Here is a 144,179-nt window from a genome sequence, read left to right as displayed (position 1 = left end):
AGTGCTTGGGCCGTAAACTCCCTAAAACAAGGCATAAATTCAATTCTAAGGTGTTAGAAAGCCATCCAACACCACCAAAAGCCTTGGAATAAATCAAGGGACCAACCAAAAATAGTTTAAGGGACTTAAACACTTCATTTGTGGGTTTTTCTAAGAGTTTACGGCCAAGGCTTGTTCTTGGGCCGTAAACTCCAAAATTTTTGGTGTTAGAATGCAAACTAAACACCCCTAAAGCCTTTAGATGAATTTTAGAAGCCCTTCTATGCAAGTTTTAGACCTTGAAACACTTTATATCACTCTATATAAGAGTTTACGGCCATGAGGAGGGTCTCATGGGCCGTAAACTCCATAGCAACCCTCAAATGTCCCATAAAACTCATGATAGGTCTTGGAATAATCCTTTTAATCACATGTGATTTGTTTTAACAACATTTAACATCATTTTCATAAGGATTAAGGAGTTTACGGCCAGGAGCCTATGCTAGGCCGTAAACTCCCATAAATTAATCATTTTGGTGATTTTAATCCATTCCAATCATTTAGAACAAAACCTAGAAACATTTCCCATGTCCATGTAAGCCATTTAAGCCATTTAAACACCCAAAACCACACCCACATGAGTTTACGGCCGTAAACTCATGTATGTGTGTGTTTTGTGGTTGTAAACTCATTTAAATGTTTACTTATGGAGAGTAAACTCAAGTCCCAAGTCCCTAATGTCTTTACACGTCCTTAAACGCCACCTGGGTCACTCCAATCGCTCATTCTAAGGTGTTTAACCTCATTGGAGTGTAATGTTCCATATGATTAGTGAATGTATCCCTAATTGTATATATATGGACATTATTTCATTTTACATAGGGTCATCGCAAGTAATCAAACCCCGAACCAACGTCTAGCATTCAAAACCGACACGTTTCCGAGTCCGGTGAGTTCATACCCCTACCTTTTCACTGTTTTTCACTGTTTTCAGGGGGGGAACACAAGCAAAGTACAAGGGTTTTCTTGTACTCAAAACTTATTTTCGTGTGTGTGTGTGTTTCATATTCTATATGCTTTTAATACTGATATACAAAATTGATAACCAGTAGAACATACAGACCACTTAAACATTTAATTGTGAAATGGATTTTATAAACGGTTATGTTTTATATATTTCACAAATGTTTTCTACATTTTATCAGTTAAAAGCATGACAATATAACACATGAATAATATAATTTGTACACTGTTATGTCTTCGGCAACACTCCACACACATACACGAGTGGAAGACTATCATATTATTACTAGTAAATTTGTTAATCCTGTATAATTGGAGACACGTCCTTGGAGAACACTCCACCGAGGTACGCGAGTGGAGGACTACACCCATAACCAGAATCTCTGGTATTTAGAGAGCGTGACTTGAGTGTATAGATCTATACGGGGCTGACTACCCCACACCCGGCTGCTAGCTACAGCCGAACCGAAATGGTTCAAGGGTGACGAAAGTCATAAGTATGTGGACGACTTATTGCCACATGTGGACTACTTATTGCCACAGGTTTTTAGTCTATTGTATGGTTATGGAACTCGCAATTAGGATAACAGAGATTTACTTATAGTAATAATGAATCACTCTATACATCTTTTACATCTTTCACATCTTTCACAACACTGTAGCTAACATTCAGGAAAGTACGAGACTTTCCTGGGGAAAAACATGGAAACAAAACACAGTTACATCTTTTACATCTTTACATCGTTTACATTTGAAACCAAAATGCAGGAAAGCATGGGGCTTTTCTGGGTAACACTTAACTAACTAGAAAGAGTAACAAAATGGATAACATTACATTTTTTTACAATTTGTAAATACACAATAAGGAAAGTATGGGACTTTCCTGGTAACACATGATAAACAAACAGAACAGTTTAATCAGTCAGACAACTAACTATACATTTTCACATGAATAAACGTGTTTTCAGTGTACAACTTACCATACCTTTCATTTGTGAATCAATAACTAACTATTAAGAAAATATGGGATTTTCTTGGTGCATATAACATTTCAGAAACAGAAAGGAAGCTCGAATCATATTCACAAATAAAAACCGCTTATGAACTCATCAGCTTTATGCTGATTTTCAAACCGCTTGTGTTCTCAGGTCAGCGTTAGAACAGGTATCTGAAGATTTCTTTTGATCAGAAGACGGAGTACATGAAGACCCGTTTCATTTTGTCAATATATACTATGTATCACAACTGTACAAACTTTATTTTTGAAACAACTGTAAAACTTTATTATGTAATGTAATGGTTGTTTTACTTTACTTACTATGTGCATTGGATTTGATACTCAACGTGGAGTCAACCCCGGAAATGTTTCCGCCTTCGGTTTTCGGGGTGTGACAGATTGGTATCGGAGCCCTTGTTTATAGTGAATGAAGTATACCAAACCTTACATGGTATAAAACTATAAACACTTAAGGGCCTAAGTGCTCTGAATTAAAAGTATCTTCAAACTACAAGTATTTTCAAAAAGTATACAAGTATACCGAATCGTCGCTATCCGTAACTACAAGTAGAACAGAACATAAGTAATTGGGTGTTGTGTACTATGGTTAAACCTGAGCAGTTATGTAGTCGTGTCTAGGGTCAATATAGCCTGGCCAACTATATTCATTCGAGACACGGCCAACATGTGCTTGGGAGTGACTGTAATATGCAGCATGCCTAAAACTTACCCAATATCCTAAACAACAAATCGTCGCTGCAGCAAACCATGAAATACTATGGGAGTATTTCTTGAGCCGTTCCTTTGTAGAAATTCTTGTATACGCGTTAATCCTTGATTATTACTCTAGCGATAAAATGTTCTATATAGATAACCCCTTTCTACTTATTCGCTTAGTATGATGCTATAATTGCCTTGATGAGATATCTCCTGTCCCATATCTCTTGCTTCAATTCAGAGGACTTATGATCCTCTCTTTCCTGATCTTTTAGATCAAGATGCCTCCAAGAAAAAGACCCAGCTCAAAGAACAACGATAATCCCTCTTCGCCGCCACCCCCTCCCCAGTTTGACCTAGCATCACTCCAGACGATGATGACAGCTGCAATGGTAGCAGCTATGTCGCAAATGAACTCTAATGGTTCAGGAGGTGGTTCTCAATCTCAAAACCCTGAAGGTAGTCAGGGGCACCAAAGAGGAAATTCTTATAATGATTTCATGAACGCGAAACCAACATCCTTTAATGGCACTGGAGGTGTCATTTCCTTATCCCGATGGTTCGAGAAAATCGAGTCCATCTTCGAAATCTGTGCTTGTGCAGAGTCTGATAAAGTTAAATTTGCGGCTTGTACCTTCGAGGATAAAGCCTTGACTTGGTGGAATGGCCGAGTCAAATCTCTGACCTTACCTGTAGCCAATGCCATGGGCTGGGAGGCCATGAAAGAACTTCTCATTGCTGAGTACTGCCCCCGTGGTGAAATGCAAAAATTAGAGCACGAGCTTTGGAACTTGAAGATGAAAGGTTCTGACATTGCTGCGTATATTTCCCGATTTGATGATCTCGCACTTCTCTGCCCAGGATTAGTCACTCCTGAAAACAAAAAGATCGAAAGGTTCATTTGGGGATTATCTCAACCGACAAAGAGTCATGTTTTGGCTGCTCGTCCGAATACTTATGATAGTGCCAAGACTTTAGCTCAAATTCTGATTGATCACAGCGACGACGTTAAGGAAATCACTACCACTTCTGAGCCAACTCAAAGGAGTGGTGAAAAGAGGAAATTCTGGAAAAAGAAGAAGGGTCAATCTTCTCAAGGATCTTCCAAGAAACAACAAACGGTAGCAGTCCATGCTGCTACTGTTACTCCTGTTACTGCAGTTTCTGTCATGGGATCCACAGCCTCAACTCCTACCAGTAAATATGTTGGTAACCTCCCTTTGTGTGACAAGTGTAAATACCATCATCATCCTGGTCCCTGCCGAGAATTGTCTTGCACCAACTGTGGTAAGAAAGGGCACACAGTTCGATTCTGCAGAACTCCTACCCAATCAGCCAACCAATCATCGAGAGCAGGTGTTAGTCAAGCCTGCTACAACTGTGGAGAAGTTGGACACTTCAAAAGGAACTGTCCCAAGAAGTCAACTGCTGATAACACTAGAAGGATTCTAGCCATGGGACGAGAGGAAGCGGTTGCTGATCCCACTGTTGTTTCGGGTACGTTCCTTCTCGACAACTCATATGCTAGTATTCTTTTCGATTCGGGTGCTGAAAGGAGTTTTGTTAGTCATGCATTCAAACATAATCTAAAACCAAATCCTCAACCATTAACTGAAACGTTTACCGTCGAGATGGCTAACGGTGAGAAAGAACGCGCTAACGATATATTCATAGGTTGTACGCTTACCTTAAACGATCACTCATTTCCTATAGATCTCATGCCCGTTTCCGTTAAGAGCTTTGATGTTATCATTGGCATGGATTGGTTGAGTCCCAATCATGCTGACATTCTTTGTTACGAAAAAGCTATTCGTCTCAATTTTCTTTCGGATCAAATCCTGGTAATCTATGGCGATAAACCCAGTTCCAATCTTCATATCATTTCTTGCATCAAAGCTCGAAAGCTCCTTCGAAAGGAATGCGTTGCATTCTTAGCTCATATAATCAACAAGAATCAAGAAGTTAAAAACCTCGCGAGCATCCCCGAGGTCTGCAATTTTCCTGATGTGTTCCCCGAAGAGCTTCTAGGAATTCCTCCCGAACGTCAGGTCGAGTTCCGCATTGACCTAATTCCTGGAGCTACTCCCGTAGCAAAATCTCCGTATCGCTTAGCTCCGGCAGAAATGCAGGAGTTATCCAGCCAACTCAATGAGTTGCTCAGTAAAGGATTCATTAGACCGAGTTCCTCACCCTGGGGAGCTCCGGTTCTGTTTGTCAAGAAGAAAGATGGATCCTTTCGGATGTGTATCGATTATCGTGAACTGAACAAGTTGACTGTTAAGAACCGATATCCTCTTCCACGTATAGATGACCTCTTCGATCAACTTCAGGGAGCCAGCTACTTTTCTAAGATAGACCTTCGGTCAGGGTACCATCAATTACGAGTCCAGGAAAATGATGTTTCCAAGACAGCTTTTAGGACTCGGTATGGACACTACAAGTTCGTAGTGATGCCCTTCGGTCTAACCAATGCACCGGCTGTGTTCATGGACCTTATGAACCGGGTGTGCCGTCCCTTCTTAGACAAATTCGTCATAGTGTTCATTGACGACATCCTCGTTTACTCCCGAAGCGAAGAAGACCACAAACAACACTTGAGGCTAGTGTTGGAGACCCTTAGATCCGAAAAACTATACGCGAAATTTTCCAAATGTGAATTCTGGATACGAAAGGTAACTTTCCTCGGTCACGTGGTAAGCGGGGAGGGTATTCATGTAGATCCTTCCAAAATTAAAGCAATAGAGAATTGGTCGGCACCGAATACACCCACAGAAATTCGTCAATTCTTGGGTCTCGCCGGCTACTATCGACGATTCATTCAAAACTTTTCCAAAATCGCCAAACCTTTAACCACTCTAACACAGAAAGGTGTACCCTTTTGTTGGAGTGATAAACAAGAAACTGCATTCCAAACGTTGAAGAAAGCCTTATGTAGCGCGCCTGTTCTGTCTCTGCCCGAAGGGACAGAGGATTTCGTCGTCTACTGCGATGCGTCTAATCAAGGTTTAGGCTGTGTGCTTATGCAAAGAGGAAAGGTGATTGCTTACGCCTCAAGGCAGTTGAAAGCACACGAGGTCAACTATACTACACACGACTTGGAACTAGGAGCTGTAGTCTTTGCATTAAAGATTTGGAGACATTATCTCTACGGAACCAAGTGCACAATCTTCACTGATCACAAGAGCCTACAACACATCTTTAATCAAAAAGACTTAAACATGAGGCAACGGCGATGGGTAGAATTACTCAGTGATTATGAGTGTGAAATCCGTTACCATCCCGGCAAGGCCAACGTGGTAGCAGATGCCCTTAGCCGAAAGGATAGTGCAGGCCACAAAGTGAAGAACCAGACGATGACCATCCATTCCAACCTACCCGTGCAAATCCGAGAAGCTCAGTTAGAAGCCCTGAAACCTGAGAACATGACAAATGAAGCTTTGAGAGGGATGGACAAGAAACTTGAGATCAGAGGTGACGGAGTTCACTGTTTCATGAATCGAATCTGGATTCCCAGATCCGGAGGATTCAGAGAAATAGTCATGGAAGAAGCGCACAAAACTAAATACTCTGTTCACCCAGGTTCTGACAAGATGTACTTGGATCTCAAGAAACAATATTGGTGGCCAAACATGAAAGCTGAGATAGCTACATTCGTGGGCAAGTGCTTGACTTGCGCCAAAGTCAAAGTCGAACATCAGAAACCTTCAGGTCTGCTTCAACAACCCGAGATCCCCGAGTGGAAATGGGAGATGATTACCATGGACTTCATCACCAAACTACCCAGGTGTTCTAGTGGATACGATACCATTTGGGTAATTGTCGATCGTTTGACAAAATCCGCTCACTTCATTCCAATTAAAGAATCATACAAGATGGAAAGACTTGCGCGAATCTACATCCAGGAGGTAGTACGTCTACACGGTGTACCTGTATCCATTATCTCTGATCGAGATAGCAGGTTTACCTCCAGATTCTGGCAATCCCTTCAGAAAGCCCTTGGAACCAAACTAGATATGAGCACGGCATATCATCCTCAGACCGATGGACAGAGTGAAAGAACAATCCAAACCCTGGAAGACATGCTTAGGGCATGTGTCATTGACTTTGGAAAACCGTGGGATACACATCTATCATTGATCGAATTCTCGTACAACAACAGTTACCACACCAGCATTAGGGCTGCTCCATTCGAAGCCCTATACGGTCGTAAGTGCAGATCCCCTCTGTGCTGGGCCGAGGTGGGGGATACACAGTTAGCCAGGAATCGAGTTCCCGACAGTGCTCTCACTGGTCCTGAAATAATCCGCGAAACCACCGAAAAGATCATTCAAATCCGTAACCAACTGAAAGCCTCACGTGATCGTCAAAAGAGTTACGCCGATAATCGTCGGAAACCCCTTGAATTCCAGGTTGGAGACCGTGTTCTGTTAAAAGTCTCGCCCTGGAAAGGCACTGTACGTTTTGGTAAGCGTGGGAAACTTAATCCAAGGTACATTGGACCCTTTGAGATCCTCTCCAGGATCGGTCCAGTTGCCTATAAACTTCATTTACCTCACGAACTCAGTAACATTCATCCTGTCTTCCATGTTTCAAATCTCAAAAAGTGCCTATCCGATGAAACCTTAACAATTCCCTTAGACGAGATCGAGATCAATGAAAACCTTAACTTTGTGGAGGAGCCGATCGAAATCATGGATCGAGAAGTCAAACGTACAAAACAGAGTCGCATCCCATTGGTGAAGGTTCGCTGGAATGCCAAGCGAGGACCGGAGTTCACTTGGGAGCGAGAAGACTCGATTAAACAAAAATATCCACAACTCTTTTCTAATCCATGATTTGTATCTTGTCTTATGTTTTAAACTTTGAATTTCGGGACGAAATTCCCTCTAACGGGGGGATAATGTAACAACCCGAAACTTCCGTATAAATTATTGTAACTCTTTTGTAGTCCAACTCGCGAAACCAATAGTCGTTCCAAATTCGATTTACAATCTTCCGTATAATTAAGTCATTTATTAGTACACATTTAAAATGACTTAATGGGTGTCTTAATACATTTAGAAATCATTTTAACACCCAACTTTAGTGATCGGAATATTTCTAGAAATTACCATATCGGGTTACGGTAACTCAATCGGGTATGACCAAAAACCTCATTTAACGTCGGTATCCGGTAGAATTCTATCATGTCCAATTCCCGAACATTATATAAACATGTTTAAGACTCCATTTGAATCCTTTGGCCAAATTCTCACTAAACTCTTACAACCTCTCTCCTCCAAGCTAGAATTAAGGTCCAAATCTCAAGTTTAAGGCTTCAAATCTTTAAGGTAACCTCTCTAGCATGTTATTCAACATCTTTAGCCTCCAAATTGATGAATTAATTGAGTTTTGGGACCAAGAACATGAGTTTACGGCCAAGGAGCAAGCTTGGGCCGTAAACTCCATTATATGGGGTTTTAAGCTCTTAAACTCCTTCCAAAACTCAATTGGACTTTAGATATGGCTAAGGGACTTTAAGATATGGACTCTAAACAATTAAAACTTAAACTTTGTGGAGTTTGAAGGAGTTTACGGCCAAGGAGCATTCTTGGGCCGTAAACTCATTAAACTAGGGTTTTCATGCCCTTAAACCCTTCCAAAGCACTTCTATGGCTTAGATATGAATTATAGGACCTTGGATTTAGCATTTGGACACTTGAAACATAACTTTTGAGGGACTTATGTGAGTTTACGGCCAAGGGGAGTGCTTGGGCCGTAAACTCCCTAAAACAAGGCATAAATTCAATTCTAAGGTGTTAGAAAGCCATCCAACACCACCAAAAGCCTTGGAATAAATCAAGAGACCAACCAAAAATAGTTTAAGGGACTTAAACACTTCATTTGTGGGTTTTTCTAAGAGTTTACGGCCAAGGCTTGTTCTTGGGCCGTAAACTCCAAAATTTTTGGTGTTAGAATGCAAACTAAACACCCCTAAAGCCTTTAGATGAATTTTAGAAGCCCTTCTATGCAAGTTTTAGACCTTGAAACACTTTATATCACTCTATATAAGAGTTTACGGCCATGAGGAGGGTCTCATGGGCCGTAAACTCCATAGCAACCCTCAAATGTCCCATAAAACTCATGATAGGTCTTGGAATAATCCTTTTAATCACATGTGATTTGTTTTAACAACATTTAACATCATTTTCATAAGGATTAAGGAGTTTACGGCCAGGAGCCTATGCTAGGCCGTAAACTCCCATAAATTAATCATTTTGGTGATTTTAATCCATTCCAAGCATTTAGAACAAAACCTAGAAACATTTCCCATGTCCATGTAAGCCATTTAAGCCATTTAAACACCCAAAACCACACCCACATGAGTTTACGGCCGTAAACTCATGTATGTGTGTGTTTTGTGGTTGTAAACTCATTTAAATGTTTACTTATGGAGAGTAAACTCAAGTCCCAAGTCCCTAATGTCTTTACACGTCCTTAAACGCCACCCGGGTCACTCCAATCGCTCATTCTAAGGTGTTTAACCTCATTGGAGTGTAATGTTCCATATGATTAGTGAATGTATCCCTAATTGTATATATATGGACATTATTTCATTTTACATAGGGTCATCGCAAGTAATCAAACCCCGAACCAACGTCTAGCATTCAAAACCGACACGTTTCCGAGTCCGGTGAGTTCATACCCCTACCTTTTCACTGTTTTTCACTGTTTTCAGGGGGGGAACACAAGCAAAGTACAAGGGTTTTCTTGTACTCAAAACTTATTTTCGTGTGTGTGTGTTTCATATTCTATATGCTTTTAATACTGATATACAAAATTGATAACCAGTAGAACATACAGACCACTTAAACATTTAATTGTGAAATGGATTTTATAAACGGTTATGTTTTATATATTTCACAAATGTTTTCTACATTTTATCAGTTAAAAGCATGACAATATAACACATGAATAATATAATTTGTACACTGTTATGTCTTCGGTAACACTCCACACACATACACGAGTGGAAGACTATCATATTATTACTAGTAAATTTGTTAATCCTATATAATTGGAGACACGTCCTTGGAGAACACTCCACCGAGGTACGCGAGTGGAGGACTACACCCATAACCAGAATCTCTGGTATTTAGAGAGTGTGACTTGAGTGTATAGATCTATACAGGGTTGACTACCCCACACCCGGCTGCTAGCTACAGCCGAACCGAAATGGTTCAAGGGTGACGAAAGTCATAAGTATGTGGACGACTTATTGCCACATGTGGACTACTTATTGCCACAGGTTTTTAGTCTATTGTATGGTTATGGAACTCGCAATTAGGATAACAGAGATTTACTTATAGTAATAATGAATCACTCTATACATCTTTTACATCTTTCACATCTTTCACAACACTGTAGCTAACATTCAGGAAAGTACGGGACTTTCCTGGGGAAAAACATGGAAACAAAACACAGTTACATCTTTTACATCTTTACATCGTTTACATTTGAAACCAAAATGCAGGAAAGCATGGGGCTTTTCTGGGTAACACTTACCTAACTAGAAAGAGTAACAAACTGGATAACATTACATTTTTTTACAATTTGTAAATACACAATAAGGAATGTATGGGACTTTCCTGGTAACACATGATAAACAAACAGAACAGTTTAATCAATCAGACAACTAACTATACATTTTCACATGAATAAACGTGTTTTCAGTGTACAACTTACCATACCTTTCATTTGTGAATCAATAACTAACTATTAAGAAAATATGGGATTTTCTTGGTGCATATAACATTTCAGAAACAGAAAGGAAGCTCGAATCATATTCACAAATAAAAACCGCTTATGAACTCACCAGCTTTATGCTGATTTTCAAACCGCTTGTGTTCTCAGGTCAGCGTTAGAACAGGTATCTGAAGATTTCTTTTGATCAGAAGACGGAGTACATGAAGACCCGTTTCATTTTGTCAATATATACTATGTATCACAACTGTACAAACTTTATTTTTGAAACAACTGTAAAACTTTATTATGTAATGTAATGGTTGTTTTACTTTACTTACTATGTGCATTGGATTTGATACTCAACGTGGAGTCAACCCCGGAAATGTTTCCGCCTTCGGTTTTCGGGGTGTGACAGATTGGTATCGGAGCCCTTGTTTATAGTGAATGAAGTATACCAAACCTTACATGGTATAAAACTATAAACACTTAAGGGCCTAAGTGCTCTGAATTAAAAGTATCTTCAAACTACAAGTATTTTCAAAAAGTATACAAGTATACCGAATCGTCGCTATCCGTAACTACAAGTAGAACAGAACATAAGTAATTGGGTGTTGTGTACTATGGTTAAACCTGAGCAGTTATGTAGTCGTGTCTAGGGTCAATATAGCCTGGCCAACTATATTTATTCGAGACACGGCCAACATGTGCTTGGGAGTGACTGTAATATGCAGCATGCCTAAAACTTACCCAATATCCCAAACAACAAATCGTCGCTGCAGCAAACCATGAAATACTATGGGAGTATTTCTTGAGCCGTTCCTTTGTAGAAATTCTTGTATACGCGTTAATCCTTGATTATTACTCTAGCGATAAAATGTTCTATATAGATAACCCCTTTCTGCTTATTCGCTTAGTATGATGCTATAATTGCCTTGATGAGATATCTCCTGTCCCATATCTCTTGCTTCAATTCAGAGGACTTATGATCCTCTCTTTCCTGATCTTTTAGATCAAGATGCCTCCAAGAAAAAGACCCAGCTCAAAGAACAACGATAGTCCCTCTTCGCCGCCACCCCCTCCCCAGTTTGACCTGGCATCACTCCAGACGATGATGACAGCTGCAATGGTAGCAGCTATGTCGCAAATGAACTCTAATGGTTCAGGAGGTGGTTCTCAATCTCAAAACCGTGAAGGTAGTCAGGGGCACCAAAGAGGAAATTCTTATAAGGATTTCATGAACGCGAAACCAACATCCTTTAATGGCACTGGAGGTGTCATTTCCTTATCCCGATGGTTCGAGAAAATCGAGTCCATCTTCGAAATCTGTGCTTGTGCAGAGTCTGATAAAGTTAAATTTGCGGCTTGTACCTTCGAGGATAAAGCCTTGACTTGGTGGAATGGCCGAGTCAAATCTCTGACCTTACCTGTAGCCAATGCCATGGGCTGGGAGGCCATGAAAGAACTTCTCATTGCTGAGTACTGCCCCCGTGGTGAAATGCAAAAATTAGAGCACGAGCTTTGGAACTTGAAGATGAAAGGTTCTGACATTGCTGCGTATATTTCCCGATTTGATGATCTCGCACTTCTCTGCCCAGGATTAGTCACTCCTGAAAACAAAAAGATCGAAAGGTTCATTTGGGGATTATCTCAACCGACAAAGAGTCATGTTTTGGCTGCTCGTCCGAATACTTATGATAGTGCCAAGACTTTAGCTCAAATTCTGATTGATCACAGCGACGACGTTAAGGAAATCACTACCACTTCTGAGCCAACTCAAAGGAGTGGTGAAAAGAGGAAATTCTGGAAAAAGAAGAAGGGTCAATCTTCTCAAGGATCTTCCAAGAAACAACAAACGGTAGCAGTCCATGCTGCTACTGTTACTCCTATTACTGCAGTTTCTGTCATGGGATCCACAGCCTCAACTCCTACCAGTAAATATGCTGGTAACCTCCCTCTGTGTGACAAGTGTAAATACCATCATCATCCTGGTCCCTGCCGAGAATTATCTTGCACCAACTGTGGTAAGAAAGGGCACACAGTTCGATTCTGCAGAACTCCTACCCAATCAGCCAACCAATCATCGGGAGCAGGTGTTAGTCAAGCCTGCTACAACTGTGGAGAAGTTGGAAACTTCAAAAGGAACTGTCCCAAGAAGTCAACTGCTGATAACACTAGAAGGATTCTAGCCATGGGACGAGAGGAAGCGGTTGCTGATCCCACTGTTGTTTCGGGTACGTTCCTTCTCGACAACTCATATGCTAGTATTCTTTTCGATTCGGGTGCTGAAAGGAGTTTTGTTAGTCATGCATTCAAACATAATCTAAAACCAAATCCTCAACCATTAACTGAAACGTTTACCGTCGAGATGGCTAACGGTGAGAAAGAACGCACTAACGATATATTCATAGGTTGTACGCTTACCTTAAACGATCACTCATTTCCTATAGATCTCATGCCCGTTTCCATTAAGAGCTTTGATGTTATCATTGGCATGGATTGGTTGAGTCCCAATCATGCTGACATTCTTTGTTACGAAAAAGCTATCTGTCTCAATTTTCTTTCGGATCAAATCCTGGTAATCTATGGCGATAAACCCAGTTCCAATCTTCATATCATTTCTTGCATCAAAGCTCGAAAGCTCCTTCGAAAGGAATGCGTTGCATTCTTAGCTCATATAATCAACAAGAATCAAGAAGTTAAAAACCTCGCGAGCATCCCCGAGGTCTGCAATTTTCCTGATGTGTTCCCCGAAGAGCTTCCAGGAATTCCTCCCGAACGTCAGGTCGAGTTCTGCATTGACCTAATTCCTGGAGCTACTCCCGTAGCAAAATCTCCGTATCGCTTAGCTCCGGCAGAAATGCAGGAGTTATCCAGCCAACTCAATGAGTTGCTCAGTAAAGGATTCATTAGACCGAGTTCCTCACCCTGGGGAGCTCCGGTTCTGTTTGTCAAGAAGAAAGATGGATCCTTTCGGATGTGTATCGATTATCGTGAACTGAACAAGTTGACTGTTAAGAACCGATATCCTCTTCCACGTATAGATGACCTCTTCGATCAACTTCAGGGAGCCAGCTACTTTTCTAAGATAGACCTTCGGTCAGGGTACCATCAATTACGAGTCCAGGAAAATGATGTTTCCAAGACAGCTTTTAGGACTCGGTATGGACACTACAAGTTCGTAGTGATGCCCTTCGGTCTAACCAATGCACCGGCTGTGTTCATGGACCTTATGAACCGGGTGTGCCGTCCCTTCTTAGACAAATTCGTCATAGTGTTCATTGACGACATCCTCGTTTACTCCCGAAGCGAAGAAGACCACAAACAACACTTGAGGCTAGTGTTGGAGACCCTTAGATCCGAAAAACTATACGCGAAATTTTCCAAATGTGAATTCTGGATACGAAAGGTAACTTTCCTCGGTCACGTGGTAAGCGGGGAGGGTATTCATGTAGATCCTTCCAAAATTAAAGCAATAGAGAATTGGTCGGCACCGAATACACCCACAGAAATTCGTCAATTCTTGGGTCTCGCCGGCTACTATCGACGATTCATTCAAAACTTTTCCAAAATCGCCAAACCTTTAACCACTCTAACACAGAAAGGTGTACCCTTTTGTTGGAGTGATAAACAAGAAACTGCATTCCAAACGTTGAAGAAAGCCTTATGTAGCGCGCCTGTTCTGTCTCTGCCCGAAGGGACAGAGGATTTCGTCGTCTACTGCGATGCGTCTAATCAAGGTTTAGGCTGTGTGCTTATGCAAAGAGGAAAGGTGATTGCTTACGCCTCAAGGCAGTTGAAAGCACACGAGGTCAACTATACTACACACGACTTGGAACTAGGAGCTGTAGTCTTTGCATTAAAGATTTGGAGACATTATCTCTACGGAACCAAGTGCACAATCTTCACTGATCACAAGAGCCTACAACACATCTTTAATCAAAAAGACTTAAACATGAGGCAACGGCGATGGGTAGAATTACTCAGTGATTATGAGTGTGAAATCCGTTACCATCCCGGCAAGGCCAACGTGGTAGCAGATGCCCTTAGCCGAAAGGATAGTGCAGGCCACAAAGTGAAGAACCAGACGATGACCATCCATTCCAACCTACCCGTGCAAATCCGAGAAGCTCAGTTAGAAGCCCTGAAACCTGAGAACATGACAAATGAAGCTTTGAGAGGGATGGACAAGAAACTTGAGATCAGAGGTGACGGAGTTCACTGTTTCATGAATCGAATCTGGATTCCCAGATCCGGAGGATTCAGAGAAATAGTCATGGAAGAAGCGCACAAAACTAAATACTCTGTTCACCCAGGTTCTGACAAGATGTACTTGGATCTCAAGAAACAATATTGGTGGCCAAACATGAAAGCTGAGATAGCTACATTCGTGGGCAAGTGCTTGACTTGCGCCAAAGTCAAAGTCGAACATCAGAAACCTTCAGGTCTGCTTCAACAACCCGAGATCCCCGAGTGGAAATGGGAGATGATTACCATGGACTTCATCACCAAACTACCCAGGTGTTCTAGTGGATACGATACCATTTGGGTAATTGTCGATCGTTTGACAAAATCCGCTCACTTCATTCCAATTAAAGAATCATACAAGATGGAAAGACTTGCGCGAATCTACATCCAGGAGGTAGTACGTCTACACGGTGTACCTGTATCCATTATCTCTGATCGAGATAGCAGGTTTACCTCCAGATTCTGGCAATCCCTTCAGAAAGCCCTTGGAACCAAACTAGATATGAGCACGGCATATCATCCTCAGACCGATGGACAGAGTGAAAGAACAATCCAAACCCTGGAAGACATGCTTAGGGCATGTGTCATTGACTTTGGAAAACCGTGGGATACACATCTATCATTGATCGAATTCTCGTACAACAACAGTTACCACACCAGCATTAGGGCTGCTCCATTCGAAGCCCTATACGGTCGTAAGTGCAGATCCCCTCTGTGCTGGGCCGAGGTGGGGGATACACAGTTAGCCAGGAATCGAGTTCCCGACAGTGCTCTCACTGGTCCTGAAATAATCCGCGAAACCACCGAAAAGATCATTCAAATCCGTAACCAACTGAAAGCCTCACGTGATCGTCAAAAGAGTTACGCCGATAATCGTCGGAAACCCCTTGAATTCCAGGTTGGAGACCGTGTTCTGTTAAAAGTCTCGCCCTGGAAAGGCACTGTACGTTTTGGTAAGCGTGGGAAACTTAATCCAAGGTACATTGGACCCTTTGAGATCCTCTCCAGGATCGGTCCAGTTGCCTATAAACTTCATTTACCTCACGAACTCAGTAACATTCATCCTGTCTTCCATGTTTCAAATCTCAAAAAGTGCCTATCCGATGAAACCTTAACAATTCCCTTAGACGAGATCGAGATCAATGAAAACCTTAACTTTGTGGAGGAGCCGATCGAAATCATGGATCGAGAAGTCAAACGTACAAAACAGAGTCGCATCCCATTGGTGAAGGTTCGCTGGAATGCCAAGCGAGGACCGGAGTTCACTTGGGAGCGAGAAGACTCGATTAAACAAAAATATCCACAACTCTTTTCTAATCCATGATTTGTATCTTGTCTTATGTTTTAAACTTTGAATTTCGGGACAAAATTCCCTCTAACGGGGGGATAATGTAACAACCCGAAACTTCCGTATAAATTATTGTAACTCTTTTGTAGTCCAACTCGCGAAACCAATAGTCGTTCCAAATTCGATTTACAATCTTCCGTATAATTAAGTCATTTATTAGTACACATTTAAAATGACTTAATGGGTGTCTTAATACATTTAGAAATCATTTTAACACCCAACTTTAGTGATCGGAATATTTCTAGAAATTACCATATCGGGTTACGGTAACTCAATCGGGTATGACCAAAAACCTCATTTAACGTCGGTATCGGGTAGAATTCTATCATGTCCAATTCCCGAACATTATATAAACATGTTTAAGACTCCATTTGAATCCTTTGGCCAAATTCTCACTAAACTCTTACAACCTCTCTCCTCCAAGCTAGAATTAAGGTCCAAATCTCAAGTTTAAGGCTTCAAATCTTTAAGGTAACCTCTCTAGCATGTTATTCAACATCTTTAGCCTCCAAATTGATGAATTAATTGAGTTTTGGGACCAAGAACATGAGTTTACGGCCAAGGAGCAAGCTTGGGCCGTAAACTCCATTATATGGGGTTTTAAGCTCTTAAACTCCTTCCAAAACTCAATTGGACTTTAGATATGGCTAAGGGACTTTAAGATATGGACTCTAAACAATTAAAACTTAAACTTTGTGGAGTTTGAAGGAGTTTACGGCCAAGGAGCATTCTTGGGCCGTAAACTCATTAAACTAGGGTTTTCATGCCCTTAAACCCTTCCAAAGCACTTCTATGGCTTAGATATGAATTATAGGACCTTGGATTTAGCATTTGGACACTTGAAACATAACTTTTGAGGGACTTATGTGAGTTTACGGCCAAGGGGAGTGCTTGGGCCGTAAACTCCCTAAAACAAGGCATAAATTCAATTCTAAGGTGTTAGAAAGCCATCCAACACCACCAAAAGCCTTGGAATAAATCAAGGGACCAACCAAAAATAGTTTAAGGGACTTAAACACTTCATTTGTGGGTTTTTCTAAGAGTTTACGGCCAAGGCTTGTTCTTGGGCCGTAAACTCCAAAATTTTTGGTGTTAGAATGCAAACTAAACACCCCTAAAGCCTTTAGATGAATTTTAGAAGCCCTTCTATGCAAGTTTTAGACCTTGAAACACTTTATATCACTCTATATAAGAGTTTACGGCCATGAGGAGGGTCTCATGGGCCGTAAACTCCATAGCAACCCTCAAATGTCCCATAAAACTCATGATAGGTCTTGGAATAATCCTTTTAATCACATGTGATTTGTTTTAACAACATTTAACATCATTTTCATAAGGATTAAGGAGTTTACGGCCAGGAGCCTATGCTAGGCCGTAAACTCCCATAAATTAATCATTTTGGTGATTTTAATCCATTCCAAGCATTTAGAACAAAACCTAGAAACATTTCCCATGTCCATGTAAGCCATTTAAGCCATTTAAACACCCAAAACCACACCCACATGAGTTTACGGCCGTAAACTCATGTATGTGTGTGTTTTGTGGTTGTAAACTCATTTAAATGTTTACTTATGGAGAGTAAACTCAAGTCCCAAGTCCCTAATGTCTTTACACGTCCTTAAACGCCACCCGGGTCACTCCAATCGCTCATTCTAAGGTGTTTAACCTCATTGGAGTGTAATGTTCCATATGATTAGTGAATGTATCCCTAATTGTATATATATGGACATTATTTCATTTTACATAGGGTCATCGCAAGTAATCAAACCCCGAACCAACGTCTAGCATTCAAAACCGACACGTTTCCGAGTCCGGTGAGTTCATACCCCTACCTTTTCACTGTTTTTCACTGTTTTCAGGGGGGAACACAAGCAAAGTACAAGGGTTTTCTTGTACTCAAAACTTATTTTCGTGTGTGTGTGTGTTTCATATTCTATATGCTTTTAATACTGATATACAAAATTGATAACCAATAGAACATACAGACCACTTAAACATTTAATTGTGAAATGGATTTTATAAACGGTTATGTTTTATATATTTCACAAATGTTTTCTACATTTTATCAGTTAAAAGCATGACAATATAACACATGAATAATATAATTTGTACACTGTTATGTCTTCGGTAACACTCCACACACATACACGAGTGGAAGACTATCATATTATTACTAGTAAATTTGTTAATCCTGTATAATCGGAGACACGTCCTTGGAGAACACTCCACCGAGGTACGCGAGTGGAGGACTACACCCATAACCAGAATCTCTGGTATTTAGAGAGCGTGACTTGAGTGTATAGATCTATACGGGGCTGACTACCCCACACCCGGCTGCTAGCTACAGCTGAACCGAAATGGTTCAAGGGTGACGAAAGTCATAAGTATGTGGACGACTTATTGCCACATGTGGACTACTTATTGCCACAGGTTTTTAGTCTATTGTATGGTTATGGAACTCACAATTAGGATAACAGAGATTTAATTATAGTAATAATGAATCACTCTATACATCTTTTACATCTTTCACATCTTTCACAACACTGTAGCTAACATTCAGGAAAGTACAGGACTTTCCTGGGGAAAAACATGGAAACAAAACACAGTTACATCTTTTACATCTTTACATCGTTTACATTTGAAACCAAAATGCAGGAAAGCATGGGGCTTTTCTGGGTAACACTTACCTAACTAGAAAGAGTAACAAACTGGATAACATTACATTTTTTTACAATTTGTAAATACACAATAAGGAAAGTATGGGACTTTCCTGGTAACACATGATAAACAAACAGAACAGTTTAATCAGTCAGACAACTAACTATACATTTTCACATGAATAAACGTGTTTTCAGTGTACAACTTACCATACCTTTCATTTGTGAATCAATAACTAACTATTAAGAAAATATGGGATTTTCTTGGTGCATATAACATTTCAGAAACAGAAAGGAAGCTCGAATCATATTCACAAATAAAAACCGCTTATGAACTCACCAGCTTTATGCTGATTTTCAAACCGCTTGTGTTCTCAGGTCAGCGTTAGAACAGGTATCTGAAGATTTCTTTTGATCAGAAGACGGAGTACATGAAGACCCGTTTCATTTTGTCAATATATACTATGTATCACAACTGTACAAACTTTATTTTTGAAACAACTGTAAAACTTTATTATGTAATGTAATGGTTGTTTTACTTTACTTACTATGTGCATTGGATTTGATACTCAACGTGGAGTCAACCCCGGAAATGTTTCCGCCTTCGGTTTTCGGGGTGTGACAGATTGGTATCGGAGCCCTTGTTTATAGTGAATGAAGTATACCAAACCTTACATGGTATAAAACTATAAACACTTAAGGGCCTAAGTGCTCTGAATTAAAAGTATCTTCAAACTACAAGTATTTTCAAAAAGTATACAAGTATACCGAATCGTCGCTATCCGTAACTACAAGTAGAACAGAACATAAGTAATTGGGTGTTGTGTACTATGGTTAAACCTGAGCAGTTATGTAGTCGTGTCTAGGGTCAATATAGCCTGGCCAACTATATTCATTCGAGACACGGCCAACATGTGCTTGGGAGTGACTGTAATATGCAGCATGCCTAAAACTTACCCAATATCCCAAACAACAAATCGTCGCTGCAGCAAACCATGAAATACTATGGGAGTATTTCTTGAGCCGTTCCTTTGTAGAAATTCTTGTATACGCGTTAATCCTTGATTATTACTCTAGCGATAAAATGTTCTATATAGATAACCCCTTTCTGCTTATTCGCTTAGTATGATGCTATAATTGCCTTGATGAGATATCTCCTGTCCCATATCTCTTGCTTCAATTCAGAGGACTTATGATCCTCTCTTTCCTGATCTTTTAGATCAAGATGCCTCCAAGAAAAAGACCCAGCTCAAAGAACAACGATAGTCCCTCTTCGCCGCCACCCCCTCCCCAGTTTGACCTGGCATCACTCCAGACGATGATGACAGCTGCAATGGTAGAAGCTATGTCGCAAATGAACTCTAATGGTTCAGGAGGTGGTTCTCAATCTCAAAACCCTGAAGGTAGTCAGGGGCACCAAAGAGGAAATTCTTATAATGATTTCATGAACGCGAAACCAACATCCTTTAATGGCACTGGAGGTGTCATTTCCTTATCCCGATGGTTCGAGAAAATCGAGTCCATCTTCGAAATCTGTGCTTGTGCAGAGTCTGATAAAGTTAAATTTGCGGCTTGTACCTTCGAGGATAAAGCCTTGACTTGGTGGAATGGCCGAGTCAAATCTCTGACCTTACCTGTAGCCAATGCCATGGGCTGGGAGGCCATGAAAGAACTTCTCATTGCTGAGTACTGCCCCCGTGGTGAAATGCAAAAATTAGAGCATGAGCTTTGGAACTTGAAGATGAAAGGTTCTGACATTGCTGCGTATATTTCCCGATTTGATGATCTCGCACTTCTCTGCCCAGGATTAGTCACTCCTGAAAACAAAAAGATCGAAAGGTTCATTTGGGGATTATCTCAACCGACAAAGAGTCATGTTTTGGGTGCTCGTCCGAATACTTATGATAGTGCCAAGACTTTAGCTCAAATTCTGATTGATCACAGCGACGACGTTAAGGAAATCACTACCACTTCTGAGCCAACTCAAAGGAGTGGTGAAAAGAGGAAATTCTGGAAAAAGAAGAAGGGTCAATCTTCTCAAGGATCTTCCAAGAAACAACAAACGGTAGCAGTCCATGCTGCTACTGTTACTCCTGTTACTGCAGTTTCTGTCATGGGATCCACAGCCTAAACTCCTACCAGTAAATATGCTGGTAACCTCCCTCTGTGTGACAAGTGTAAATACCATCATCATCCTGGTCCCTGCCGAGAATTATCTTGCACCAACTGTGGTAAGAAAGGGCACACAGTTCGATTCTGCAGAACTCCTACCCAATCAGCCAACCAATCATCGGGAGCAGGTGTTAGTCAAGCCTGCTACAACTGTGGAGAAGTTGGACACTTCAAAAGGAACTGTCCCAAGAAGTCAACTGCTGATAACACTAGAAGGATTCTAGCCATGGGACGAGAGGAAGCGGTTGCTGATCCCACTGTTGTTTCGGGTACGTTCCTTCTCGACAACTCATATGCTAGTATTCTTTTCGATTCGGGTGCTGAAAGGAGTTTTGTTAGTCATGCATTCAAACATAATCTAAAACCAAATCCTCAACCATTAACTGAAACGTTTACCGTCGAGATGGCTAACGGTGAGAAAGAACGCGCTAACGATATATTCATAGGTTGTACGCTTACCTTAAACGATCACTCATTTCCTATAGATCGCATGCCCGTTTCCATTAAGAGCTTTGATGTTATCATTGGCATGGATTGGTTGAGTCCCAATCATGCTGACATTCTTTGTTACGAAAAAGCTATCTGTCTCAATTTTCTTTCGGATCAAATCCTGGTAATCTATGGCGATAAACCCAGTTCCAATCTTCATATCATTTCTTGCATCAAAGCTCGAAAGCTCCTTCGAAAGGAATGCGTTGCATTCTTAGCTCATATAATCAACAAGAATCAAGAAGTTAAAAACCTCGCGAGCATCCCCGAGGTCTGCAATTTTCCTGATGTGTTCCCCGAAGAGCTTCCAGGAATTCCTCCCGAACGTCAGGTCGAGTTCCGCATTGACCTAATTCCTGGAGCTACTCCCGTAGCAAAATCTCCGTATCGCTTAGCTCCGGCAGAAATGCAGGAGTTATCCAGCCAACTCAATGAGTTGCTCAGTAAAGGATTCATTAGACCGAGTTCCTCACCCTGGGGAGCTCCGGTTCTGTTTGTCAAGAAGAAAGATGGATCCTTTCGGATGTGTATCGATTATCGTGAACTGAACAAGTTGACTGTTAAGAACAAAACTATGTATTAAACAATGTAAACCTTTTTCACATATGTATTCAATGTCTGGTTGTGTTTACTATGCTCGCTGTTATTCATTGGTTGTGATGTTATGCATGACGTCACCTCCGCCCCAGAACGTTTCCACCATCGGTTTCGGGGTGTGACAGATTGGTATCAGAGCCCTTGTTTATAGCGAACTAAGTATACCGAACCTTACATGGTATACAACTATAAATATTAAGGGGCCTAAGTGCTGTAAACTAAAAAGTATACTTTTGAAAATACAAGTATTTTTATAAAAGTATATAAGTATACCCGAGTATCAGAATCTGTGTCGTGAGTAGAACAAAACAAAAGTATTTGGATGTTGGACACTGCGGTTAAACCTGGGCAGTCATGTAATCATGTCTAGGGTCAATATAGTCTGATCAACGATATTCATTCGAGACATGACCAACATGTGCTTGGGAGTAACAATGGCTTTGCAACAAGCCTAAAACTTACTTAGATACCAGAAGAGTTCTAGAACCGAACATAAGGATTAAAATACTGTACGAGAATTTTAGGGTGCTATAACGATCGAACCGGAGTGTTACCCAGGAGAATCAATCATGTAACTATAATACATTAGAAGTGTTATAGATTCGATGCCTATTAACTATCCCTTTACCCTCGTCTCGCGTAGATAGAATGGTTGGATTCCATCTTCCTGGCGACCCGTACTTTCCTAACCAAGGAGAGGATGGATGGATCGAACCAGAGCCAGAAGGAAACCATGAAATCCCTTTTGATGATGGCATTGCCGAACCATTTCCTGAAGAGACTGAATCGGAACCAGAAGTCGAGAACTTACCCCCAGTGGCCCCAATACCAAATCCCAACCCTCAGCTTGTACTCGAAGGCCCAACGCCCATGTGGGTGGGAAGCCTGGATAGGTGGAGTCACGAACAAGGCCAACCCCGCCCGTATAATGGGGATCACCACTTCTAGAATGTGGACGGAGGAGGCTCCGCAGATAGAGCCCTTCCGATCATAGTCCGCCGAGTGTCCCGCAATGTCAAAATGAACGTGTCGGCCATTCAACGAACTGTGGAACTCGAGGCAGACTCGGATGTCAACACAAACCGTATTCGCAGTCTCGAGGTTGCTTATGGGAGGATTTTGAGAGACAACGAAGCCCATCAGCGAGAACTAGCTGCAACTCGAGCTGAAGTTGTGGAGCTCCGAGCACGCCAATCAGTATACGAGAGTCGCTTGCTTGAAATGGAACGCCAGTTGACTAACCTAAGGTTCCGCCCGAGAAGTGCCCGTCGCCAGTAGGAAATATTCTACTTGTCTTTCCTTTTGGTCTAAAGAATAGCTTCCCTATTTATGTTCCAAGTAGCTCCTTTCTCTGTAGACATTCTTGCCTTGCATGTACCGATTTGCTAGTTCTTTATGTTGTCAAATTGTTCCTCTGTTGGTATGTGGTAGACCTACCCCTAGGTCAAATTCTTCAAACAATGTGTAATCTTGATATCGATAATGGTGGCAACTATCATATTTCAGTTAAAGATTTTCATTGTCAAAAGTGTACCTTAGATTGATACCAAACTTATAATCCACATATCACATATCCTGTAGCTATAAAAGCTACACACATATTGCATAAGCCATGCATACATGAAACCTGTGAGAATGCCATGGGCTACCCCACATAGTCTTCACCTAGGACTGTCATGGGCTCCCCCACATAGCCTTACATCCAATGTCATGGACTACCCCACATGGTCTTCACCTAGGACTGCCATGGGCTACTCCACATGGTCTTACATCCAATGCCACGGGCTTCCCCCGGGGTCTTCATACAAAACATGCAATCACATAACAAAACACAGAATGTCTAACACATATATCATAATCACATAATGGGCCAGCCTTGGTGCCTTAGACCCATAGGTATGGTGAGAAGACTCACTTGTGACAAATGTTGAACTGACACTTTACGACCAAATATACCCCACGAGCTGCTCCACTCAACTGCCTAAAAGTATCATACAATATCCAGTCATTTCCCCAAAGTCAATCCTGGTCAACTACAGCCAAGATCAAGTCAACAGTCCATGTTGACCCTAACTCACTGAGTACAACTAGTGACTCGCCGAGTTTCCCGAGATAACGTCTACTCGCTGAGTCATCGAGGTGACTCGTCAAGTTCATACAGTCTTGATTGATAATCTAAGGTCACTCGCCGAGTTTCCTTGCTTGCCACTTGACACGTCTACGAACATCCAATAGTTGGGGGAATCTTACACGACTCGCCGAGTTGTTCCTTCAACTCGTCGAGTTCTAGGTAATCTTCATCTGGCTCGCCGAGTTGTTCATCCAACTCGTCGAGTTTATGGAAATATTCATCGGGCTCGCCAAGTTGTTCATCCAAATCATCGAGTTCATGCATGCCTTCATATGACTCGCCGAGTCACCCCCTGCGACTCGCCGAGTCCTTACAGATCTCAGATGTGACAACCCGAAACTCTGTCCGTTTCTGTCACGCGACTTCCGTTAATAAAGTTACGAATTCATTAATTTTTCCGTCAAAAATTTTGGTTTAATAAAATAATCTAGTTATATTTAATTAAACTATTAACGAGTCGAAACCAAAAATCGCGTGGAAACCCGAATATCTCGAGAAAACTACATTTCCGGTCTAAAATGGGATTACGACCGTAAACTAGTTTACGACCGTAAACCTGTTTACGGTCAGTAGAAAGTGGACCCCTCACCTCACCCCAATAAATACGATGCCTCCACCTTCATTAGAACATTTCTAGCCAAAAACTCTCTCTCTCTCTAGACCTCGACCGTAAACACTCAAAACACCTTCAAACTTCGGAGAGCATCGAGAAAACCACGTTTGGAGTCTTTTGGAATGTCTGGAAACACTCATCGCATCGAAATCAACATCCAAACACCATTCTCCGAGTTTACGGGCCAACCTTCGAAGACCATAAACTCTGTTCTTGAGTTTACGGCCGTAAACTCGGCAAACTGCAGAAACCGTAAACTCGTGTTCTAAGGCCTTAAACTCACCTTCAGAATCCGTAAATTCGTGTTTTAAGGTTGTTAACTCATTCCTTTGATTCAAGCAAGTCTCGGTAACATTCCTCAACCAAATTCAAGTGTTTACGACACTTTATTTATCGAAATCGTTAATTTAGATACATATACGTATTTATTTGATAATAGGATTTCGTTAAGTGTCACGCGCAACAACTCGAGAATCTTCATTTCAGTCAACAACTCCACGCAACAACTATGAGTTCATACCCCTACGTTTTTTCGACTTATTTTTATGTTTTAAGGGGGGGGGGGGAATACAAGCAAAAGTATAAGGAAACTTGTGCTCAAAATATATTACTTCGTGAAAGAAAACGCTGACATATGAAGCTCGGTCAATTACTTCATAAAAGAAACACTAACTCCAAAGCTCTCTCAAAATAAAAGTATGGGGAAATACTACTAGAGTACTCCCGTACGCTCCCGTAACCGACACACAAAATTGTCAAAAAGACTTCGTACATGATAGTACTTATGGCACATTATAGTACTCTGGTATGCGAAAGACTCGTACCCGAGAACATAATAGTACCCTGGTACAAGCCGCACCCAAGACACAGATCTTTGAAAAATACTTCGTATATAAAATGTACTTCTGTACACAGGACGTACTCCACCAATCATCAATCTCACCCCACACGTACTCTTAATAAGAGACTACCCAAATTCCAATCTTAATTGAACTAAACATCCCATTTAACTCTTAACCCATCACTAGGCAAACCTACAATGTTTATAATCAATTTTTGATACTATCTCCGTTTAGGAAACGCTAACTAGTGTATACTTAACACAAAGTTTGAAGTAATAATATCATATATATATATATATATATATATATATATATATATATATATATATATATATATATATATATATATATATATACATACATCTTAACACATATTGAACCATATCTGATTCGTACGGTGTATATCATCAAATATATCTAACACGTATTTCGGACAATAACAAATACTTCACATACATATGTATATTTCATACTTTAATCAATTCTCGTATTAAAATCATGTTCCTAAAAGGTACTATACACATGATACCTTATTGAATGAACACACAGTTCTAAAATACATAATCCGTACTCCCGGATCTTAAATTTTCCTCATTACCTAATCCATATTCCTGGATCTAAAACTAACCTCTTGATCTGATCCATACCCTTGGATCTAAAACTAACCTCCTGCTCTGATCCATACTCTCGGATCTAAAACAAGTTTATCTCTTTATCCTTTTATCTCATGGTCTAACCCACCTTTTATCACCTACCAACAACCTCATCTACTCATGTTCTACCCAACATATTTTTAGATACAAAATACATATATAGTTTAACTCATTAAAACTTATATAATTCATCCATTCCACAATCATCTCAAATAAACAACAATATATTATACACATAGCACGTATTTCATAGTAAATACTTAATATTTATGTGTTAGAAGAAAGTGACTACACACTCACATGATCAGAAGATGATCGGGCAGCACTACGGCTTGCAATGGTAGTATTCTTCGGTGAAACCAGGATCACTTCACACACCGGGTTTCTCGCGAGCAGAGCTTCGGCTCGGAAAGTCTTTTTCTTCTCGGGATCTTAGGACTTCGGGACTTGCTTCGGGACTCGGGATGATATCGGGGCTTCAGGGGGTTAAAATTGCACGTAAAACAATGTAATTATGGGCGAGAGAAAAGAGATTTGGCAACCACAAACGGCTGCCCCTTCAAATCTATTTATAGTGCTGTTTTCTCATTTTCCACGTCGTGGACACTTCTCCCACGTCGTGGGCTTGAACGTCATTGCATGCGTCATCGTCCACTTGATCTGTCAGGCTCCAGAAGGCGTTAGAAGCCCTGCCACGTCGTGGCCACTTTTGCCACGTCGTGGTCTCTGATAGTTTTGGGGTTTCGCGCCCCGAACTTCAAAAATTCATAACTTTCGCATACGAACTCCGTTTTCGACGTTCTTTATATCAACGCGTAGGTAAAAACAAGATCTACAACTTTCATTTAGACTTTGTAGGATAATTTTTACTTTATTTTTAATATACTAATAATATATTATTTTTAGTAGGCCGGGACACGAAAACTCCATTCGAAATTCATAACTCCTTCATCTGAACTCTGTTTTCGTCTGTCTTTTTGTCGTTGGACTACTATTGATGAGATCTTAAATTCTCATTTAGAAAGTTTTGTCTAAATATTACTCGACCTCAATCTCGAGTTTCGGGCTGCATATTGCTAATGCTGAAACTTCGAAAAATCATAACTTCCTCATACGAAGTCAGATTTAGACGTTCTTTTTATGAACGCTCTCGGTTTAACGTATTCTACGACTTTCATTTAGATTGCTAAGGCCAAATATCGATCTAACGTAAATTCACTATTTACGTCGCGCTGTGTCGTGCCGGTTCTGTCGTGAAACTTCGACAGGTCATAACTTCTTCGTTATAACTCGGATTTCGGCGTTTTTTATATGAACGGAAACCTTGTGACATATACTAAAACTTAGTTAAGATTAATCCTTCTAAATAATATTCCATAAAAAATTCATTTTTGATGCTTATCATCTCTAATTGACTAGCCCTGATCTACTGGCGTTACATTTTCACATATGTATTCAATGTCTGGTTGTGTTTACTATGCTTGTTGTTATTCATTGGTTGTGATGCTATGCATGACGTCACCTCCGCCCCGGAACATTTCCGCCATCGGTTTCGGGGTGTGACATCAGGCCATACAGACTCTTTTGAGCCATGCAATGCTTCCAAATTACAGATCTAAGCTTCTAATGCATGCTTTCCACATAAAGTTACAAACTTTACGTGCATGCAAGGCTTTAAGGCCCTAAAATAGCAAATCTAAGCTTGGAATGGAGTCATACACTTGAGGGGAGGCACATGCTAGGCTCAACTGATAACTTTATGCATCTAAAGTCCAAAAGGAGTCCAGATCTAAAGTTACAACTTCAGATCTTGGCTTAAACACAAAAGCCCTTTCTTAGAATCCAAGCATAATAGGTTTTTGGGTGGAGATGAGCCAAGGAATAGCTTAATACCTTCAGGGAGTGCTCCACAGAAGTAGATCTTGAATCCCCACGAGTCCTTTGCTTCCTCTAGCTTGTTTCCTCAAGTGTTTCCTTCACCAAATCCCTCATTCAAGCTTAAAATCACCAAGAAACACACCCACACTCGAATAAGGGTCTTTGGGAGGTAAAGAGCTGAAAAGGGGAGGCTAGGGGAGGCTAATGATCCTTTAAATAGGGTGTAAGGCCCCAAAATCTAGGGTTTCATCTGCCAGCATCTACTCGTCGAGTCCCATTTTGGACTCGGCGAGTAGGCCATTAACTTCGCGAACAAAGCCGCTACTACTCGAAGAGTAGGGAGGCCAACTGTGACAACCTGAAATTTCCATTCAGTCAAACCCTAAAAGTCAACCACTTTGTATCATCAGTTAATGTCATCATTTCTTATTTTTAAGAAATTTAAAGTTCGTTTGATTATTTTAATATTATTTTTAAACGAACGGGTGAAAGAAAGTGCCGTCTCGGGTTTCGAATTTTAAAAACCGCAAACACCTCGTGTCTTAGAAGTTCGCGACCAAACATTTATGTTTGGGTCGAAAAATCATCCAAAAACGTAAACTCATGCCTTAAGCATGAGTTTACTCCCCAAAAACTAGTCATTTGTGTTTACTCCCCATTTTCTAAAAGAGTAAACTCCAAAAGAGTAAACTCCAAACTCTCTCAAGTATCATCCTAGTTTTTGTTCTAGATCTTCAAACTAGTAAGTGTTCTAACCATTTCAAGTTGGTTTAATACTTAATCTAGTGTTTGTACATCCTTTAATCCATTCATTTATGTGTTTTGACTAGTTTTTCCAAAACACCAAGAACACCAAGAACATACACTAGTGTTCTTGGACTTAAAGTTCATTTCAAGCTTCCACAATGTAAGTACTTATATCCTAGAGTCATTTAAAGCTAGCTATACATGTTTATACCAAGGAAAAGTCCCAAGAACACCAGAACAAGGTGTTCACGGTTTTGGGAGGCTCCCAAAACCGTAAACACCAAATATAGTGCCTTAGGGTGCTTTAGGGTGTCTAGATGCTTCACAATGCCTTAGGGACTTGTCTAGATCCATCCTTGATGAGTGTATCACACAAAAAGCACCAAAATCATATATTTTTATGTTTTTACGGTTTGGGGATCTCCCAAAACCGTAAACACCTCAAATGATGTGTAAAAGTCCCATAAATGTCCCATGGTTGTTCCTTATGCCTAGAATCTAACCTAGACTAGTGCCATGTTTGAGCTAAGGACTTGAAAACCGCCAAATACCAAACTTAGGAGTTTAAGTGTAACACCGAAAATTTTCAACATAATTTTTCATTTTCAAGATCACATAATGTATCATATCACAAATCAAAATCCATAATCAATTCTGTTTTCAAAAACAAATCCCAAGATCTCTGATATAAAAATCTCCATCAGTGTGTGTGTACGTGTCAAGCCGTCTCCTTCCCACGGTCCTCACTGGTACCTGAGACATCAAACATAACAACTGTAAGCATAAATTCTTAGTGAGTTCCCCAAAATACCACATACTACAAATACGCCACTCGAGGCTAACCCGACCCTCTGGTCAAGATGTCTCAGCAGGACCTTCCAGTCCCGCAGCTCGTCGGACCCTATGGTCCAGTCATAGCTCATTGGGCCCTCTGGCCCGATCTGAATCGTTGGACCCTCCGGTCCGGTCTATATAGTCATACCGCATACAATAACACATAGCATACAATCTCATAAATAGCACATAGTCTCATACATAACACATAAGACCCTCTGGTCAACTCATAATACCACTCAAGGTAACGTATAGTGAGAAGACTCACCTCGCGTGTCTCGGTAACTCGTAAAGCTCTCAACCACTAGTGCTCGATCTCCCGAGCTATCGTCCTCCTACAACACAGGTGTATCTTTAGTTAATACTACTTGACTCTGACTGACTAATACCACTAAGTCAAACCAGTCAACACTGGTCAACGGTCAACCCGACTCGCCAAGTCCCTACAGGAACCCGATTCCCTCTGAATCTCTTCCAACTCACCGAGTCACTCACCCGACTCGGTTACACAGTCCCTGGTCCGAAGTCTCTGAACAACCCGCACCAACTCGCCGAGTCTGGGATTGGACTCAGCGAGTGCACTCCATGCACAACCTCAAACGACCTTCTAAGGTCAGATCCACTCTAGTAACTCATAGATCCAGTCCCCTTAAGCTTATTAACCACGTAAAGTCCGAGTCTTGGTGCTCAATAAGCATCATATAGCTCATTAATGGAGGTTTAGCCTCAAATACATAGATCCCAATCTAAAACCTCCATGGATGCACATAAAGCTTGGGCAAGGAGGTGCTCTGGACCTCTATGGGTCTAGATTCAGAGCCATAACTCGCCAAGGGACCATAATGATGCTAGATCTAGCCATAAATGGGTTCAAAAACCCTAAATCTATATGAACATCACAATAACAAAGAAGGATTCGAATGGTACCTCAGATGTGATGTCCTGGACCTTAGCTCTTCAAGAATCCACCCCTCTCTTGCTTCCTCTTGGCTAGATCTTCTCTTCCCTTGCTACACAATAACTCCAAGAGTCAACAATGGCTTTTTCCCTCACTTGAATCACTCAATTGTTCTAGGGTTCACTCTGGGGACTAATGAGCGCAAAAGACGGCCATAAGGCCCTTTAAATAGGCCGCAACCCGAGAAATTAGGGTTTCATTAAACGCCGCAGACTCGCCGAGTCCACTAAGGCGACTCGCCGAGTCCGAGCATCAATCCGGATGAGAACCCGCGTCTTAACTCGGCGAGTCTACGCACCAACTCGCCGAGTCCCAGCTCAAAACTCAAAATAAAAAATTAATTAATATACCTGAAATCCCGGATGTTACAATTCTCCCCTACTAGAATCTGACTTCGCCCTCGAAGTCTCATTCCTGAAATAACTCTGGATGCTGCTCCCGCATCTCCCGCTCCGGTTCCCAGGTCAACTTGGATCCCTTCCGATGCTGCCACTGAACCCGTACCAGAGGCACTTCCTTGTTCCTCAGAACCTTGATCTTTCGATCCACAATCGCAACTGGTCTCTCTACGTAGTTCAGGATCGCATCCACCTGAATATCCTCCAACGGCACCACTGCCGACTCGTCGGAAATACATTTCCTCAACTGCGAGACATGAAAGGTATCATGGATCTGCCCCAACTCAGCAGGTAGGTCCAACCGGTAGGCTACCCTGCCTACTCTAGCAATTACCCTGAAGGGTCCAATGTACCGGGGTCCCAACCTGCCCCTCTTCCTGAATCATATCACTCCTTTCCAAGGAGAGACCTTCAGGAGCACAAGATCACCGACCTGAAACTCGAGCTCGGACAGACGCCTGTCCGCATAACTCTTCTGGCGACTCTGCGCGGTCAAAAACCTCTGTCTGACCTGCTGAATCTGCTCGGTCGTCTGGAGTACAATCTCCGTGCTACCCATCACCCGCTGCCCCACCTCTCCCCAGCAGATGGGGGTGCGACACCTCCGCCCATACAACAGCTCAAAGGGTGGCATACCAATGCTCGAATGATGGCTGTTGTTGTACGAAAACTCTGCTAAAGGTAGGTAGGTGTCCCAGCTCCCTCCAAAATCCAGAACACATGCTCGGAGCATATCCTCAAGCGTTTGAATCGTTCACTCGCTCTGTCCGTCCGTCTGCGGGTGGTATGCGGTACTGAAATGCAATCTCGTACCCAACTCCTCATGAAACTTCTTCCAAAACCTGGAAGTAAAACACACATCCCGGTCTGAGACAATCGACATCGGAACTCCATGTCGCGATACCACCTCTCTCACATATAATTCTGCCAATTTCTCCGCAGAAGAACTCTCGCTGATGGCTAGAAAATGAGCGCTCTTCGTCAATCTATCCACGATCACCCAAATCGCATCAACTCCTCTTGCAGTCCTTGGCAGTTTGGTGATAAAATCCATGGTAATCTGTTCCCACTTCCACTCGGGAATCCCTAATGGTTGCAGCTTACCATGCGGACTGATGTGCACAAAAGTACCCACTAATTTTAATATTTATAACCTAACAAACTTAGACTATCTATGCACTTATAGGCAGTGTACCTAGTCAGATTACAGTATAGCTTAGGTAAGTCGGGTGTCGATCACAGGGAACGGTGGATTAATTTAATATATTTGATTATAGGTTATAGGTTACACGAAAATAATAAATAAAATGGTTTAATAAATCTCAAACTAGCAAATAACAACTCTCGATAAACTAACAGGAAAGCACATCTCTTCAGGTACTTTGGTTTAGATAAATTACACTTTAAAAACATAGACAATTGCATACACAAATTCATTTATTCAATGTTCACCGATTCCTAAAATGATTAGATTCGCGTTCACTATAACTAATCCTTTAGCAAACAAGTCAATTCAAACAGTGATCAGTTGATTAAACTAACATGCTTCCTAGTGTTCAGTTCGTATCAAGCAAGACTTGTAAATATAGTTAATCAATGTAGACATTTAATCAACCTCTTGTTGATGGTCATCAAACAAGGCTCACACATTAACTTACCTATTCTCAAGTTAATCCTAGTTTCACATTCGTTATTTCTAGTCTTATAATCTCGATGGTCATCAAAAATCATAAGAGACAAGCAAATCAAGCAGATGTTCAAGCAACTCAATTCACTTAACAATTAACAGAAAATAATCATCATTAACACATGAGGATCTTTAAACAAGCTTGGCAAGATAAATTAAACACAAATAAACTATTTAATATAGCAATTGGTCTAATATCAAAGCATTATTCAATCATAAACACAAAGTAAAAGGTTTTTACACCTAAATCAGAAACTAAATACAGAAAAGTACCACCATGGAATGCTAAACATGGTCACGTCAGCAATCCATATGATAACCGACATGTATCCGCTCTCCAATCCTTCCGATCTCCGCTCCCGTTAGCTTAACGGCCTTCCGGCCGCCTTCTAGACCCTCAAAACGGCTTAACAGAAGTTAATTGTCGACTAAATTAGGTTAGAATTCGAATCCCCCTTCCTGGTTAGCTAAAAATCGACATTTATAATCTTTGTGGCCGACCTAAGTACGCTGGGCGTACTTAGGATTACGCAGCGCGTACTCAAGATAATCACGCGATCAAGTCTATCCGGTGCAAAGGTGTACGCGGGGCGTACTCGCTACCTCAGCATTCTTTTCTTTCTTTTAGCTTCTAAGCCCGGCTTCCGCTTCAGTCTTTTCTTTTGTGCTTTATCGACAACAAATAGCTGCAAAACATAATTCAAAGTATTATGAGTACTTTTTAGTTCTAAAATAGAATAAATAAGGCCAAAATATTAAGATAAAGTGTATAAAAATATATATAAAAATACACATATCAAAATACCCCACACTTAGCCCTTGCTTGCCCCCAAGCAAATTTGCTTTTATTTTACCAATATCGCACTAAACAATCCATTTAAAACTTAGTCATTATGCCAAGACCTCAACGCGTACATTTGTGTCTAATATTTTCCTAAAGTACCCCCCCCCCCCCCCCCATATTTTAAATACTCACAATCTTCATAAAAACTCGCCCACTTTTTCCGAACAATGCTCATTTTATGCAACCCTCCGAATCCATCCGCAGAAAACCTCCTAACCTCAAGGTATTTTTAGTTGAGCAACCTAAGCATACATAATCTAGAATTACAACTTTTTGATACCATTATGGAGCTCTTTGAATTCTTCATTTCTTTGGCATTTTGATCTTTGATTTCTTTGAATTCAACACCTTATTTGATTTGATTTCTGGTATCTTCAACTTTTTGGATTTCTTCAGAATTTTGATCTTTTGATCTTCACTTTATTTGCTCCAAAATTCTTCAAATTTTTTTCATAATTCTCTCTCTTTTTTTTTCACATGTACCTCACTTTTTTTTTCACTCAAAACGTACATGCTTAAGCAGAGGCGCTCAACCTCAACCTTTATTGGTTAATGATAATAATTTTCCTGGATACATTTCAGGTTTAGGCTGCTAAACATATTGCATCCCTCAAACCAAGCGGGGTTGTGTTTTTGTTCCATGATTTCACTAAAATAAGGGAGGCCACAAATGCACTATAACGTGTATTGGCTCAACTAAACATTTGAGTTCTCATCGGATCATTTCATACAATATTAGCAAAATTCAAATTATAACTAGATTTTTCTAAATTAAACTATTATTTCAAGTTTTTTTTCAAATTTTTAAATTTTCTAAAATCTAGCAATTTCATTTTTCTCTTAATTTTAATTTACTTTTACCGATCCCCTACCCCACACTTATTTCATACAATGCCCTCATTGTATGCTAAAACAAATTAAGAACATAAAAAGGAGAAAAAGGAACAGACTCCCCTGGGTAGTTGTGGTGAGATCGAATGGGGCTGCTACAAGTTGCTCTGAATATCACCGAAAGACTGAAAACTGGAACTGCTGCCTCTAAATTTGCCGAAAAATAAAATCAAGCCCGCCATCTTCGAAAATGTGGTGCAAAATATTGCAAATAAATGCAAAGCATAGTAACCATGACGTGGGAAAGTGTCGACCACGTCATCTCGTCGAGAATGACATCCTCTACTCGCGATGAAAAATCCCCCACAACATAGGAAAGTGTCAACCATGTCATGGCAGCCGGGACGATACTTCTTCCTCGCGTCGAAATAAAACTCTAAAGTATGGGAATTACTCATCCATATCATAAGAGTCAAAACATCGTAACAATGCCAATCTTCAAAACGATCGCTCACGAAATAAATATGCACCCCACACTTATGACAAATCGTGGGTCTCGACTATAATCTTCAACTCTCATACCGCTCTCTCTAGCAACAGTCGGACCTAGCTGCTGAACTTACTGCCAGCTTCCTAAGGGCGAAAATTCTGCAGAAATCTAAACAACCAAAGATCATCAACATGGAAAACAAACTAAATCAAACTAAATCAAAGTTTAATTACATACCAAATACTAAAAACTAAACTAAACTAAAAATAACACAAAACAAACAAAAAAAAAAAAAAGGATCACTCGTCATCTCCATCATCATGTGGCTGTGTCCCAGAAGTACCGGCCCCATCAAATCGTGACTGGAATGGTGGTGGAAAGGGAACCGAATACTGAAACCCCTGGTGGGCAAAGAATGCGTTCAACGCATTCCCATACCACTGCTGTTGCATGTCCACATGTGCAACATACTCGCTAAGGTTCTGGACCCTCATGTCAAGACGGTCAATACCCTGAGCCAGGTAGCGCATATCAATCTCCCGCTCAGGTCCCTGCTGCGCTCCCCGAGGAGCAGGTCGACGCCGCTGGACCCGTCTCGGCTGTGGCTCGGCAACACCCTCCTCATCTGCCACATCATCTGCTCGAACCCTCAAAACACCATCACCACCCCGCTCTAATACGCGCATCGACTCCAATAGCTGAAGACTCATCGGCCTCATGTCGTGAAACACCATCGATCTCGTGATCTCACGTGTCATCAACTGGTATGATCGAGCTAACCGTGTGATAAAATGCCCTCCGCATATCGGGCTATCTCCCCGAAGTCCCCTGGCCCTCCGTCCCAAGTATGCAGCTAAAGCAACTGGAAGGTTCAGGTGCCTCCCTGGAGTAACTAGTGCCCATAGGAAATATAGGTCCGTCGAAGGCACTCTCTCACTATTCTTGTGATGCGTGAGAGACATAGAAATCAACCGGTGCAACATTCGGTATGTAGTGGACCGAATCATCCCCCCTCGAGCGGTACATGGTGTATAAACTCCTCCCGTAATCTCGGCCCAAAATGTGTTCTCATTATAGTCCTCCGGCCGGTCCATGAGACAATCAGCAAGGAATGCCGGGAAGTGAACACTCCTCGTCTCATCGACTGTGTAAATACCCACCCGAGTCGCAAGCTCTATCACGCTGCATTCCCGGCTCACTCCTCCCAGTCTGAAAGCAAAGGCAGTCCTGTCATCGAGTGGCTTCCTAGGATCATAGGAAACTGTAGCATAGAACTCCAGCAAAAACTCCCGATATACAGGCTCCTGGATCCTGAACAAACGCGCCCATCCCTGACACACAAACAATTCCACACCACTCGCGTCCGAGTGTGTGTATTGCAAAAATTCTTGGATCATTGCAGCAAGTCCAGTCCTGGTAGCCAACTCCCAGTCAAATGAGGGTGCAATATCAATCTCCTTTGTGAGAAGCAAGCTCAAGTTGGTGACATAACGCGCCCGGGTAGCATCGTTCAGCGTTTGCGGAAATTGTAAAAAGCGATGATCGGTCACATCCTCGGGAGGGTTGGTTCTTTGTGCCCTTCGAGCCATAATCTGCACATATTAACACAAAAACACAAAACCAACAAAATATGGCAGCATTAATAAATTTTTAAACCAACAAAATTGAAGCTGGGTAGGGACATTACGCTGGGCGTACATCCAGCGTACGCTGGGCGTACGTCCAGATGTACAAATCTGTGTTGGTTCCAGTAGTTCGTTTGCTTATGCTAAAATCATAACCCAACTGTAAGCAATACACTCAGCAGGGCAAACACATGGCAAATCTAAATTTTTCGCTTGCGTGGTCCAAAGGCATAACAAAAACGGAACTACCCAAATAATAAACCACTCTCCTGTTCGTTCCTTATCCATTCAAGATTAGCAAACAATTAACAAGGAAACTTCATAGGGGCAGTTAATCGGATTTTTTAGGACATACGCTTGGCGTACGTCCCCAAGCTTCAATCGATGGGTGTGGGACGGGATTAAGATGAAATTAGGTCCAAGGGTTTAGTGTATTAACCGAAATCGGTCCATTCAAGCCCTAATCAACACATACATTTGCGAAATCGGTCTTAAATCAAGAACACTATGAACCCTAGAATTCGAACAAAAACTAAATGCAGCTTATTTCATCAAATTAAACATAAATCTAAGCCATTGAGTATCCGAAATACTTACTTGTGTGTTGGATTTAACAAGAAACTAAAAATAATCGAGGATCTTGGAGAAAGTTGCCGTTCACAGCGTATGCGAGAAAGGAATTGGGTTGGAAAATAACAGGGAAGTCAAAGGGTCAAAAGATATACCTGGTCGTCGCCTTACGCGGGGCGTAACCCCATCCCCCTGAAATGTTCATTCGCGATTCGGGGCTCATTACGCAAGGCGTAAAATAACTTACGCGGGGCGTAATGTTTAAATGAAAATTTCTTTCTTTCTTTTAATTGAATTTCCTTCTCTTTTAATTATTTAATTAAGGGACTTAAAACTTATTTATTTATTCCTTTTTAATTTCTTTAGCTAATGATGACTTCACGATGAGTGATAAAAAAATAAAAAAAAATATATGAGACGTCATAACCACTTATCTTTGTCGAGATCAAACGACAACGGTTGATCAAAAACCTTTGCATGCAAGAATTGGTTTGCGAAAACACCCACTTTCGGGACCCGTTAGAATATTTCCTTTGTTTTCCTTGCACCTTTAACTAGAAGCAGAACAAGAAGTGACCTAACTAGTCAAGAACAGCAAGAGCTCGGTCTTCCACTTAACCACCACAACACGCCTTGCTATACTACGCCTCATGGATTGAGTTGGACAAATCAACAAAATAGTAGGCTAAGCAGGTCAAGAATTCCCTAGTCGCTTTCATTCCTGAAACCCATGCAAAAAGTAAAGTCAAGCAATGTGTACAATCCCAAATTCCTGCAAAATAAAAACAAGAACCTTCCCGACAAGTGAAATGATATCATTGAAAATCAAACTAAAAATAAAAACTAAAAATAAAAACTAACTAAAAACAAATAACGAATAATCAAATAAAATAAATTAATGACAAGCCGTTCCCCGGCAACGGCGCCAAAAACTTGATGTGCACAAAAGTACCCACTAATTTTAATATTTATAACCTAACAAACTTAGACTATCTATGCACTTATAGGCAGTGTACCTAGTCGGATTACAGTATAGCTTAGGTAAGTCGGGTGTCGATCACAGGGAACGGTGGATTAATTTAATATATTTGATTATAGGTTACAGGTTACACGAAAATAATAAATAAAATGGTTTAATAAATCTCAAACTAGCAAATAACAACTCTCGATAAACTAACAGGAAATCACATCTCTTCAGGTACTTTGGTTTAGATAAATTACACTTTAAAAACATAGACAATTGCATACACAAATTCATTTATTCAATGTTCACCGATTCCTAAAATGATTAGATTCGCGTTCACTATAACTAATCCTTTAGCAAACAAGTCAATTCAAACAGTGATCAGTTGATTAAACTAACATGCTTCCTAGTGTTCAGTTCGTATCAAGCAAGACTTGTAAATATAGTTAATCAATGTAGACATTTAATCAACCTCTTGTTGATGGTCATCAAACAAGGCTCACACATTAACTTACCTATTCTCAAGTTAATCCTAGTTTCACATTCGTTATTTCTAGTCTTATAATCTCGATGGTCATCAAAAATCATAAGAGACAAGAAAATCAAGGAGATGTTCAAGCAACTCAATTCACTTAACAATTAACAGAAAATAATCATCATTAACACATGAGGATCTTTAAACAAGCTTGGCAAGATAAATTAAACACAAATAAACTATTTAATATAGCAATTGGTCTAATATCAAAGCATTATTCAATCATAAACACAAAGTAAAAGGTTTTTACACCTAAATCAGAAACTAAATACAGAAAAGTACCACCATGGAATGCTAAACATGGTCACGTCAGCAATCCATATGATAACCGACATGTATCCGCTCTCCAATCCTTCCGATCTCCGCTCCCGTTAGCTTAACGGCCTTCCGGCCGCCTTCTAGACCCTCAAAACGGCTTAACAGAAGTTAATTGTCGACTAAATTAGGTTAGAAGTCGAATCCCCCTTCCTGGTTAGCTAAAAATCGACATTTATAATCTTTGTGGCCGACCTAAGTACGTTGGGCGTACTTAGGATTACGCAGCGCGTACTCAAGATAATCACGCGATCAAGTCTATCCGGTGCAAAGGTGTACGCGGGGCGTAACCTTAAGGTACGCGGGGCGTACTCGCTACCTCAGCATTCTTTTCTTTCTTTTAGCTTCTAAGCCCGGCTTCCGCTTCAGTCTTTTCTTTTGTGCTTTATCGACAACAAATAGCTGCAAAACATAATTCAAAGTATTATGAGTACTTTTTAGTTCTAAAATAGAATAAATAAGGCCAAAATATTAAGATAAAGTGTATAAAAATATATATAAAAATACACATATCAAAATACCCCACACTTAGCCCTTGCTTGCCCCCAAGCAAATTTGCTTTTATTTTACCAATATCGCACTAAACAATCCATTTAAAACTCAGCCATTATGCCAAGACCTCAACGCGTACATTTGTGTCTAATATTTTCCTAAAGTACCCCCCCATATTTTAAATACTCACAATCTTCATAAACACTCGCCCACTTTTTCCGAACAATGCTCATTTTATGCAACCCTCCGAATCCATCCGCAGAAAACCTCCTAACCTCAAGGTATTTTTAGTTACTTTTAATTACTTTTAGCTTCTAAGTCTGGTTTCCGCTTCTGTCTTTTCTTTTGTGCTTTATCGACAACAAATAGCTGCAAAACATAATTCAAAGTATTATGAGTACTTTTTAGTTCTAAAATAGAATAAATAAGGCCAAAATATTAAGATAAAGTGTATAAAAATATATATATATAAATACACATATCACGGACGCTAGTGCTCGGCCTTAACTTGGCGACAAGTTAGGCACCTCTCGACGAACCAAGCAATATCCCTCTTCATACAGGGCCACCAATACTCCTTCTTTAGGTCCAAATACATCTTGGTAGCCCTAGGATGGATCGAGAACTTCGATCGATGTGCCTCCTCCATCAAAATGGTACGCGTCCCGCCCACAAACAGTACCCAAATCCGACCCTGAAACGTCATAAGTCCCCGACCATCGGTAACGAATTCCGATACCTGACTAACCACCCGCTCCCTTTTCTGCTTTTCTGATCTCGTAGCCTCAGCCTGAGCCCCTCGGATGGTGTCCAAAATCGGAGTCGTCACCGTCAACCTCAAACAGATGTCTCGCAATGGGGCACTCTCTGCCCTACGACTCAGGGCATCGGCTACCACATTAGCCTTGCCCCGGTGGTACAGGATCTCGCAATCATAATCTTTTACCACATCCAACCATCTCCTCTGCCGTATATTCAGATTGGGCTGATCCATCAGGTACTTCAAACTCTTGTGGTCCGTGTATATCGTACACCGAACCCCATACAGATAGTGACGCCAGATCTTGAGGGCGAACACCACAGCCCCCAACTCCAGATCGTGGGTGGGATATCTCGTCTCATGAGGCTTTACCTGCCTCAATGCATATGTGATCACATGCCCTCTCTGCATCAACACCGCTCCCAACCCCGATATCGATGCATCACAGTACACCACAAAATCCTCCATCCCTTCCGGCAATGCAAGCACGGGAGCTTCGCACAATCTCTGGCGAAGAGTCTCAAATGAGGTCTGTTGCTCCGTACCCCATGAGAAAGTAACACCCTTCCGGGTTAACTTGGTAAGTGGCACATCAATTTTGGAGAAGTCCCTGATAAATCTCCGATAGTAGCCTGCCAGCCCCAAGAAACTCTGGATCTCTGCAGGTGACCTCGGCACTTCCCAACTCATCACGACCTCGATCTTGGCCGAGTCAACCAATATTTTATTCTGGTTAACGAGATGCCCTAAGAACTGGACCTCCCGTAACCAAAAATCGCACTTGGAGAATTTAGCGAATAGCCTCTCCGACCTCAGAACCCCGAGGAGCTCCCTCAAATGCTCCTCATGCTACTCTCTGGTCCTCGAATACACCAGGATATCATCAATGAATACAATGACTGAACGATCCAACATCGGCCTACACACCCTGTTCATGAGATCCATGAATGCCGTTGGTGCATTAGTGAGCCCGAATGGCATCACCACGAACTCGTAATACCCGTAACGAGTCCTAAACTCCGTCTTCGGGATATCCTCAACCCGAACTCTCATCTGGTGATATCCCGATCTCAAGTCAATCTTGGAGAACCAAGACGCCCCCCGCAACTGATCGAATAGATCATCGATCCTCGGCAACGGATAATGGTTCTTGACCGTCAATTTGTTCAACTGCCGGTAATCAATGCACATCCGGTGTGAACCATCCTTTTTCTTGACAAAAAGGATCGGCGCTCCCCAGGGAGAGCCACTGGGACGGATGAACCCTTTCCCCAACAGCTCTTGCAGCTGTGAGGATAACTCCTGCATCTCTGGCGGTGCCAGCTGATATGGCGCCTTAGCGATAGGCGTAGCCCCGAGAATCAAATCGATACGAAACTCCACTTGCCTCTCGGGAGGTACGCCCGGCAACTCCTCGGGGAACACGTCCCGGAACTCACGCACTGTTGGCACATCATCCACTGAACTTGGGCTCCCAACGGCATCTCGTACATCCGTCACATAGGCCACGAATCCCTTGCAGCCCTGCTGCAAACTCCGCCTCGCTCTGGCAGCCGAACAGAATACCGAACCACCACGAGTCCCCTCGCCATAAACTGTCAGCACTCCCCCACTAGGATCTCGGATCGTCACCAACTGACGATCGCAATCTATGATAGCCCCAAAACAGCTCAACCAATCCATGCCTACTATGACACATACATCCCCCATAGCAATCGGAATCAAATCAATCGGGAACTCCACCCTGAAGATCTCCAGCATGCATCCACGTATCACCTCGGTAGCACATACCTCACGCTCATCTGCTATGGAAACTCGCAGAGGTCGACTCAACGCCTCTCTCGGAATACTAATGCGCCGACTAAAAGCTAAAGATATGAAAGACCGACTCGCACCCGAGTCGAATAAAACCAATGCAGGTACAGAACTCACAAGAAAAGTACCTACGCACAACATATAGCAATTACAATAGCATAAAATCAACATAAAATAGATAAAGATTACATACCCGCCACAATGTCAGGTGCTGCGCGGACCTCCTCCGCAGTCAGCTAGAAGGCTCTCCCCCTAGCCTTCGGTGCTTCGGCCTTCACTGGCCAGGTCTCGGTAGCTCGAACCACAGGTGCAGATCCCTGCGCTGATCTCTGAAGCTGGGGGCACTCGGCCTTCCGATGGCCGGTCTGGTTGCAATGGAAGCAAACCGAGAACCCCTTCAGACAGTCCCTCGCAAAATGTCCTTCCTTCCCGCATTTGTAGCATACCCCAGTCTTGCACGACCCGTCATGGCTCTTGCCGGACTTCCCACAAGTGCGGCCCCTCGAACTGCCTGTCCTCGAATCAGCGGGCTTTGCCCGCTTGGCGGCCGGCTGCAACTGTGCCGGTCGCTGATCACCCTTCTGCAACTCAGTCTCCTCCCTCGCCTGTGTCTTAAGCTCGATCTCCCTCTTCCTGGCATTTGTCTGGAGCTCGAAAAATGTCTGATAAGTCGAGTTCGCCACGAACTCACGGATGTCCCTCCTCAAGATGCTCAGATAACGGCTCATGCGAGCCTGCTCAGTGGACACCAACTCCGGGCAAAACAGCGCCCGCTCATGAAACATCCTCGTAATCACTGTCACCGACTCGGTCCCCTGCTTGAGGGTCAGAAACTCCTGAGCTAAACGTTACCTCTCCACCTAGGGAACATACTCGTCACGAAACATCACAGTAAACCTCTCCCAGGTCACTGCAGTCAGCTCAGCTGTAGAATAGCTCACGGTAACAAATTTCCACCAGTCCTTCGCCCCCAAGCGAAGCTGGTTGAGTGCGAATCGCACCCTCAAGTGCTCCGGACATGAGCACGTATAGAAACATCCCTCTATGTCTGAGATCCACCTCATAGCGGCGATCGGATCCTGTGTACCATCGAACTCCGGTGGTTTCGTGTTGCTGAACTCTCGGTACAGCAACGAATCACCACCCTGGGGTCTCGCAGCTGCAACAGCTGCGGTGGCTGCAGCAACAGCAGCATCAGTCAAAGCAGCGTAATGCTCGTCAAATGTCTCGATCAGTGTGGTCTTAATAGACCCAAACATCTCCGGAATCTCGGCTCTGATGGCAGCGGCCACCTCCTCATGGATGATCCGACGGATCTCCTCATCGCTCACCCCACTGCTCTCAGGGTTATGGCGTGTCCCAACCATGATCAACCTCTGAAATACAACATAAGAAATATCAGGAATACTCTCGAGCATACTCACACTCGATAACTCAAACATCCTCTCTCCTGATACTCCTAAGGATTCTTACTTGGACTGCGCACCAATCCGGTGTCTTCGATAGTACGGGCCCAATACTATCGTCCACACCGAATCGATATACAACCCAAGTCCTCCGCCTAGGATCCCAAATCGTAAACACTCTACTCCCGCTATGCACTGGCTACTCTCAATAGCCCTCCCCTGAGCTCCTCACTGCTACCTACTCACTCTCTCAAAGTGTCTCCTAGCAGCAGCGATCTCCTAAGCTAAGGTATCACAAATCAGGCCCACTCTAGTCCTAATAGGAACACCTAGCCTCTCTAACATGTACCACATAATATCTCATAACTCATGACATATAATGTAAAGGTATTTTGGGGATTCATCGTTCGGGCGCTGGCTGACCGTACACACCTTCCACTCTGCTCGTTTCCAAAAACCTCTTTTTCTTTTTAGAAAATTTTAGTTTTATTTGAAAATTCCTCAAATCCTCGGTTTGAGTTCAAATACGCCCGAAGGTGCATCCGAATCCCTCAAACCAAGGCTCTGATACCAACTTGTAACACCGAAAATTTTCAAAATAATTTTTCATTTTCAAGATCACATAATGTATCATATCACAAATCAAAATCCATAATCAATTCTGTTTTCAAAAACAAATCTCAAGATCTCTGATATAAAAATCTCCATCAGTGTGTGTGTACGTGTCAAGCCGTCGCCTTCCCACGGTCCTCGTTGGTACCTGAGACATCAAACATAACAACTGTAAGCATAAATGCTTAGTGAGTTCCCCAAAATACCACATACTACAAATACGCCACTCGAGGCTAACCCGACCCTCTGGTCAAGATGTCTCAGCAGGACCTTCCAGTCCTGCAGCTCGTTGGATCCTCTGGTCCAGTCATAGCTCATTGGGCCCTCTGGCCCGATCTGAATCGTTGGACCCTCCGGTCCGGTCTATATAGTCATACCGCATATAATAACACATAGCATACAATCTCATAAATAGCACATAGTCTCATACATAACACATAAGACCCTCTGGTCAACTCATAATACCACTCAAGGTAACGTATAGTGAGAAGACTCACCTCGCGTGTCTCGGTAACTCGTAAAGCTCTCAACCACTAGTGCTCGATCTCCCGAGCTATCGTCCTCCTACAACACAGGTGTATCTTTACTTAATACTACTTGACTCTGACTGACTAATACCACTAAGTCAAACCAGTCAACGGTCAATGGTCAACGGTCAACCCGACTCGCCGAGTCTGGCGTGGACTCGCCGAGTCCCTACAGGAACCCGATTCCCTCTGAATCTCTTCCAACTCACCGAGTCACTCACCCGACTCGGTTACACAGTCCCTGGTCCGAAGTCTCTGAACAACCCGCACCAACTCGCCGAGTCTGGGATTGGACTCGGCGAGTGCACTCCATGCACAACCTCAAACGACCTTCTAAGGTCAGATCCACTCTAGTAACTCATAGATCCAGTCCCCTTAAGCTTATTAACCACGTAAAGTCCGAGTCTTTGTGCTCAATAAGCATCATATAGCTCATTAATGGAGGTTTAGCCTCAAATACATAGATCCCAATCTAAAACCTCCATGGATGCACATAAAGCTTGGGCAAGGAGGTGCTCTGGACCTCTATGGGTCTAGATTCAGAGCCATAACTCGCCAAGGGACCATAATGATGCTAGATCTAGCCATAATGGGTTCAAAAACCCTAAATCTATATGAACATCACAATAACAAAGAAGGATTCGAATGGTACCTCAGATGTGATGTCCTGGACCTTAGCTCTTCAAGAATCCACCCCTCTCTTGCTTCCTCTTGGCTAGATCTTCTCTTCCCTTGCTACACAATAACTCCAAGAGTCAACAATGGCTTTTTCCCTCACTTGAATCACTCAATTGTTCTAGGGTTCACTCTGGGGACTAATGAGCGCAAAAGACGGCCATAAGGCCCTTTAAATAGGCCGCAACCCGAGAAATTAGGGTTTCATTAAACGCCGCAGACTCACCGAGTCCACTAAGGCGACTCGCCGAGTCCGAGCATCAATCCGGATGAGAACCCGCGTCTTAACTCGGCGAGTCTACGCACCAACTCGCCGAGTCCCAGCTCAAAACTCAAAATAAAAAAATTAATTAATATACCTGAAATCCCGGATGTTACATTAAGGTAGTAAACTCATGAGTTTAAGGTAGTAAACTCATGAGTTTAAGGTAGTAAACTCATGGAGAAATGGTCCTTAGATCGTAAACTCCATTTAGGAGTGTTTTGATGCCACACAACACTTCCTAAAGCTAAATCATGAAGTAGGAATGCTTGGAATAGCTTAGTAGTCTTCAAAACTACAAATGGTCATAAAGTGTAGAGTTTATGACCATAAACCCTTGAGTTTACTGTTGTAAACTCCTTGGGTAATGGTCATGAAAACCGTAAACTCCAAGGGAGTTTATCCTTGAACCCCAAACACACTAGCCTTTCCCTACAACACTTAGATGCAACCCTTGAGACTTATAACACTTATACAAAGTGTTTGTCATGCCTTAGAGTGTCTTGAATTTGTTGATTAGTTGTTTAAAGACTAATTGTTTATATACATATATCCTTATATGTTATTAGGATCTTTGTGCGTGTCTAAGTCTTCACTTGACACCAAGCACTTATCCGACACTTCCTTCCGATCCACTTGCTACAGGTGAGTTCATACCCCTTAATCAATGTTTTAACTGTTTTTAAATGTTTTATGGGGGGATACAAGTAGAATTGTGCTAATTATTATATCAATCACATATGATTAATAAGCAACATTCAAATTATTGGCTACTCATTAGTCGTTTTACCAAATAGTTTCCTTCAAATGTTTTTCATAAACACTTTATGTGTTTAAAACTCCTTATTACACTGTACATTTTACTCTGTATGTTACATTTCAAACTTATTTACAATTGTGTTTCAAACAAATGTTTCTTTATACCAAACTGTTTTACCAAACCCATGCCTTCAAACCGTTTTATAGATTGACATCAAGTCGATCTTTTCTTAGATAATAATTATGTTCAAAGGTTTTAAAAAACTTATTTTATGCTTTTATATTATCAATTGCATGCCTATATATGTATAAATATATAAGAAATGTTTAAAAGACTTAGGAAGGCTATCCACCCTATTTCCTTTTCGCGCTTGAGATGTGGTCTGGTGGGACATCGGGTATCCGTCCGAAGGTTGTTTAAATATTAATTATATATCATATGTACATATATAGTCATAAAGGTCCTTCCAGTTCATCCAATGCCCTTGGGTAGCAAGGGTATACATCCATGTCCATACGTACCAGTTAGATTACTAGTAAGCTACCATATGGGTAGTTTAGGAAGATACTAGAACTATTACTAGAACGCGATATCATACAATGAGTCAGATCATTCATGAGTTAATACTTGTTAGATAGAGAGAACATACATTACAGCTAGAACATTACAGTACATTACTATTCTTGCTAGATAGAGAGAACATACATTACAGCTAGAACATTACAGTACATTATTATTCATGCTAGATAGAGAGAGAACACACATTACAGCTAGCACACGTAGAACATTTCAGTACATTACATATACATGAATACGTTGACATAATTGTGATCCACTGTATCGGAGCATGCCTTCAATGTCATGGCCCGAGTTGTAGCCAGAGTCTCTTGGAGGGAGAGCGTGAGTTTGCGTATAGATCTATACTGGATTGACTATCTTACACCTTGCTGCTAGCTATAGCCGGACCTGCAGGTCTGCGGGTGCCAAACGTCATACCTTTTTACGACCTACATTTGTCGTTGTTGCCCAGTCGATAGTATGGTACAATTAATCACATGATGCCTTAATATAAATCCGGTTTAAGGTAGTTAGTACAACAGTAGTTCCTATAGCACTACACTACAGTACTACGTTAATTTTCCCTTTACATATATTTAGTGATCTTTTCACTTAAACATTAAATGTAAAAACTATATTTTGTTAATGATAGTTACACTTGGGAAAATTACACACTTTTACAAGAAACGAACATTCTGAGCAGTTAGGTCTTGGTAGAAGGTTACATTCAGAGCAGTTAGGTCTTGGTAGAAGGCTACATTCAGAGCAGTTAGGTCTTGGTAGAAGACACCCTTATATAATAGTAGGAATCATAGGGATTTCTAGGGGTTTTCAAACATTTACAGTTGTTTTACAAAACATTTTTATACTTACAGTTCATATACATTTTCAATACTTACAATTCGTATACGTACAAATACTTACATACAAATTAAGACACTAAAATACTTATGATCTCACCAGATTTAAAGCTGATACTCGCTTTCAAAATTACTTGTATCCTCAGGTCATCAATAGGCAGGTACCGATGCAAGGTTAGAGAAGATGGAGCTCGTTCAAGACTCATCTTTCATTTTGATTATACTTTAGTGTCTATCATAATTTGTCAAAACAATTGTATTAAAATTATATTATTAATGCAATGGATGATGTTGTTGCTTGTTTACTACTTTTCATTGTTGTGATACTGTACATGACGTCCTCCGCCCCAGAACGTTTCCGCCGTTCTTGGTTTTGGGGTGTGACACCAACTTGCCGAGTAGGTTCTTAAAAATCCAAACCAAAATATCATTATTAATACATGAGGATCAGGGTGTTACATTTTGAAGAAAAAGGACTAAAAGGGTCAAAAGATGGAACTTTGGAAGATGACGACTTAAAAGAATAAAAAACCCATGAAATCAACTGAAATCACGACGTGAACTACATGTTCACGACGTGACATGAGAATTCTGGAAGATAAGTATGCACGATGTAATAATCCTTGTCTGATAAGTATTTCTCTTAATTTACGACGTGAATGAATTCTTCACGACGTGAAGTGTAAATTTTGAGAAACTATATATACTCTTGCTTATTACGACTTGAGGGACTTTTGGCTGATTGAAGAAGTTACTGGTGATGATTTTCAGAAGAGGGGAAGGTCTGGAATAGGATTTCAACACCAAAGGAGAAGAGAAGCTCATAATTTGACTTTAGATTTGGTACTTTTCAACATGCTTATGAATATGATTTGTGTTAACTTGTTTGCTAGGATGTCCAACTAAATCTAACTACTTCTGTTAGCTAGATGAAGTTGGAACTCATGGATTTAATATTTTAGATTTGATGTAATTGTTGGTTATGACTTGTGTTCATTGATTTTACCTAGCATGTTTGATTTAGTATTTGAGTGCTTTGATTTCTTATTCTGTGCTGTTGATGATTATTAATCTGCATGAATTAGAATAAATGGTAATTTAGTGAACATTAAATTATTAGAGCTAGGATCACCAGTCTTAGTTAAGTAGTTAAGTATTGAATTAGGTTGTGCTAGAGAACTCATATTATGACCGTAATTGTGTTTTGTTAATCAATCTTACATAGCTCCAATTCATAACATAATTGATTCTGTGTTAACTTAAGTGTGAACATATTTTGATTTACTTTGATTAACTTCTGTGTTAATTTAGTAGTAGATAGATTAATTAGTCAAAACCGTTCCCTGTGATCGACACCCGACTTACCCGACTATTCTATAATTTGACTAGGTACACTGCCTAGGTGTAATTTAGTTAGTTAAGTTAGTTAGGTTATAAATATAAAATTAGGTGTAGCTATTTGCACACATCAAGTTTTTGACGCCGTTGCCGGGGAACGGTTTATTTGATCATTGATTTATTTACTTTATATTAATCGATCATTTTTGTGAGGTAAACCCTCCAAAAAGTTACTTTTTCAGATTAATTTTTTTGTTTCAGTACCCACCTCACGACTTGAGTGCAATAGTTTTTAGTTTTTTTTTTATTTATTTTCTCAATTTTTCTGTTTCAGTTCAGTTTTACGGTTTTTTTTGTTTATTTTTCAGAAGTTCATGACCAGAGGCTCTAACACACCTTTGGTGCCACCACTTGAAGATCCAGAGTCAGCCCTTCACAAGAAGACGGATAAGAACACGGGAGTGAGCGAAACACCAAAAAAGTCATCTTTCCAAGACCTCAAACCAGTCTTTGGAAGGAAGTCGGGAAAGAAAGTAGGAGAGTCGAGTACATCATCAAAGGACAAAACCAAGATAAAAAGCTTTGAGCAAGATCCAAACCCAAAGGATACCGAATACGAATCCGAGGCCTAGTTTGGAAAAAGCTTTCACCGACCTTCCATCGGAAATCTCACTTGCACCTACGATCTTCACTACTACCCATCGTCTTCGACCGTTGCACCCTTCACCAAAGAGCCACCTTTACAGCCAACCAACATCGTGAAACACCACCTCCTTCTTCACCGAACTTTCACCTATTGAACACCCATTGCCGAATACAAACCGACGACAACCACCGAACCGATCAATATATTACTTGCCCTCCAGTCGAACCCTTACCAGCCGTATTGATTGAAGAATCGAACCAAGAAAAGAAGAAGGAGAAGAAAAAGAGGTGTGTTCTAGCCTTTGATTCTTTGGCCGCGCAAATGAAAATGAAACACAAGTAGGGCACACGAATTATTTCGAATTATTTTATTGTGAGCTAAACAATTCAACTGGGTTAACTAATTTGATTTGGGCTTTGATATAATTGTTATCTACTTTACTATAATCCACACTTGATTAATATATTAAATGGTTTAATAATTGTTTATACGTGACAACCCTATTGTTTATAAATGATTTAATTATAGTAATTTAAACTGGAATAATTTATCTATGTAGGTACGAAAGAAAACAATATTAGGAGATTTCACATAATAATTATGTGAGAATGTTAATTCTAGATAATCATAGAAATGTTTTGATAAGGCATGTAACTAAACTTAATGTCTTTTTATTACATGAGCACTATATGAATGTGTTTTTTTAATTGAATTCATAAATGGTATTAGTTAATCCCTGATAATAAATTAAATCGAATTTATAAATTATATAAATAAATGGTGTAATTAACATTATGTATCTCTAATCCAATTTTATTATTATAAAAAAGTTATATAGTTTGTGATTATGTTATTATATATACAGTCTTACACATATTTTAACATTTAATCTAATTATAAAATAAAAACCAAAACAATAAATGACAGGAAATAGGAAATTATTATGCCTCGCACCTATGCACTTAGCTATAAACAATTCGACGAAAAGAATTACCTGACACAAAACAATCCACCAAAAACCTGAAACAAACTATCTAACATGAAAAGGAAACTAATCGCCGTATGAAAACTACCTGCCGAAAGGAACTATCTTGCGCCGCCGCATCGCGCGGGTACGCTACTAGTATATATATATATATATATATATATATATATATATATATATATATATATATATATATATATATATATATATATATGGCTAGGTTAATTTGTTTGTTATATTTATTGTGTGCTAGAATGCATCAATAGGAATTTAGAAAAATTAAATAATTATTTAATTAAATAAAGATAAATATTAAATGATTTCTATAATTGTATGTATATTAAATGATATCCATAATCATAATTCTCTTTTTATGGAAACTAATTAAATTCGTCGTTAATGTCAGCAATAACATTCTTTCAGAATGAATTTGCATATAGGTTTTTATGTATGGGTTCGTTTTTTGTTTCACTGCGTTTTGCGGTGTTATTGAACCGCTATTTTGAAATAGCGTTTACAAATAGCGGTGACGCTATTAGCGGCGCTATTGATTGCTATTTACCGCGAAACTCATCAGCGCTATAGCGACGTTACACCCGCTTTTACAATTTCGTACATATTGGGCTACTTTGACAAAGAAAAAAACGATTGTATGTTATTTCAATATTAAATCTTTATTTTTTTAACTAGTCCACTACACTTTTTGTCTTAATAAGTCCAAATAATAAATATAATTAATTACAAACTACAAATCAACAAATAACAATTTCCCTTTCTCGTCTGTTTCAATACTTCGAAACCACGAACGACTTGATCTGTATTGACATTTTGACACTTTTTAGTTTCCATATAACTATATTAGAATATTATATATAGATTATGTTATGTTTTTATATGATTTTTTATGATATTAATTCCATATAGTATTAATAATATAATATATAAATTTTGTATAAATATATATAGCATAAATTATACATAATATTAAAAAACCGCTATTCCACCGTGATAACCGCGATTTCAAATAGCGGCATGTGATCGCTATTGAAATTTGGACCGCGATAACTACTTAGCTTAAAATACAATAAAGTTGCATAGAATATGAAGAACAAGAGTGTATTCTACTAGAATACACTCTCATTCTGCTAGAATACCCTCTCATTTTTCTAGATACGAATTAATTCTGAAAGAATATTATTGTTGACATTAATGACGGATTTAATTAGTTTCCATAAAAAAGAATTATAAGTATGGACATCATTTAATATACATATATTTTTTATTAAATTCTTATTGGTGCATTCTAGTATACAATAGATGTGAGGAACATTTGAATATATATATATATATATATATATATATATATATATATATATATATATATATATATATATATATATATATATATATATATATATATATATATATGTTTTGGTTGTCTATTTATTTTTGGGAAAAGTGTAAAATATAACTCAAGAGACATAACCCTAGCAACAAAGTAGACCGAGAACCAGATGCACCGCAACCCAAGTGCCCCTCGGCTAACAACATCTACAAGGAGGGCTGGACATGCTTTCAAGACAACATATTATATTAATTGTTATCATTAACTTGCATGTGATGTTTTGTTTGACATGATTTAATTTATTTATGAAACGATTTTAATAGAAAAATTAAGTTTTAGATGTAAAACAGTTTATTCAAAGTTTTTTTAAAAAAAAATAATTTATCTATGAAACTAAGTATAAACTTCCATATGCAATGGAAATAAACACCTTAAGTCTTCCAAGTGGGCTGTAAACCAACTCAACCACAGTTCAGTTTTGCATCTTCATCCATTGACATTCAAGCCTCAAGGAGAAATTCTTCATTAGCTTACTTATTTATTTAAAAAAAATATACACTGCACTAAACTAGCTAGAGCTTTGAACTAAAGCCTTCAAACAGAAATATGACGAAATCCACTAAAGGTTTATCCAAGAATAGCATAGCACCACTATAACAGATTCTCTTTCTGACATGGCATATATATTAATATATCGATCATCTAGATGCTGCATCATGATGAATGAATTCTGGATTTTTAATAAAGTCAGGAATGAAAAATCAGAAATGGAGGTGCATGATGAATGCTATAGTTGTTTCTCTTCATTTTATATAAAAAATGAAATAAGTAGATGAATAAAAAAAACATAAATGAAAAATATCATTTTCTTTTTATTACTCGTTTTATGCAATTTCAACGAATGACTAACATTTGTAGTTGCATTTAATAAATTCGTACCTACTACCTCTGAAAAGCGTAGTATAAATGGCGTGAAAGAAACCCTAATTAAGTTCATTTCATCTTCAAGTTAGGATCAGGAACAGGAGACGAACTGAATCGAAGGCCAGGGATTAAGCTTCAAAAATTAAGGTAATAATTTCATCTCTCTCGAATTAATTTATGATTCAATTTCTCTTGGATGTGTTGGAGCACGTTGGGTTGTTTGGATAATAATTTTAAGAATTATATATAGGTGGCCTAGAAATTAAGCCACCAATTAACTCCATTGAAATCATAAATCTACTCAAGAAGTTGATATATTATATTAGAAAATCTCAAAATTGGTGAATAATTCTTCAAATTTGGAAGTAATTTTTATGTCTGGAACTAACGGCTAGTTTTAGTGAGTTACTAGGGCAAAAAAGCGTATTTTTCTTCTTCTTCTCCATCTTATTCGTCTTCCAGTTGGATCGAGAATAGGTGTTAATATATATATATATATATATATATATATATATATATATATATATATATATATATATATATATAAACCTTGATCTATTTCTTGTAGTAGCTAGTATAATTTAATTTTCAATTAATGTGTTAAATCTTTTTGGCAATTAATTAAGGCTTACTTGAAGGTATATGTTGTATGTATGAAGTATTGTTCCATTCCACCTATTCTTTCAAGTTTCAAGTAGGTGTTGATAAACCCAGTGAACCCATCAGATCCTCTGTCAGTTGAGAAATATGAAATTGGGGATCAATGGTGTTAGTGGCAACTCTAATTTATGTTATTCTACTTTTTCCTCCAAATCTTTCTTAATTTCCTGCAACAAATCATCCATAGCAATCTCCTCTTTCAAGAGATCCCATTGTCGCTATTGTGGACCACCCAAAACGGAGCACCCGATCAACACTTGAGTCACATCTCGATAAAGCATATTGAAATTGATTTGATGTCATTTTCTTTTTTTTTTTGGAAAAAAAAAATAAAACAAAAAATACAGATAAAATGAAATACAAAATGTAGAAAGAGGTACCGGACAAAATGAAAAGTTGAGACAAAAACACTAATATGAAAGCTGAGAATCACAGGCATGCTTTTAATTAATATTGGATAAAGAAAGTATATTGTTATTATATAGCATCTTTAGCCCAACACTAAACACAAAACCATTTTTACACTAAATCCTACTCTAAAGTGCTCCAATCAACACTAAATGCAGATTTGGTGAATAATATAACATCAAATATAATGTTATACTACTCATTAACGCTATATTTAGTGTTAAATTTTCGGTAATACGTATTAGTCCATGAATTTTGAACATATACATTTTTAGTTCATCTCTTATATACTTATAGTTTTATATTTAATAATGTTACCTATGTTATTATATTTAATAATTTAAAATGCAATACAAGATTTATATAAAACACATAATTAATATATATTACAATCCTAACAGTGCAAAAAAAAACACACATGACATATATATTACAATCCTAATGGCGTTATAAAAAAAAACATTAAAATCTTAAAAATTTAATCAACCACATAACTATTACAATGGTAGTAACCTAATAATCCGGTAAATCATATCTGGATCCTCCAAATCCATTAAAATATGCTCGGGAGTTTGCTGATCTTGGTTATAGATTTTTAATAATATAATTTAGGCAAAATTTAACGATTGGTCATTGTGGTTTCCAAAAGGTATCACTTTCAGAGTAACTACCAACAACACAACACCAGTGGTCCTTGTAGTTTCAAAACATTGCATGGTTAGTCCCTTAGTCGTCAAATCTGACTTGTAACTTGTTATTATTATTATTTTTTTTTTCTAAAATGACAAATTTCCCCTAAGATGAAATCGGAAAAATACAATATATTACAAGGACAATTTTCTATCTTAATTTTATTTTTATTTTCTTTGTAACATGCTTATATTCTAATTATCAGATATATTATTACATACAACAAAATCAATTCATTCTTCCAAGTACTAGCCCTAAATCCACAAATCAGTATTTCATTGTCGTTTTCATTATGTGAATCATCGTTACTCTTTTATTCCTAAAGTCATCATTATCCCCAAAATCTATTGGTTGAATGAATCATCCATGTAGGGTTTGACCAAACCCATGTCAAAATCTTTTCCGACAGCTAATATTAGAGCTTTATTTAATGGTTTACAAAACCTAGTTTCAAATTGCAACCCATATAGATAGAATGAACAAAATCAACAAAACCAAAACTATGAGTGCAACCGACTTATCATACCAAGCAGATTAATAATTTGGGGGAGTGGATATGGTTTTGATTTTATTTGGAGGATGTATACATATGATCCTTACAGAAACAATAAGACAAAAAAAGTAAATAGATAATTTCATATATATTTAACCTTTATTTTTAACAGAGTTAGCTAAAAGGACTAACCATAACCATGCTTGTTTTAAAAACCACAAGAGGACCACCGGTCTAACGCTTTCTAAAGAGATATTGAAAGTGCCACTTTTCGGAAACCACATGACCATTTGTGAAAATTTGTCTATAATTTATGTAGTTATATTAATAAAAAGTTACGGATCATGTTTGTAAAAACTTAATAAATACAAAGGGTAGTGTTTTTAAAATTTAAAAACTAAATATACCTATAATATTCATTTTTAGTGATAATTATAATGTAATGAATTGGAGATGTTTATTGTTAACATTATGTTTTACATTATAATTATAGGTTTTGGTTTAATAGACAATGTTGTTTTGTTGTAAAATAAATTACAAGTTAGGTCCATATGTTGGGAATTTTATTAGGTTTGGTTCAAGTTTGTTGCAAATTATGCATGTGATTTATTTTGTTTTTGGTTTTGATCTCTAACTATATAAATGATTATTTTGTCATTAGTTGATAATCTTTTATATCTTTTATCTTTTGTTACAAACCCACCCTTCCCTTTTCTCCCCGAAACATCACTTCCAACAGGCATATATATACGTACCCAAGGATACTCATACTATGATAAACTTAAATAGTATTAAATCAACATGATGGCGAAGGAAAACATTGGTGGAGTGGACTGTAGTTTTATTTTTTAGCCATAAACGTACACATGTACGGAAAATATAGCATTGAGCATTCGCATCGGTTGTTGAAGAGAGAAGAAATAGAATATGATAATCAGACTTGTTCTTCCTCCTAGACCATCATCATCATCATCAATTCTAGGTTTAGTCGCCGGAAATCGCTCCTTTTTACGTCTCAGGCCAAACCTAAACCTCCCACTCCCATGGGAACAAGGTCAGTTTCTCACTTCGCTTCCAGTTGCTAACTCTTAGAAATAGTAACTTCTACTTTGATCGTATCATCTTCGTCTATCCAGTTGTCAAACTCGAATCCATAATCACCTTGGTACTTCGGATTGGGGCTTTTTGGTTGTGACTTGTGGTTAATTTTTGTTGTTTAGGTACCGTAGATCCAAGAACCCAGATCCTCCACTTGCTCAAAATTAGCTTCATATGTAATGTTGTTGATTTACAGGCAAATCGAAGAGGCATTTGAATTTACGATCCATGTCTGGATCAGGGAGCTCTTGGTCTCCATCGCCTGTATTGTCAGAGAAACTGCAGGTGGATCAAGTATTAGATAATAAGGTTTTATCTGGCAAAGAGGATGAACATGGAGGTGTTATCGTGGAAATGTCTACAGACCCCATCGATCCACTTGTGTTTACTTCTTTGCTTAAAGCTTCAATGCTGCATTGGAAACAACAGGTCATTTTTCCTTCTTTCTTTCCCTATGAGCTTTGTTTTTTGCAGTTAGTTAACACAAATATGTGTTATGTGTAGGGTAAAAGGGGTATTTGGATCAAATTACCAATCGGGCTTGTAAATCTCATTGAACCTGTGGTTAAAGTGAGTTTTTCTTTACATTCATATGTCATTACAACCTTCTTAGACGCTTTCTTTTTATAAATCTACTCCTTCAATCCTTTTTAAACAATACTTATCCAGACAACACTTATGTATAAACTGCTGTATACATAAAGTTTGGTTCTTTTCTATACCGAATGAAAACGAGACTAAATGACTATTTTACCCTTAACACAAATTTCACAAAATATTCAACATGTTGCAGGAAGGGTTTTATTATCATCATGCTGAACCAAAACACTTGATGCTTGTGCATTGGATTCCTGAAACAACAAATACATTGCCAGCTAATGCAAGTCATAGAGTGGGCATTGGAGCTTTTGTTATGAATCAAAATGGACAGGTATATATATATATATATATATATATATATATATATATATATATATATATATATATATATATATATATATATATATTACTCTTAGGAAATTAAGCATTCTAGTATTAGTACTAAATTGCTTCTGTATAGTTTTGAACATGATTACAAGTGCATTTTATGAAGATTTTTGGGGTTTTAGGTTTTGGTGGTGAAAGAAAAGAGTGGAAAATTCAGAGGAAGCGGCATATGGAAGTTTCCTACTGGAGTCGTTGATGAGGTAAATAAGTTAAAATGGTTTTTCGAAAAATATTCAATATTTTGATTTTTGAAAGAAAAAATAAAATACAAAATATGAAAGGACAGGGTGAAGATATTTGTGATGCTGCGGTTAGAGAGGTTAAAGAAGAGACTGGAGTAAGTTGAAATTGTTTAACATCTTTTTTTTATTCTTTCCCTTTAAATAAGAAAAGAAACTTCCATTTTGGGGATTTCTTTTGAACTGAGTCGATGTTTCTTATTCTTATTCTTCAGATTGACACCAAATTCCTGGAAGTATTGGCATTCAGGTAACAAATATGGAATTTGATAAATACATTTTTCCTGGTTGTATACAAAATAAATTTTTTAAAAATGTTTATTCATGAACCGAGTGGATGTTTCTTATTCTTCTATTTTTAGTAAATCACAAATCTCTTAAAAAACAATTCATGATTTTTTTTGATACTTCAATTTAATTTTCTAAAAATGTAACGACTTATTCCATTCCTTTGTCATATCAAAAAAACAATCTTGAATCATGATTGATGGTTTTATGGTGGTTTTGATTTTGCAGACAAAGCCATAAATCATTCTTTGACAAATCGGATTTATTCTTCATGTGTATGTTGCAACCTTTGTCCTTCAACATCCAGATACAAGAATCAGAAATCGAATCAGCCCAGGTTAGCTTCCTTAAAATTTTTCCATTATCATCAAATTTGGTGTTATATTTAAACAATGAGTTTCACTTTTTGTTTTATTCTTGAAACATTAAATAGACAATTTTTTTTTTTTTATGAGTAGTGGATGGGTTTTGAGGAATATGCAGATCAAGATTTTGTGCAGAAGCATGATCTTCTAAAGTATATGGTGAACATATGCATAGCAAAGAGAGATGGAAAGTATAATGGCTTTTCTCATGTGTCTACAGTTACAAGTTTCTCTAAAAAACAAAGCAACCTTTACTTCAACACCAAGGATTTCAACTCTTCTTAACATTTAATTATTTTTCTATGTATTTGACACATTAACTCAGCTGATATCGCCTTATGCTGATATCGTATATATGAAGCTTGTAATTGTATTGGGACTAATGAATTCATACAAACTTCAATGTAACATATTTTTGAAGATATATAATTTTAAGAATGTGTTTCCCATGGACATATTAGTGTCTCCAACCCAACACAAACTTCCATTTTTTTTACACAAAATTCGTTGGCGTAGAGGAATAATATAACATCAAATTTGGTGTTGTAACATTTCTTTACATCAAAATGGTGTCGAAGTTTAATATGTTACTTTTAGTATTTCAAGTTTCATGTATACTAATTTCTAGTATATTAGATATAATTAGGTATAAGGTTTATGCCACAAAAGCCATTATGTATAAAACCATGTTATGTTTTAACCTTAACTTTTGTTTTTGTTCCTCATATGCTATTATATTTTGGAAAACGTTTTATTTTTGGGCGTTTGGTTGGCTAGTCACCAACAGGTTATGGAGACGTGTTGGTTTTGTGGTGACCGGCTAAGCACACAAAAATAGAAAGTTTTTCAAAATATAATGGCATATAAGAAACAAAACAAAAGTTGGGTTTAAAATAGAACATTGTTGTTTACATATTGACTCTTGTGGCATAAACCCCTGGGTATATTATAAATGTAAGAATTTTTAATCATAATATATATATATATATATATATATATATATATATATATATATATATATATATATATATATATATATATATATATATATATATATATATTAAAATGATCAAATGAGAACACCTAAAAGATTGAGAACGCGAGAATAGTTTTGGATCAATCAATATATAAGAACATATTAGTAATTGTATATTTTAATTAAATTAAAATAAAACCAATCAAATTTCCTTATATTTAGGACCAGTTACCAAAAAAGAAGGAAATATTTGATTTATTATTTTTCTTATTAATGAAATATAAAAAACATTTTTATCAAAAAAAATTAAAACTAAAAAATTTAATTTTTTTTTCTTAAAAAATAATTGTTTTCTTCTATTTCACGTTTTTTTTTTCAAAAAAATTAATAGAAATCCAACCCCTAATCAATACATTTGTCTTCATAAAAGATTTTTTTTTTTCAAAAAAACTAATACTACTACAATCACAAATGAATACATATCAATTTACAAGTAATCTTATTCCTTTCTTTTAATCAACCGAAAATAAAAGAGGTGTAAAAATTATCATTTCTTCATAAAAGAATACATTTAATCATAAATAAATACACTTATTCACAAATGATTACAGTGCTATTTACAAATGAATACCCTAGTATTCACAAATGAATAAAATAATACCTCTAATCATAAATAAATACACTCATTCATAAATGATTACAGTGCTATTTATAAATGAATACATTGTTATTAAACAAATGAATACCTTGCTATTCACAAATGAATACATCTCTCACGCATTTCATCAAACAACTTTTGTGCACAACCTTTTACCTTGAATCTGATTACAACTTTGTGTGGATCCTTTTCAGTCTGCCTAAAGCTGCTCCTCACTCGTCTTGCAACACTTAGAGCTCTTGTAACACCTCTTCCTCCAGATGCCTGGAAGCTCGAAGCAATTTCCATCAGCTCCATAAATCGTGCAGTTGCACCTTTATTGTCACCACTAATCAATGAATTTGTAAGGCTCATAGATGTTCCATCAGTAGCAAACCAATTAAAATCGTGAAGATTCAACACTTTAACAGATCTCAATACTTTAACAGATGAACTCTATTGTTGTTGAAATCATGAAGATCCAAAGAGGGAAGCAACCGTGTAAATGACCATGTTTAGACTGAGGAGGAGGCTTGATGGTGGTTGTGCGATGGTCGGCGTTGGAGGATGGCAGAAGACGATGAACATAAACAGTGGTGAAGAAAGTGTGGGTGTGCGGCCAATTTTTTCAAAATAATTAGATTAGGGTTTTCTAGTTAAGTAGAGAGAGAGAGAGAGAGAGAGAGAGAGAGAGAGAGAAATTATAGGAATTCCTATTTTATTAAATTATATGGATTTCCTGTTGTACCCTTCTTGCCATTTCAAAGTTACATATTTAGCACATCAGTTTTATAAATATTCATAAATGGTCCAGTAAATAATAGTCAGATCTAATTATTTACAAGGATGCGATCTGTTCTCGCGTTCTCATTTGATCCTACTTTTATATATATATATATATATATATATATATATATATATATATATATATATATATATATATATATATATATATATATATATATATATATATGAAACATTAATCAGTCATAAACATTCATAAACATAAAAGTTAATTTTTTTTTTGAATATAGTTTTTTATTATTTAAAAAATGTTGTTTTAATAATATAACAAGTAATTTGAATTAATAGTACACAAATAATTTTTTTTTATAATTTAGTAATGATAAATTTTATAAAGTTTTTACAAAAAAGATGTAAATAAATATATAAAAAGCTAATAAGCATAAGAATATTTTTGACAATCTATAATATAAAAGCTAAAAAAGAATATTATATATATCACAAAAATGGTTTATGGTTAGGAGTGAAATAGTATTGACACCAAGGTTGTAGAACTCACTACTCGGTACTTGCTCGGCCGACTGCCGAGTAGCGAATACTTGAGAATATTCGGATTCAGTACTTCATGTAGAAATATATTTAGAAAAATTATATATGTCAAAATCAGAAGTTAAATGTAACATCCCAAAAATACCGGTAAAAAAAATCATTTTTAATTTAGGTCAAAACATAAAAACATCATTACAAAACATTCATAATAATCATTCATGTCTGAAAACCGGTAATGTCATAGTAATAATTCAGAGTACATCCTAGAGATCCATAGTGCGGAAAACAAGAGTGTGTGTGATATGTCGCTACCGCGCCGGCTCCTTTCCCTTAGCTGAAGAGGTACCTGAAATCAAACTGAAAACTGTAAGCACGAAGCTTAGTGAGCTCCCCCATAATACCTCATACCACACAAGCATACAACATACAACATGGAGCTAGGAGTTACGGGCCTCGCCTACACTCACGAAGATACGGGCCTTGCCCACACTCCGCTAGCCGGAAGATACGGGCCTCGCCCACACTCTACTATCTGGGAGATACGGGCCTAGCCCACACCCCACTCTCGGAGAGATACGGGCCTTGCACACACTCAACCACGAACCCATAATATACAAGTATCACACAGAAAACAAGTATAGACAACTCTATCATACTGGCACATATCATAATCAGCTCAACCAAGAGATACGGGCTCGGCCCACACTCTAATACTAACGTTTCGTCTATACGGGCCGGCCTTGGTGCCTTAGACCCGTTCCTACTGGAAGGAAACTCACCTCGAGATAGTTGCTGGCCTGTGTGGGAATTGACTGTCTACTACTGCTACTGGTGCTCCGGAAATCCTCCGGCTATAATTCCCACAAAACACTCAATCAAACACCGCTAACTGACCCTTGGGTAAAATGACCATTTTACCCTTGATCAAGTCAAAAGTCAAAGCCAGAGTCAACTTTCAGTTGACCTGACTCGTCGAGTTGGCTCTCCAACTCGCCGAGTCCCTATCTAATCGATTGTCCTACAACCGGCTCTACTCGTCGAGTTCTCCTTCTAAACTGATGTCCAAGTCCTTCATCCTACTCGCCGAGTTGTATGAACAACTCGCCGAGTTCATCTTCATCTGATGAACACTTTATGATGTGACTCGCCGAGTTGTATGAACAACTCGCCGAGTTTGTTCTTGATCTAAGAAGATTACCTTGAACTCGCCGAGTTAGGGCATTAACTCGCTGAGTTCCTTCATGGGTGAGTTCAGCTTCCAACTCACCGAGTCCACCCAGGACTCACTACTCTACTCGACACAACGAAAAGGGGACAAACTCGGAGACTCGCGGCTCGCCAAGTCTGCTTCATGCAAAAGCCATATACGCGATTTTGCTTGAATCCAGTCCATGCCATTCATAGATCTGGGCTCCTAGGGCTTGGTTTACACGTAAAGTTTCCAATTTTACGTGTAGATCATGACCAATGAAGGTTTTAAGGCTCAAAGTGCACCAAAAGGGGTAGATCTAGGACTTGTGTGCAACATGACTCCATAAAGACAGTAGATCCAAGCTCCAAGGACGGAATAGTGCCTAGATCTAAAGGCTAACAACTTAATACGACCCACAATGCACAAACAAGCTTGGGAAATGGCTCAAGAAGGACCTTCATGAAGCTATTAGGGACTACAAGTTCAAAAACAGAGGGGAAATGAGCTATACCTCAGGGAAAACGTTGGGATGACACAGAGATGCTTGGCCTCCTACTCCTCTTCTTGATCTTCTCTTCTTGCTCCTCAACAACTTCAAAAACACACCCAAATACTTCAATCTCTCAAGGAAAAAGGGCAAGGACGATGTTGGGGGCTTTGAGGGTGAATGGGGGCGAGTTTGGGGCGGAATGAGGGATTAAATAGGGTGCAAACCCCTGAAACTTAGGGTTTCATCAAACAGCGGTGACTCGCCGAGTCCAGGATACGGACTCGCCGAGTCGCCAACTTAAAACGTGTCCCGGGTCCCGTCCCTACTTGGCGAGTCAGACCTACAACTCGCGAGTCTAAGGCTAAAATGAAAATACTCAAATGAAATTTACGTACCTGGAATCAGGTGCTACAAATCTCCCCCACTCATTTTAGACTTCGTCCCCGAAGTCTACTGCTCGATCCTGAAACAGCTCGGGGTAATGCTCCATCATTTCTTCCACTGGCTCCCAAGTCCATTCCGAACCCTTGCGGTGTTGCCATTGCACTTTCACTAGCTCCACCCTCTTGTTCCTTAGATCCTTCGACTTCCGATCGAGAATCGCGACTGGGCGCTCAATGTAATTCAGGCTGTCATCAACCTGAATATCCTCTAATGGCACCACCGCCGAATCATCCACGAGACACTTCCATAGCTGGGAGACATGGAAGGTGTTGTGGATCTGGCTGAGCTCGACTGGCAGATCCAGCCGATATGCCACCTTGCCCACCCGAGCTACAACCCTGAACGGTCCGATGAATCTCGGGCCCAACTTGCCCCGCTTCCTGAATCGAATGACGCCTTTCCAAGGCGACACCTTCAGGAGGACCATATCCCCAACCTGGAACTCCAAATCGGATCGACGCTTGTCGGCGTAACTTTTCTGCCGACTCTGTGCAGTCCGAAGCCTGCTCCTAACCTGCTGGATCCTCTCGGTCGTCTTGAGCACCACCGCGGTGCTCCCCATGACCCTCTGGCCAACCTCACCCCAGCATATCAGGGTCCTGCACCTCCGACCGTACAACAACTCGAATGGCGGACGGTCAATACTCGCGTGGTAGCTGTTGTTGTACGAGAACTCAGCCAAGGGAAGATAAGTATCCCAGCTACCACCGAAGTCTAGCACACATGCCTGCAACATATCCTCCAGCGTTTGGATGGTCCGCTCACTCTGACCATCTGTCTGCGGGTGAAAGGCGGTGCTAAAATGCAAACGAGTGCCCAACTCGTCATGAAACTTCTTCCAAAACCTAGAAGTGAACCGCACATCTCGATCTGATATCACTGACACTGGTACCCCGTGCCGCGATACTATCTCCCTGATGTAGATATCGGCCAACCTTTCGGCCGAGATGCTCTCCTGGATCGAAATAAAGTGGGCGCTCTTGGTCAATCGATCCACGATGACCCAAATCGAATCCATTCCACGCGCAGTCCTGGGAAGCTTCGTGATAAAATCCATCGTGATATCTTCCCATTTCCATAGCGGAATATCCAACGGCTGCATCTTGCCATGCGGTCTCTGATGTTCGACCTTGACCTTCCTGCAGGTCAAGCACCGCTCGACGTACCACGCCACATCCCGCTTCATGCAGGGCCACCAATAGTCTAGGCGAAGATCCCGATACATCTTTGTCGCCCTTGGATGAATAGAGAATCGGGATTTGTGTGCCTCCTCCATCAAGATCTGGCGCGCGCCTCCATGATACGGCACCCACACCCTACGGTGTAGTGTCAATAACCTCCGGCTATCATAATCGAAAGAGGTGACTTGACCCACTATTCGCTCACTCTTCCGATGCTCCTCCTTCATAGCCTCCTGTTGAGCCTCCCGAATCTGCTCCAACAGGGGAGTCACCACAGTCATCCTCATGCAAATATCCATGATCAGCGCCGCCTTGCGGCTAAGCGCATCGGCCACCACATTGGCCTTTCCTGGGTGGTAAAGGATCTCACAATCATAATCCTTCACCACTTCCAGCCACCGACGCTGCCTCATGTTCAGATTCGGTTGATCCATGAGGTACCTCAAGCTCTTGTGGTCCGTGTAAATGGTACACCGAACCCCGTAGAGGTAATGTCGCCAAATCTTGAGAGCGAAAACCACCGCCCCCAACTCCAAATCATGCGTCGGGTAGTTCGCCTCGTGAGGCTTCAGCTGCCTCAAGGCATAAGCAATGACATGCCCCCTCTGCATCAATACTGCACCTAGGATTGAGATCGACGCATCACAGTATACCACAAAATCCTCCATGCCCTCGGGCAGGGCTAAGATTGGCGCCTCGCACAATCTCTGCCTCAGAGTTTCGAACGTTGCCTGTTGCTCAGGCCCCCACCGAAAGACCACGACTTTCCTAGTCAACCATGTCAGGGGTACGACTATCTTGGAGAAATCCCGAATGAATCTCCGATAGTATCCTGCCAATCCTAGGAAACTCCGAATCTCGGATGGAGACTTCGGAACCTCCCACCTCATCACGGCCTTCACCTTGGCCGGGTCTACTGAAATCCCATCCTGGTTGACGAGATGCCCAAGGAACTGCACCTCGCGCAACGAAAACTCACATTTAGAGAACTTGGCGTACAAGCTCTCCCTCCTCAGGGTCTCCAAAACCTCCATCAGATGCTCCTCGTGCTCCTCCTGTGTCTTGGAATAAACCAAGATGTCATCAATGAAAACTATCACAGACCGATCCAGCATCGGCCTGCACACGCGGTTCATGAGGTCCATGAACGCGGCAGGAGCATTGGTGAGCCCAAACGGCATCACCACAAACTCATAATGGCCATAACGCGTCCGAAACGCGGTCTTCTGTATATCCTCCTCCCTAACCCTCATCTGGTGATAGCCCAAATGCAAATCGATCTTGGAGAACCAAGATGTTCCCTGCAACTGATCAAAGAGGTCATCAATCCTCGGGAGTGGGTAACGGTTCTTCACCGTTACCTTATTCAGCTCCCGGTAATCTATGAACATCTGGTGCGACCCATCCTTTTTCTTCACAAACAGGATCGGGGCTCCCCAGGGTGAACTGCTCAGACGAATAAATCCCTTGTCTAGCAACTCCTGCAGCTGTGTAGACAACTCCTGCATCTCGGGAGGAGCCAATCGATAGGGTGCCTTGGCTATCGGAGCCGCGCCAGGAAATAAATCGATCCTGAACTCTACCTGACGCTCCGGAGGTATTCCGGGAAGTTCCTCCGGAAACACATCAGCGTAGTCTCGCACCACTGGAACCTCGCTCACCATCGCCTTACCCGCCTCCCGTGTATCCATCACGTACGCGACATACCCTGCGCATCCCTGCTGAAGGTAGCATCTAGCCCTCACTGCTGAACATATTGTAGGTCCACAATGTGGCCTCTCGCCATGAATCACTGACTCTCCCCCACCTGGGGTCCTGACTCACACTAGCTGTTGTGTGCAATCTATCACCGCCCCATTAGGGCTCAACCAATCCATACCTATAATCACCTTGTTCCCACGCAACGGAATGGGAACCAAATCTACCAAGTAGCGCTCCTCAAACAAACGCAATACACAATCCTGAAATACCATCGATGCTCGCACCGATCGATCATCAGCAATCTCTACCTCTAAAGGGCAATCTAATATGCTCGAAGACTCAGAAAACTTCTTGCTAAGCGCAAGGGAAACAAATGATCGGGAGGCACCCGAGTCGAACAACACCTGAACTGGGATGTCGTTCACATGGAACGATCCTAATGCATACATATACACACAGAGCACATATCAATATCATAACATCATAAAATAAAGTAGTGGGAAAGAATCATACTCGTCACCACGTCGGGTGCGGCGCGTGCCTCCTCGGTAGTCAGCTGAAATGCCCGGCTCCTCACCACCGGAGCCTCTGCCTTGCCTTGCTGGCCATCAGTGATCCGCAAGGTCGCTGGAGCTGGCGCCTTCACTGGCGCAGATGCTGTCAAATGGGGGCAATTGGCCTTCTTGTAGCCCCTCTGGTTGTAGTGAAAACACAACAACTCCGATGTTTGAATAGCCGAAACAGGAGTAGTACAATCCCTGCTAAAGTGCCCTGCCTTGCCGCACTTGTAGCAGCCTGCTGATCCCATCCTACATGCTCCCTCATGTGTCCTGCCGCATTTCTCGCAGCGGCCCGGTCCCCCTTGGCCTTTCGGCCTCCCATCTGATCCCCTGGGCTTCTTCCCCGAATCCCCAACCGCTTGCCCCGCCTCTGCTTTCCGTTTCCGAATGTGCTCTAAATCGATCTCCCTTTCCCTCGCCCTAGCAATCATGGACTCCAGGGTAGGGCAAGCTGAAAAGCTAACATGCTCCCGGATGTCAGCCTGTAGCATGTCATGATAACGGGTCCTCTTCATATCCTCGTCACCCGCATACTGGGGAACCAACAAAGCCCTCTCCCGGAACTTGGCGGTGATCTCCGCCATAGTCTCCGTCGTCTGCCTCATATCCAAGAACTCCCTAGCCAGCTGCTGGAGCTCGACAGCTGGCGCGAACTCCGCCCTAAACCTGGTCGCAAAGTCCGACCAAGTCATAGCCTCGACAGCCGAGGCTCCCAATGAGTCCCCCACGGACTCCCACCAATCCCTAGCTAGCTCGATCTCGTAAACACCCCGCTGCGAACCTCACCTTCGACCCCTCAGGGCAGAAGCTAATCATTTGTGCAGACTCAATGTCGGCAAGCCATCGTCTGGCAGCTATGGGGTGTTTCGCCCCGTGAAAATCTGGCGCACCACTGCCCCTGAAGTCCTTGAAGGACAGTGTGAAAGATCCCGACTGGCCAGATGCCATGTTGCTCCTGAATGCCCGAAAGCGATCTTCCATCAGCTCGATTATCCCTTCCTTAATCGCCCCGAAGATAATGAGGGTGGACTCAAAGATACCCCTGGTGATCTCTGACGCGATGAACTCGCGTAGCCCCTCATCTACTGGCTCAGAACCTGATCCCGAACCTGAACCGCCGTCTATCGGCCTCGATCGTACTACCACCATTCTGCAGTACATAAATAACAATCATTAGTGATACTAATACTTGTTGAGGGGTCGCATCTACTACAAGTTCACTGGTCTTATCTTGACCTTCCTTGTTTCGGGTACGGATCCTCTGCTTTCAGTAGTACGGGCCCATACTACCTTCCACATTTATCCGTACCTTCTCCAAGGACTGCCTCGACTCCACCAGATCCCTTTCACTACCACTGATCACTTCTATACTCATCCTAGGCTTGCCCTAGGGAAATCTCTGACTCTACCCTACCCAGCCCTCAGCTGTTGAAGGCCTCCTTATAATGCCAATTAGCCATTACCTGAATACCATCACATGTGATGAGGCTCAAATAATCCTTCGAGTAACAGACTCGTCCCTACAACCGTTAGACTCAAACGAGAGCTGCGCAATAGGGTCAAATCCCGCACTCTAAGATTATTCAACCCTGATCTCATGTGACGTGACGTATTCACCTAATGGCTAACTCCCATCACTCAGAGTCCCACAAAGCACAAAGCAAGCAACATTCGAACTAAGGGAACAATCCCAAACCACTCTGCTTCTATAGAGAGAACTGAACTAGCATATAATGCTAAACTCATTCTATCAGGCATAACCCCTAACAGGCTATCCTACTGCTATCTACTCAAATCTAGCATGCAATTTTCATACACTGAAGCACATAAACCAGGCACATAAGGCATCACTCCTAGATCCTTAGTCCTATTCTAGCATGCTGTTCTACTGAAACTGATAAGCACAACATAACTTGTATCGGTACTTTAGGGAATACTTACTTGAGCTCGGCCAGTTGCGCACATCACACACTTCGTTCCTTCTTAAGGTACTTTACTTATCCTTTTAGAAAACATTTTCCTTTTTCAAAATCTTTTGACCCCTCGATTTGAGTTCAAACACCCCCGAAGGTGTATCCGAATCCCTCAAACCAAGGCTCTGATACCAACTTGTAACACCCCAAAAATACCGGTAAAAAAATCATTTTTAATTTAGGTCAAAACATGAAAACATCATTACAAACCATTCATAATAATAATTCATGTCTGAAAACCGGTAATGTCATAGTAATAATTCAGAGTACATCCCAGAGATCCATAGTGCGGAAAACAAGAGTGTGTGTGATATGTCGCTACCGCGCCGGCTCCTTTCCCTTAGCTGAAGAGGTACCTGAAATCAAACTGAAAACTGTAAGCACGAAGCTTAGTGAGCTCCCCCATAATACCTCATACCACACAAGCATACAACATACAACATGGAGCTAGGAGTTATGGGCCTCGCCCACACTCATGAAGATACGGGCCTTGCCCACACTCCGCTAGGCGGAAGATACGGGCCTCGCCCACACTCTACTATCTGGGAGATACGGGCCTAGCCCACACCCCACTCTCGGAGAGATACGGGCCTTGCCCACACTCAACCACGAACCCATAATATACAAGTATCACACAGACAACAAGTATAGACAACTCTATCATACTGGCACATATCATAATCAGCTCAACCAAGAGCTACGGGCTCGACCCACACTCTAATACTAACGTTTCGTCTATACGGGCCGGCCTTGGTACCTTAGACCCGTTCCTATTGGAAGGAAACTCACCTCGAGATAATTGCTGGCCTGTGTGGGAATTGACTGTCTACTGCTGCTACTGGTGCTCCAGAAATCCTCCGGCTATAATTCCCACAAAACACTCACTCAAGCACCGCTAACTGACCCTTGGGTAAAATGACCATTTTACCCTTGATCAAGTCAAAAGTCAAAGCCAGAGTCAACTTTCTGTTGACCCGACTCGCCGAGTTGGCTCTCCAACTCGCCGAGTCCCTATCTAATCGATTGTCCTGCAACCCGTCTCTACTCGTCGAGTTGGGCATTGACTCGACGAGTTCTCCTTCTAAACTGATGTCCAAGTCCTTCATCCTACTCGCCGAGTTGTATGAACAACTCGCCGAGTTCATCTTCATCCGATGAACACTTTATGCTGTGACTCACCGAGTTGTATGAACAACTCGCCGAGTCTGTTCTTGATCTAAGAAGATTACCTTGAACTCGCCAAGTCAGGGCATTGACTCACCGAGTTCCTTCATGGGTGAGTTCAGCTTCCAACTCACTGAGTCCACCCAGGACTCACTACTCTACTCGACACAACGAAAAGGGGACAAACCCGGAGACTCGCGACTCGACTCGCCGAGTCAGATGAGCGACTCGCCGAGTCTGCTTCATGCAAAAGCCATATACGCGATTTTGCTTGAATCCAGTCCATGTCATTCATAGATCTGGGCTCCTAGGGCCTGGTTTACACGTAAAGTTTCCAACTTTACGTGTAGATCATGACCAATGAAGGTTTTAAGGCTCAAAGTGCACCAAAAGGGGTAGATCTAGGACTTGTGTGCAACATGACTCCATAAAGACAGTAGATCCAAGCTCCAAGGATGGAATAGTGCCTAGATCTAAAGGCTAACAACTTAATACGACCCACAATGCACAAACAAGCTTGGGAAATGGCTCAAGAAGGACCTTCATGAAGCTATTAGGGACTACAAGTTCAAAAACAGAGGGGAAATGAGCTATACCTCAGGGAAAACGTTGGGATGACACAGAGATGCTTGGCCTCCTACTCCTCTTCTTGATCTTCTCTTCTTGCTCCTCAACAACTTCAAAAACACACCCAAATACTTCAATCTCTCAACGAAAAAGGGCAAGGACGATGTTGGGGGCTCTGAGGGTGAATGGGGGCGAGTTTGGGGCGGAATGAGGGATTAAATAGGGTGCAAACCCCTGAAACTTAGGGTTTCATCAAACAGCGGTGACTCGCCGAGTCGCCAACTTAAAATGTGTCCCGGGTCCCGTCCCTACTCGGCGAGTCGGACCTACAACTCGCCGAGTCCAAGGCTAAAATGAAAATACTCAAATGAAATTTACGTACCCGAAATCAGGTGCTACATTAAAATCATAATTTGATTGAAATATATAACAAAATTAGATACATGTAAATACGTAAAAACTGAAATAGACACAATTGTCTCACTTCGTGAATAATCACTGAAAATTTAAGATATATATATATATATATATATATATATATATATATATATATATATATATATATATATATATATATATATATATATATATATAGTAATAATCACATGTGTATGTTAAATAATAAATCATTAAGTGTATTATACATATTAATCTTGAATTCTTGATTTTTTTTCTCTTTTTATAACAATTTTGACCTTTTGATCGAGTTTAACTTTTTTGACCGAGTAATCCCGAGTAATACCGAGTTAGAGAGATGTTGTCTGAGGTTGACCAAGTTTGACTTAATCCGATTTTTTTTGCCGAGTTCACATAACTCGCCTCGGTGGAGGGCCGATTCCGAGTACTCGGCTGAGTAGGCCGAGTTTTGCAACACTGATTGACATCACTTTTTTACATTATTTGTGTGTGTAAAAAATAGATTTTAATTGGAGATGGTCTTATGATTGAGTTTAATTCATTATATGTAAAGATAGGGGCGAGCTCGGTTCTAGAACCTGACCGAACCAGAAATGAAACCAAAAATACAAGAACCGAACTGAATTATATAGTTGGTTGTAATTGGTTCTGGTTCCAGTTAGGTTCCATCCAATATTTTGTTCACTAATAGTTGTTAGGGTCTGGAACCGGACATGACTGAATCGAATCGAATTACATATTCGGTTCCAAATTGATTCCAAGTGTGATTCAGTTCCAACAGGTATTTGCTCACCCCTAAATTGCCAATTATTTATTCCACTCTATTCGACTATTTATTCGGGATATGTTAGGGATTAAGCACTTCAATAAACAAAAACACAATAATAAAGATCTACTAATAAACAAAAGAACTTCGATTAACCAATTGACTCTTTTCTAATGTTCCTTCCTAGCATTAGACATAAATTTACTAACAACTACCACTACACGAGCAATATCTAGTCAAGTGCATACCATTACATAAATCAAACTACCAATTGCTGATGTGTAGGGAAACTATTACATAAATCAAACTACCATTTGTTGATGCGTAAGGAAACTTTTTCATTTATGCTTTGTCTTCTTCCATCTTTGGGGATTGGTTATGCATTGATATACACAAGATGACATTCTGAGAGTGTTGTAATAATAACAGTTTGTTTTAAAATTTAAAATATTTTTAACTAGGAATTTTCGTATTTAAATAAATGATTCGTTTTAAATTTGATTTAATCTAGTTCTAAAAATGACAAAAAAAAATGAGGGATGTCACATCACCAGACATTTCATTCTCTAACTATATTTTTACATATGCTTAGATTGAACAAGACAGATTGAGTAGAAACTAACAATGTTATTTTATTTGAACTATGTTATGATATTGAATTGTTACGATCTTTTTTTTTTAACTTTAAAGTTTAACATGTTGATTTTGTTATTTGGGTATGTTTTTTCACACTTTTTGAACTTAAAAATATTTTGGGACTTCAAATTAATGATTTGAAAAATATTTTAAAACTACCATAATGTGTTTCAGTGAAAACATTTGAGGAATATGCTGATCAAATTTTTGTGTGGAAACATGATTTTTTTTACCTTATCTTCTAGACTTTCGGTGGAAAAACCAGCCGAATCTTCCAGCAGGAGTTCCACGCTTTTTTTAACTTGCATAAAAAAAAAAGTCTTGCGCCAGACATGATCCCGAAAAGAGCGAATTAAAAAATTTGAATGATAAATCATTTTCAAATGAGACTCTATGGTAGTCCTATGCCAAGTGATCTAGAATTTATGGTAGATGTTTTTTTTTTTTTTTTTTATCTTCAGGTGGTACCTCTACTACTCTTTCTTCAACTAGGTCGGATGTACAAAGCGCTCCACCTGAGTTAGAAGTATCTGGTGAAGATATACATATGAAGAGAGATGAAAACTATGGGGGTTCTGTCGTGTGCCTACAACCATAGGTTTCTGTAACAAATAATACTAGTGATAAATATTAGAGAACTAGTTTTGCCTTATTTTAAGTTTATTTATCATTAGAAAATAACATTACAACAACATCATAATCTTGAGAAATTAAAATTTGTAGTGTACTTCAATGTCATAATCAGTATCATAATGTTTTAAAAAAATAAAAACTTACTTTGTAATATTTTAAGTCCATTTATTGTGTGGAATTAATTATGGGTCATCATCATTTAGTTGGTTTGGTTTTTGCCCAAATCCAAACTTCTTTGGTTTTGGTTTTTTGTTATTGTTATTTTTTGGGTTTTTACATTAACCGTGACGATGGAATTTAACAAAATTCAAGTATTTCACTTAAATACAATACAAAAGAACATAAATACATGTTTATTGTCTTAATTTTCAATGGAAACCATAAGTTCATGTTGTTATTATAATCTTTAGCATACTTAAACAATTAAACTTATAAATAAAACCCTACTTCAAGAATTTTGGTTTTTATATATAACAAAATCAAACCGAACCTAAAAAAATCAATTGTTATATATGTTAACTAAGACCAGTATAGGAGAAATATTATGAGATTAATTGATTGCTAGTGTTTTGGGATTGCAATATCACTTGGTTGGTTGCCTACCACCCCCTTCCTTTTTGTGGCTAACCTATTGCTTCCAAAATTTGTACCACTTATGCTTAAAGAAATTAATAGCCACAACATCATACATAATCTCGAATTTTCCCTATCATTATGTTAACTAAAGCTAAACCAATAAACAACAATATTACAAAATGCTTTAAATCAACACATGATACATAAACTAACTTTCTTTTTTCCTTTTCATTTATGTTTGACAAGCGATGATTAAAAAGAAAGGAAAGGAAACTTTATTGTTCCTCATTAATTAATGGTTTGCTAAAACTTGACTACCCAACTCCCTCTCTCTCACACACATGTTGAATTAGATGGTACTTCTTTTATGGAAAATTACATATCAAAATCGGGTCAAATGTCATAGTAGGTACACAATCACAAGAACATTTACGAAAAACCATTTCTTTACTATATTCTAACCCTACAAACATCATATCTTTACTATTATTCAAAGTCCAACAAAGTAATAAATCTCGATTAAACCCCATGCACAAGCATAGCATTACTAGTATAAATAATAGGCTGGTAGCTTTTCATTGTCTCCCCCATTTCGTCCCTCCTAAGTGTGTTTTTTTTTTAATGGCAATCATGTTATTCATCTTCTTCATTTTTCTCCGGCCACCCACAACCACTGCTAGAAACCCATTGGCGGAGGTTTCTAGTGATGATTTCTTAAGAAGTGCAGCCGGATATGGTGAGGAGAAGCTCTCTACGGTGGTGGTTGGTGGCTCTCTTCTCTGTGATGTTTTTTTGGATGGAATTTCCAATCTTCAATCAAATCCCATCACTGGTATGCTTTTGTATTATGCTAGTTCCCGTCATATTGAATCAAGAAAGAAATGGAATTTTTCATTACAAAATTAATGTTGTTTGTTTTTCCTATAATGCAATAGAACCAACTTTATTCCTTCCATTTTGTTAGATTTCATTCCACGGATGCTATTTGTTAAGTTTCATTCCCTAGCTGTGTGCTGTTTTATTTTCCATTTTATCATGGTATGGAATGAAAAGAAAATTCCAATGCTATCATTAGTATTTATGTAATTTTTACTAACACAAATCCTTCGAAAAACATTTATGATTTTAGTTAAACTAAAGTTCTATTTTCTAAAAAGTAACGTGAAAATAATGTTTGTTATTTTAATTGGGTTTTAATGAATATATGTTTTATTTCTTATTTTTGTAAATAAAAATTACAATACACTAGTTGGGATATATAAGCACTCCAAAAGTTCTCAAGGCTTCAATCTTGTGTGGCATGTAGTTGGACAATGCATCTATCTAATAGAGTTAAAACTATATATTGCACTTACATAATATATATATAAAAAGAATCATCATATAGAAATAAACTCTATTTCTATAGGGGAATCAAACATGATCATACATTTGTAGCGACGGATTTTGTTATCTCACTTACTTCATTATGCCGTCTATTTTAATTCTCGATCTTCCATTCCATCCAACAAAAGAAACTATAAATCATGTCATAGACTTGTATGAGTTCTTATGAAACATATATTGAAATATCAGGAGCATCAATGATGGTTTCGTGTAATACGGGAAAGAAAACAAGTAAATCAGATTGGACAAAAGGGAGGACCGACGAATATGGAGATTTCCTCATCGATCTTCCCTCCCATCTCCATGCAGTTCCAAATATTGAAAAAAAATGCATTGTGAGAATTCTTCACCTACCAAAGACCTCTCCTTGCCACCAAGCTCTCAATGGTCACCACACAAGGATAAAACTTTCATCGGTCAAGAATGGATTTCGTACATACACCACTCATAATATTCATTTGAGGCCTAAAAAGCATACATCAAGAAACAAAGCCATGTGAAGTGAACCACATGGTTCACACATTCTAGCAAGATACTTGGACATTAGCCACTCCTCATGTTAGAAGGCGCTTTAGTCACAACATAGAGTTGTGGATCTTTACCTTGTTTTATGCTTATAAGTAACTTTGCGTCCAAATTGTAAGATGTCAATCCATAAGTGAGAGGTCTCAGAAACATTGTGATTTAACTCTCCATGTTTATGGAGGATGTACATACATATAAACATTGTCCATAATGTAACGGTTCATGACCTTATGGCTTATGAGAATTGGGAATAGTTGTTGAATAATGAAACAATTTATACATAAAGTACAAGCTTTTTATGATTTACACATAGTTGGTGTCCCCAAACCCTTGTTTTACCAATAAAGAGGTGAAAATCCATAGGTGATGCGGTTTAAGGTGGCGTATACCCTATTTCTCATTTCTCATAATAAGTGAAAACGAAATACGTACAATGGGTTATCAAACATACATACTTTAAGATATTTTGTACACAAAAACACCACCTTGTTGAAGGTTGTAAACAGTATAATCAACAAGTCATAAACAAATGTGAGAAACAATTGATCAAGAATCCTGTTTAGGGGCTGAAATGATGTATTGGGCAACGTCAGCACAGCATTTGAGTTTATCTGCTTCTTCATCCGGGATTTCAATGGAGAATTCTTGCTCGAAAGCCATGACAAGCTCTACCCTGTCCAAGCTGTCAAGACTCAAATCTTTCTGAAAATCAGCTAATCCAGTAACCTGTTAAAGATGAATAGATACGTATATTATGATGAAATGGTTTTGTTTCAAATTTGCAATTATTCCATCGCGCATTTCAAGAACCATATAAACTGAAAATTGGGATTTAGTAAACAAAAGAACAATCTACTCGATCATAAAAATCGGGGGCATTGAGGGTACCTTAGTGGTATCGATCTTGTCAAATTTCTTTACGAGCCCAATCACTCGAGCGATTACCTGATCATGATTGGAGTGGGTGTGGGTGGATGTGCAAAGTTGTCGATTGATGACACTTTTGGTTAAGATAAGTTGTCTTGTAGATAGTGTAGTCCTTAGATGCCTGAGCATAGAATCTCTTAAGCTTTGCATATTGATCTAAGGTGATTTGGAGCTATGGAATCGAACAAACAGTTTGGTTGTAGAAAGTTAGATTCACCTGCAGATCAATTAAAAAATGGAGGTGGATGGGAATATGAAATAAGAACCTGGCGGCTGGTGGTGGTTGTGCGGAATTCGACGGTGGCAGTAGAACTAGAACCCTCGCAAAAGTGAGATTGGGCCGATGGGCCAATAAACAGTGTCATTGTCGTATTCTGTTTTTTGGAAATGGGTCATTGTCGTATTCATATATCAAATTTTTGATCCATCCATTTATTTGATTTTAATTTTTTAAAGTGAAAGAAAAAATGTTTACGGTGAGAAGAGTAGAGGACTAAATGTAGTAGTGGTGTGCTGCTAAAGTGAAAGAATAAAAAAAAACAAATTTATTCTTTAAGGTGAGAGGACTAAATGGAAGTGGGGTGTTGCCATATTAGTTTTCTTTTAAGCAGCTTAGATTGTCACGTTGTAAAGTACCGAAGTTTTGATGATGTCACTTAAATAAGTTTGATTTTGAGAGAAGATTAAAAAAATATAAACAAATTATAGTCCATCTTTACCACTTTTTCTCTCTTCTCTCTTCAAGTTGGTCCCCTTGGCTAGGGTTCAGCTTAGCGGATGTCACTCCTTTTAGTCCAAGCAACCAAAATGTCCATGTGTAGCTCATATCTTATTGCCTATATGATTATGAGCTCTTTATTTAGTCCATTATGGTTTAGTTCTTAGCTACTATTTACTTTTCTTTGCTTGTTTGTGGCTCTTAAGTTTTTCTATCAAGAACATTTGTAATTTTTCTTTTTGAATAAGAACTAGAGAAGGTCCCCGCGTTACGGGGGTTAGAAGCCTTCAATATTTATGAAATGTTATCTATCTTTTTTTTGTATAATCAAATGGTGTTATGGACTATTTTCAAGAGCATCCATGAATGTGAAAATTACGCCAAGTATAAAAATAAAATAAATAAACAATAACTTAAATAAAAATTAAATTTGGGATATTTGTAGTCAAATAAACTATATAACATATGAAACAAATAGAAGTGATAAATTTTTCAAATTTATCAACTCAACTTGATATAATTTGGTTTTTATCGTGTTTTGTCTAAAGCTGAAATACTTTCAACTTTAGACTAAACACGATAAAAATCATAAAGCACACAGACCAATTAACTCTCAATACAAACATACACAACATAATTAATAACCAGCTAGGAAGATGGTAGATTAATTGTCGAGCAATCGGTCTTCAATTGAAAAAAATGAAACAAATTTACGTCCTTCAAGATAGATTAAAAAAGAGGGCGTTCCATGGACCACCAATGTCAAGTGTCAAGCAGCTGGGTTTTTACGACATCAGCGTTTTCATGTTTAACAACGAGCATCAGGAAAAAAAATAGACAAATTAAAGATTGAATTAAAAAAACAAATAAATTTACCTCTTTCAGGTTTAGATTAGAAGGAGAGAGGGCGTTCCTGGAGCACCTGGCAAGATTCAAAACCTTGATTCATAATTAGCAATCAAAATTAACGGAAGTCAACATAAATGAATTGCTGGTAGTAAAATAATTATAAACCAAAACAATAGTAAATCAAAAGTTCAATACAAAAAATACTAAAAGCTTCAGAGTTGAGATGACAACCTCCATATTCAACTCAAATTTCTTCACGGATTAAGACCAACTTTTACAGTTGCACGTAACATTTAAAGAAAATATGTCATATGGATTGTCCAATGAAGATATTATGATTTTGTTTATATTTGAACGATTCTTCAAATTCGAATAATTATACTTACTCTTGATACCTTTTGTTTTTCTGTGGTTCTGGTCCAACACAAAGCTATTTGTCAGCAGACATAAATGTGTCTGATAACCAGAAAAGGATGGCATTTGCAAATAGCTCATCTTCTGAACAGAATAAACCAAACATGTTGAATTCAGCCATTGACATGTCATGTATGGCTTCTATGCCTTTGCCTGAAAATACGTCTCAAAAGGTTGAGTTTTTGTCATTATTATTTTTTGGCGGCTTATTATTCTGTTGTATTTCAAGGGTATTTTAGACATTTCACCAAAAATCAACAAATCTTGGTGCACTCTTCTTCCATCGGGCCAAAGTTTCTCTAAAAAAAAACAGGTGCTGAAAAAGCAATATAGGTTGTGATTCCTCGATAAAGTCCTGACAAAAATAAAAATAAGATTTAAATTAGTTATAATGTAATTCCTTCAATAAGAATAGAGCATCAAGGCCTCCATCACCTCTCACATTCAAAAAGATATCATAACCTATGATAAACGTATTTCTTACAAATATAAATTATGAACAAAACCATGTTGTGAATCTCCCTTGGCGAGGGTTGTTGTGAGGCTTAACGCATGTCACTCCTTTTAGTCCAAGCAACCAAAATGTCCATGTTAGCTCATATGTTATTGCCTATATGTTTATGAGCTCTTTAGCCTTTAGCTCGTTATGGTTTGGTTCTTAGCTACTATTTACTATTTCTTTTCTTGTTTGTAGCTCTTAAGCCTTTCTATCAAGAACACTTGTAATTTTTCTTTTTCAATAAAAACTAGAGAAGGTCCCCCCGCATTGTGGGGGTTGGAAGCCTTCAATATTTATAAAATGTTATCTATCTTTTTTTTTTGTATAATCAAATGGTGTTATGGACTGTGTTTCAAGAGCATCCATGAAGGAGAAAATTACGCCAAGTCTAAAAATAAAATAAATAAAAAAATAACTTAAATAAAAATTGAATTTGGGATATTTGTAGTCAAATAAACTATATAACAGATGAAACAAATAGAAATGATAAATTTTTCAAATTTATCAACTCAACTTCATGTAGTTTGGTTTCTATCATGTTCTGTCCAAAGCTGAAATACTTTTAACTTTAGACTAAACACAGTAAAAATCATAAAGCACACAGACCAATTAACTCTCAATACAAACATACACAACATAATTAACAACCAGCTAGAAAGATGGTAGATTAATTGTCGAGCAGTTGGTCTTCAATTGAAAAAAATGAAACAAATTTACGTCCTTCAAGATAGATTAAAAAAGAGGGCGTTCCATGGACCACCAATGTCAAGTGTCAAGCAGTAGGGTGTTTACGACATCAGCGATTTCATGTTTAGCAAGAAGCATCAGAAAAAAAAAATAGACAAATTAAAGATTGAATTAAAAAAACAAATAAATTTACCTCTTTTAGGTTTAGATTAGAAAGAGAGAGGGCGTTCCTGGAGCACCTGTTGCAAGATTCAAAACCTTGATTCATAATTAGCAATCAAAATTAACAGAAGTCGTCATAAATGAATTGCGGGTAGTAAAATAATTATAAACCAAAAAATAGTAAATGAAAAGTTCAATACAAACAATACTAAAAGCTTCAGAGTTGAGATGACAACCTCCATATTCAACTCAAATTTCTTCACAGATTAAGACCAACTTTTACAGTTATACGTAACATTTAAAGAAAATATGTCATATGTATTGTCCAACGAAGATATTATGATTTTGTTTATATTGGAACGATTCTTTAAATTCGAATAATTATACTTACTCTTGATACCTTTTGTTTTTCTATGGTTCTTGTCACACCTCAAAACCGAGAACGGCGGAATACGTTATGGGGTGGAGGACGTCATGTACAGTATCATAACAATGCATAATAGTAAAAACAAGCAACAAATCCATTGCATTAATATAGTAATTGTAATACAAGCGTGTTCTGTATAGTTTGTTAGACACCAAAAGTATAATCAAAAATAAAAAGGAGTCTTGTATGTACTCCGTCTTCTCAAAAGCTACATCTGTACCTGTCTACTGTTGACCTGAGAATACAAGTTATTTTGAAAACGAGTATCAACATAAAGCTGGTGAGTTCATAAGTATTTAGTGTCATTGCTTGTATAAAAGTGTTTACAATCATGTAATATAGAAGCTGTTATCAAGGTTAGAACATAGTATGATCCCTAGAAAATCCTATATTTTCCAGTAAAAGTAGTCTTCTACCAAGACTCGATTATTTGTAAGTTTGATCCTTTGCGAGTGTAAAAGTTTTCCCAGTGAAACTATCAGTTATAAAAGTATAGTTTAAAACTTCGTTCATGTAAAGTAAATGGGAAAATAATGTTTTACCCCAGCGGTGTCACTGTCAGCTGAATGAGATAAAAATGCAGACTTCAGGTAGTATTAAATGTACAATACACCTCGGGGAGTCTGTTTTGCCTTTAATTCTTAATGTGTTAATTAAAGGTCTGAATGTGAACTCGTATGTAACCATGCTGATTGACGATCGAAAAACTGATGACCCTCCAGGTCACACGTAGTATGGTGACATTTTGTCACCCCTGGGCCTAGTCGGCTCGGACCGTAGCTAGTAGTCGGGATATGGGAGTGTCCATCCCGTATAGATCTATACACATAATGCCCGCTCTCCCTCTAGGAGACTCTGGTTACATGGTGATCGCACAGTGAAGTGTCGTATCGAGAAGAAGTATGTCACATTCCATGTTAGTATATTCTCTTGTATTAGAGTATCTTGTATTTCTTAGTATAAAGTATTGGGTGTTCTCTTGTATAGTTCATAGTATTCTATTCGTATAGTATTTAGCATGTATAGACTCATAATTGTACTAACTATAGTAAGTGTCATGGTAATAATCGTAATGAGCGGTAATCCTTAACTATACCCATTATAGTTAAATAGAGATGTTAGCTGCATGCCTTTGATACACAAAGGTATTGAACTAAAGTGAAGACTTTTATATCTAACACAAATATATATAATATATAACTAAGAATTCAACGACAGTCGGACAGATAATAGAATACCCTAAGTCCACAATCAAACAAGAACAGGAAGTAGGGTGAGCTATCAGTTCTAAGTCCTTCAATGCTTACTTATATAAATATATTAGTGTAGATATGGTTTGGAAACAAAAGAAGTTTAAAAACATTAGGAATAGTTTTATAACCATTTAACATGAAAATGAGGTTGATAAACATTTGAAACAGTTTTGATGGTAAAACAGTTAAAAGTATAGAAAAATCCTTTTAGTTGCAAGTTATAAATCACATGTGATTGATGTTATAACTTGTATTCCGCCCCCCCCCCCCCCCATAAAAGCATTTAAAAACATTTAAAAGGTTGATTAAGGGGTATGAAGTCACCTGTAGTGAGTGGATTGATGGAAGTTTCAAGTAGGGGGCTAGGTGTTGAGTGAGGACTTGAACACACACCCGGATCCTATGTAACATATAGTGATACATCATTGTATCCAATTAGTTATTTAATCAATAATTTAGTAAGTAAAGACACTCTAATGCATGAAAACACTTTGCTTCAAGTGCTAGGAGTGCTACGGGTTGCATCTAAGGAGGATATGGCCTCACATTGGAGTTTACTCCTCGAATGGAAGCCTTAAGGGGATTTACGGTTTTTGAACCATTTCCCCCATGAGTTTACATCCGTAAACTCATAGGAGGGGTGTGTTAGGGTGCTACAAGGTCTTATGCTTCATAAAAGAAGGTCCTAGGGTTGAATCAAAGGCTTAGGAAGTGGTTAGGGCTCGAAATGGCACACTTTATGGAGTTTACGGTCCTTTGACCATTATTGGAAGTTTACTACCTGATATTGCCATATTTATACTTATTTTTAGGCAATATTTAAGTATTTTTATTAATAAATTGATAATATGTTTAGAATAATGATACTTATGACTTTAAATTGTTATTTTCAGTCAATATAAAGGATTTTCGAAGAGAGGGACCAAAAGTGCCAAAATGTGGAACATGGGAGACTTGAAAGACAAGAAAATAATAAATTCATGATAAACACTAAATTCACGACATGGCCATGAAGCCCACGACGTGGCACGGGTGTTCCAGAAGATAGACATCGCGACGCGGAGGATTTCCTTGAAGGATACAGATTGCTTGAAGCCCACGACGTGGCGCATCTGGCCACGACGTGGCGCGGGTTTTTGAGGATTATATAAGTCCTCCTGATTATTATGAAAAAGAGAAGCTTTTGGCAGAAGAAAAGAGTTCCAGGAGACGATTAAGAGCGAAAGAAAGGTTCTGGAAGAGGGTTTTCAACACCAAAAGGAGTAAAGGTTTATATTTTAGTTAAATAAGAACATGTCTTTCATTATTTTTAGCTGTGTTGGTTTAGTTACTATGATGAGCAGCTGAATCTAGCTACTCTTGTTTAGCAAGATGAAGCTTTTAAACTTATGAATAGTTATATGCTTATGGATTAAGTTTAGTTGGTAAAAATTGCTTGTGTTTGATTTGAATAACCTAGCATGCTATTACTTGTTTATCTACTTGCTTGATTGCATGTTCTGTGTACCTTAGTGACCATTAAACTGCATGAACTTGTTTACCTAATGATTTAGTGAACATTGAATTGTTAGAGCTAGGATTGACCAATCTTAGTTAGTAATTAGAATAAATAAAGCTTAGCTGTGCTAGAGAACGTGTATTGTGATCATAATTGCGTTTATACAACAAAATCTTACATAACATATTTACATTCATAATTACTTATGTGTTTAATTATGTGTGAACATACATGGTTTGACATGAATTAGTTAATTATTGGTAAGTTAGAACTAAATTACTAATACAACTAAAAACCAACTTAATAATCTGTAATCATTAGCTAGCCATTAGGAAGAAGTGGATTCAAACTAAACAAGAGTGTGTTTTTATTTATTGAGTTTGATTTAAGTTCATCTGATCTTGTAAAACCAGATAAAACCCCTTTTAAACTTGTTAATAAATTAGGTTAATTTAATAGTAAGTAAATTAATTAGAACATTGTTCCCTGTGATCGACACCCGACTTACCCAAGCTATACTGTAATCTGACTAGGTACACTGCCTATAAGTGCATAGTTAGCTAAGTTTGTTAGGTTATAAATATTAAAATTAGTGAGTACTTTTGTGCACATCAAGTTTTTGGCGCCGTTGCCGGGGAACGTCTTAGTTTTTAGCTTATTTATTTGCATTAAATTGATCGATCCTTCTTGTGGAGTAAAAACCCACAAAAAGTTAACTTTTTCAGCAAAATAATTTTTTTTCTGTTATTCACAGAGTCCACGACGTGGCACTCTTCTGGCCACGACGTGGACAGTTAAAAACTAGATTTTTTTTTTTAGTTTGAAGTTAGTTTTTCTTATTTTAGTTCAGTTTTACGTTTTTAGTTTAGCAAGTTGCAGGAGTTCATGACCAGAAGCTCAAACACACACTTGGTGCCGCCACTTGAAGATCCCGAGTCTGCGCTTCACAAGAAAAAGACGCCCTTACAGGAATTGAAATCAGCTTTTTCTAGGAAGTCAGGAAAGATGACAGGAGAGTCAAGTTCATTAGCGAAGCACAAGAGCAATCTTGAGCATTTGGATCATACACCCATCCAAACCGAGTCCAAAAGCGATACCGAGCCAGAATTTGAAGAACACACGAGCGAACCCAAGAAAGAGCCAAGGAACGAGATGGCAGCGATTGAAGAAATGTCCATGGGAGCTTACAAGAAGCGGATCCGAGAAGATGTGGGTCCCGGTTTAGTCCAACCCGCAATACCTGCCACTGCCACATTCGAGCTGAAGGGACACATATTGACCGCACTGAAGGACATCCCATTTTTCGGGAAAGATCATGAGGATGCTTTTAAGCATCTAGATGAAGTCAACGACATTGTGGATTACTTCAATGTCCCAAATGTCAACAGAAACACAGTCTTGCTTAGGATGCTTCCCATCACTTTCAAAGGAGCTGCTAAGGAGTGGTTAAAGGCACTCCCACCGGGTACAATCACCACTTGGGCTCAAATGCGTGAGCAATTCCTAGACCATTTTTGCCCGCCATCCAAGATAGCGAAACTCAAGAAGGCGATAGCCAACTTTGAGCAACAGCCGGGGGAGTCACTATACGAAGCATGGGAGCGGTACAAGGGCTTGCTCAGAAATTTCCCTCAACATGACCTAAATGTGCAGCAAGAGATGCCAATCTTTTATGATGGGGTCAATGTGATGACAAGACAACTCTTTGATTCTCAAGGACCGTTGACAAAGAAAAATCCAAGGGAGGTCAAGGAACTAATTGAAGAATTCGCGAAACACTCTCGCGAATACCACAACCCAAGGCAAGATGGAATCAAAGGCGGTGGAGGGGCCCAAACCGAAGAAATTGCAGCTGTCATGGCCATGCTGAATAACATGGATCGTAGGATAACACAAATGGACCAGTCGATACATGCCATAAGAGTAGGGTGCGAGAGATGCAGTGGTCCACACTTGACCAAGGACTGCAATGTAGATGAGTTTGGGAACAGAAAAGCTCAAGTGTGCTACTCTAGTGGGGATAAGTTTGATGAAGACTGAAGGAAACCGAAGTAGGAGTGGCTGCCATATGAAGAGTATAAGAAGCAAAAAGAAGAGAAATATAGGCAGACATGTCGAGGCCCTTATCAAAAGGAGCAGCCACCGGCCGAGAAGAAACCCGACCTAGAGACCATTTTGATGAAGTTTATGGAGGCTTCGGAAAAGAGACACGATGCCACTGATTCCGCCATTTTGGAACAACAAACTTTGATAAAGAACCAGCAAGCCTCCATCCATAACCTTGAAGTAAAATTTGGTCAACTAGCCACTCTAGTTCATGAAAAATTGTCCCCGAAGAATCCCGAAGTAAAGACCCAATCTCACGTAATGGCCATCGATACTGAAGAAGATGCAATATCTGAGTTCCTGGAGGCATTGGAAGAAGAACCGCAGTAGCCCAAGAAATCAAGGATCGAAAGTGGAAAAATTGTTGAACCAGGCTCGCCACGACGTGGCACTCCTCTGGCCACGACGTGGCGCATGGCTGATCAAAAACCCTTTGAGCCCGTTCCAGCTTATCAGCCACCTTTGCCATTTCCCACCCGAGCTGCACTCAGTCAACTGGAGAAGGAGCATTTAGAATTTGTAAAGCATGTGAAGGGGATCCCAATTAATACCCCCTTTGTCGAGTCCTTATCCAAAGCCCCCGAGAACCAGAAATTACTGCAAGACTTGATAGACACTCAAAGACAATTAAAGAAGCAGTCTACAGTGATTCTAAGTGAACAAACTTCAAAAGCTGTGTTGGGAGAAACACCAGAAAAGATGGGGGAGCCTGGACGCCTCACTCTTCCATGTGAGTTTGGGAATAAAATGAAGGTTAATGCTTTAGCCGAGTCTGGGGCTAGCATTAATCTGATGCCTTTTTCATTTTATCAAAAATTAGAGATTCAGAAGATGAAGGCTACAAAAATGAAGATTCACATGGCGAATCGTTCGATGACGCAACTGTTGGATTAGTGTCTAAGTCCATAACTATTTTGGTATGTACTTGACCTGATGGTGCATGGTCCTTTTGGGTTGCCTTCACCAAAGCAACTTGATAGGATGAATTATGGAGAGAAAGGATTAAATATGATTTATTAATATATTATGGGAATAATATATTAAAGGAGAAATCATATTGTTTAATTAATATTAGTCAATAATTAATTGGTAATTAGTTTTGTGACTAAAAGAAATTAATTAAACTTAAGGGACTGGAATTGTAATTATAAGATAATTGCAATTTGGGCCATGGATTGCCTTGAATCAAGGGGTGGACGAATTCTATGGGGAAACCTATAAGGAAATCGTCCATGGGCTTGATTAAAGGAGTCTATGGGTTGCTTAGGGCTTAAGCAACCAAATTAGGGTTTCCTTGTTAGATAACCCTAATAGTCTCACCATATATAGAACCCTTAAGGCTCAAAAACGTGGGGAACTTATTTTCTAGGGTTAGAACACATTTTGGGCAGCCTCTAACCTCTCTCCTCTTCATCCTCTTGATTATGGTGTTTGTGAGCCATTAGAGGAGTAACACTTGTGACTCTAAGCCTTCCAAAGTCAATTCAAGGAGGAATTGGGATTGTTATTGCTACATAACAATCAAGGTACTATCTTAAACCTAATTATATGTTAATATTGATTTCCATATGCTAAAATTAGGGTTTATAGTCTTGGATTCAAAGCATGTACAATAGAGAAACCTAGATCCAAACATTAGGGTTTGTATGAGCACATAGGATGTCTTATGACCAAAACCCATCAGTGGTATCAGAGCCTTGATTGGTTTCAATTGTATTGATGCATTGTATAACTGGAAAATTCGTTTTTTTTGGGTTTCTAGAGGCTGGACTCGCCGAGTCCATGCAGACTCGACGAGTCCAAGCCTGACTCGACGAGTCAACTCGTCAGATGGAGGGTATTTCGCGATTTCTTGCTGTTTTTGCTTATGGATAGTTACCTTATCATGTTAGATCAATATTAATCCGATTATATGATATATTTGACTATAATTTTGATCTAATTGAAGATATTTATCAATTAATAAGATAATTGTTTCCTTATAAGATAATTGATTAATTATTTTGACTAAATTGATAAATTGTTTTGCAAGAAATCATTAAATAAATCAAATATGGATAATTATGTGATTAATTTTTAATTTAGATTATTTGTTATTTGATCCTTGTTGTTATGAAATGTTTCATATTTTCCCCTTTAGGTTTTATAGTTTAAATTTGAACCCAAAAGTTTAGTTGTTTTGAAATTTAAATAGTTGAAACCCTAATGTTTTGAAAAAGGTTTCAAAACTTACCCTCAAGTTTTGGAATTTAAATTTTGATTAATAGTTTAATTTTGATGTATATTTAAATTCTAAACCCTAATGTGTTGAAATGTTTCAAAACTTGCCCTCAAGTTTAGGAATTTAAAAGTTGATTAAAAGTTTAATTAGGAATGTTAAATTCTAAAACCCTAGTATTGTTTTGAAAAAGTTCAAATCACACCCTTATGGTTTTATTAATTAATTAAGGTGTATAATTAAAGGAGGTTTAATAAATCCATAAAAGTTTAGGTTTAAAATTTAATTGAATTAAAAGTATAATTGTTAAATTTGACCACCTAGTATTTTAAAAATGTAAAATACACCCTATACTATATATAACATTAAAAGTCTAACATTATATATATATGTATGAGTAAAAGTCAGTCTTACCGTTAGTAGGCCTCATTCACGAAGCTGGTCTATAAGGGGTGTTTAAGGAAATTGCCTATAAAATGACGATTGAATGGGTATCCACTCTTACCCACCGCACTCTTGACTAGTGGAGGGTCGTTAGCCGAACGGGTAGGATAGGACGAAACCTTCCATTATAAGTATAATGAATTATTAAAGTAACTAAATGTTTTCATAAAATTCCCAATCTTAGTTACTTCGGCAAAAGTGAATTGATGCAATTCCATGAAATTACACTTTGTGCCCTTGCAAAGACGTTAGTGGAGCGTGTGTGGTTTACCGGCACACTAAATGGTTCTAAGCAAAGGTAGCAAAGGGTGACTCAATGTTTGTCATAGTTCGATGGAGTGTGTGTGGTTTACCGGCACATCGAATAGATGACTGTAACATGTAAGGGCACCATGTAAGTTTGCATGGTTATTCACACCCGCTTTGTGATCCTCGGCATCCCAGTCACAAACAAGAGGGGCATATCGAGATTTAAACATGCCATTGAAAGTTCAATGAATCTAAAAGGATCTAGGAGTTTTCATAGATTTAAAACTTAAAATTCTTTTTCGTTTTTCATGGTGGAAATTAGTGAATCGTCATTCACTTACCTTCAAATGTTCTGCAATTTGGGTTACGGCATCCCTCTCCCGAGTTGTAGAATATTGTGTTGGGTCCTAGCCTTAGTATTTCATTTGGGTGATTTACTAAGGACTCAATCAATCAACTAACTTGAATTCGTTTTCTCCCGTTTTGTAGATGTCAAAGTTTGACAAACTATTGTCTTCTCAAATCCCGTGGAACAAGCATTCCACATGAAGATGATATTCCACGATTCGATCGAGGAACAAGAGATCATGCTTCACTTCCTCCTCCTCCTCCTCCAATTATTCTCCCTAACCCACAAGTTCAAAGGCTTGAAAAGTTCAAGATTACTCAAGCCCTTTTGGCAAGTAAACATAAAGAAGGAAAACCGGTGTGTGCACACGTCCTAGGGATGAAGTCACACATTGATAGGTTAAGAATGTTGGGATCCGTTGTCTGTGAGGAAATGAATGTTGATTGGGTTCTTCAGTCACTTCCTAACTCATATAGTGAATTCGTAAGAGAGTACTATATGATGAACTACGACGTGAACCTTATAGATCTCACCTATATGCTTGTTGCTGCTGAATCAGCAATGGTTTGGCGCAATAGAAAAGCAAAGTTGATTGGTGAATCTGACTTTAAGACCTCTATGGATATAGACAATGGCAACGAAAGACATGCTATGATCGAAAAGTTTGATCATAAGAGAAAGGCAATGTCTGAAGTAGTTCCATGTCATGAGTCAATTTGCTTTTATTGCCAAGAGAAGGGGCATTGGAGACGAAGTTTCCCTATTTACCTAAGAGATCTAAGAGATGGGAGAGTCAAAATGTATGGCTCTGCTTTAGGTAAAATCCACTGACTAACTCTTTTAAGCTTCTATTCTAGATTCTTAATACATAATGTGATGAGATTACAATTGATGTTTTGTAGGATCGAAGAAAAAAGAGGAAGCTTAAGGGAAGAAGTGAGCAGAATCTAACCGTGAAGAAATGGATTTCGATCGCATTAATTGAAGATTAGATTCTTGAGCTACTACTTAGAGTTAGAATTAGATTGCTAAGAAAGATGTATTAGCATAGTTTTTCAATGAATTGCATTGTAAGGACAAATTTTTCCGCAATAAAATAAATTTTGATTTTTATATTATTTATTTATCCTTGCAATGGCGTATATGAAAAAATTGATGTTTGAATGTTTCTATTATTAGCAATAATGGATTTGGTTCTTATTATGTTATTTATGGAAAGTCGAGAATTTACCAAATAGGGAGAGTTTCTCATCGCCCAAGTTTCAATTAGAGAGAAACTTGGAATCATGCAACTTGGTTGCACGATGAATGAGAAATTTCATATTTGAAAATTAGACTAATTCATTGACAAAGTGTCAAGTGAAGGACTAGGAGATCGAGCACACAAAGTTGCGTGTTGATCAAGTCCACCATAAGAGTAACAATGATATTCATCATGATTTACTAAAGGTTTAGTAAATATGATTATACTTACAAGATTAAGTGTGATTATGAATTGATTGAAAAAGTTTAAATCAATAAGCAGAACGAATAAGAAGAATCAAGTAGGCAGAAAGATAAAAGTTTCTCCATTCTAAGAAGAAGGGAGAGTAGCTTTTATGCTTTATGACAGGTCTTAATGATTAAGAACCATATCTGAATTGATCCTCTAAGTGAGTCTTAGTACAATTGTATGTTTAAGAAGAGAATCAAGGATTGGAGAAATGGTTAAATCAAGAAGTCAATCATACTTCGTTCCAAAAGAAGTCTTAAAGTTAAGATTATGACATTGAGTGATAAGTGTTAAGAAGGTTTATAACAATCATCAAATGTGGAAAGTTGTGATGTCTTGGATAAGACAAAGACCAACTAGGACCAATTTATGAAGTGTTTTGATAAAAACTACACTAACTCTTGAATATTTGTTTGTCAAGAAATGTTTATTGACAAGAGAATCTTATATGTCAAGGAGTCAGTGGGAGTCTTAATGGTCTTGAAAAGTTTCAAGAACAAATCAAATAGACCTTATCAATCATCACTAGCACACGAGTTGAGGTTTACAACCTATCGTGTTGACATCATTTTGTTTCTATGTCGTTCCAATTGAGTTAATTATGCATATGAGTTCTATGAGTTCTCATTTGAATGCATAAAAGGCAAGGACCTTGATCAATGGAAAGTACATTGATAAGAAAAGGTGAGCTGCTTAACTACTTGGAAGACATGGTGGGCAGCTGTGCTACCATAAGGCAAGAAATCAAGATTAAGAAAGTTCGATCCATATGAGCTTGAATTTGTCGTAAACTTTGGTTTTAACAAATTCACATGGATAGGAACAAATACACCATTTAAATCTAAGTGTCATAATATTTCCTCCTTCATGAAAATGATTGTGAGGAAATGCTTTCACTAAGAAAGATTTTAAGAAGATAGTAATTGTAAAATTGCATTCTCGAATTCAATCATGGTTATGGTATCCCTTTCCATAATTTGAATTGTGAGGTTTGGCAATTAGTCTTAAGTGTTTAGACACACATATGAACTATCGAAGACAAAGGTGTATAAGTTCAAGAAGCCTTGATAAAAGATTATCAAAGCACTAAGTATGAGAAACATGAACTTAAGAAATTCAATAAGCATTGTTTTTCTGAAAGTTAAGATGTTTATGAATACATGTCGAAGCTAGTGGGAGCATAAGTGTTATGTTTTATAATAATCATCATGATAGTGGGAGCATAAATGTTATGATTGTATGATTATTAAGGCACGTATTGCAAGTTGGCAATATTAATTATAGAAAACAAGAGTTATACCTTGCAAAGTCGTAAGGGTTGTAAAGTTGTTTTGCTATATTTAAGGGAGAGAATATTATGCTTCATTTCAAATCTAAAGGTTCAGGTTGAGAAATGTTAATAAATTTAGTCAAGGGTACATAGTGTGTTCTTAAAATTTTGATTATGATTACGACATTCCTCTTCACAATTCGAATTTTGAGAACATAGCAAATAAAACATTATGCGTCGTGTCCCATACGCTTCGGGTATAGGATCGATTGTAAATGCTTTAATGTTTGACCATTCTAAAATTTTCCAAATGTCGAGCGCATTTAGAGGGAAAAGGAACTAGAATTGGTTTTGACTAAAATAATTAAACAACTATCAAAGGACAATCCAAAGTTTGACGAGGTTTGGTTGCTTGTGAGTAGTTGGAAGTATAGTATTAGAAAATATGGAAATGTTTCCATATTGGATGGACCATATCGACTCTATTATGAATAGAAAAGATTCTATTAAGAATGAGTTGTCATATGGAATATATGGAAGTGTGTCCATATTGGGAATTGAATATTGAGAAATCTATGACTAGATTAGAAACTTCTATGCAAAAGGATGTTCAAATAATGTACTTTGAGTGAGAGACATCACGTCTATGGAATTGTCTTGTAACAATCTCCGATAGAGGACTTTGTAATATCATTGGCAATAGTCTTTGTGACTTTGGTGCAGTGACATTACGAAAGGATAGTTGCATAGAATGTTAGAATCTAGCATATTCTATAAGTAGCAAGAATTTGATATTCTTTAACTTATGAAAAACGGATTTGGAGTTGTGAAATGAGAATGATTGGAAATGTGTTCAATTTGATCTATTTCACAAAGTGAGAACCATAGGTAAACATTGTGAGCATGCTAGGAGCATGGGACAAGTGTAATAATTCAAGTAAGAAGTTGATTACCCGAAACGACAAATAATGAGTAATCGATATGGTGATAAATAAAAGGTGTTTTATTTATACTCAAAGGTTTGAGGCCATATGGGATTAGTATTATTCTTGTGTTTCAAATTTGCATGTTTTGACTTACAGAGTAATTGAATTTATTAAGAATAATCGAATTATTCGAACGGGCCACAGTCGTTCAGATGTTGGAAGTAGGTATGAATGAAGACTGTCATGAATTGGTGTGTGGATTGTCTAAAAGAGTATTAGACATAAGCAAATGTTTGCTGCAACGTTCGTGAGTGCTTATGTATATGAATTTGAGCATTGGATTAAACCCACACTCACTTGGATCATTCCATGAACTGTATCACGAATGATTGGTGAGACGATAACATCTTATATTCTTGAAACCGAGATGTGTGAGTTGTATCTTGTGAATCGGTTGCACATTGATAATATGTAAACGCACTAGTAACTTGGTGTTATAAAACATATTTTTGTGTGTGATTCGGTGAGTGAGTGCAAGCAAGCATTGTATCAAAATTTATCCATTCCTTTTATCCAAGGTAGGATAAAAGCGATATCTTTGGGCCCCTCGATGATTTAGTGATGACAAACGTAAATGCTCGGCCGGGCTAGGGCTAATTTGATTTGTTCAATTAGTCAATCATCATAAATCGGGAATCGAGATATAGTACAAAGAGAATGATTTGAAATCATATCTCATATGATATCTAGAATGGAGGAATATATGATCCCTTATCAAAGGACACGCGTATCTGATAGGATCAAAGTTGACAGTGAATTTGGAAAGCTACGATTGCAGATCAGGATCTGAAGTCATATGCATAATAGTTATTAGACTTATCCAAGTAGGAGACTGTTGGATTAGTGTCTAAGTCCATAACTATTTTGGTACGTACTTGACCCGATGGTGCATGGTCCTTTTGGGTTGCCTTCACCAAAGCAACTTGATAGGATGAATTATGGAGAGAAAGGATTAAATATGATTTATTAATATATTATGGGAATAATATATTAAAGGAGAAATCATATTGTTTAATTAATATTAGTCAATAATTAATTGGTAATTAGTTTTGTGACTAAAAGAGATTAATTAAACTTAAGGGACTGGAATTGTAATTATAAGATAATTGCAATTTGGGCCATGGATTGCCTTGAATCAAGGGGTGGACGAATTCTATGGGGAAACCCATAAGGAAATCGTCCATGGGCTTGATTAAAGGAGTCTATGGGTTGCTTAGGGCTTAAGCAACCAAATTAGGGTTTCCTTGTTAGATAACCCTAATAGCCTCATTATATATAGAACCCTTAAGGCTCAAAAACGTGGGGAACTTCTTTTCTAGGGTTAGAACATGTTTTGGGCAGCCTCTAACCTCTCTCCTCTTCATCCTCTTGATTATGGTGTTTGTGAGCCATTAGAGGAGTGACACTTGTGGCTCTAAGCCTTCCAAAGTCAATTCAAGGAGGAATTGGGATTGTTATTGCTACATAACAATCAACGTACTATCTTAAACCTAATTATATGTTAATATTGATTTCCATATGCTAAAATTAGGGTTTATAGTCTTGGATTCAAAGCATGTACAATAGAGAAACCTAGATCCAAACATTAGGGTTTGTATGAGCACATAGGATGTCTTATGACCAAAACCCATCAGCAACCCCGTGGCATCGTGGAGGATATTTTGGTGAAAATCGGAAAATTTGTTTTTCCAATAGACTTTGTAGTCTTAGACATGAAAGAAGATCCGGATGTTCCAATAATCCTTGGTCGGCCATTGCTTAACACTGCTGGAGCCCTTGTTGATATCCGCGAGTCTAAGCTCACTTTGAGGGTTGGAGATGAACAAGAAGTCTTTGGGATAAAAGATGACTTTAAAGAAGATAAAGACGAGGTGTTCACAATTAATGAAGAGAATGAACTAGAAGAACTGGAAAAGCTTATGGAAGAAGAGATAAAGGCAGTTCATCAACTCCAAAGGACAAAACCGAGGGCATCTGTTCCGTATTTGATTGAAGTCATAGCTTACAAGAGTCCGCCTTCTTGGGTGAGCGAAGAGGATGAGGAAATGACAAGTGATGAAGAGGAGGTCACTTCAAGAGTAACAAGGCCGGTGGTGAAAGAAGAGGAGGATGCTATGGAGTGCAAGGAACAAACTAAGGGCACAAAACGCAAGCTTAAAGAAGAGGGCAAGGCAAAAAAGGAGAATTCAAAGAAGGCATATAAAAGACGAGTTCAAGCTTACAAGCGGCGGTTCAAGGAACAAAAGATCTTAATGGTGGACTCTTCCGAAGATTCAACGTAGAAGGCACGGAGTCCAGCTCAAGACTCCAAGAAAAAGAAGCGCTTCTCGGGAGGCAACCCGAGCTTAGTTTGCATTTTCTTTTCATTTTCTTTTATTTTTTTTAGCTTTTAATTAGGAAAGACATCAATTCATCATCTAAAAACTCATAATTGGTAAAGAATTAGTTGTGGGGAACTTTAAATAATGAATGAAATGCAAAGTAATTAGTTAATATGTTAGACTTTATTAAAATTTTGCATTTGGCAGTTTCCACGACGTGGGCATAGCCAGCCACGTCGTGGGTCGAAATGGAAACACGGGACTATAAAGCGGATTTAAGGTCCACGACGTGGGCATAGCCAGCCATGTCGTGGCCTTTAAAAAATCAGGGGGGACCAATTCTTTAAAACCCTTTGACCAATAAACTCATTCCCCACTTGAAACTATCGCACGAACGGGAACAACAAAACCCCATAGCTGATTGCTTAATCTACTTCCAAGTTCCTTGCGAGATCTTGCCAATTAATCTACTTGGTATGTGTTTTACTTCTAATTTTGTAGTTAGTTCTTCCAATTTCAAGTTTTCATGGTTAGGGTTTGTAGGATTCACGAAATTGGTTGAATCTAGTGGTTGATTTTAGATTGCATGACCCTTAAATGTCCATAGGAACAAACCCCAAGCACTAATTTTGGAAGAAATGACATATAAATGGACCGATCGTAGAGCTGTGATCGATCGCGGCCCACGACGTGGCGTAGCCTGGCCACGTCGTGACTTCTGTGAAACAGATTTAAATTGTTTTAATATGTCGGTTGTTTGCTGCTTTGGTTTGCTTTTGTATGCAGAAATGGGACCACAAAGAGCTGTTCCACAGGAGGAAAACCCGATAGATGTAGCAAGTATACATCCCTTATACCAGTTCCCTCAAAACATTCCCCGACCGTTGTTGACTACTTACGAGAATCGACTTAGATGGCTGTATAATAGGGAGTTTGCAATAGCCCCAATTATCGATTGGGGATGGCTTGGTGGAGTGGGAATGGTTGCAGAGTTGACACACTATTGGTCGAAAACATACGAAGGGGACCAATTTTCGTTCACTTGCCACGGGTGGAGGAATTTGTTTGCCATCCAAGAACCCGTATACCGGGAATTATCGGTAGAGTTTTTCTCTACCTTATGCTTCGAGGAACGCACCCTTGATTTCACCTACAACCGGGCACTTGTGTTTCGTTTGGGTGGTGTATATCGAGAGTGTAGTCTTCGGGAATTTGCTTGGCGTATGGGGCTCTATACAGAAGTGGAGACGCAATCTCCGTTTTTCATTCCGTTCTTGCTTGGATGTGTTCGAGATTTTTCTCCCGGTACTATGGATGTGCAGTTCTGGTGGGGCATTTCTAACCATGAGTACAACACTCGTGACTCGAGTGAGTCACACATTCGGAATCCGGTTTTCCGATTTTTACACCGCCTTATCACTTTTTCAATTAATCACAGGCATCATGGTGATAAAGTCCCCATTCAGAATCTATTTTATTTATGGACTCTTATTACCCCGGGAGTTTGCTGTGATTTACCTTATATGTTGGCAAGGTTCATGGGGAAGAAAGCGGCCAATTCTAGGCCTGGGAGCCCGATTACTGGGGGGCATTTGGTTACTCGCCTGGCTAGGTCATATCATATTTTGACCTATGAATTTGTGAGGAATCTTACTCGATTCCCAGACACAGACTTGACCATTCAAGTCTTGGGTATTATGCGAGCGGTGGTGAATATCGGGGGACGTTTTGTTATACCGCCGATAGATGACGAGCAAGAGGAGGTGCAGCCAGGACAACAACCACCAGCCAGACCGCGGCGTCGGAATGTGCGGGCTAGAGGAGAAGTCGAGAGAGAACGTGTGGCTTCGCAGTATGTGCAGGGAGTGCCCACCGACTCTTTTCAGAGTTAGGTGGGAACGTATTTGGATAATTTACGGGGGCATGCCATTTACCATACCCAGTTTACTGAGGGTATTTATTCGCATTTGGGTGTGACCCGACCACCTTCTATGCCACCACAGTATCCTTATTTTCCGACATGGGAGGAGCTATGGCGTCCGCAGAATGACGGGGCAGGGCCAAGTGGAGCACAAGATCAAGATGATGATTGATTTTTCTTTTCATTTTGTTTTGCTTTTGAGTAGTTTTTTTTAGTTTGTTTTTATGTTTGAATTTGGTGTGTAATGTAAAACATTCTTAAACTATGATGTTACTTTTTATTTCTTTTGGGTTGTTCCATTTTTCAGATTAGCGTTGGAATTCTAAGGAGCATAAAAGGTTAACTTTTGAGTCGTGTTTGTCTAGTCAAGGAAGCTTAGAGTCGTGAGTTGGAACCCACAATTCAAGATAAGTGTGGGGTATATTAGGAGAGAGGTTACAGTTGGGAAATATATTTGCATAGAAGCGTCTTAAACCATTTAGCCATTGGTCAAAGTTGCTAGAGTAAATAAAACAAATAAGCCATTTTCTGCTAATGCCCAGTTTCCACGACGTGGAATCCTTACCGCCACGTCGTGGCGTTCTTGCAGTTTGAAGAAATTCAACATTTTGGTGTTCGCGCTTTCATCCCATATCACGACGTGGCCAGTTACCTGCCACGACGTGACCTAGTTTATCATTGCCCACATTTTTACTTACAAACACCCACTTTGAAGAATTGAAGTTTGAAGTCATGTTCGTGGTTTATTTACATATTCAACTAGTTCTACAACAAGTTTCTATTTTTGGAAGTCCAAATGCACGTTTTCCACACTTTTGGAGATGCTCACGCCACTATCCTAGGGGAGTCTGTTCCTTTTTCCCCCTTTTCTTTAATTTTGATTTATTTTTATGAATACAATGAGGGCATTGTATGAAATAAGTGTGGGGTAGGGGTAGAAAAAGTAAAAATTTGCTAGATAATCATAGAATTTGATAGTAAAAATTGAAAATTTTGAATTTTTAATAATTAAATCTAGTAATAATAATTTGAGCTATAATTGCTAGTATTATGTGAGATGATCCGATGAAAGTTCAAATGTTTAGTTGAGCCAATATACGTTATAGTGCATTTATGGCCTTCCTTATTTTAGTGAAATCATGGAACAAAAACATAACCCCGCTTGGTTTGAGGGATGCAATATGTTTAGCAGCCTAAACCTGAAATGTATCCAGGAAAATTATTATCATTAACCAATAAAGGTTGAGGTTGAGCGTCTCTGCTTAAGCATGTAGGTTTTGAGTGAAAAAAAAAAGTGATGTACATGTATAAAAAAAAGAGAGAGAATTACGAGAAAAGTGTGAAGAATTTTGGAGCAAGTAAAGTGAAGATCAAAAGATCAAAATTCCAAGAAATTCAAAAGTTGAAGATACCATAAATCAAATAAGGTGGTGAATTCAAAGAAATCAAAGATCAAATATCAAGAAGTGAAGAATTCCGAAAGAGCTCCATAGTGGTATCAATGATTGTAATTCTAGATTATGTATGCTTAGGTTGCTCAACTAAAAATACCTTGAGGATAAGGAGGTTTTCTGAGGATGGATTCGGAGGGTTGCATAAAATGAGCATTGTTTGGAAAAAGTGGGCAAGTGTTTTTGAAGATTGTGAGTATTTAAAGTATGGGGGGGGGGGGTACTTTAGGAAATTTTAGACACAAAAGCATGCGTTGAGGTCTTGGCATAATGGCTGAACTAGAGTCGGAATGTTCTGTGTGGTGTTAGCAATTAAGAATTAAGTTTAAATTTGCTTGAGGGCAAACAAAGCCTAAGTGTGGGGTATTTTAATATTTCCATATTTATACTTATTTTTAGGCAATATTTAAGTACATTTTTATTAATAAATTGATAATATGTTTAGAATAATGATACTTATGACTTTAAATTGTTATTTTCAGTCAATATAAAGGATTTTCAAAGAGAGGGACCAAAAGTGCCAAAATGTGGAACATGGGAGGTTTGAAAGACAAGAAAATAATAAATTCACGATAAACACTAAATTCACGACGTGGCGATGAAGCCCACGACGTGGCACGGGTGTTCCAGAAGATAGGCATCGCGACGCAGAGGATTTCCTTGAAGGATACGGATTGCTTGAAGCCCACGACGTGGCGCATCTGGCCACGACGTGGCGCGGGTTTTTGAGGATTATATAAGTCCTCCTGATTATTACGAAAATGAGAAGCTTTTGGCAGAAGAAAAGAGTTCCAGGAGACGATTAAGAGCGAAAGAAAGGTTCTGGAAGAGGGTTTTCAACACCAAAAGGAGTAAAGGTTTATATTTTAGTTAAATAAGAACATATCTTTCATTATTTTTAGCTGTTTAGGTTTAGTTGCTATGATGAGCAGCTGAATCTAGCTACTCTTGTTTAGCTAGATAAAGCTTTTAAACTTATGAATAGTTATATGCTTATGGATTAAGTTTAGTTGGTAAAAATTGCTTGTGTTTGATTTGAATAACCTAGCATACTATTATTTGTTTATCTACTTGCTTGATTGCATGTTCTGTGTAGCTTTGACCATTAAACTGCATGAACTTGTTTACCTAATGATTTAGTGAACATTGAATTGTTAGAGCTAGGATTGACCAATCTTAGTTAGTAATTAGAATAAATAAAGCTTAGCTGTGCTAGAGAACGTGTATTGTGATCATAATTGCGTTTATACAACAAAATCTTACATAGCATATTTACATTCATAATTAGTTCTGTGTTTAATTATGTGTGAACATACATGGTTTGACATGAATTAGTTAATTATTGGTAAGTTAGAACTAAATTACTAATACAACTAAAAACCAACTTAATAATCCGTAATCATTAGGTAGCCATTAGGAAGAAGTGGATTCAAACTAAACAAGAGTGTGTTTTTATTTATTGAGTTTGATTTAAGTTCATCTGATCTTGTAAAACCAGATAAAACCCCTTTTAAACTTGTTAATAAATTAGGTTAATTTAATAGTAAGTAAATTAATTAGAACACCGTTCCCTGTGATCGACACCCGACTTACCCAAGCTATACTGTAATCTAACTAGGTACACTGCCTATAAGTGCATAGTTAGCTAAGTTTGTTAGGTTATAAATATTAAAATTAGTGAGTACTTTTGTGCACATCACTACCGTAAACCCATGAGTTTACGGCCGTAAACTCATGGTTAATCCAACCATTTCGTGATTTGGGTGCTTCTAGGTCATTCATGTAAGTTCCTAGTTCATTAGTCAAGCATTAGAAGGAGTTTGGGGCATCAAAACCCCTTTGAAAGGTGTTTACGGTTTTGGGAGATTCCCAAACCGTAAACCCATGTTATTGGGGGGGTTTTGGTGTTCTTTCCAAGGATTTGCAAGCACACTAAGTAGATAACTAGTTAGGAAGGGTGTACTTACGTATATGAAGCTTGCAAGGGTGTTTTAGGACCCAAAAACACTAATGTGTTCTTGGTGCTTGAAGATTGCTTGAATATCTATGTAAAAATCGAAAATCCAAAGATGAAATGATGTATAAACACTAGATTTAGTGCTGTATGAACGAATTTAGGGAAGAAAACTTACATTTTTGGTGGTCTCTGAAGGATGAATTTATGATAGTTGAGAGAAAAGTTCTTGTGTTCTTGAGTGGGAAGTGGGTAAATGAGGACAAGAGTGTAAACTCATGCTATATGCATGAGTCTTGGGGGAAAGGGTGTTTACGGCCCAAACACCCCTTGTTTGGCCGTGAACACCTAGCTAAGGCGTTGGGTTGTTTCACTCGCTACACTTAACTAATTACGACTCTTACTTTTATTTAATCGTTTGACGAAAAATAAAATAAAACACCAAACGGACTCAAACCCGACCAAAAACGTAATGAAATATTTTTAACTAATATTTGAAGTGTTTGAATAGGGAAATTATACAAATAAAAATTTCGGGTTGTCATAGTTCTGGTCCAACACAAAGCTATTTGTCAGCAGACATAAATGTGTTTGATAACTGGAAAATGATGGCATTTGCAAATAGCTCATCTTCTGAACAGAATAAGCCAAACATGTTGAATTCAACCTTTCACATGTCGTGTATGGCTTCTACGCCTTTGCCTGAAAATACGTCTCAAAAGGTTGAGTTCTTGTCATTATTATTTTTTGGTGGCTTATTATTCTGTTGCATTTCAAGGTATTTGTAACACCCTGAATTCAGAAGGCTGGAAAAGAGAAGAAAACCTCAAATGAGGAAGTGACTCGTCGAGTAGATGGGTGACTCGACGAGTTGGAGCGCGATTTGGTCGCGGGTTTAGTAAGCTACTCGACGAGTTAGAAGACTGACTCGACGACTTGGCCAGGTTTGGGGAAAACCCTAAATGCGGGCCTTGTACCCTATTTAAGGAAATTTATAGCCTCCATCATCCCCCTTGATACTCTCTCAAGTCCAGAATGAAAACCCTAGAGCCTCCCTGGAGTTATGAGTCATTTTGAGAGTTTTGGAGCATTCTTGAAGCTTGGAGGAACAAGAAGAAGGTTGGAGGTTCAAGGAGGAAGGATTAGATCCAATAGATCCACTCCATTTGCTGCTCATTTTGGTAATCAAGTTCCTTCCTTGACTTCTAGTTTGTTAGATCTCTTTATGTCCCTTTTTATGAAGTTTATGGACCAAGGGTGATTTTTTGTGGGATTTGGACGTCCCCAAGCCAGATCCTTTCAGATCTAGGAGTGTCTTGAGTAGTAAAAGCATAAAGGTGGAAGTTTTATGCCATTAGAACTCCCCATGCAAAGTTTAAGGAGTTTTTTTTTGGCCTTTTGAGCAAAAAGGGCCATGTATGAGTGCAAAGGTAGTGGCTTTGTGTAATATCCTGACCCTAGGAGGCTGGATCTGGGTCTTGGATGCCTTGAGCTTGTCTGAAATCGTCTGAATAAAGTTGGACATAGAGAGACTCGGCGAGTCACTTGTGGGACTTGGCGAGTCAGGACAGTTATTGCCCTAAAACCCTTCTGTAAAAGGGTATGAGTTGAGTGGTTAGGGACTCAGCCAGTATGAGTCCATAATGGTCATGAAGTTTGTCGTACTCGATGAGTTCAAGGAAGAACTCGGCGAGTCTAAGGCAATCTCCTTAGTTTATGAAGATGGACTCGACGAGTTGTTCATACAACTCGGTGAGTCACAGCCTAGACACATTCTTATGTAGATGATGAACTCGACGAGTTCAAGGTCGAACTCGGCGAGTCGGATGAAGATGGTCCCAATGGTATGGTTGAAGGAGAACTCGTCGAGTTCTTTCTAGACTCGACGAGTGGAGTCGGGGTTGTATGGGGTTGGAGGAGTATGGACTCGACGAGTTGGTAGATCGACTCGGCGAGTCAAGTCAACTGGAGGTTGACTTTAACCTGGGTTGACTTTTGGGAATATTGTGGTCTAAATGTTATTTTGGGTATTGATAGTTCAGGAAGTCGAAGGTTCAACGGTTCAGAAGTTGCCGGTTAGCAGTCAGAAGTGTTCAATGAGTTTTCAGTAGTGTGAGGTGAGTCTCCTCACTGTGTGCATGGGTCTACGGCCACAATGCCGACCCATTATGATTATGTTCATGTTTATGTTTATGTATAGAATGAAGACCCGGGGTTTAGCCCTAGGTACTTATGGTTATATGTTCTGGGTTACGACCCGATGTCGGGCGAGGCCCAAGGAATGTTAGGACGCTAGAGATCTTTGTGATTCTTGCATGTGACGATACAATAGGTTCCGGACAGAGGATCCGATGTCGGGGTAAGCCCGAGGTATGTTAGATGATAGTATGTCTCCGGACCGGGGGTCCGATGCCGGGGCAATCCCGAGGAAGATTCTTATGTTGTATGTTCGACTATACTTGTGTCTCTGTGATACTAGTATGTGCCTGGTAGGGAGATGAGTGTGGGCGAGGTCCCGAATTTCATCACTAGCTGAGTATGGATGGAATTCCATGTCTCGATATTAGCAGAGTAGGGGAGAGGCCCGTGATAGGAAGGATGTGAGTGTAGGCAGGGGCCTATATCTCACTACTAGTAGGAGTATGGACGGGGTTCCACTACTTCAGTAGCAGACCAGGGGCGGTGTAACATCCCGATTTCCAGGTATTATGCTGATCATTTATTTTTTTGAGTAAAAGAAAGGGACTCGACGAGTTGAGGCGTAGACTCGTCGAGTAGGACCGCGGTTGCTGACTGGATTAATGAACGGACTCGACGGGTCGGAAAGGGTGGACTCGACGAGTCCGCGCCGTGGATTGAAACCCTAATTCTTGGGGTATGTGCCCTATTTAAAGGCCTTTATAGCCTGCATTTGCAGCCACTACACCCCTGAGAAACCTTAGAGAGCAGAGAGATCGTTTGTGGTGCAAGAGGAAGGCTAATTCACCATTTCTTGTGTGTTTTAGCAAGAAGGAAGGAGGTAGAACAAGCTAAGCGGGTTGAGGAGCTTGGATCCACTTCTATTTGAACAGAGGAAGCTGTTGTAGGTAACAATCTGTGCCATCCTCGTGTTTATAATGATTCTAGTGGAATCTAGGGTTTTCTTTATGCCTATTTTAGTTGAATCTGGAGTATGTGAGGTCCCAAGGCAAAATGGTTCATAGATTTGGACCTTAAGAGGTCCAGAGAGTCCTTTCTACTCTGCTTTATGCCATACCTTTTGAGTTATGAGCCTAGGAGGCCATTTTAGAGGTTATTTCACCAAAAGAAGCTTTGGGTGTGTTGCATGTGTACCAAGATTCGACCTTTACATGATTATCGTGCTTGGGAAGGTCAGATCTATAGGTTAGAGAAGAAGATCTGAACTCAGAAGGTCATTTGAGTATGATCATGGAAGCAACTCACCGAGTTCATAAGTGGACTCGACGAGTCGAGTCGGGGTTGCCCCGCGATTCGTGACAGGAGGAACCCGTCGAGTGGAAGGATGAATCGACGAGCCAAAAGAGGCTAGAAGGATTCAGAGGACCTGCATGGACTCATCGAGTCGCCCATGTGCACTCGACGAGTCGGGTCAAAGTTTGACCGTTGACCTCCGTTGACCTTAGGGTTTTGGTCAAGACTGATTCAAGGGAGTTCATGGAGGGGTAGAATGGCCTTCTACCCAATATTAGAAATGAGACTATGAGAGAGTATTGATTGGGAATGTTATTTGATTAATAGGAGGAGGCTAGGCCGGGACGTTGAGCACGAGAGTTATCCGACTTCATTGAGGTGAGTCTTCTCACTATACTGTATCTGGAAGGGTACCTATGTGTGACCGGAAGGTCTTATATGCTATGGGATGTATGTGTTGTATGTTGTTATGTGATATGTATGTGTTATGTATGTTATGTATGATAAGGACCGGAAGGTCAACATGATATGGACCAGAAGGTCAAGAGGTTACGGACCGGAAGGTCGATACGGGTAGGACCGGAAGGTCTACCGGGATTCGGGACGGAAGTCCCCTTAGACACTTGGATCGGAAGATCCCACAGAGTTATGGCCCGGAAAGGCGTATGTGTTGTATGTGGTATCTTGGGGAACTCACTAATCATTTATGCTTACAGTTGTGTTATGTGTTTCAGGTACTAGCGATGATCGCGGGAAGGCGCCAGCATGATCCGTACACACTCATAGAGTTTATGTTTGAGATTCTGGGAAATTTTTTGTTATGATGACATTGGATACATTATGTTTTGACATTGTTTTGATGATTAAAAGTATGGTTTAAAAATGAAAAATTGTTTTGGAAATTTACGTTGTTACAAGTTGGTATCAAAGCCTTGGTTTGAGAGATTCGGATGCACCTTCGGGTGTATCTGGACTCAAACTGGGGATTTGAGAAAGTTTTTCATAATATAAACAATTTTTCCAAAGAAGTAAAAGGATTTGAGAAAAGCAAAGGAAGCAGTGTGTACGATCAGCCAGCGCCCGAACGGTGATTTCCTAAAATACCCTTACATTATGTGTTATGAGAGATTATGTGATATGCTATGCATGCTAGAGTAGGCTAGGTACTCATATTAAGACTAGAGTGACCTGATTTGTGATGCCTTAGCCTAGGAAGATTTCTACTGCTATGAGATGCTTGAGAGCGAGTAGGTAGCAGTGAGGAGCTATGAGAGGTTTACCGAAGGGTAGCCTATGCTAGCGAGATGTAGAGCACTTGCGATCTGGGATCCGAGGATGAGGACTTAGGGTGAATATTGATGCAGTATGGACGGTAGTATAGGGCCCGTACTACTGAAGACACTAGAGCAATGCGCACTCTAAGTAAGAATCCTCAAGGTACTAGGGAACAAGTAGGGTTGAGTTATCGAGTGCGAGTATGCTCGAGCAAGTCTCTGATATTATTATGTTGTATTTCAGAGACATCATGGTTGGGACACGCCACTGACCTGAGACGAGCGGCGTGAGTGACGATCCGCTCTACCAACTGAGCTATATCCCCCCGAGCCAAGTGGAGCATGCATGAAGGAGTCAGACGCTTCTTCTTTCTTTTCCCTGGCGCAGCTGGGCCATCCTGGACTTGAACCAGAGACCTCGCCAGGAGCTTCGTCAGATGATCCACGATGAGGTGGCAACGGCGATTCGAGCCGAGATTCCGGAGATGTTTGGGTCTATCAAGACCACGTTGATTAAGACTTTTGATGAGCGGTACGCAGCGGTGACTGAGGCTGCGGCTATTGCAGCTGTGGCTGCTGCCAGGCCTCAGGGAGGTGACTCGTTGTTGTTTCGAGAGTTCAGAAACACGAAGCCACTAGAGTTTGACGGGACGCAGGATCTGATCACTGTGATGAGATGGATTTCTGATATTGAGGAATGCTTCTACACGTGTTCATGTCCGGAGCATCTGAGGGTGCGGTTTGCGCTAAACCAGCTTCGCTTGGGAGCGAAGGACTGGTGGATGTTCGTGACGGAAAGCTTCACTCTTGTAGAGATTTCAGAGGTGACCTGGGAGAGGTTCACCACCATGTTCAGAGACGAGTATGTTCCCCCGGTGGAGAGGGAACGGTTGGCTCAGGAGTTCTTGTCCCTCAAGCAGGGCACTGATTCTGTTACTGTGGTTACCAGGAAGTTTCATGAAAGGGCGATGTTCTACCCTGAGCAGGTGTCTACCGAGCAGGCACACATGAGCCGGTATTTGGCCATTATGAGGAAGGATATTCGGGAGTTTGTATCGAACTCAACTTACCGGACATTTGCTAAGCTCCAGGAAAATGCCCGGAAGAGGGAGATTGAGTTGGAGACTCAGGCTAGGGAGGAGGCCGAGTCTCAGGGGATGGATCGGCGACCGGCACAGTCTCAGCCGGCAGCCAAACATTATTATAATATTATATTATAATAATATAATATTATTTATATTATTATATTTTGAAAACATTATTATTGTTTTTTTTATCTTAATAAAAGATAACTTTGAAATTATTAATATTAATAAACTTAATAATAAAATATAATTGTTAAATAATAAATGTTTATTGATTAGGTTATAATGGCGAAAGTTAGTCAAATGATAATTTTACGTTAATGATGACTTAAAAAGTAAGGCTAAGGCTAAGGGGTATGGTCACACCCAACCTACTCAAAAAGTGACGCCATATCAGCGCCACATCACCTCCACTACAAACCCACTACCAACCTACTATCTCTTGGAAATGGTCACCACTCTACATCATTTTTTATTTTTATTTTTTTTATTTTTTTACATTAAAATTATTTAAAAAATAATTATTAAAAAAAAATAAAAACATAAATATTAGTTAAAAACATTTTACATTAATTTAAAAAACATAAATTTAAAATCTACATTACTTAAAAAACATAATAATTTAAAACCTAAATTACAAAAAAAAAGCATATAAAATATTACTCGCCGTCATCCCCGTCGTTGTCATAGCCACCGTGTTGCTGGAATTGCCTTTGCCATACATGCTCAGTCAAATCATAACGTAAATTGTGACGTGTTTCACTATTTTGTATTTCCAAAAATCGTGTGAAGTATGCAGGGCTGCCGACTTGTATTACTGCAGGTAGGTTAAGAATATCTATCGGATTATATATACAAATAGCTATACCATTTTCTTCAATTATCATGTTATGTAAAATAACACAAACAGTCAAAACCTTCGTCAATTTCGACCTATCCCATGACCGTGTCGGATGTTTGATAATGTGTCACTTTTGTTTGAGGACCCCAAACGTCCGTTCCACATCTTTCATTGCCGATTCTTGTGCTAATTTGAACAATTTTCGTTTTTCATCGGCCGAAAATGAAAACGACTTAACAAACGTAGCGTACTTTGGATATATCTCATCACCAAGGTAATACCCGCAATTATATTGATGTTTATTAACAACAAACGGCATATTTGGTGCTTTACCCTGCAAAATATCATTAAATATCGGAGAGGCTCCAAGCACATTCAGGTCGTTGTTTGACCCCGCCATACCAAAAAATGCATGTCAAATCCATAGGTCATGTGATGCAACGACCTCTAGTATAAAAGTCGGGACGCCATGATCACCTCGAGTGAATTGACCTCGCCATGTATTGAGACAATTTGCCCACTCCCAATATGTACAATCAATGCTGCCAAGCATTCCTGGTAAGCCGTGTTTAGCTTCATGGGCGACATACAATTGTTCGATATCATTTCTAGTTGGATGTCGCAAATATATGTTACCATAAAACTCTATGACATACTCACAAAAAGGATAAACACATTCTAGCCCAGTCCTCTCAGACATTTTCAGATACTCATCTGAAGCATCTGCTGCTATGCCGTATGCCAATTGTCTAAGGGTTGCTGTGCATTTTTGTAGGGTACTAAAACCACGTTTACCTCTTGCATCACATCGCAATTGGAAAAACGCATAATTGTTTTCCAAATCTTTAGCAATACGTAAAAATAATTTTCTACTAATACAAAATTGGTCTTCAAATTTTGATAGGTCATACAAACTATCAGGGGCAAAGTAATCATGTACCAAAAACTCGTGTGTCCCCATACGATCCCGAACTATCGAAATTCTATGCCTCTTCTCGGTATTTGAACTTTCACCTCTTTGCTGCACTCTATTGCGTGCCGCAGACGACAACGTGTGCAACACCAAGTCATCTTCATCAGAGCTATCATCATCGGATGAAGAAGAAGCAATCGAACCCGCAAAATTATTCATATCTATGTTTGAAAGTGTGTTTGACAGAGGTAATAGAAATATGTTTGTGATATGAATGGAAATGTATTTGTTTATATGTTGTGTATGTATTTATATATGTCTATTAAGTTTTGTTTGATTTTTTTTTTACCTTGTTAACGGTCAAAAGAAAAGAAAGAAAAAAGAATGGTAAAAAATGGTCCATCAATTGCATTAGTCTTCTTCGTCCGTAGCCAACATCACGCCACAAGACACATACTCCTTATTGGGGCGGTGTTCACACGTGGGTAGAGATGCCACGTAGGCACCGTAGGCACCACACGTAGCCAAACTCAATCCATACGACAAAGCCTTAGAATAAGTAGGACCCATATATTAACAAGTTTATGCTTGCAAACAAAGTAACAAACACTCGTATTCTAGCTAGCTACAATATATTGCTGCTGCTGCTACCCGCGCCTAGAATATCGGGCAACCGGTGACATTAATTCCGGTAGCTGTTGGACACGTGGCCAAAGGACAGTGGTCAGGCTTTGCCCCCCACCACTTCAAATTAACCCCTTCGTTTTGCAAGGCGAAGAACAACAACACACCCATGAACGCCGTACCTGCATCCAGCGCCGCCGAAAGGATGTAATTGTACTTCTGCCACCATTGTTTCCGGTACTTGAACACAAAATAGTTAAAGATCATTCCGGTGACAAGCCAGCTTGCTATGTTTGTGGGAGTCGCCGGCGGCATTCCGGCGAAACCATATGATATAACAGGTATGTTAATCAACGGAATCCATTTCTTTTCCGGGAAAATCTTGCTCATTATCCACACCGGCACCGGCAAGAACGCTCCGATTAGAAACAGCCATACGAGATTTCTATACAAACCTCCGGATCCAAAGAGTCGCTCGGGTCCGATGAGTCCCCAAATCACAGAAGCATCAAATGTAACTTTGAATTTGGGGCATGTCCATGGACTTTCGGGATGAAGCCCCTCGATATCACACAGATTCTCGATATTCTCCAACATCCACCATGACACAGCGAGATTCACCGTCCCTGCAACTAGGGTTCCGACGAGCTGAGCTGTGAACATGCATCGAGGTGGGATCTTCATGTAGTGCCCTAGCTTCAGATCCGACAAGAAAGAAAGAGCATGAATTGTACTGATTCTTCCGTAGATTTTGAACAGCAGATTCGCAATCGGTTTTCCAGGCAAAATATACCCGATTATGAACTGTGCTATGATGTCATATCCAGGTTGCTGGTTTGTAGTAGCTTGAATGACTCCAATGGGGAGAGTAACGAGCCAAGCCAGACCAAAAGCAAAGAGAAACCCCCACCATGGAAGCTGCACATCTTCTTTCCAAACAAAACACATCACCAGAGACAACGCGATGCTCCCTACCAACATCACCAGATACCACCATTGCGGGACTTGTTTATAGCTCTGCATCAGTTTCGCATGGATGTCGATCTTAGCATTCTTCACTGCCGATTTACTCTGCTTCCATATATCCCTACAAAACAAAATCAAATCAAATCAAAACCCTAGACAAAAAATTTGATCGATCAATTGAAACATCAAACACAAATCAAATCAAAACCCTAGACAATTTATTTCAATAGAAACTGAGAAACATTTAACACTCACCCGCCATGGAATAAGGCGACGTGGGTGAGAGTGGCGGTGAACCTGGCGAATCCGGATCCAATTGAAAGCGCAAACAAAGGACTTAAGTAGAGCTTGCTGTAACTATTGTAAGCAGCGATGTTGAGATCGAATTGTGGCGTTAAGATTCTGGTGGTGTCGTATTCATGGCCGGTGGCGGTGAATAGCTTGTTGGAGAAGATTGGGAATTTTCTGGCATCAAATGTGTCGTATTTCCAGTAACAAATCGGAACGATGATGTAGATGAAGGCGATGAAGCCTGCTCCGACGTTGAGAATGGAAGTCCAAGGGGTGACTAATGGGCTGCCATGGTAGGCGGAGATCCCAGCCCAGTCGAGGGTGAAGGCGCCGACTCCTAACCCATGGTAGCCGGAGCCGATTTGTTGGGCGGTGATGCTGTGGGGCCAAACCCAGCAAACCCAGGAGAAGAAGGTTAAAATGGGAAAAAGGTAGCCTGGAAGTGCGTAATACGCAAAGCTTAAAACCAGGAAGATCATGAAAAATCGCATCCTTGTCATGCCTTCACCTTTGTTTTCCTTTTCATGCAATGCCCTAAAATAAATAAATAAATAAGTATAAAAGGTTAATTACTAATAATAGCAACGCACTTTACTGAAAGTATTGTTTTGATTTAAATTTTGCTTATAATAACAATATACTTTCAATGTATTCTTACTTATAGTAATAACCAATATCGTTAAATGTTGTTGTAATCGTGAATTTTTATAAAACACGTTGATACTTCTATAGTTATATTGAGTGTAGGTTGCTATTATAAGTAAAATTTGAAGTATGGAAGAAAGTGGAAGTAGGTTGTTATTATTTGTAAAATGTAAAAGTGGTGAAGTATGTAATCCATGATTTGGTAGTGTTCGTTGCTATTTATTGCAATTAATGCATAAGTAAGTAAATAAACAAATATATGCACAGATATACTAGGCCCACTATAATCCATGATTTGGTAGTGTTCTTTGTTATTTATTGTAATTAATGCATAAATAAGTAAATAAATAGATATATGCACAAATATACTAGGCCCTGTTTGACACGTTAGCTGCAAAGCTAACTTTTAACTTATAAGTTATGAATAAGTCATCTCAAACTAGCTCATCAAAAAACTAGTTTATAAGTTACTTTATAATCTAATTTTATGGTCTTACCAAATGCTAAATTACAATAAGTTAGCTTATTTCTGCGAAAGGACTAACCTAGTTTCATTGATTTGTTCATCACATTCTAGTTTTGTTGCTTCTTAATATTCTATTTTTGTTGCTTCTTATAGTATCAATAATACCATGATGGAGATCTCAATTTTTGGTGTTATAACTATGAAGGTTTTTCAACTTATAATGTCTAATAATAGAAAAAAAAAAACTAAAAATGCAATGTTATAATTGATAGATTTTCCCAACTACTATGCCTTAATAAATTTTGTTTTCTATTTATACACAATGTTGTTATAGAAAGAAATAGAATTATAAAGGAAATTAAGTTATTATATATCAGATTTAGCCCATAAATAAATTGATAAATGCACTAAATAGCAACATACTTTTGTGGGATAAATGCAAATGTCTGCTATATGATGCGCTCACCTTTTGTAAGGATATCTTTGTTGAGAAACAATTTGAAATTTCGAAGTATAGCAGTTATGAAATTATTAGCCTCGTTTTGTGCTAATGGTAAAACATATGAACAGTTTATTACTCTGCATATTTATATAATAATTTGTTAATAAATCATCTTATTTTTATTTCTACTTATTGCAATTTCTTTTAAAAAGGAAACTAATTCATACATAACAATTTTTCTCTATAACACAACAATATATACTTTAAAATGTTGTAATGTATAACTCCACAAAGCATAAGTTGTGCATGGACATAAAGAAAAATTGTTGTCTACGAATCACAATCCAGAATCATGTTTAATTATAACAATGACATCTAAATACAAAACAATTTCATCTGTTGATATAATTGAATAAGATTTTCAAAATACTATATATTAATAAAAATAATTTAAAATGCAAATATTATAATCAGATAGATTTCTAAAAATAACTATGTTATAAAAATTAAAAATCAATTTTTTTAATAAAAATAAAATAAAATAAAATAAAATAAGAACTATTTTGTAATTGATCCATAAATATATAAGGCAACCAGTGTGCAATGAATGGCACATATTCATATATGTCCCCTTTATGGTTATTAATTATTATTCTTCAAATGACGTCCACGTATCTTCAATTTTTCAGTATATAAACTTTTCAAGCTCTAAAAGGAATATTAGGCATACAAATATAGCATGTAACTTTTTCCACCAAACCATAAAGTAGAATATGCATACGATTAATCATTAATTATTATATAATATTTATTAGCTAATTATAAATAATAAAATAAAAATGGTACTGACCTAAAGAGAGAAACCTGAGCTAGGTTTGCTGGCCACCACATCTCCACTGGATCAACCAGATATCTTCTCAGCATTCCTGCCCATCCATACCCTAATATCTAACAATAAAATTCAAAATAATAATAATAACATCATTAGTTTCGAACAAAAGTATTTCTTTATTATTATTATTATTATTATTATTATTATATAATCTAATAAAGTTATAATTTGAATTCAAACCACATAAAATTACCTGAGTAGTCAAAACGATAATCAAACCACAGAGGAAACTCAAGCTCTGTCTATAATAAGCTTTCATAACAGTAATGGCTCCAATCGAGTACGCATCACCCCCACCTGTAGACACCCCACAATTTGCAAACACAGTGATTATCACGTGCTCCTTCATGTTAAACGGACCCGGATTCAAGCTAAAGCTCCGACCCATTAACTTGTACTCCTTCGTCGGCAACGTCGCCGCCATGAATTTTCCGATCGGAAGAACTGCAATCTGCATAAGAATGGCTGATATCGCGAGAGGCTGAGTTCGGTATATGAAGAAAGTGTTTAGGAATATTAGAACAACGCACGACCCAACGCCCAGTGTCCATGCCCGGAATGTCATTACCGGTAGTGATGTGTCGTCGGTTTCCGGCACCACCAGAGCCACCTCTTCCACGGTACACTCTGCAACCGCCGCCGTCGCCGGTGGAGGTGGCCCATTTTGTTTTTCGCCGGTGTCGTTATCCGAAGCCATTGTTACAGAGCGTCAGAATTCAGAAGGCAGACCCACTTTTGAGATGTGCTTTCGTACAATCTGGTTTAATAGGAGAGAGATGGAGGAATAATCTCTGTCAAAATTACAAAACTGCCCTCAAACGTTAGATATTTTTGTATTCCTTTTCTTTGGTTTGATTTTATGTGCGAGTATAATTATATAGAATATAGAAATATAAATAGAAATTTCGTTTTAGTATATAGTCACAGAAATAGAAATTCCTGTTGACTGTTTTTCTTCTCGTTTTGTATTCTTTTCATTGAATTTAGTTTATAAACATTATCTGAATCAAACATGTAACATGGGAAACAACGTGACCTACGATTGTTTGAAGGGCAAAATGGTCTTTTAGTTGGTCAAGGTCAAGGGAGTCAAATCGGGTTAAGAATTATAAGTTGCGAAAGAGGAAACGAAATTACTAAAAATTAAGGTGGTTGGGGTATGTGTAATCACATGACTCACACACTCTTTCAAAATGGACAAAAAAGAACTGTCCACATGGCACCGAGCTGTCAAGATAGGGCCCACGCCATGTAGGATGGTTGTTGCCAGGTCAACAGACACCCATGCTTGTATGCTATCATTTCTTCCATTGCATTTCCTCGAGTTTGTAATTTTCATATTCATAAAGTTCAAGCCCTTGTGTATGCTAATATACATAGGTACATATGAATCTAAAAAGGAATTTTTGTTTTCATTAATTTAGGTTAATTTTTTTAAAAAAATTTGATAAATAAAAAGTTTAATATATATATATATATATATATATATATATATATATATATATATATATATATATATATAAGAAATAAAACTTGTATCCGATCAAGAATAATTAATCTAATTTAATCTGTAGAGGTATTGATGTTCCTGGTTCTCTTTATCTTATTTGCAAGTGAGAAGTGCTAAATCATCCTTTTTTTAGTATACGTTTGCAAAAGCTTTGATTCAGAAACTGAATCAGTGGTGTGATCTTGATCTTTCTTTGATAAATTCAGTGGATGAGATATATTTCTTCTTGGAGGCTATTCATTTAAGTATGAATAGGAATGATATATTGGAAACTATTACCTACACGAACTGGTGGTCCATATGGAATTTCGGAAATAAGTGTGTATCTGATCAAATGAGACCAAGACAAGATATGTTATTTTTTGATGTTGTTTTTTCTTTTAATTGGATGGTGCATCAGAAGCATAAATTCTCTATTCCGATGGGATTTATGGCTTCAAAACCCTATTTTGAACTTTAGGATGTAATTGTTCTATTTCATCTTTAGCTTCTTGTTAAGGTTTTTTTTTAATAAAAATTCAGCCGTTCCAAAAAAGAAATTCTCAAAAAAAAAAAAAAAAAACTAAAATTAAAATCGATTGAAAAAATATTCGTGTGAATTTGAAAATTTATGACACATGCATACTAGATGGTAAAGCATGAAGAAGGAATAATAGGGATGGTTGTGTCATTATCAAACAACAAGACTTTGTGAGCGATGACAAATTTCTTCCACCCCACATTATTAAAGTTGATTTAACTCTTCATCTAATCATCCCCAAATTTCAACTCTAGCGAATGATTTCCTTGTTATCTTTCTTTTCTTAAGGAGAAATAAATACAAACTCACGTAAGTGTTAGCAATTTATGACAAATTTTCACAAATGTCTATGTGTTACGCTTAGGTTCTTAAATTTACCTCACCAAAACCCATCCATTAAACACTTATATTACACTATTATTTATTGTATTATAACGTCATCAATCATTTGTGTATCTCTCTCGCTGATCTCTTCCCCTCGTGGTTTTTTACCGTTTTGAGTTTTCTACATTAATATTTGTGCGTTTGTGTATATCTTTAATGCAACTTATATGCATTGATTCATATTGTTATTTTTTTAAAACAACAGACAATATAATAACTAAAAATGATAGCAAGAAGCTAGAACAAAAGAAAAATCTAAAAACATTACAAGAAAGCAAGAATTGAGTTTGAAGCCACAAGACCAATTAAAATGAATCTTACACCTACTTGAGCACTAAAGATAGGGCTGAGAAACTATCTCATAAAAAATAACTCTTTTTTGGATGATCCTTACCAAAATTGTCTTATTTCTAAACATCCAAACTTATCACCAAGAAACAAAGAAAACACCTTCAAGAACATCTTTATCCCTAAACTCTACATCGGGGAACAAATTAGAGAGAAAAAGAACAAGGAGGAGAGGAGGCGGTGGTGGAACATATCTAATGCAGTGGTGGAACCATTGTCAACCACTGGTATTGACGCCGCTGTTTGGCTCAATATTTGTACGTGAAATTGTACCAAACACATGGTTTTATGTATAAAATCACATCATACACATCACACTTGGCAAATCTTAGAGTATCATCATCGGTGGTGTGAGACGACAAAGAGCTTTGTGAAATCGTACATCTGGTGGCAATGGTTCGACGGTGTTTTGTGGTTGTAGCGAATGCACTAGTTTGGAGTAGAGTGGCAACATGTTGGCCAAAAAAACATTTAAGTCAAAAGCATTTTTGGATGAGGGTATTTTTCTTTTATTGGCGGAGACTCGAGTGGACTATGAGATGGTTTTGGTTTTAGATCTATTTGATTTTGAGTTTTTAGATCCAATGTTTTAGGAGAATTATGAAAATAGGTTATGATTTCCACTATTTATCATGTTATCATTATTACGTGTATGTGTGCATGCATCCGTGTACACACACATAATAAGAGTATTTTGATCTTTTAATTAAGAAAATGAAGAATAGAGTTAAATCTCTTCAACCCACTCGAGGGAATAATAAAAGGCGATCAAACATGGCATTTGAAGTAATATCCTGGAATTGAATTCCGTCCATTTGACAATGATAGGAATCTAGAAGCCCCAATAAAGGGTAAAATAGTAAATTCATCTAGGTTGGTTAGGATTATAAAAAATAGAGAGAAATGTCACAGTAAGGGGATGTCTAGAAATTTGATAGTGTTTGTATTGGCTCTTAAGCTTTCGGCTTAAAGAGAGGGAGATTCCCTGAACAATCTTTTAGATTGTGTTAATCGTGTAATCAATTAGTTAATTTCATCATCTTCTTCTTTTCAATCTTTCTCTGTTTGATCCTATTTCATCAAACCCTAATTTCTGTTCTTCATCAGACAACCAACCACATCATGGAATGAAATCTCGAATTTCACATCCGTCACAATCCACAAGAATCCACAAACCAAACTCACCATTTATAGTAAGTTGTTTCCATTTGGTGGTGATTTTATCATTGTTGATACATAATATTAATATATGTTATTTGAAGAATGCTACCAAAGAATTAGGAAAAAATGAAAGGAATTTACCGGTTGGGAGAAGTTTTATTTTGCTTTTTAAGATCTTGTAGCCACCTTTTATCGTGTTTAAAGGAAAGAATGAAGACGTGCTATGCATTGTAAGCATTATGAATGTAAGTATGTTGCTATTTCTTATATTTAATTACATTTAAGTTTTATATATGAAACGAAGGGAGATATAGTTGATACAATTTATAGCAAGCCCTGCTTCTGATATCAGTATTTAGTAGTTATTTACAGTAGTAGTAGCATTATCAATGATGCAAAGCCCTGATTGTGCAGCAATCACTGCTCTACAACTGCAATCAACAAGTAATTATATATAAAGACCACCTCCAAAAATGTTGATCTCTGCAAATGCCCTCCAGTCCTCCCTCAAAAAAAAAAAAAAAAAAAAAAACAAAGAGAAACTTACGGGGTTTTGGTAATGATCCCATGGCCTGCAACCCCATCTATGTTGTCAAGGAGTTTTGCTACTTCAGCTGCAGAAACACAATAATATTACACCTTACAAACACCATATTTGTATTCATATTCATATTATTTATTAGGGAATGAAATAGAGTGAGTGAGTACCAAGGTTGGGTATGGGGGATGTAAATATGACATCAAGAACATTATGTCCTTCTCTTGTCACTACCGGAAATTCACCCCCCGTGGGACCCGCATGCCCTCTCCCTATACATGCTCTTCTCCATACCTTACACACACACACACACCACACATATATATATTCACAACTGAAAGATGGATGTATTTTCCTTCTTTCCTTTTTCCTAATTATAACTCAATTATTTTTCTTTTTCTTTTCTTTTGCATACCTCAGCATCTCCTACAAAAAGATCATCAATCTCTTCTGCAGTCTCCATCCACCCCACCTGAAATGTAACTCTTAACCATAATTATATATATATATATATATATATATATATATATATATATATATATATATATATAAATGCTCCCTGAGTTTAGCTTTTTCTTTTTTTTTTTTTTGCAATTTTGTCTCAAAAAGTTTTCTCCTGGCTTTTTGCTTGCTTAATGGAACAAGTAAAATGACAGTCACCCTTTTTTAAATTAATTTTTTTATTTAAATTTAATTGCATAAATTGTTTTTCATTTAACTTGGAACAATTTGCTAAGTTCTTCCTGATTTCACTTAGCTTAACAGAAAACTCACAACAAATGAAGAATTGCAACGTCAATGGATTCAAAATTCAGATAATAATATCAAAAAGACAACCCTACCCTCGCAATTCAACAAAAAGATGCCACAAAAATGTTCTCATTACTACTTCTTATACTGATAAAAACAAACCCAATGCAAGACTTTTCCCAAATTACCCCTCAACCATTTTCTTCCCTTTTCTTGCATATGTGTAATTAAGTGGAGGCTTAGCGCAATGACCAAAATCATTAAGCTTCTTCAAGCAAAATAAGGACCAAAATGACTACAGAAAACCTTATGTGGACTAAAATTGGAAAAATAAGCTAAACTCAAGGACCATAAATGTAATCTTATATATATTATAGAGATGAAGTTAATTTTATTTTCAATCATTAACAGTTACAGAGACTTACAGAGTTGACTAAAACAGGGATCGAACCCTCAACACCACTTTTGTACTGTTTTTCAGTCACCATTAGAACAAGATTCTTTGTCACATCTAATATTTTCTGTACACAACATAAAATAACATGTTATTGGTATTTTCCTCATAACAACAAAAAAACAAGAAACAAAATAATGATTAAACACTAGAAGTTTCTACTTTTCTTGTTTCACCTTTTTACAAATTTTTGAACAAATTGGATTCTAAGACAATATGCAACCACATCTTTTGACAATTTATCGAACAATGTTTCACTTTTTTTTTTTCTACTTATTTATGCAACAATTGCTTCAACTGGTTAAATAAGTTACTAGTAAAATATTGCATCTTTTGGCCATAAGCATATTTGTATAGAAATCATAATTTGGAAAGAGTGTGAAACATTGTTGCATAATTACACATCTAACCCTGTTTTAATATTTCAAATTTGAACTGTTTTCAAATTATAGGTTAACGCAATGTGTAGTTTTAACTCCACTATATACATTATTTAATAAAAAAAAATGTTTAAGGACCTTCTCTTCAATTATAGACTCATCCCCCTCAAGTCTCTGGCGCCCAATAACTGCATTTAGGCTTACTTCTTCCATGATGTCAGCATCATTGAATGTAAAATCAATCTACAACTCAAAAAGTGACTATATTTATCATTCAAAAAAATCAAATAAAATAAAAAATTAACCACTCTAATTTACTAAGGAAAACTGATTAATCAATGTCTTGGACATGGACATGTATGTTATAGGAATGGTTTGAAGGGGTATTTTGGATAAGGAGGGCATTCACGTCTTTTTGCAAAAAAGAAAGTGACAAAAGTGCATTCACACACTTGTAAACTATGTTGGTACTGATGCAAGGGTACTCCTGCTTTTGCTGCATCACTTGCACTTCCAACAGATCTGCAGCATCACTCAAAGGAAAAAAAACAAGATTCAACAATCACAGAAAAAAAAAAACATAAAAAAAGTTCCAACACAACACATGTATCTAAAATCTAAATAAAGAATTAGACTCACGTGGGTATTCCAACAACATCTTTTAATTGACCAACACTAAGTTTCTGACCCAAATAATGTATTGCCAAAGATGAGGCTGCACCAGATCCTAATCCAACCACCATGCCACTTTCCACATATGTATCCACCTGTATCAAATAGTATTAATCATCACACTCGAATATCACAAAATCAGAATCCAATTCCCAAAAATGTTTCGAGTTACCTAAATCGGTTTCGGTTATATACAATGTTAGAAAAGAAAACTTGTTAGAATCTACTTGCGCGTATTTAAGAAATTCATGTGATTTTTCCACAATATATTGAATTAATCGATGAGGTATTTGGTTGTAGATACGTATCGAACACAGTTAGATGAGCATTCAAATCAGATTTGAAATAGGAAGTGCGAACTCAAAAATAAAAAGTTTTGAAATTACCGTGTGTTTAGCTGCTTCAAAGAGTAATGCATTGCTGTGACTGGAACTTGAGCTTGAGCTTGAGCAAGCAATTAGAGATATGGAATTGAGTTTGGGTTTGCATCTACTTATAGTCGTTAATCGGTGATGTGTGGAATGGCCATGAGTGTGGCTTCGCAAGTTCAGATAGGACTGAAAGGAATGAATGATCGCCATGCTCGGCTCTTGTCCTCCGTAACTTTATCTTCCATCCCCTTTCAAAACAAACATTTTTGTTTTTATGGCGTGAAATCTATCTTTATATCGTATAAAAATGTCAATAAATACAAATAATTACTACTTTTTATTGTTGTTTTAATTCGAACTTTTATATTCATTACCTCTAACACGTTAATATAACTTTTGTCGTTTACTTGAACACCTATATATATCTAATAAAAAGTCATTCATATATATATATATATATATATATATATATATATATATATATATATATATATATATATATATATATATATATATATATATATATATATATATATATATATATATATATATTAAAGAAGAGGATAAATTTGAGTAAACTGTTGGCTATTTTGGCAAGATTGGTCCTTCGTGTTATCATTTTTTGTTTGGGGTCGTTTTTGTTGTTTGTTAAAAATCTTATCCCATGTGTCCTCCTTTTCTCATCCTTATCTAAACTGTCGATGGTACTTTCTTCACCGACCTGTGTTGTTCTAAACTGTAGACGGCTCTTACTTCGCTCCATCCATCCTCTCCATTTTGTTTGTTCTGTTCCTTTTTGTTGTTGCAGGTAAATTCTTTGGTTTTTTGTACGCTTTTCCTGTTACTTCGGTTGCTGCTGTTTGTTTTCTTCTTTTTTGTTGTTTTTATGGTTTTTTCCCTTGTGACGTTGGTTATGGACGGTTTGCGGAAGCGTTCATCTCCTAATGTTGGGCCCTTGGTTGTCACCGCCGACTGTAGCATGTCGTCAGCTGTTCCTGCTGGGTTTGCTACCCTTCATGGCCGGCCCGTACGTTTTCAAGGTTTCAGGTCAGATTAGCCATAAGATAGGTTCTCTCTGTCTGGATCCTATAAGAGGGCCTAGATTTCTTCAGTTATATTTGTTCGATACGGCTAACGAGGTTCAGAACAGGTTGAGATCGTTTCAGAATCCTCGCGCAAATGCTTTGGATGAGGGCATTGTTAGATTTTTAGTATCTTTTCTCAAAAACAATAATGAATATGTGCGGACCTTTAAGACTGCGAAACAACTTGCTGACGAGATGAATATGCCATCATATTATGTTAGGTTGTTTAATGATGTTCGTGATCGGAGGTATGATTTACCTACACCTGGGTCATTGGGTTGTATTGTTAGTGGCGACGATAATGCTGGTGGACGCTACGACATTGTCATTCATTCCAATTCTGGTCCGCCTCAACATATTAACAAACTCCATCCTACCTATATGCCTCTGCATTATCTAATTTTGTTTCCATATGGTGAGCCCGGACGATCTCCAAGTATGAAATTACGTAATGAACTTGGTTCAGGTGTAACACCCATAAAATTCGAGCCAAATTAAAACATTTTAATTCATTCAAAACCATTAAGTTCATACATTTGTTTTCAAAATAGTTCAAACATCAGAGTATTTCCCCAGAACCATATCACATAAATCATAAAACATGAGGAGCGGTACGATCACGCCTTCGCCTTGCCACGATCTCCTGAAGTACCTGAAACAATACACTGAACTGTAAGCCCGAAAGCTTAGTGAGTTACCCCCAAAATACCAACCACACATCAACATACTCATAACATATCACAAATAGAATAGCCATGCACATCGGGTCTACTGTGTGACTGGTCCACCCGCACCGGGCCTTTAGCCCAACTGGTCCAACCTCCGATTCTAGCCATATACATCGAGTCTACAGTATGACCGGTCCGCCCACATCGGGCCTTCAGTCAGCCTAGTACACTCTCCGAGCCTCGGCACGTCTGGTCCGCCCTCTTGGGGCATTCAGCCTATCCGGACCGCTCGCTGGGCCTTCGGAATATCTGGTATGCCCTGGGTATGTTGTCCTACAACACAAAGTAGGACCCGCTGCAACCCAACCCCCGTCAAACAACTATGTGCACATAAAACAATTAATCACATAACAAATCCTTAACAAGACAAACAGTCTAACAGATCACATAGCATATCAACATCCTAACCAGGATACCGACCTAACCGGCCACTAACATAACATCATCCTATATACCAGGATACCGACCTAAACCAGGTCACTAGCATAGCATCATCCTATATACCAGGATACTGACCTAAACCAGGTCAATAACATAATATTGTCCTAATTACCAGGACACCGATCTAAACAGATCAATAAGCACATCAAACAGTACACGTACATATATCAGATATAACTATCTCACAGATCGTCGATCATAGTAATCTCTCATAACCAAAACACCGACCTAACCAGGTCACTAACATACCAATCCTAACGGATCATAAGAGCATGACAACATACTGTCTATCTAGATACTGATCTAACATATCATAACCACATGTAGCATACTGTAACCATGATAACAACTAAAAGGGCCGGCCTTGGTGCCTTAGACCCTATTGATATAGTGAGGATAACTCACCTTGCAACTGCCGGACCGAATCACGAGAGCACAATCCCGAAGCACTGCCTCAAACTCCAACACCTATATCCATCAATAACTACTGACATAAATATCCAAATTACCATAATACCCCTGAAGGTCAAAGTCAACGTCCTCAGTCAAAGTCAACCTTCCTGGTTGATTCTACTCGCCGAGTCAACCCGTCGACTCGTCGAGTCCCTATACTCAAAAACTACCATAATACGACTCAACTCGCCGAGTCGCCCCAAGACTCGTCGAGTCCAACGATCTCGGAATTCCATCCTGACCAACTCACTGAGTCGCCAATCGACTCACTAATCCAAAGCTTTAACCAATAGAGGTTGGGTTCTGCGACCAGACTCGCTGAGTCCAAGAATAGACTCGCCGAGGTCAAGGCAATCTTCAACTGACTCGCCGAGTTGTTCTTCCAACTCGCCGATTCCATGCTTATGTTCATACAACACGTCGAGTATACCCATGTGACTCGCCGAGTCTCTCCAGTCCTTAACCCATATAGTGGCTTTTCAAGCCATGTTGAGGCTCCAATCCATAGATCCACCCTTCTACAATCTATCCCTCACATAAAGTTGCAAACTTTATGTGAAACCAAAGAGATATAGGCCCAAAACACACTAGGGCTTGGGTTTTGGACAAAAGGGCTTCACCCACGATTCAATAACTGATGCTTTATGACTTTCTGGACCAATACAAGTCTAGATCTGAAGTAGCTACCTCAGATCTGGAGTCCAAACCCGAAGTGGATCCCAATCATACCAAAATGGCCCTTAATCTCATTCAAGAATAAATCTAGAAGCAACAAAGGAAAGGTAACAACTCATTGCCTCCAAGATGTGCCCAAAACTGCAGTAGATTCTGGATCTACACTACTTTCTTAATGCAAACCCTTTTGATCTTCAAGTCTTCCACTAGAACACCTCTCAAAGCTTCAATCTCCCTCCAATGGCCTTATACACACGAGCTAGGGTTTACTAGATCTCAAAGGGGGCTAAGGGAGCTGAAGGGAGGACATTAAGTCCTTTAAATAGGGTGCAAACCCTAAGATTAGGGTTTTTCTCATCCCAACACCAACTCGTCGAGTCCAGCTTCCGACTCGGTGAGTTGGTCACTTAATTCGCGACCCAAACCCGCTCCGACTCGGCGAGTAAGCGTACATACTCGTCGAGCCCCTTCTTCGAACTTACACTTTAAACTCTTAAATCGTACTCCTGAAATTCGGGATGTTACATCAGGGGCAAGAAATATGACAATTAATATGTATTATGCATACCATATTCATAGTCGTTAGCACATATGGTCCACTATCCTTAATTCTTGTCGGCTGTTTCAGCAGTATTTGGTGGATGCGTTTACATATATTGAGGATGGTCGGCTGCATTTCTATGCTATATATCAGGAAAATCTTCGCTCTGAAATTGTTGGTGGCCTGTTTGATGCTCTTTCGAAAGGTGACAAAGAGTCACGATCAGTTGGGAAACGGATTTTCTTGCAGGCGTCTTTCACCGGTGGTCCACGCTACATGTATAGTCACTACCAGGATGCTTTAGCAATTTCTAGGGTATATGGTAATCCACAGTATTTCATCACATTTACATGCAATGTTAAATGGCCAGAGATTACGCGCTATATGGATGCTCATGATCAGAAGGACCCACGAAGCAGGGCGAATATCATTGCCAGGGTCTTTAAACTGAAAGTGCAATCATTCATCACATTTCTGAAAGAAGATAAACCTTTTGGACAGATCGATGTGTGTATGTTGCTTTTATCAATGAACCTTAAAATGTACTTTTCATTGTTATGTAACCCTTTAAGATAATACAAATTGTAACATCCCAAAATTCAAGCCCAAAAATTTCATTTTTGATTAATTAATTCATAAAACATTTATTAGGAAATATTGTATAAACACATCATCTCAAAACAAAGTATCATGTTTGAAACCCACAACCATGAACAAATGACATATCAGAGTACAATCCCAGAAAACACTATGCAGAAATCATATGTGATTGTGTGTGTGATGCCATGCTACGCTGCCGGCTCCTTCCCCTTGGATGAAGAGGTACCTGAAACCAAAAACTGAAACCGTAAGCACAAAGCTTAGTGAGTTCCCCCATCATACCACATACCATACAATACCATCGGTATCTTTCAATTGGTAATCATCATCGGTATCTTTCAACCGGTAATCGTCATTGGTATCTTTCAACTGATAACCGTCATCGGTATCTTTCAACCAGTAACTGGGGACTATTCCACCCCTACCACTAGCATACAGTAGCAAGATAAAAGCACACATTCAGACATATCCGAGTACTGACCTACCCCTTGGTCCTAAGGACCACTATCAGGGAAACTATCCCTATCATGTGACATATCATACAGATATAACTCATAACCAAACGCATACCAGACCAAGATACATTATCACAAAGACAATAATCTTCTAAATACTCCTCAATGGTGGGCCGGCATTGTGGCCTTAGACCCACCCCTACTGGAAGGTAACTCACCTCGTATCTGCTGAACTGTGCGGGAATCCTCTGACTGCCACCACTGCTGCTCCGGAAATCCATCGGCTAAAATTCCCACAAAACACTTAGTCAGAAACTGACATCTACCCTTAGGGTAAAATGACCATTTTACCCCTTGACCAAATCAAAGCCAAAGTCAAAGTCAACTTCCAGTTGACCTGACTCGCCGAGTTGACTCGTCAACTCGCCGAGTCCCTATCCTTCCATCAAACCTCATACTCGTCTCTACTCGTCGAGTTAGGCGATGACTCAATGAGTTTTCCTTCTAAATGAACACCGACTGAATCCACATCCGACTCGTCGGGTTGTATGAACAACTCGTTGAGTTCATCATCAACTGATACTCATGTCCTGACTTGACTCGCCGAGTTGTATAAACAACTCGTCGAGTTGTATCAACAACTCGTCGAGTTGTATAAACAACTCGTCGAGTTGTATCAACAACTCGTCGAGTTGTATAAACAACTCGTCGAGTTACTCTTCATCCTATGAACACGTTCTGTCCTCGACTCGCCGAGTTGATGAACAAGTTGCCGAGTTCCATGAAGATTGTCTTGGACTCACCGAGTCCGTTCATGCACTCGCCGAGTACCATGAATTCCCATAACACTTTGCTTAGTCCAGAACGTTGGGTCACTCCCCGAGACTCCTAAAACCCTTCCACACTCAACTGGTCCTTATAACCTTCACTAATATGGGACCAAAACCCTTGGACTCACTAAAGTTACAAACTTTACGTTCATGCATGGGACATTAGAGCTTAAAAGGCTCTAAAGTGGTTCTTTTGTTGCATGGGGCCTTCCTTGGTGCAACAAGCAACCTAGATCTAACTTGTGGCTCATAAAATGACATGATACAGAAGCCCAAACCCCAACCATGTTTGCAAACATGGTTGGCCACCAAAAATAGCTTATAAAAGCCCTAAATCACCCCAAAGAGGGATCTAACAAAAGAATGAGCAAGGTTCATACTTTATACCTTCCAAAGACTGCAAATGATGAACCAAACTCGAATCCTTCAGTCCCCTCTTGATCCTTCTATGCTCTTCCTTCTTCCTTGAGATCAAAACTCACAAGAATCACTCAAAAAGCCTTAGATCTTCACAAAAACGGCTAGGGTTTGCTATGAGGAATGTTTGGGAGCATAAAGGGGGAAAGGAGGTTGCATAAGGTCGTTTAAATAGGGTGCAAACCCCTGGATTAAGGTTTTTGCCCAAACAACGGCTACTCGCCGAGTCCGCAAATTAATCCTCGCGCCTCATCCCGCTTCTACTCAGCGATTCAGTCCTTCGACTCGCCGAGTCCAAGGCCAAAAATGTCAAAAATACATGAAGATTTAATAACAAAATACATACCAAGAACCAGGTGCTACAAATCTCCCCCAGTTATTTTAGACTTCGTCGTCGAAGTCTGCCGCTCGATCCTGAAACAGCTCGGGGTAGTGCTCCATCATCTCAGTCACCGGCTCCCAAGTCCACTCCGAACCCTTTCGGTGCTGCCACTGCACCTTCACGAGTTCTACTCTTTTGTTCCTCAAATCCTTTAACTTCCAGTCAAGGATCGCCACAGGCCGCTCAATGTAATTCAGGCTGCCATCAACCTGAATGTCCTCCAAGGGTACTACCACCGCATCGTCCGCTAGGCACTTCCGTAGCTGAGAGACATGGAAAGTGATGTGGATCTGACTGAGTTCGACTGGTAGATCCAGCCGGTACGCCACCTTGCCCACCCGGGCTACAACCTTGAACGGTCCGATATACCTTGGGCCCAACTTTCCCCGCTTCCTGAATCGGATGACGCCCTTCCATGGCGACACTTTCAGGAGAACCATATCCCCGACCTGGAATTCCAGGTCTGATCGACGCTTATCTGCGTAACTTTTTTGCCGACTCTGAGCAGTCTGAAGCCTGCTCCGGACCTGTTGAATCTTCTCTGTCGTCTTGAGCACTACTTTGGTGCTCCCCATGACTCTCTGGCTAACCTTGCCCCAACATATCGGGGTCCTGCACCTCCTCCCATATAACATCTCGAAGGGAGGACGGTCGATACTTGCATGATAGCTGTTATTATACGAGAACTATACCAACGGGAGGTAGGTATCCCAACTACCTCCGCAATCTAAAATGCATTCCCGCAGCATATCCTCCAGAGTCTGGATGGTCCGTTCGCTCTGGCCATCCATCTGCGGGTGAAAAGCAGTGCTAAAATGCAGACAAGTACCCAGCTCGTCATGAAACCTCTTCTAAAACCTGGAAGTAAACCGCACGTCTCTGCCTAAAATCACCGAAACTGGCACTCCGTGCCACGCCACCACCTCTCTGATATAGATATCGGCCAATTTCTCGACCGAAATGCTCTCCTGAATCGAAATAAAGTGGGCGCTCTTGGTCAATCGATCCACGATGACCCATATTGAATCCACCCCCCGTGCGGTCCTGGGAAGTTTCATGATAAAATCCATCGTAATATCCTCCCATTTCCACAGCGGGATATCCAACGACTGCATCTTGTCGTGTGGTCTCTGATGCTCAGCCTTGACATTCCTGTAGGTCAAGCACCGCTCCACGTACCATGCCACATCCCGCTTCATGCAGGGCCACCAATAGTCCAGACGAAGATCCCTATACATCTTCGTCGCCCCGGGATGAATAGAGAATCGGGATTTGTGCGCCTCCTCCATCAGGACCTGGCGCACTCCTCCATGATAAGGGACCAACACCCTATGGTGAAGAGTTAATAAAACCCAGCTATCATAATCGAAAGAGGAAACCTGCCCCACAATCCGCTCACTCTTCCGATGTTCCTCCTTCATGGCCTCCTGCTGAGCCTCTTGAATCCGCTCCAGAAGCGGAGTCATCACTATCATCCTTAGACAGATATCCCTGATCGGCGCTGCCTTGCGGCTAAGCGCATCGGCCACGACATTGGCCTTCCCCAGATGGTAGAGGATCTCACAATCATAATCTTTCACCACATCAAGCCACCAACGCTGCCTCATATTAGATTTGGATGGTCCATGAGATACCTCAAACTCTTGTGGTCCGTGTAAATTGTACAACGAACCCCATAGAGGTAATGACACCAAATCTTGAGGGCGAACACAACAACCTGCAGCTCCAAATCATGCGTCGGGTAGTTTGCCTCGTGAGCCTTCAGCTGCCTCGACGCGTAGGCGATGACATGCCCTCTCTGCATCAATACCGCTCCTAAACCTGCGATGAATGCATCGCAGTACACAACAAAATCCTCCATGCCCTATGGTAGGGCTAAGATTGGCGCCTCGCACAATCTCTATCTCAGCGTCTCAAATGCGGCCTGCTGCTCAGGCCCCCAACGATACACCACCGACTTCTTAGTCAGTCGGGTGAGCGGAACTGCTATCTTGGAGAAGTCCTGAATGAATCTCCGATAGTAGCCTGCCAAACCTAAGAAGCTCCGAATCTCATATGGAGACCTCAGAACCTCCCAATTCATCACGGCCTCTACCTTGGCCGGATCTACCGAAATCCTGTTCTGGTTGACAAGGTGCCCAAGAAACTGCACCTCGCGTAACCAGAACTCACACTTGGAGAACTTAGCATACAAGTTCTCCCTCCTCAAAGTCTCCAGAACCTCCCGCAGATGTTCCTAATGCTGTTCCCACGTCTTGGAATAAACCAAGATGTCATCAATAAATACTATCATAGACCGATCCAACATCGGTCTACACACGCGGTTCATGAGATCGATGAACGCGGCAGGAGCATTGGTGAGCCCGAAAGGCATCACCACAAACTCATAATGACCATAACGCATCCGAAACGCAGTCTTCTGCACATCCTCTTCTCTGACCCTCATCTGATGATACCCTGAACGCAAATCAATCTTGGAGAACCAAGATGCTCCTTGAAGCTGGTCAAAGAGGTCATCAATCCTCAGGAGTGGGTAGCAGTTCTTCACCGTTACCTTGTTCAGGTCCCGATAATCTATACATATCCGATGCGACCCATCCTTCTTCCTCACAAATAGAATCGGGGCTCCCCAGGGTGAACTGCTCGGTCTAATGAAACCCTTGTCTAACAGCTCCTGCAGCTGTGTAGACAACTCCTGCATCTCAGGAGGAGCCAACCGATACGGCGCCTTGGCTATCGGAGCCGCACCAGGGACCAGGTCGTTCCTGAATTCCACCTGTCATTTCGGAGGTATCCCCGACAACTCCTCGGTGAATACATCCGCAAACTCTCATACCACAGGTACATCGTCCACCGTCGCCCTACCCGTTTCCTGGGTATCCATAACACACGCGACATAACGTGCGCAACCCCGCTGGAGGTAGCGCCTAGCTCTTGCTGCTGAACATAAAGCTAGTCCTCGCTGTGGCCTCTCGCCCTGAATCACCAGCTCTCCCCCACTTGGGGTCCTGACCCGCACCAACTGCTGCGCGCAGTCGATCACTGCCCTATTAGGGCTGAGCCAATCCATGCCTATAATCACCTTGTTCCTACGCAATGGAATGGGAACCAAGTCTACCAAGTAGCACTCCTCAAATAACCTCAGCACACAATCTCGAAATACCATCGATACCCGCACTGAACGGTCGTCTGCAATCTCTACCTCTAGAGGGCAATCCAACATGCCCGAAGACTCGGAAAATCTATTGCTAAGAGCAAGAGACACAAATGATCGGGTAGCGCCCAAGTCAAACAACACCAGAACTGGGATACCGTTTACATGGAACGATCCTAAACAGAGCACATATCAATAACACAATCACAACAAAAGAAGATCAGAGGGAAAGAATCATACCCGTCACCACATCGGGTGCAGCACGTGCCTCCTCGGCTGTCAACTTAAATGCTCGGCTCCGCACCACTGGAACCTCTGTCTTGACCTTCCGGCCATCTATAACCCACGCCGTTGCTGAGACCGGTGCTGCCGCTGCTGTCAATCTTGAGCAATTGACCCTTTTGTGGCCCCTCTGATTGCAATGGAAGCAAATCAGGTCTGTCATCTGTACCGCAAGGGCAGGGGCAGTACAATCCCTACCAAAATGCCCCACCTTGCCACACTTATAGCATCCCGAACTCGGCCCAGTGCGACAAGCACCCTCGTGTGACCGACTGCATTTCCCACAGCGGTCCCATCCTGCCTGGCCTTTCTGTAACACTCGTGTTTCTAGCCTAGGCATTTATATTGAGTTGATAGTCTAGGTTAACCTTTGTAACTCATTTTGAAGAAATGAAAAGGAATTATGTGAATATTATGTGAATTATGTGTTTTATGCTTAATTATTAGGGCTTAATTAATTAAGAATTAAAATAAGCGCCAAAAATTAAAGTGTGAGGTAAGCCCTATATCTTTACATAAAGTTGTAGTGGTCGAAACAAGGATTTCGAGGATATAAAGAATACCAAAATCCGAGTTATAACGAAGAAGTTATGACCTGTCGAAGTTTCGCGACAAAACCGGCACGGTGCTGAATGTCGTAAAAAGTGAGTTTTCGATAAACTACTTTTTAGCCTTAGTAATCTAAACGAAAGTCGTAGTATTCGTTAAACCGAGAAGTTCGATAAAAAGAACGCCCAAATCTGACTTCGTATGAGGAAGTTATGAGTTTTCGAAGTTTCAGCGTAACAGTAGACAGCTAAAAACTCGAATTTTAGATCGAGCGATTTTTAGCCGACACAACCTAAACGAGAATTGAAGGTCTTGTCATTAGGAGCACAACGGTAAAAAGTCTGATGAAAACGGACGTCGGATGAAGAAGTTATGAAATTTTAACGGATTTCCTGTCCCGGTCTGTTAAAAATAATAATATAAAATTTAAAGTCAAAATTACCCAACGAAGTCTAAACGGAAGTTGTAGATCGTAATTTTAGCTATGCGTGCATATGAAGAACGTCAAAAACTGAGCTCATATGCGAAAGTTATGGATTTTAGAAGTTTTGGTGCGAAAACCGAGAAATTTCGCATAGTCACACTTTGCCACGTCACCCTCGCTTAGAATGTGACACGTGTCCTGCTGAGTCACTAGGCTGCTGAGTCACCAGGCTGCTGAGTCACCGAAACTGATGAGTCATGCGAAGCCACGTGTCCTCTTCTGATTCGACCGAGGAGGAGGCCCAATCCGAAGCAGCCAGCTCCCCAGCCGAAGCTTCGCCCTGCTGCCGCGTGTTCCGAGCCTCGCGTAGCCTAGCTCCGAGCCTCGCTTAGCCTAGCTCCGAACCTCGCAGGTGCATCAGTAGACTCCAGTCCACTTAGAAGCTGCCAGCGAGCCCTCGCAGGTGCGAGCCATGCGCAGCCTCGTGCGAGCCTTCGCCTGCGAACCCTCTCAGCCGTCGGATCAGATGCTTCTCAGCCCTTGGATCAGAAGCCTCGCGCCCCTATAAATAGAAGGGTGAGAGACCTCCCGGGTAATTTTGGAATTTTACCATATTTAACCCCTAAACCCATATTTCTTTCATCTTAACATCCCGCAAAGCCCCGGTATCGATTGTAAAGCCCGGAATACCCCACGAAGTGCCCGTGAAGCCCGAAAAATTTATCTTTTCGGTTTCAAAGCCCGACCTTTCGCAGAGCCCAATTTCTCAATAAAACTCCCGGTTTTATTAGAAACGATCGTTTTAGGAAACGAATTGCTGCCCGGTTTTCATTAAATCATGTGAGTGTGTAGTTACTTTCAATTTACACATAGATATGAAGTATTTACCTTGAAATACGTGTTATGTGTAAATATGCTAATTGTTTATTCGAGGTGACTCTTGAATTGATGTTTTATACAAGTTTTAAACTGTATATGTTTTTATCTACAAAATATGTTGGGTAGAACATGGGTAGATGAAATAGTTGATGTGTGTTAAAATGGTGAGAGGCCTCGATGTTGTTGTTGTTGTTGTAGTCATCTAGCGGAGTATAGATGACAACCACAGACTTTCTAGATAGTCCAGTGGAACACTAGTAGGTTCGCAACTTGTAGGTGTTGATGAATTAAATGTTCATTGGCGTACTCCATCACCCTCATGGTTGCCTTAAGGACATGTATGGCTGAGGAAACCCCTTAGCAGTAGTGTCCATCCCGATGATAATCCTTAGGCTAGGTCCCTTGTGATAGGTGTTTAGGGACGTAAAGTGAGGACAATGGGAATGGGTAATCAGGGTTATTGTTGATTGGTGAACTTAATAAGTATATTATTATTGTGGGTTGAAAACCCTATATGCTTACCAAGCTCCCAAGCCTGACCCACTCAGTTTTATGATTACACGTAGTGGACCCCGAGCATAGTCGGAGAACGACGAGAGATTTTTGGATTATAGGCCAGTAGTTGTAAATAACTATTGAAAGGCTTATAATGTCTTGTTTATGCTTTTGATCTGTATCGGAACATGACATCCCGAGGTTTTGATATATATATGGAAAACATATACCTTCTTAATGAAGGGTTTTGATAAACTTTTATCATATTTTGTTTGGGGACCAATTCCGCAACATCTTTTTAAAAGATTTCTCTAATTTTATTTTAAAAAACATAAATTAAATCGGTCTTTTCTGGCCGAGAAATATGGGGATGTCACACTTTCAGCCTACCATCAGATCCCCTGGGCTTCTTCCCCGAAGCCCCAATCGTCGGCCCCATCCACTGCCTTCCTCTTCTGGACGTGCTCCAGATCAATCTCCCTTTCGCTAGCCCTGGAAATCATGGAATCGAAGGTAGGGCAAGCCGAAAAACTAACATGCTCCCGAATGTCAGCTCGTAGCAGGTCATGGTAGTGGGTCCTCCTCATATCCTCATCATCCGCGTACTGGGGCACCAGCAATGCCCTCTCCCGGAACTTGGCGGTGATCTCCGTCACAATCTTCGTAGTCTGCCTCATATCCAAAAACTCCCTGGGCAGCCGCTGAAGCTCCACAGCTGGCGCAAACTCCGCCCTGAATCTGGTCACAAAATCTGACCACGTCATAGCCTCAACAGCCGAGGCCCCCAATGAGTCACCAACAGACTCCCACCAATACCTAGCCCTGTCTCGCAAGCATCCTGCTGCATATCTCACCTTCGACCCCTCTATGCAGAAGCTCGTCAGCTATGCAAACTTAATGTCTGCGATCCATCTCCTAGCAGCAATGGGGTCTTTCACCCCATGGAAATCGGGCGCACCACTCCCACGAAAGTCCTTAAAGGACAGTGTGCGCGTACCCATCTGGCTAGACGCCATATCACTCCTGAATGATCGGAGACGATCCTCCATCAGCTCAATAATCCCCTCCTTGATCAACCCGAAGATGATAGGGGTCGACTCAAGGATGCCCCTCGTGATCTCAGACGCGATGAACTCGCGTAGCCCGTCATCAACCTTCTCGGATCCCGAACCCGAGCCCGATTCTGATCCTGATCCGGAACCTCCTGCTCCGAGTCGTGTGGTTACCATACTGAAAATGCATGCATAAAGGTTAGGATCATTCACATACTCGAGGGATCTAACATACTTCCCAAGGTTCCCGATTTCGTCTAGGCCCTCCTTGATTCGAGTACGAGTCCTCTACTTTCAGTAGTACGAGCCCATACTACCTTCCACATCTACCCGTGCTTTCCTCAAGGATTGCTTCAACTTCACCAGGTCCCTTTACCGATACCCCTTTCCACTAACCTCATCCTAGGCTTCCTAGGGTACTCTCCGACCTACTCTCCGCCATCAGCTGCACAGGAGCCCCCTACCATTTCCCCTAACTAACTTGTAGGTACTGTTACATATCCGCTCCTTAGTTAGTTGGAAATAGCCAGAACCCCCATAGCACAAAGCAAGCAACATTCGTGCATAGAGTAACCAAATCAGACATAACCTATACAGGCCATCCAACTGCTGACTAAACAGCCCTAGCATATAGCTCTTACAATAGGCATATAAGGCACCCTCCTAGATCCTTAGCCCTAACTAGCATGCGATTATCAGAATCATATATCAGGCACACAAGGCATCTTCCTAGATCCTTAGTCCTATTCTAGCATGCAATTCTGAATCAAGCCACATAGCATAACATAACATGTATGGGTATCTTGGGAAAAACTTACTTGAGCCCGGCCGGTCGCATGCATCACACACCTTGTCTTTCGTAAAATCCTTTCGCTTGGATTTTACAAAACCATTTTTTTTTGTAAAAATATTTTAGCCCCTCAGTTTGAGTCCAGACACCCCCGAGGGCGTGTCCGAATCCCTCAAACCAGGGCTCTGATACCAACTTGTAACATCCCAAAATTCAAGCCCAAAAATTTCATTTTTGATTAATTAATTCATAAAACATACATTAGGAAATATTGTATAAACACGTCATCTCAAAACCAAGTATCATGTTTGAAACCCACAACCATGAACAAATGACATATCAGAGTACAATCCTAGAAAACACTGTGCGGAAATCATATGTGAGTGTGTGTGTGATGCCATGCTACGCCGCCGACTCCTTCCCCTTGGATGAAGAGGTACATGAAACCAAAAACTGAAACTGTAAGCACAAAGCTTAGTGAGTTCCCCCATCATACCACATACCATACAATACCATCGGTATCTTTCAATAGGTAATCATCATTGGTATCTTTCAATCGATAATCATCATCGGTATCTTTCAACCGGTAATCGTCATCAGTATCTTTCAACCGGTAACCGTCAGCGGAATCTTTCAACCGGTAATTGGGGACTATTCCACCCCCTACCACTAGCATACGGTAGCAAGATAAAAGCACACATTCAGACATCTCCGGGTACTGACCTACCCCTTGGTCCTAGGACCATTATCAGGGAAACTATCCCTATCATGTGACATATCATACAGATATAACTCATAACCAAACGCATACCAGACCAAGATAAATTATCACAAAGACAATAATCTTCTAAATACTCCTTAATGGTGGGCCGACATTGTGGCCTTAGACCCACCCCTATTGGAAGGTAACTCACCTCGTATCTGCTGAACTGTGCGGGAATCCTCTAACTGCTGCCACTGCTGCACCGGAAATCCACCGGCTAAAATTCCCACAAAACACTTAGTCAGAATCTGACATCCACCCTTAGGGTAAAATGACCATTTTACCCATTGACCAAATCAAAGCCAAAGTCAAAGTCAACTTCCAGTTGACCTGACTCGCTGAGTTGACTTGTCAACTCGCCGAGTCCCTATCCTTCCATCAAACCTCATACCCGTCTCTACTCGTCGAGTTAGGCGATGACTCGACGAGTTTTCCTTCTAAATGAACACCGACTGAATCCACATCCGGCTCGCTGAGTTGTATGAACAACTCGTCGAGTTCATCATCAACTGATACTCATGTCCTGACTTGATTCGCCGAGTTGTATGAACAACTCGTCGAGTTACTCTTCATCCTATGAACACGTTCTGTCCTTGACTCGCCGAGTTCCATGAAGATTGTCTTGGACTCGCCGAGTCCGTTCATGCACTCACCGAGTACCATGAATTCCCCTAACACTTTGCTTAGTCCAGAACGTTGGGTCAGTCCCCGGGACTCCTAAAACCCTTCCACACTCAACTGGTCCTTATAACCCTCACTAATATGGGACCAAAACCCTTGGACTCATCGAGTCCAGGAATTGACTCGCCGAGTCTATCACATTCCTTACTAAGAACTTCGATTTATGTTGTACAAAACTTAACCAAATGATAGATCCAGGCCCCCAAACTCGATCTAGCACGTAAGGTTACAAACTTTACGTGCATGCATGGGACATTAGAGCTTAAAAGGCTCTAAAATGGTTCTTTTGTTGCATGGGGCCTTCCTTGGTGCAACAAGCAACCTAGATCTGACTTGTGGCTTATAAAATGACATGATACAAAAGGCCAAACCCCCAACCATGTTTGCAAACATGGTTGGCCACCAAAAATAGCTTATAAAAGCCCTAAATCACCCCAAAGAGGGATCTAAGAAAAGAATGATCAAGGTTCAGACTTTATACCTTCCAAAGACTGCAAATGATGAACCAAACTCGAATCCTTCAGTCCCCTCTTGATCCTTCTATGCTCTTCCTTATTCCTTGAGATCAAAACTCACAAGAATCACTCAAAAAGCCGTAGATCTTCACAAAAACGGCTAGGGTTTGCTATGAGGAGTGTTTGGGAGCATAAAGGGGGAAAGGAGGCTGCATAAGGTTGTTTAAATAGGGTGCAAATCCCTGGATTAGGGTTTTTTCCCAAACAGCGGCTACTCGCCGAGTCCGGGACTTGACTCGCCGAGTTCGCAACTTAGTCCTCGCGCCTCATCCCGCTTCTACTCGGCGAGTCAGTCCTTCGACTCGCTGAGTCCAAGGCCAAAAATGTCAAAAATACATGAAGATTTAATAACAGAATACATACCAAGAACCAGGTGCTACACAAATAATGCCTTTTTGTTATCATATGGTTTTTTTTTCCTTTTCCATTACTTATATAGCATATATTTTTGTGTGTTTAGATTTGTACACAATTGAATTTCAGAGAAGAGGCCTTCCCCATTGTCACACATTAATTTGGGTGAACAGTAAGTATAGGATAAAGAGTCCGAACGAGGTTGATGCATACATCACAACGGTGCTGCCTGATCCATTTTTGGAGCCCCAACTACATGCAACTACAACATCATCTATGACACATGGTCCGTGTGGGCTGTTGAACGAAAAAGCTCCATGTATGGAGGATGGAAAATGCAAAAAAGGTTTCCCAAAACCATTCCTGGATTCTACCCTTTCTGATACGCAAGGTTATGCACGCTACAAACGCAGATCAGATGCGTATCACACAACTTCACGTGGGATTGTTATTCACAATGGATATATTGTGCCTTATAACAAAAGACTTTGTTCCCGATTTCAGGCTCATATAAACGTTGAATATTGTGGATGGAACATGATGATAAATACTTGTTTATGTACATCTCAAAAGGAGCTGATCGCGTGAGATATGTCATTCAAAAAGATGTGCTTTACGGTGATGTTAGATCAAGTAACAGTGCAGGTAGATGGACAGATATCATATCTGAAGAAAATGAATGCATCAATGAGATAAAAAACTATTTAGAAGGCGAGTACATTTGTCCGCATGAAGCAGCGTAGCGAATACTTGATTTTCCTATACATCACCAACATCCAGCAGTCCAGTCACTTGCAGTCCATGAAGAGAATAAGCAACCAATTGTCTTCAAAGAAAACACACAAATAATAGATGTTCTACGTAATCCATCTGCTACTAAGACAACACTTTCTGCATGGTTCGAAAGTAATGCAAGGGATCCAACAGGTCGCACATACACATATATGGAATATCCAAAGTATTACAAATGGGATTCACCCTCCAAATCTTGGATTAGGAGAGTAGACGACTCATCTGACATGGTCGGTAGGCTTGTCTTTGTCCATCCATCTTCTGGCGAGTTGTTTTATCTTCGTTTGTTGCTATGTCATCGAAAAGGATGCACTTCTTTTGAAGATGTGCGTACGATATTTGGCCAGGTTCACCCAACATATAGATCCGCATGCAATGCATTGAAAATTATAGATGATGACACTGAATGGCTTATTGCGTTCAATGAGGCTTCCATATGGGCAACACCGTTACAGCTCCGTAACCTTTTCTGTAGTTTGTTATTATTTTGTGAAGTCACCGATCCAAAACTTTTATGGGATGAAGCTTATGAAAAAATGTCGGACGACTACATTTATAGATTAAAAGAGACATTTCCCAATAGGACTTTTTATGTTGTCGATGATGCGGTTCAGCAACAGCTGCTTTCTGATTTAGAGGACACACTTTCGTCTTTTGTTCCGTCAAGGTCGCTTGCCGATTTCGGTTTGCCAATGCCATCAGCTGCTATGCTTTCTATGTTACAAAATCGGCTCCTACTCGAAGAAACGATCTATGACAAAAAGTTGTTAGCCGATCATCATGCTCAGTTGCTTCCACAACTAAATAGTGATCAAATGGCAATCTATCAAAATATTGTCTCTTCCATTCAAGCTAACAAATAGATTCTTATGTTTGTTTATGGTCATGGCGGTACAGGAAAGACATTCCTTTGGATAAATATTTTCTCATATTTTCGATCAATTGGAAAAGTTGTCCTTGCAGTTGCTGCATCTGGGATAGCATCGTTACTTTTGCCTTCCGAAACCACAACACATTCAAGATTTAAAATACCAATTGATCTAATAACCAACAGGTCATGTGACATAAAAAAGAGAACATTACTAGGGGATCTTATGCGCCATACATCACTTATCATATGGGATGAATCACCTATGAGTGATAGAAGATGTTTCGAATATCTTGACAGATCTTTATGGGATGTACTAGACTGTAACCACCAACCGTTTGGTGGTATTTCGATACTTCTTGGTGGTGACTTTCGACAAACACTACCTGTTTCACCGAAGGCTAAACGAGTGGACATTGTCGATCTCACATTACCACATTCATACCTATGGACTTTTTTCCAGGTTCAGAAGCTGACACAGATCATGAGGGTGATTTCTACCAACGATAGCAATGTGTGTAGATTGTCAACGGCCGCCTTCACTGACTAGTTGCTACAGGTTGGCAATGGAACAACCGGTCGTCCTGGTCCGAATGATCCACGAGACAGCTCTTGGATACAAATCCCTCATTCACTGTTGATACCTCCAATGCACGACTCGCTAAAATGTCTCATCAATTTCGTATACGGATCAGGCTTACTTAATGCACCAACTGCAAATGATCTGTCAGTGTGAGCGATCGTTTGTCCAAACAACGAAGTTGTTGATTCTATCAATACAATCATCCTCAAATCAGTCAACACGTACAACAGGATATATAGCAGCACAGATGCAATGGAACCGAATGGAAAGCACACATCATATTTAGAGGGTTTGTACCATATAGAGTACCTAAATCAGTTGAAGTTCCCAGGAATACCACCATACACATTGGAACTAAAAATGAAGACCCCTATAATGCTGCTGCGAAATATTAGGCAACGGGATGGCTTATGTAATGGAACAAGACTTATCGTGTCACAACTGCTACCAACAGTTATTGAGGCCACTATAATTACAGGGGCATGGACAACGCGTCTACATCCCTCGCATAAACTTCATCCATAGGCCATTGGATTTCCAATATCTTTTACACGTAAACAATTCCCCGTTAAACTATGCTATGCAATGACGATCAACAAAGGTCAAGGACAATCACTCAAAAGAGTTGGTGTTTATCTATCTCAACCGGTGTTTTCACATGGGCATTTATATGTAGCACTCTCAAGGGCAACTTCTCCAACTTCATTGAAGATACTTATAGAAACAAATGATGCTATCCTATATAACAAAACAAAAAATATTGTCTATAGACATTTACTACAAAAATTCTGCCAGAATGAGATGTATCTTATCATCACTGCATACCGTTATTCCATCCATATCCAAACCATACTATGGCTTATTAATAGTTTATGTATTTTTATTATATCCATTCAAAATAGAAACTTACTAACATATTTGGTCTTCAATCAGAAATCAACGGTGACCAATGGCCAGCATATCCGAATTGAAACGTGATGGGATTGGGAGTCCAATAGACCTGAGAATCATTCGGAAATGGAGGCATGATGTGCGTCGGCATGAGACCTGGTTTATCGACATTAACAAATTAGTAAGTGAACAAAAAACAATAGCCACCATCAAAGAAGTATATACAAGTCCCATATATAAATCTGACAACCTTTTCCAACCATATTATTTTTTTTCCATAGGGAGATGCGATACAGATCCTAGGACAGCGGACAAGTCAAGATTACATAGAATCGGTATTGAATGTATCAAATTGTTATACCATCTCAGAATACAAATGTCCCGAATTAGACAAATATCAAAAGGTGTTGGAAAATGATTTCTATATTGATGTTGGTCTCAGTTCCGTCATAAAACCAATTCCAGATACAATAACCATCCTAACGACTTGGTTTCGTTTTGTCTCTAAACCACAACTACTAGAACTTGGAGAACACCCACCATACTATCCAGGTACCAACATAACATGTTCAATACCTTTCATTCATCTCCGTTCACCACCTATGCATATTTGTCATCAGATTTTATTGGGATGCTATCGAAGATTAGACACTGCACAAAACATGATGGACAACGCTACATTCTTATCATTCTCACTGATATCAGGTATATCGCATAACGCCTAACAATCATTGCTATTAAATTCATATCATGTATCCTAACAGTTTAATGTCCCATACTTATATTGGTGATAAAATCGCAATCAATTTGTGGAAGGAAAGCATAACGAACCCAACAAAATTCAATCACAGCCTACTTGCCCCACCACCTGCAATGACAGTAGTAGCGGTCACGAATTTAAAACCGTCCATTTCGTCCATTTCTGCAGGTCAGGCACAGTTCACTATATATAAGATAGACACACTATCATAAATGGTGATCTTTGGTGTTCAATTCCTTATTGCAGGATCATTACGCCACGGTTCATCACATGCCACCCATGTATACGTAAATCCACAGATCCCAGAAACAAGATCGTTGATGAACCTATAAACCTTCCAAATCAAATAAAATATACGAATTCCTTTTATAAAAAAAGAACCATAACATTAGATTGAACAATACCGCAGGTACAGTGGTCCAAACCGTCCATCATCAAAACCTTCAGGGATTCCAGCAGTCTTGAAAGATATCAAACAAAAAAAAAGATTGAGTTCATTAAAACATCCTAAGGCATAAAGTTGGCAACTTTATGCCTTTTCATGTTCTATATGCTCCCAACAACCCATTAAGACCTTTCCAAGAGTCTTAATCCATGCATGAGGTCAAAACACCCATCAAGACTCCAACTTTATGCTATGTATGGACCAAAGGACTTCAGATCTATCCTCCTTAAGCTTTGGAGTTGCTCAAACTCTCAAGAGGTTGTCCAAGAACAAAAAAAGGGACTAAAGAGAAAACCCTAGCTCTTGGAATGAAAATGATGACAAAGGTGAAAGCTTTTTACCTCCTCAAGCTTCCTAAGCTGCTCAAAATGTAAGATCCAGAAGCTCTTCCTTCGTCAAGCTTGATTCCTCCTCTTCCTTGTAGCTAACACATGAAAAGGATGGTGTTTAAACACTCACAAGCTCAAGAACACACTATAATGATTTTAGGGTTTTCAGGGAGGTTTGAGGGTAAAGGAGGTTGGTTAGGGTGAAGCTCAAATGAGATAAGGATGCTTATATAGGTTTTAAGTCCAAAAATTAGGGTTTGTACATTTGTCACGTAAGCCCCGCATACGTTCTGGCCCTTCGTGATTATCCATGCATGGTACGTTAAGCATACTCCTGAAGTACGCCAAGCGTACTTAAGGGACCATTATGCAATACTTAAAATTTCAAAGGTTCAAAGGGTAATACCTGATTTTATGTGTTACAAATTCTCCTCCTCCCACTCCATAATCCAAGTTGCTAGCCTTGGGTGTGAACCATCAGAGGCACGCCGCTTGTTGTGCTAGCTACCAAAGTTTTGAAGAAGAAGGATTCAAAATTGTTTACAATAACAATCCTAAGGTTAGTTTTTCTTATCTTGTGAATTAGGTTATTCATAGGAAAGTTTTGTATGCTAGAGATTCATAGTATGTTGCTATATGTGAAAGACATAGATCAAACTAGGCTGCATGTGCCCTAATCAAACGAATTATTTTGATTGTTTTCCGTTTATGAAATTGTAGTTGTAACCTAGATTCCCCATCATATTTCACCCCCTTTGGTATCTTTCAACCGATATTAGGTCTGTGTAACATCCTGTTTAAAATATAGCGATTAAATAATAATCCCGGAACCCTGAGAAGCGATTCTTATTATTATCTTATATCATTATAGTCCAAAAGTCAAATAATAATTAGTGGGGTATTGGTTTCGGGGAGCCAAAGATATAATTTTGATTTCTGAGGGTTAAAATGTAATTTCGGGACTGTATTGTAAGGATTTTCATAAGTCAAGGAGTGTTTGGTAACATTTTGGACTTGATATGAAATGATTTTCAGAAGGGAGGGTTTAGATTGTAAATTTAGGACTTAATTTGCAAGAAGAGGAGAAGGAGGGGTGGGTTTTGTCAATATGGAGAATAGATTGGAAAGGATCGGGTATAAAACTGTTGCATCGCCTCTCCAACCTTAACCCTAAGGAGCGACCGTCACCTTAGCATTTAGCCTCCATTACCTAGTTCCCCTTCGATCTCTGGCGCCGCACCCCCTTTCATACATGATATCGGTCGGCGGCGCTAACCATTGCTGCTGTGAAAACTTGAGTCGCTAACCTGCTCCTTCTCCGTCCCTTCTTCTTGCTGTTCGTCGCTGCCGCTAACAATTTGGATACGCCGCCAATGTTGTCTTCGTTGTGGAGGTCTAAGAGCCCAGTCGTTCTTGTTTTTGTTGTGGTTGAGATCGAAGCCACCGTTGGGGCGGCGTTCAATTGAGAAGTGATTCTCATGTCGCCGTTGCTGTTGCTCGTGAGACGCGGTTTGCCATCGCACGACCAGACGTCGGGAATGGGGAAGAACTCCATGTGGGACGCTGGAGACCTTGTGACGGGAGTTTGAACCGGTTCTGTGGTCATGGGAGGGACCGGCCGGACCTGTTGACGTGGGATATCGATATAAACATACGTTGCCTCCCTTAGCCGCTGTGTTGCCCATTTTCCTTGCCGTTTTCGCTGCCTCATGCAACCAGGTGGGTGGCCGGAGTCCTAAGCAGAAGCATGTGTGTGGGTGTGTTTTCAGTTATTAGTGTGTGATGTGTATGATTTTGTGGGCCAGAAATGTAAAGGGACCACCATGGCCGCCAGCCATGGTGGCGGCCATGGCCACCATCCAACCACCGCCCGCCGCCACAAGGCCGGTAGGGTATGTGTGTATGTGTTCCATGAGTGTGTGTTTATTTGAATATCATGTTGTAATATTGTAATCATCGGAATAGTAAAGAAAATCCGTCACCACCACCGGCCGCCATGTCGGGTAGCGGCGTGCTTTGATTGCGTTTGGACCTCGTTTGGGGGATGTTTGGACAATGTGGGATCAATGAAACCATAATGGGCCCAATAAGGCCCAATGTGACCTAAAAGCCCAACCAATGGACTAATGGGCTAGTATTGGGTTGGAAAACCTTAGTTAGGGTTTGGAAAACCATAATGGCATAAAACCCTAATTTTGAGAATTCATTGGGACCATCAAAGAACAAGTTAATGGACCAAAGTAATTAGATGGGCTTTAGGATAGGCCCATGTGAGGACTTGGGCCTAATTTGGAAGATTGGGCCATATGTTGGGCCTTGGCCCATTACTTGACTTTTGGGCATTTGGAGTGTGATTTGGACTTTGGGCTTGGAACCCAATTATTAATTGGGTATTGTTTGATGTTGACAGTTCAGAAATCTGTCAATCAGCAGCTGGAGTGTACATGCGGGACTTCAGCAGTGCCAGGTGAGTTCTCCTCACTATATCAACAGGGTCTAAGGCACCAAGGCCGACCCTTTATGGATTGTATTCGGATTATTACATGTTATGCTTACTGATTTATATCCTGGTAGTTAGGATGGTGATATGCTATGCTTTAGTGACCCGGTTGGGTCGGTATCCTGGTATATAGGATGATGTTATGTTAGTGACCTGTTAGGTCGATATCCTGGTTATAGGATTGTTGCTATGCTTGTGATCTGTTAGATCGGTTTGAGTGTTATATATATACATGCTAGTGTTATATGATGTCTATGTGCACATGATTGTCCTGGTTATAGGATGATGCTATGTTAGTGACCGGTTAGGTCTGTATCTCGGTTATTGGGATGTTGCTATGATTGGCGATCTGTTAGATCGGTTTGACTGTTGTATGAAATGAGCTAGCGTATGATATTTATGTGCATATGTTTGTTTGATTGAGGGTTGGGTTGAGGCGGTCCTGCTTTGTGCTGTAGGGCAACATACCCGACGAGCGGTCCGGATAGGCTGTAGGCCTTATGTGGCGGTCCAGACGTGCCGAAGGCTCGAAGAGCAGTCCAGATAGACTGAAGGTCTGTGAGGCGGTCCAGTCAGGCTGATGACTCATTATGCATGTTGTTTTGCATTTGTTATATGATATGGTTATGTTTGTATAGCGTTGGTATTTTGGGGAAACTCACTAAGCTTCGGGCTTATAGTTGTTGATTTTGTTTCAGGCACTTTGAATGATTTTGGGAAGGCGAAGGCGTGATCGTGCACCTCCTTATATTTTCAAGATTGATTCTGGGAATACTATGATGTCTAAACTATTTTGAAAACAACCTGTAACAACTTAATGGTTTTAAAATGTGTTAAAAAGTTTAAATTTGGCTTGAATTTTATGGGTGTTACAGTCTGTTTCACCCCCTTCGATATCTTTCAATTGGTACTGGGTCTATTTCACCCCCTTTAGTATCTTTCAACCTGTATCGAGTCTATTTCACCCCTACAACTAGCATATAATCATAACAGTAAGTGGTATAGAGACAACAAGCACATACAAGCATAACAGGAAGTTGTCCAAAGATAACTATCAGCCTCTAAACATAATTTGGTGGGCCAACATTGGGGCCTTCGACCTACGAGTATAGTGAAGGAGACTCACCTCTCGATCGATAATCAACTACTTCTGCTCTCATGGTCAGCCACACTGGTGCTACACCACAACTAGATAATCATACAAGGTAAACCATTAGTCTACCCTTCAAAACCAAGAGTTGGCTAAAAGTCAACTCTAATAAAAAGTCAACACCTAGAGTCAATGGTTAACATTCCAATCAGCTCACCCTCACGTCATGACCTGTTCTCTGGTCACGTGATGAGAATGGACTTAAACCGACTGCACTCAGCGGTTTGACTCAGTCCCAATTCAGATTCCTCAGATTGGGACAACCTTACTTATCACATCGTGAGATTCCCATTTCTCATGTCATGAGACTTGTTCTGACCAACTTTGAGCATTAAGCTCTTAATCCATTAAAGAATTCTTTAGGACCTTCCTGAGGACCTTCCTCGGCCCTAAGGACTGTAAAAATCATAGCTTTTCAGTCATGCATGTCCAATGCATGACTTAGATACTAATAAGGTCAAACTAAAGGTAATAAGATCAAGAATCATTCTTGGAGTCTAAAACCAACACCAAAACTTAGATCCAAAGCCTTATATACATAAGATGTCTCAATGATCGATAAAGTTGCCAACTTTATGGATCCCATGCATGCTATACAACCCAACCATACAAAGAAAGCTCTAGAACCTGGATTTAGCATGCAAGAGGCAAAAAGGTAAGAGCTTTATGACTTACAGAGGTCCAAAAGCTCAGCAAGACCAAGAGGTAGAAGCTAGGTTACCAAAATGAAGCACCACAAGAGTCCTCTTGCACTTCAATGGACCAAAAACCACCAAATAAGCTCTTCAAGGTCATCGGCAATGGGCAAAGGTCTCAAGGAGGTCAAATATAGGGTTTACAGAAGGATAGAGAGTGATAGAAGCCGAGGATGGGCAACCCTAACTCTTTCATTCCATTAAATACTTGAAAATTAGGGTTTTGGGTCATCAGGACTTGCTCACGTTGTGAGGCCAGAATGAGTTTCAAAAGGTCAATGGTCACTCACGTC

General features: G+C 39.6%; 6 protein-coding genes and 1 non-coding gene across 9 annotated transcripts; 2 read left to right on the top strand and 5 right to left on the bottom strand.

Moving 5' to 3' along the window:
- Positions 1-52,848: 52,848 nt before the first annotated feature.
- On the top strand, positions 52,849-58,512 carry LOC145050715 (nudix hydrolase 2-like). 2 transcript variants are annotated; one of them, XM_078998924.1, is made up of 10 exons: positions 52,849-52,976; positions 55,820-56,134; positions 56,375-56,607; positions 56,683-56,748; positions 56,972-57,109; positions 57,288-57,365; positions 57,447-57,502; positions 57,620-57,654; positions 57,921-58,029; positions 58,151-58,512. In XM_078998924.1, the coding sequence occupies exons 2-10, from the start codon at positions 56,008-56,010 to the stop codon at positions 58,206-58,208; spliced, it is 900 nt and encodes a 299-aa protein (XP_078855050.1). In that variant the 5' UTR covers positions 52,849-52,976; positions 55,820-56,007; the 3' UTR covers positions 58,209-58,512. The 2 variants fall into 2 exon arrangements, with proteins under 2 accessions (XP_078855050.1, XP_078855047.1); XM_078998921.1 differs by having other exon boundaries at positions 52,858-52,976; positions 57,452-57,502.
- Positions 58,513-73,868: 15,356 nt separating this feature from the next.
- LOC145050708 (uncharacterized) lies at positions 73,869-75,447 on the top strand. Its single transcript, XM_078998918.1, has 2 exons — positions 73,869-74,095; positions 74,839-75,447. Exons 1-2 carry the CDS (start codon positions 73,885-73,887, stop codon positions 75,147-75,149), a joined length of 522 nt encoding a protein of 173 aa, XP_078855044.1. The 5' UTR covers positions 73,869-73,884; the 3' UTR covers positions 75,150-75,447.
- A 94-nt stretch (positions 75,448-75,541) lies between these two features.
- Positions 75,542-76,490, bottom strand: MTACP3 (mitochondrial acyl carrier protein 3). 2 transcript variants are annotated; one of them, XM_078998910.1, is made up of 3 exons: positions 76,368-76,490; positions 76,063-76,273; positions 75,542-75,900 (listed from the first exon to the last, which is right to left on the bottom strand). In XM_078998910.1, the coding sequence occupies exons 2-3, from the start codon at positions 76,249-76,251 to the stop codon at positions 75,721-75,723; spliced, it is 369 nt and encodes a 122-aa protein (XP_078855036.1). In that variant the 5' UTR covers positions 76,252-76,273; positions 76,368-76,490; the 3' UTR covers positions 75,542-75,720. The 2 variants fall into 2 exon arrangements, with proteins under 2 accessions (XP_078855036.1, XP_078855030.1); XM_078998904.1 differs by having other exon boundaries at positions 76,063-76,479.
- A 7,654-nt stretch (positions 76,491-84,144) lies between these two features.
- LOC145080677 (small nucleolar RNA R71) lies at positions 84,145-84,251 on the bottom strand. Its single transcript, XR_013695268.1, has one exon. It is a non-coding gene; the product is annotated as a small nucleolar RNA R71 (small nucleolar RNA).
- A 21,877-nt stretch (positions 84,252-106,128) lies between these two features.
- On the bottom strand, positions 106,129-107,133 carry LOC145067241 (uncharacterized). The gene is made up of 2 exons (XM_079014428.1): positions 106,447-107,133; positions 106,129-106,335 (listed from the first exon to the last, which is right to left on the bottom strand). Exons 1-2 carry the CDS (start codon positions 107,131-107,133, stop codon positions 106,129-106,131), a joined length of 894 nt encoding a protein of 297 aa, XP_078870554.1.
- A 166-nt stretch (positions 107,134-107,299) lies between these two features.
- Positions 107,300-111,993, bottom strand: OPT3 (oligopeptide transporter). The gene is made up of 4 exons (XM_078998898.1): positions 111,434-111,993; positions 111,199-111,296; positions 108,760-109,329; positions 107,300-108,625 (listed from the first exon to the last, which is right to left on the bottom strand). Exons 1-4 carry the CDS (start codon positions 111,935-111,937, stop codon positions 107,572-107,574), a joined length of 2,226 nt encoding a protein of 741 aa, XP_078855024.1. The 5' UTR covers positions 111,938-111,993; the 3' UTR covers positions 107,300-107,571.
- Positions 111,994-115,400: 3,407 nt separating this feature from the next.
- LOC145050680 (NagB/RpiA/CoA transferase-like superfamily protein) lies at positions 115,401-118,604 on the bottom strand. The gene is made up of 9 exons (XM_078998891.1): positions 118,344-118,604; positions 117,925-118,052; positions 117,738-117,807; positions 117,424-117,528; positions 116,877-116,972; positions 116,117-116,173; positions 115,872-115,995; positions 115,711-115,777; positions 115,401-115,594 (listed from the first exon to the last, which is right to left on the bottom strand). The coding sequence occupies exons 1-9, from the start codon at positions 118,536-118,538 to the stop codon at positions 115,519-115,521; spliced, it is 918 nt and encodes a 305-aa protein (XP_078855017.1). The 5' UTR covers positions 118,539-118,604; the 3' UTR covers positions 115,401-115,518.
- Between the last annotated feature and the right edge of the window lie 25,575 nt (positions 118,605-144,179).

Source organism: Lactuca serriola, chromosome 1 (genome assembly GCF_051521515.1).
Source record: "Lactuca serriola cultivar US96UC23 chromosome 1, Lser_US96UC23_V15, whole genome shotgun sequence".
Taxonomy (NCBI): domain Eukaryota; kingdom Viridiplantae; phylum Streptophyta; class Magnoliopsida; order Asterales; family Asteraceae; genus Lactuca; species Lactuca serriola.
Note: the sequence above shows the minus strand (reverse complement) of the source record. Positions and strands in the feature narration are given on the sequence as shown.

Coding starts and splice junctions, on each gene's coding strand:
- LOC145050715 (XM_078998921.1), top strand. CDS start 56,008: ATGATAATCAGACTTGTTCTTCCTCCTAGACCATCATCATCATCATCA. Junction 56,608..56,682: donor TGCTGCATTGGAAACAACAG/GTCATTTTTCCT, acceptor TGTTATGTGTAG/GGTAAAAGGGGTATTTGGAT. Junction 56,749..56,971: donor TCATTGAACCTGTGGTTAAA/GTGAGTTTTTCT, acceptor AACATGTTGCAG/GAAGGGTTTTATTATCATCA.
- LOC145050708 (XM_078998918.1), top strand. CDS start 73,885: ATGGCAATCATGTTATTCATCTTCTTCATTTTTCTCCGGCCACCCACA. Junction 74,096..74,838: donor TCAATCAAATCCCATCACTG/GTATGCTTTTGT, acceptor TTGAAATATCAG/GAGCATCAATGATGGTTTCG.
- MTACP3 (XM_078998910.1), bottom strand. CDS start 76,251: ATGCAAAGCTTAAGAGATTCTATGCTCAGGCATCTAAGGACTACACTA. Junction 75,901..76,062: donor ACAAGATCGATACCACTAAG/GTACCCTCAATG, acceptor CATCTTTAACAG/GTTACTGGATTAGCTGATTT.
- LOC145067241 (XM_079014428.1), bottom strand. CDS start 107,133: ATGAATAATTTTGCGGGTTCGATTGCTTCTTCTTCATCCGATGATGAT. Junction 106,336..106,446: donor TCCCGACTTTTATACTAGAG/GTCGTTGCATCA, acceptor GATATTTTGCAG/GGTAAAGCACCAAATATGCC.
- OPT3 (XM_078998898.1), bottom strand. CDS start 111,937: ATGGCTTCGGATAACGACACCGGCGAAAAACAAAATGGGCCACCTCCA. Junction 111,297..111,433: donor TTATCGTTTTGACTACTCAG/GTAATTTTATGT, acceptor TTTTATTGTTAG/ATATTAGGGTATGGATGGGC. Junction 108,626..108,759: donor GTCGCCTTATTCCATGGCGG/GTGAGTGTTAAA, acceptor TTTGTTTTGTAG/GGATATATGGAAGCAGAGTA.
- LOC145050680 (XM_078998891.1), bottom strand. CDS start 118,538: ATGGCGATCATTCATTCCTTTCAGTCCTATCTGAACTTGCGAAGCCAC. Junction 116,973..117,423: donor AGTCTATAATTGAAGAGAAG/GTCCTTAAACAT, acceptor TGTTGTGTACAG/AAAATATTAGATGTGACAAA. Junction 115,778..115,871: donor ATCCCCCATACCCAACCTTG/GTACTCACTCAC, acceptor GTGTTTCTGCAG/CTGAAGTAGCAAAACTCCTT.